The sequence below is a fragment of the Notolepis coatsorum genome (assembly GCF_963971535.1).
Source record: "Notolepis coatsorum genome assembly, chromosome: 13".
Lineage (NCBI taxonomy): Eukaryota > Metazoa > Chordata > Actinopteri > Aulopiformes > Paralepididae > Notolepis > Notolepis coatsorum.
Genome location: NC_140177.1, coordinates 92,498,805 through 92,642,983, shown reverse-complemented (window position 1 = coordinate 92,642,983; position 144,179 = coordinate 92,498,805). Strand labels below are relative to the sequence as shown.

General features: G+C 43.0%; 2 protein-coding genes across 3 annotated transcripts; both read left to right on the top strand.

The window, feature by feature from the left end:
- The first annotated feature begins 24,694 nt into the window (after positions 1 to 24,694).
- On the top strand, positions 24,695 to 34,415 carry LOC311239126 (stress-associated endoplasmic reticulum protein 1). The gene is made up of 3 exons (XM_084327379.1): positions 24,695 to 24,964; positions 25,276 to 25,351; positions 33,100 to 34,415. The coding sequence occupies exons 1-3, from the start codon at positions 24,881 to 24,883 to the stop codon at positions 33,138 to 33,140; spliced, it is 201 nt and encodes a 66-aa protein (XP_084183505.1). The 5' UTR covers positions 24,695 to 24,880; the 3' UTR covers positions 33,141 to 34,415.
- Positions 34,416 to 35,176: 761 nt separating this feature from the next.
- Positions 35,177 to 141,669, top strand: pcyt1aa (phosphate cytidylyltransferase 1A, choline a). 2 transcript variants are annotated; one of them, XM_084327528.1, is made up of 10 exons: positions 35,177 to 35,478; positions 62,188 to 62,305; positions 76,298 to 76,397; positions 83,641 to 83,757; positions 86,559 to 86,710; positions 103,284 to 103,362; positions 114,729 to 114,871; positions 118,665 to 118,853; positions 124,280 to 124,349; positions 139,116 to 141,669. In XM_084327528.1, exons 2-10 carry the CDS (start codon positions 62,192 to 62,194, stop codon positions 139,304 to 139,306), a joined length of 1,155 nt encoding a protein of 384 aa, XP_084183654.1. In that variant the 5' UTR covers positions 35,177 to 35,478; positions 62,188 to 62,191; the 3' UTR covers positions 139,307 to 141,669. The 2 variants fall into 2 exon arrangements, with proteins under 2 accessions (XP_084183654.1, XP_084183655.1); XM_084327529.1 differs by lacking the exon at positions 124,280 to 124,349.
- Positions 141,670 to 144,179: the final 2,510 nt, after the last annotated feature.

Sequence of the window (144,179 nt, the reverse complement as noted above, 5' to 3'; positions counted from 1 at the left end):
CAGACTTCCATCCCAAAACGCTCGTCAGTCACTACTTCACGTTCATATGCGGAGGAAACAAAATACTGTCTACCGCTAAAAACAGCACATCCAATTGCATTGAAAGCATCTGGAATCACAACACTAGCCGACGCTTCGACTAGGTACAGGAGGAATCGGAGGCCAGCCAAACAGCAAAAGAGAGAGATAGTTTCTTTCCCTTTTGATTAATGTATATTTGATGGTGGCAGAGCAAAAGCTCTTATTTGCCAGATTTACAGTTAATTTACATGTTAAAGAGAGACGAATTGAAAATGGGGGACCCTGATGTAAACAAGACGAAAGTCTTTCTCTGGTCTGCATTCCCTTAACAATTGTATGTATTGAGCCATACTGTACTGTACCCATTCTGCAATCTGTTAATAAAGTTTTCATTCATTCAGACTGATTGTATGTTTATAGAGAGACATTTATAAAAACAATTTAATAGTTACAGTTGATATAATTGAATAGTTCAGCCTGCATTTGTTAGATGTGAATGGATACACTGGTTTTGTAAAACCACTGGCTGGCTGCTCTAATGCTGTGAGCATCATAGACTGTTGCTTTACCATACTTGATGGTACAGAAGCTGAAGCACTAGTTTAACAATTTACGTTATGTGCAGAGAAACAAGTTAAAAACAAGTTATGCACTTTCAATAAAGCGTTTAAAAAAAACGGTTGGGGGAACGACGACGACTTCGTAACCTAGTTACTTTCAAAGTAACTAAGTTACTCTGATAATCAAGTAATCAGTAAAGTAACTTGGATTACTTTTTAAAGGAGTAATCAATAATCAGTAATCGGATTACTTTTACAAGTAATCTGTGGCATCACTGGATTGCAGTCAACAAGGCACTTATCGGCCGATACCGATACCCGACCGATACATCGGTGCACCCCTAATAATAAGCCACAAAAGGTAACGTTTTTGACAAATATTGAAACGCAGTTAGTGTCTCCTCCCTATTGTTAGCATGTAGGAACAATTAGATCTGAAATTAGTTTCAAAACGGTTGCACTGTGAGGGAAATAAAAAAGTACAATCGATTACAGTAGATATCATTATCTGTTATTATTAGGGATGGGTACCTTTCACATTTGAACCGACACGGTACCGGTACCAGTACCTGTTAATCGATACCGGTACCCAACGGTACCTTTTTTCTGTACTTTAGTCTAAAAAAAATTTATTTACCTATCTCAGTCGTGAAAAGAAAATCCAAACTTCAAATAACTACAATTTCGACCGTTTTCGGCTTGCCATTGCTCCGACTGCTTTGTTGTTGAATCAAGTCAAATCCTAGGTAAACATATATTGTGCGTGAACGTTGACATGAAAAGAAAAAAAAGGTAAAAAAAATTATATATATATATGTATAGATTTTTTTTTCGGTATCTCACTTGAATCGATACGAATTCGGTACTTTTGAGGTACCGAACCGAAACACGTCGGTACTACCGAGTATTGATTCAAGTGAGATACAGATTTTTTTTTTTTTTACCTTTTTTCTTTTCATGTCAACGTTCACACGCACAATGCTTACCTAGGATTTGACTTGATTCAACAACAAAGCAGTCGGAGCAATGGCAAGCCGAAAACTGTCGAAATTGTAGTTATTTGAAGTTTGGATTATTTTTTTTCACGACTGAGGTAGGTAAATAAAATTTCTTGAGACTAAAGTACCGGAAAAAGGTACCGTTGGGTACCGGTATCGATTCACAGGTACCGGTACCGGTACCGTATCGGTTCAAATTAGGGATGCCCCGATCGATCGGCCACCGATCGTTATCGGCCGATAATCAGTATAAATATGCGATCTGCGAATTCCGATAATGAGTCATATTCGCAGATCGCGGAAACCGATCAAGCGGAGATCTCACTCGCTGTCTGTCTCAGACACACAGGACCTGCAAACTGCCGCTGCTCCCTAGCCCCGCCCGCACAGTTTGTAAACACAGAGGACTGAGAGGCGGCTCCTCTGCTCGAGTCTATAGTGCATTCGACCTGAGCTAACGTTAGCTACCTAGCTATCGTTACTGTTTAAACAAAATTACCCAGTCAACTATTCACTTTTAGTAGGCATTGTCTAACGGTATTTAGCCGCTACTGATATCAACAAATGCTCCAGCAAGCAAGTCTAGTAGTCCATGTTGATACCTCCGTTAGCTTGCGTTAGCTAGGGATGGGAATTGATAGGATTTTATCGACACGATTCCATTATCGATTCTGCTTATCAATTCGATTCTTTATCGATTCCCTTATCGATACCTGCTCAATTTATAATTTAAATAAATAAATTGGAAATGCAACAGAACTACATTTACATTTACATTTAGCTGACGCTTTTATCCAAATCGACTTACAAGTTCTGTACGACAAGCCATCAGGAAGGGCACAACTCTATCAGCTGAGCAACTATGTTCATCAAAGTGTTGAGTGCTACAGTGTAGGTTAGTTTATTAGGACAAGTGCATGACAGTACGGTTAGTTAGGGTTAGATATATTTTTTTTTATTCAGATAATGGTTGAAGAAGTGCGTCTTTAGTCGACGGCGAAAGATTGGACGTGATTCGGCTGTCCTAACTGGGGTGGGTAGTTCATTCCACCATTGTGGGGCAAGGACTGAGAATAGGCGACTTCTCTTTGATGACCCTCCCGGAGCTTGGATAGGAGTAGGTCTGAGGCGGCCAGAAGATGCAGAGCGTAGGGGTCTAAGCTGGTTAGAATAACAACATGCAACTTGACATTTCTGATTGTCATTTATTGTTGAGCCTAGAGCTGCCGCGATTACCGCATTACCGCGGTATCGCTGTTACATCACGGCCACAGAGTAGGCTGAATACCGCGTCACCGCTGTTTTTTATAATAATAATAATAAATTACCCTCCTCTCGTTGGGCTTGCGGCTCTGCAGATATACCCTACTCCTCCATCGAGGTTCCAAGCGACCCTATTGGGTACCAGAAAAGTCACGTGAAACATTGCAGACCACTGATTGGTCAGAAGAGAGACGCGTCACACGTTTTTTACGTCCTGAATGTCAGCTCATCACAACACGGCTAATAACGTTAGCTTTAACTCTCCGCCGGAGTGGACTACCATCGCTCTTCAGGAGTACTAAACGAGACATAATGATTTTACTGTCTGCAACGAATGTTATAATAAAAGCCCTTCGTTCTATACACTTGTCTGATTGAAAACTTTATTAACAGACCGCAGAATGGGACAACTCAGCACGCTCTGAGCAAAGAAAGGAACTGAGATATGAATAGAGTATTGCTTGCCTTGCTATGGTTCGGTAAATACGCTGATGTTATTGAACGTATAACTATATAATGTTAATGCCACAAAACGAATGCCTTTATTATAAAGTAGTAACTTTATAGTAATAATAATAAGAAAGGGTCGGGGGGGTTAGGGGTAACCACCCCTGCCCGCGACACCGAGTGAACTGCGCACGACCAGAGGGGAAACTTCGAATCCGTGTTTCACTTTCAATAACTAATGCGTGCTTGCCGAATCCCAAACAATATTCATGCTGCAAAGGCATCCTCTAAAGATAGACATTTAGACTAGAGGCAGGCTATATGCTATAAAGAGTAGACTACTACAAAAAAAAAAAATGCATTCAAACTTTTTTTTTTTTTTTTTTTTGTGCGTGCGGTAATAACCGCGGCGGTAGGAAATATTTTGCAAATGTGTGCGGTAAGGAAAACATCAATACCGCGGCAGCTCTAGTTGAGCCCCCATGTCAGAAAACACACAGCCCCCATGTCAAAAACACACACACACACACACACACACACACACACACATTCAGCCATTGGCAATTCAGCCGTTGGGTGGGGGCGCTGTTGAGCGGGCCTATGACCGGACCTGAAAGCGTCCCTACTCTGCGGCTCTGCAGCTGCATAATTATGCTTCTAGCAAAATCCAGCATCCAGCCCCGCTGTTGGCAATGGGAGCAGCACGGAGTCTCGACTCGGGACTTATTTTATTTGGAATATAATGTCTGTATACGCAAAAGTAGCCTAGTTTTAAGTTAAAATATTATAAATCTACATGCCTTGAGGATGTCACTCTTTATATAGCCTGCCTATCAGGCAAAAAAATTTATTCTAACGGAAACACTGATACCGTGATATATACCGTTACCGTCTATGCTTCAAATTATACCGTGATATAAATTTTAGACCATACCGTCCACCCCTAAGCTGAGGGCTTGCTGAATGTGATATGACCAGCTGCAGCACAGGAGAATCCTTTTTGGAGCTGGAGGCTACTAGAGTACACACAGACAGTGGAGCTGTTTGCAGATAGCGAGCATTTTGACTTGTTGCGTGGTGGCGATGTCTCGCAGATAATACAAGTACAAGTCTAATTATATAATATATATATTTTATAAAAAAAAAATTATATAAAATTATTTTTAATTTCTTTTTAATCAAAAACGATCGGTATCGGCCGATATGGCTCACGACGATCGGTATCGGTGGCAAAAAACGTGATCGGGGCATCCCTAGTTCAAATGTGAAAGGTACCCATCCCTAGTTATTATGCACGCCTGGTGATACTAAATCCAAATTGAACTCCGGCATTTGAAAGATACTATATGTATACTATATATATATATATATAAATGTGCGAATTGGCTATAATAAAGTAATGTATAAGCATCTATTCTATATTCTATAATAATATTTCAAATTGCATTGGTCCGGATGGGAAAATTCAGTACTGTATCTACAGAACCTTCGGTTTTATCATCTTCCCTTTATTAATTTCCTTCGATTTTTTGTACACATGATCCCAAGAGGGTACTGAACAAGGTCAGTGGCAGTTTTTTTAAGTTTGGTCATTATTATCATGGTGTTATTCACTGTCAAAGATGATTTCACTGTTTAAGAAAAATCATAATTCATATTCTCCTTTGTTTCATCACAATTTAAGCAAGCCTAGTAATAGACACAATATTTCTGACAATGTGAATACATTCCCTGAGGTCCATAGATGTACCTAGATACCAAGAATATGCAAATAGCCCTTGTAGAAGTGGAGCAATATTCCATTTACCTAGGTATACATTTTATGAAAATCAATTAAGGTTAAGGGGGGCAAAAAAAGCCCTTGAATTTATTTTTTTATTTCTAACCCTGACGTAACCTAAAGTGTTGTTGTGATGACGTAATCAAAACGCGGCTACAGACATAGCATGAGACACGTATAACGTGAGCAGCTTGGCAGCTCTTCCTGCGTTCTGCAGCCTGTGATAACTCCTCTTGGGAGTCGCGCTGTTTCTTGGTAAACTCTGCGAGCAACGCATCCAATAAATGCATCTTTAACATGCTTTATATCCTCGCCATTACTATATGCCTGTCACGGTTAAAACCTTTTTAACTAACGTTAGAGTTAAGCTAGCTAACAATGCTTCCATTCCTCTTTGACCCGTCTCTAGTAAGCTACGTCATCCCCCGCTAGGGATGGGTACCTTTCACATTTGAACCGATACCGGTACCGGTACCTGTGCATCGATACCGGTACCCAACGGTACCTTTTTTCGGTACTTAAAAAAATTTTTTTTTTTTTTTTTTTTTTTACTTTTTTCTTTTCATGTCAACGTTCACACGCACAATATATGCTTACCTAGGATTTGACTTGATTCAACAACAAAGCAGTCGGAGCAATGACAAGCCGAAAAATGTAGAAATTTTATTTACCTACCTCAGTCGTAAAAAAAAATCCAAACTTCAAATAACTACAATTTCGACAGTTTTCGGCTTGTCATTGCTCCGACTGCTTTGTTGTTGAATCAAGTCAAATCCTAGGTAAGCATATATTGTGCGTGTGAACGTTGACATGAAAAAAAAAAGTAAAAAAAAAAAAAAAAAGTAAAAAAAAAAAAATTAATAAAAAATATTTTTTTTTATTTTGTTTTTATTTTTTTTTCGGTTTCTCACTTGATTCGATACTCGGTAGTACCGACGTGTTTCGGTTCGGTACCTCAAAAGTACCGAATTCGGTACCCATCCCTATCCCCCGCTAAGAGTCACAGGAGATGTAGTATGAATGAATGAATGAATGAATGAATGAATGAATGAATGAAAACTTTATTTAACAGATTGCAGAATGGGTACAATACAGTACGGCTCAATACATACAATTGTTAAGGGGATGCAGACCTGAGAAAGACGTTTGTCTTGTTTCCATCAGGGTCCCCCATTTTCAATACATAGACAATTATGACATACACAACATACATGACATTTATGGCATAGGGACATATAGGTATTTAGTACTGATACATTTGTGACATAGGCGGTATTCAAATATACAGTACTGTTACCCCTAGATCCTGACAGAGTATATACATATGATGGGGAGGGGACTGTACATTAGGAGGGGGTGGGTGGGTGGGAGGGAAATATACATACGGCGGGGAGGGAATATATACATGCGGTGGGGAGGAGACTGTCTATTAGGAGGTGGTGGGGGTTTTGGGCATTTACGGTGGCCAGTTTCGAATTGCAGCCTCCCGTAGGTGCTCTTTAAGAGCGGTTTTGAATGTGGGCAGGGATTCACATTCCTTTACAGCTACATAGTAAATACAACAGTCCTTCCATGTAGGCTAGAACACTGTGAATTATGACAGTAGCCACTACAGTAACATCATTAAGTCTGCTATAAGCTATTCTCCCTCTCGTGTGTGTGTCTTTATGCAGATCTTTATGCTGTTTTAAAGCACCTTGGCTTTGTTCTGAATGCACTTTGTTGTAGTTATCCTACAGAGAAAAGAAAATGCACTTGACTTTAATGCACATTTTGTTTAGAGTTGTTCCGATACCGATACCAGTATCGGAAAAGCCGCCGATACTGCCTAAAATGCTGGTATCGGTATCGGCGAGTACCCTCTAATGCTGCGCTCCGATACCATATGACGTAATTTATCAACAACACTGCGGTCTGTTGAGTAAGCATTATAAAACAAACGTGTGCTTAATCGATTAAAGTGTCAATGCCATTTGTCATTTTAACAGCAGATACTTTCTTAAATGTCATCGTCCCGACAGAGCGGTGTTGACGGGGAGCTCATGGGTTCGCTTGGTAGCTGGTGTTATTAGCATTGAACAGCTAACCGAAAGCTAGCTTTAACATTACCTTGGCTAAAGTTGGGGCTATTCATACTCCAGCAATAATGGCTGCAGACCTGCAAGCAAAGTACAGCAAGTTGGCAAAGGAGTATTCGTTAAATCACAATGTCACCAGTAACGTTACAGTCTTTTCATATACCGGCAGCTCATGCTATGCTAACTTAGCTCACGTTGACGTCGTCATTGAGACCACCTCGCGTACACAATTAATGACATGTTGCGGACAGCCATATCGGTGACAATGTTTAGCTTTTAGTGCCAAATGATAAGAGTCTGAGGCGGAGTCTCAAAAGAGAATGTTGAATATTTATTGTGCAAAAATCACAACAGATCCGACTGCTACTGAAACGGAGCCTTGTAGACAGACTGAGTAGGGTATATCTGCAGAGCCAGTGGGTAGTGCAGCATAGGGCTGGGCGATATGACGATATTATATAAATATCGGGTACAGTTCATTAACGATACACTTTTTAAACGTATCGTGGATATCGTGATGTTTTGCCCAAGAGGCTTGTGTTGCGTCAATCTGGTCCACACGTTGACACTTTTGAACAGCGCCGCCCCACACACACACTACTGCATCAAAAGTTACTACTTATGATAACAAAGGCATTCGTTTTGTGGCATTGACGTTATATAGTTACACTTTCAATAACATCAGCGTATTTACATAGCAACGACCGAGATCGACCTAGATATAGCAAGCATTAGCCGTTCATATCTCAGCCCGTGCTGACTCCGTTGTGCCCATTCTGCGGTCTGTTAATAACGTTTTCAATCAGACAGATGTATGGAAAGGCTTTTATTATAACATCCGTTGCAGTAAAATCATTATGCCTCCAGTCGTTTAGTCATTCTGCAGAGCTAAAAGCTACGGTCGGCCGCGGCGAGCTACCGCTGCCATTGTTGTTTTCATTGAGCTCTCCAATGGCGGAAGTCGATTGGTGCTAAGAACAGCAGGGCGGGTGCAAGCGATGTGACGTAATTGGCAGACGCGACTGTCAATCAAAATGATTCTGTTTGCCGACTGAATGAATATAAACGTTATTAACAGATTGCAGCATAGGTACAATACAGTACAGCTCAATACAACAACAGTCAACAGTGGACTGGAGGATGCAGACCAGAGAAAGACTTTCGTCTTGTTTACATCAGGGTCCCCCATTTTCAATTCATCATATTTCATATCTAAATCATATAATATCTCATTGCTAAATATATGCAATATATAATCTAATAATCCAATAATCTAAATCTAATATATAATATAAAAATGCTAAATGCATGGGTATTTTATTTTGTCTTTAATGTTAGCTTGCAAACTCAAATACTGTCTTGGTAAGCCTCATAATGAATTGTTTGGGGAAAAAAAGAAAAACATCGTGATGCGTATCGTGTATCGCCGAAAGGTCAGAAAATATCGTGATATCATATTTAGGCCATATCGCCCAGCCCTAGTGCAGCAACGTATAATGTCCGTGTGGATCATTGGAGTAGGGTATATCTGCAGTGCTGAAGCCCCATACTCATTGATTAATGATACTAATACAAATCTATACAATCACCTGTTGTTGAATAAATACCATTACTTTCTAGTTATTACTTATACAAAATAGTATATATAAAACAGTATTTGTTAAAAAAAAAAAAAGTATAATTTATATAATATCGTTATTTTTTTTATTTATGTATGCACTGGTATCGGATAAGTATCGGTATCGGCCGATACCCAAAGCTTAGGTATCGGAATCGGAAAGGAAAAAATGGTATCGGAACATCTCTAATTTTGTTGTATGCAAAGAATTTTTTTTTAAATTGTACAATCTTTCAGCAGTCAGTCTGGAATTAATGCATTCAAAAGTGCTGAATAAATGTTTTATGGGCCCATAAGTGATTATTAATATTATTTAAGTTTTGTTATGCCATAATCATGTCTTTTGCCATAATCAGGTAGCTGAAAAAAAACACACATTATATATATTTATATTAATCATTTTCTGCCTTTCGCCATTCGGTTTTTCAGCCAATTGTTTCCTATTTTCGGTATCGGTTTCGGCCAAGAATTTCCCATTCTGTGCATTCCTAATTACAGTAGTTAATGTTTTAGCGCGACGTGGGTATACAGGACTGGCGAGGATGCAAAGCATGTTAAGACAATTGGAACCGCTGCTCGTGGAGTTTTCGTTGGACATAGAAGCAGACTCGAGATGAGTTGTTACAGAGCTTGTCCACACTGCTCCGTGTCTATTATGAAATGACAATTGCGAAGTTGACACGCAAGACAATTACTCGCACACTGTGCTCCTAAATGATTTTTCCGGTTCGCACAAAGCAAATTCGAGTGAAATGCTCACACTGTATAGCCCCGATAGAATACTCTAATATGCTCATATGGCTCCCAATTTTTTTTTACACGCCACGCCAGAGTGGCTGAGTAGCCTCTGTAATTTACCAGCCAAAGAGGAAATCTACACGCCATTGCCGTTTGGCGGGTGCTTATTTTGTTCCCTGCCTCCAACTCATTCACCCTGAGCATCGGGTCCCCACAGGGCTGTGTCCTCAGCCCCCTGCTGTATTCACTGTACACACATGACTGTGTGGCCAGGTTCAGCTCCAACTCCATAGTGAAGTTTGCGGACGACACGTGGTGGTGGGCCTGATCTCTAACAATGACAAGGCCTACCGAGAGGAGGTTGATGTCATGGCACTCTGGTCCCAGATAACAGCCTACTCCTGAACATTGGTAAGACCAAGGAGCTGATCATGGATTTGAGGAGAATACAGCAGGGGACACACACGCCACTGTGGATTCATGGGACTATCGTGGACAGGGTGAGCAGTTTTAAGTACCTGGGAGTCCACATCACAGAGGACCTGACTGACATGGACAAACGGGGGCGTTTTTAGGGTTAGAAAACATTGGGGGCTGACCCCCCCCCCCCCCCTTTTTTTTTCTTTTTTTTTTAGCACAGAAATACGCAATTTTAGAGTAATTAGAGATGAATACTGAATAACTAGAATCATTAGAGGTTCTCAAAGTGAGGTCCAGGTCCATGAGAGGGATCTGGGCAGTCCCCATAGAAAATTCAAAGTTAACAGGACCAAATCATCAGTTTCTTATTTATTTATTTATTTATTTAGCCAGATAAAACATTGATCTGGTCCAAGAAGCCCCAACAGGAGTACAAATATACATATATACACATATATATACATATATATTATATATATACATATACTGTACATACATACACATATACACCAATAACAAAATAAAAACACAGTTAAGAATCATACACATAAGCAAATAAACAAACAAACAAACATATGCACAGCCTATGTACAAAATAAATAAACAGTTCATCTCTAGTCTTTACAGTTTTCTTCAATTGCATAAACACTCAAATCAAAAGTATTACACAATTATCAAAACCTTACACTCAAGGAGCAAAATATAGGCCCAGATTTGCACCCCTACAATGTCAGCCTCACTTTTTGCAAAACAATACACAGTGATTTGCAAAACACTAAACACACATGCATTACATTAGACACAGAATGTCAAATTACCACATATGAGCCAATTGGCAAACACACCATTGCTTAATTGTAGATACACAATCAGGTTTAAGCACTATAAAAATGCAGCAGGTGAGTTCACCTGTCTTCAACCAAAATGGAAGGAGAGTGAAGTACTGTACACAGAGAACGTGAAAATATACAATACATTCTCTGCGTACTTCACTTACAGTACTCTAATCACTGAGAAGTAGAATTTCTAAATGTGTTTTAGGTTAAGCACAGCAGTGTGTGTAACTGGTTCAAACAGAATTAAGTCATTATGTAACGTGTGTTTCATATGGTAACAAAATTAGTGTATGGTTTTGACAAGTGTTTAATTTAGCAAAGGATCTGAGGTGTTCTGATAATTGTGTGTGTGGTTGTGCTAATTGTGTGTTTTGAAACACCGGGCCCCGTTTTCAAAATCATGCTTAGGCAATCGAAAAAAAACTATTGTGTGTTTCATTATATACATATGTTTCAGTCTTCTCATAAAAAAAAGATTCGATTTTTGGGTCTTTTCCTGCCTTTGGTCCGCTTTGCATTCACATCTCAAATGAACCGCAGCAGGGTTCACTTGCAAGAGTGAATGAGCTTTCACACCAACCCAAACCAACCGGACTATCCGAGGTTCGATTAAAGCTTATTATAGGACACTGGACATGGGTATGGATGGCTCCAGGTGCTGCTGCGTTAAAGTGCACATCTTCAATATATGTACTATTTAAAAGCACAGTGCAGGACACACTCAAAGGTTATCGCACCTCAGAGATGGCAGTGGACATGTATGACAGGACAAAGGCCATATGTAATGGCCTTTGGATTGAGGAACATACTACCAGCCAAAGGAGGAAGCAGAAAAGGATGGACGAGTATGTAGTTGAGTGATCTTGTGGCACAAGCTCAGACCTCAGCTCAGGAGATCAGCTGAGACAGAGACTGTTCTATCCAGTCGTCGACAGAATGCTGCAAGAGCTTGAGAGCAGGTTCTCATGAGTTGGATAACAACTTATGAGAGGCATACAGGCATGTTATCCAGCCTCAGACCAGTTTCTCTCAGTGGAATTGCTGCAACCCCTCGCCACACATTACAATATCCAACTATTGCCAGAGGAGATCACAGTTGCAAAGTGTTTCCTGGTCAGGACAGGCAGAGATGCAGTCCCTACTATCCAAAGTGTCTTTTCCCTCCTGGATGATAATAATAATAATAATAATAATAATAATAATAATAATAATAATAATAATAATAATAATAATAATAATAATAATAATGCATTTGATTTATAAGGCGCCTTTCAGGACACTAAAAAAAAAGTCCACAAATCGGTGAATGAAAGAATTATAGGATCAAATGAAAACTACTTACTAAAAATGTATTAAGTACTAAAAACCAACAAAAAATACCAAACACTAACAAACATTCAGCACAGACAATGGGGATGCTGACATAAAAAAAAAAACATTTTTTTTTTTTTTTTAGATCCGGGGCTAGGAGAAAAACATATAAGCCCAGGGCTAACGACGCCACTGATGGACAACACACAGACACTCTTAAACAAGGCGAAACAGCGCCCCTCTACCACCTGAGACAACTCAGGAAATTCAGAGTATCAGGGAAGATATTCCAGTCCTTCGACTCTGGACTCAGCAGAGCGTACTACGGCAGGGCTGTACACTGCGACGAGATGGTCGCGAATTGCCCCTTTAATTGGCCGTTGCGATTGGTAAATATTATCTGGGGGCGGGCTTGCGAGTAGTGCTTTCAAGCCTTGCATTCGCATTTCACTCCTAAATTATCCAAGGCGTGTGATGACGCCACTCACGCGAGCTGAGCAGTGAGCACTCAGCAGGTATGATCAGCGGGAACAATCGACTGAGCACTCACTCTGATAGACTGGCTGACTGTCTGATTTAGCTATGAAGAAAAGTAAAGTTAGTATTGCTTCATATTTTCGACGCGTTCGACCTCCTATAGTGAGCCGAACTGAACTGAACTCAGACACACGGAGAGAGCTGCGGCGTCTGCTGCTCCTCCTCCCTCCCGCACCCGTGGCTGTTGTGAACACTAGTCTCTAGTGGGACACTGGGACCTCGGTGAGCCTGCCAGCCGGCTAGCTACTGATATCAACAAATGCTACAGCAAGTCTAGTAGTGCATGATAGCTCGCGTTAGCTTACTGTTCAAAACGAAACGTCCCATTAAACTAAATAGTTCAGATAGCTCCTGATATCAATGTCTTATAACACTGAGTCGATGCGTATTCGAGCTGAGGGCACGCTGAATATAGTCAATAGGGTCCAGCTGCAGCGCCGGAGAACGCTGGCCGCGTGAATATTAAAGGCAACCAACTTGTGTTCAGCTTTTCTGATTGGCCACGACCCCACGCCGCTAGCCCGCCCCCTTTTGCCGCGAGCACAAGCGGCAGGAACCTTCAAGTTCCCTGGTGCAAAATAAATCTGGTAGTTGGTTTATGACGTTAATTAATAATAAACACTGTTAGGACTCTTAATAATAAACACTGTTAGGAGTCAGGACTATCTGACTCTTAATAATAAACACTGTTAGGACTATCTGACTCTTACTAATAAACACTGTTAGGACTATAAACACTGTGCGGACTATCTGACTCTTAATAATAAACACTGTTAGGACTATCTCGATTGACGCGTCACTACTGTAACTAGAAACTCTGGGTGTCACTGTACATCAGTGTGGAACTGTACGCTGTAACGTTATATGTTATTTCGCCCGTGGAGGCTGCTGAAGCGCCAGCGGGGCGACGCGGTGGTTTGTCCCCGGCTTCCGTGCGCCGCCGCCGGCTTGACGCAGCAGCGGCCGTGCTCCGTTGTAGAAGCCCTCCAATGACAGCGCTCTCATATTTTGCGAATGCATAAACTATATCTTAAATTATGGCTATGTGTCTAATATGGCTGTCGCTTATCAATGACTTCGCGACAGCCATATTAGACACATAGCCATAATTTAAGATATAGTTTATGCATTCGCAAAATATGAGAGCTCTGTCATTGAAGGGCTTCTACAACGGAGCACGGCCGCTGCTGCGTCAAGCCGGCGGCGGCGCACGGAAGCCGGGGACAAACCACCGCGTCGCCCCGCTGGCGCTTCAGCAGCCTCCACGGGCGAAATAACATATAACGTTACAGCGTACAGTTCCACACTGATGTACAGTGACACCCGCTCTGTCATTGAAGTGGGTGGTGGCAGCGTTACACCAGTGTTTCTAGTAGATATGTTTATTAATATAAATAAACACCTCTGTCTGAACTGGTTCGACCACCAAATGATCCCAGCTCACTCTCTGCCGCGTCTCTCAACGGATAAGGGCGTGTGCTAGGGCGGTCACGTGGCTGTGTGGCCAATCAGAGAAACGCTGAACACAAGTTGGTTGCCTTTAACACTTTCCGTGCCACTCACGAGATTTCTCTGATTTTTTTTTTTTTTTCGATCTGAAAAATTATTGCATCACCCGAGCCTACCCGAGTATAGCCGAGGGGCGCCGGCGATCACTGTGGAAAAAAGCGCCCCGTCATCTCCCAGATGACATAAGTGATTTTGGAATGGACTCAATGAAAATGGGGAAAAAAATCCGGTACTCCCCATTTTCCAGTTCACTGATCCAGCCGGGGTTACTACAGTTCATTCTGGAACCTCAGATCCCTGTTGATCATGGAGATCTACAGTATTGCGTTGGATCCATACACGTATCGATTTTTTCGAATGGTGATCAGGAATTGGAATATACCAGTTGGATACCATCTGATGTCAGGTAAGGACTCTATGTTATCAGTGTTAGGATAATCAGAGTAAGTTTGATGAAGTTATAAGCTGTTTTGTGAAATGTCCTCTTTCGGTTTCACTGTAAAAGTCTGTGATGAAATCAACGGAGCGATTATCAGTGCGCGGCCGTAATGTGCTTGCGTGCACGTATAATATTGATCATCTAGCGTTTATTTGAAAACGATTCATAAAAAGGCCGACGAATATCAACGTTGTGGAATATTCCACTAAAAGACGATTTTCATAGAATGCTCCAGAATGAGCTGTTTTTTATATCAAAACGGGGGCTTTTCTAACTGCTCTGAAACGGAAACGACGCGATAAAAAAACAATCTGCCTTCACAGCACTGACTGGAAAATAGTATTTGATAATGCGATGGGCAGATTAGACACATAGCCATAATTTAAAACATAGATTAGGCGATATTAACGTAACATTGGCGCCGATGGTGGCATTCAGCCGGTAAAACGGAAAACCAGGCGTGGCGCTCAAAGTGTTAATATTCACGCATCCTGGCCGTAGCTGGAGGCTACTCGAGTACACACAGACAGTGGAGCTGGTTGCATATAGCGAGCATTTTGACTTGTTGCGTGGTGGCGATGTCGCGCAGATAATACAACTACAAGTATGATTATATAATATATATATTTTATTAAAAAAGATATTTATATAAAATAATTTTTTTTTATCAAAAACAATCGATATAAATAATGGTAAAATTGTTATTTAAAAATGTGCCCCTAAAAAATATTTTTTGCCCCTAAATCTCATTTAGGGGCAAGTGTGCCCCTAGTGAAAAAGCTTAGCGTACAGCCCTGTACGGGTATTGCACTACCACCCCTGCAGCACCTATACAACAGGAGGTGCAAATCTAGAGCCTGCAGAATAATAAAGGACCCTCACCACTAGGCTTGGGCGGTATCACTTTTTTCATACCGTTATACCTTGATTATATAATACCGCGGTGTACGGTATGACTTTCATTTTCATCAGCGGGGGGGGGGGGGGGGGGCAACCCGTGGCAACCCGTGTTACCAAGTAAACAAGTCGCAGAGATGGCCAGTTAGCCTGCAGCATCCGAGTGCTACTATATCATTAGCTCTCAGAATGGAGCCACTAGCCAGAAGCCCGCAGCATCCTAGTAATACTAACGTTAACTCTCAGAATGGTAGCCAGGAGCCCCGCAACACCCTAGTACTAGTAACGTTAGTATTGTGTATTCAAAAACACACCGGACTGCGACGTAACGTTTTACCGTTTATTTGCTTGTTCCACCAGTCCACAAGTTTCAAGTTTCTTTAATAGTTGTCATACAGAAGTACAGAATACTTCATACAAAATGCTTCTTACTGTTACGCTCCAGAGACTGTGCTAGACAAGATAGTGTCAAATAACATAGTATAGCATGTAAATTAGAAGTAGAAAATGAGGTCACAGTGTTCAGTATAGACATATGTACAATGTTCGATGCAGAATAGACGTAACTGAGTTACCATATAATATACAATACTATGCAGTGTACTAATGTACAATACTATATAGTGCAAAGCAGAAATGGGATGAGGTACAATTTAGGTACAATTTACAGTAAGGTGTACGAGTTGTAGTGCAATCCTTCATCAATAAATATAAAGTGTGGGGAGTGGGTGCTACAGTGTGTTTGTTTAAAGTGAGTGTGTGCTATAAAGTGTGGGGAGTGGGTGCTACAGTGTGTTTGTTTAAAGTGAGTGTGTGCGTGTGGATGTGTGTGCTATGTGCGTTTGATGGTTGTTGTTGTGTAGTGTTCATTGTTCGTTGAGCAGCCTGATGGCCTGGGGATAGAAGCTTCTTCTGAGTCTTTCTGTGCTCGCCTTGAGACTCCGGTATCGCTTGCCTGACCGCAGCAGTTCAAAGAGGCAGTTGTTCGGGTGACTGGAGTCTTTAATGATTCTCTTAGCCTTGCCCCTGCACCGCTTGTTGTAAATGTTCTGGAGGGTGGGGAGCCCCCCTCCAATTGTGCGTTCGGCTGAATGTGTCACTCTTTGTAGTCTGCTTCGGTCTTGTGCAGTGCTATTCCCAAACCAGGAGGTGATGTTGCCAGTCAGGATGCTCTCTATTGTACATGAGTAGAAGTTCTTAAGGATCTTCTGACTGACTTGGAACTTCCTTAGGCGCCTGAGGAAGTAGAGGCGTTGTCGTGCCTTCTTCACAACACTGTCAATGTGTGTGGTCCATGTCAAGTCCTCGGATATGTAGGCTAGGGCTGGGCGATATGACCAAAAACGTTATCGCGATAAAATTATTTTCATATAACTCGATATCGATAATTATCGTCGATATAATGTCTGTCAAGTTTAATTAACTTTTTATGCCCGGCGCCGATGGACGGGCTATTAATAGACTTATTTTTCTGCTGTGAATGTCTCGAGTTGATGTCGTCATCAGTCCGCGCACGTTAGCCAGAGCGAGCAGTACTGTGTATCCCATGACAATGTACTAGTAAATATCCCTAAAATACTCTGTTCCGCCACAATACATTGCAACGACGTCCACCGTATATCACACACTACTCTAACCGTGGCATCAGAATTCTCGCCACACACATACTCGGCACGTAAATATATAAAAACAGCGCCGTGCAAGCTAGTTAACCTAGCCAGCTTCGTTTACAAGCGATGTATTCCATGACAATGTACTAGTAAATATCCCTAAAATACTCTGTTCCGCCACAATACATTGCAACGACGTCCACCGTATATCACACACTACTATAACCGTGGCATCAGAATTCTCGCCACACACATACTCGGCACGTAAATATATTAAATAGCGCCGTGCAAGCTAAGTATCCTAGCAGCCTTGAGTCCTGAGCTGTGGTGCGTAAGGACGTCATCACGTAACGTTGGTTGTTAGTGAGTGAGCTGAGCCGAGGCTGAACGGAGCCAAACTTGGAAAATCGATATAATCGAAACTTTGCGACCACATTTCATGTTTATTTCGAGGAAATAATTTATCGCGATATTTATCGTTATCGTTTTATCGCCCAGCCCTAATGTAGGCTCCGAGGTACTTAAAGCTGTTGACTCTCTCAACCGGTGCCCCGTCGATGCTGAGGGGGCTGTAGTCCTTGACCCCCGACCTCCTGAAGTCCACAATCATCTCCTTTGTTTTGCCGACGTTCAGGGAGAGGCTGTTTTCCTGGCACCATCCCGCCAGGACCTTGACCTCTTCCAGGTAGGCCCTCTCGTTGTTGGCAGAGATCAGGCCCACCACCACTGTGTCGTCAGCTAATTTGATGATTGTGTTGCTACTCCGCTGAGCCACACAGTCGTGTGTGTACAGGGAGTAGAGGAGGGGACTCAGAACACAGCCCTGGGGGGCCCCTATGTTGAGGGTGATGGATGAGGAGGTGCAGTTGCCTGCTCTCACCACCTGGGGTCTGCCCGTCAGGAAGTCCAAGACCCACTGGCAGAGGTCATAGTTCAAGCCCAGGTCCCTGAGCTTGGCTATGAGTATGGAGGGGACTATGGTATTGAATGCCGAGCTGTAGTCGATGAATAGCATTCTCACATAGTTCCCCTTCCTCTTGTCCAGGTGTGATGCTGCTGTGTGCAGCACATGGGCTATGGCGTCCTCCGTGGACCTGTTGGGGCGGTATGCAAATTGCAGGGGGTCCATGTTGATGGGGAGGGAGGAGCAGATGTAGCCCTTTACTAGCTTCTCAAAGCACTTCATGGCTATGGAGGTGAGAGCTACAGGGCGGTAGTCGTTGAGGCAAGCAGGCTTGGATTTTTTGGGTACAGGGATAATAGTGGACTTCTTCAGGCAGGTGGGGATGACAGCCTGTTGACAGGTTAAATATGTCAGTGAATACCGGGGCCAGTTGGTCGGCACAGACTTTTAGGACGCGGCCGGGGATGCCGTCCGGTCCTGCTGCCTTCCTGATATTCACTTTTTTAAAGGTCCGCCTCACCTCATGCTCTGTTACCCTGAACACTGAGTCTCCATCAGCAGCAGACCCCCCCCCCCCCCCCCATTGCCGTGGCTTGTGGGCTGGTGTTGTTATTACCAGCATCAAACCTCGCATAGAAGGTATTGAGGTCATTTGCTAAGGAGATGTCACTGTTCAGTTTGAGGGAGGTGCCTTTGTAGTCCGTCATCGTTTTGAGCCCCTGCCACATAGCTCTGGAGTCAGCCTGTTCAAACTAGAGTTCAATTTTATCCCTGTAGCGCCGTTTGGCCTCCGTCACTGTCCTCCTTACGTTGTATCGCGCCACCTTGTGGTCATTCATGTTGCCTGCCACCAGGCCGTCGTTGTATGCTTTGGTGCGCGCTTTCAGAGCTTCACGGACGGATTTGTCTACCCAGGGTTTTTGATTTGGGTAAACTCTAATTGTGGTAGTGGGGATTGTTTCTTCCACCAAAGTACGAACATAGTCCAGCACTGTCTCCGTGTAGACATTAATGTTATCTGTGTCGCGGAACACGCTCCAGTCTGTGCAGTGTGCACTCAAACGCAGCCTGGAGCGTCCCCCCCGACTCCACATCCCATTTCTGCACCTCTCGCGAGACTACAGGAGTGCTCTTGATTTTTTGTTTGTACTTTGGAGAAAGCAATATGGCCGCGTGATCAGACTTACCAAAGCCACTAGCAGAATGAGCCTTGTAGCCACCCTTGAATTGCGTGTAACAGTGGTCTAAGATGTTACCGCCTCTGGTGTTACAAGTCACATGCTGATAGAAGTCAGGCAAAACCTCTCAGATTGGCGCTATTGAAATCACCCACTACTACAATGGCGGCGTTAACGTTCGCTGCTTGGATTCTATTTACCTCATCGTGGAGTCTGGAGAGCGCGACACTATTGCTGGCTTGCGGTGGAATATACACTCCGACCAGGACGATCGCCGTTAACTCCCTCGGGAGGAAGAAAGGACGACACTTGATGGTTATATATTCCAGGTCTGGACAGCAGTGGTTCGATAATTCCTTCACGTTGGCTGGATCGCTCCAATTGTTGTTAAACATGAAGGCGATACCTCCTCCACGCTGTTTGCCGGACTCTGCTGTTCTATCCTTGCGGTGGATGAAGAAGTGATCGGCCGGTTGGATGGCGTGATCTGGGGTTCCTGGCGACAGCCACGTTTCAATGAAGCAGAGAACATTGCAGTCTCTAACGTCTCTCTGGAATTGAATCCTTGCTCGGATGTCGTCCAGTTTATTGTCAATTGATTGTACATTGGCTAGCAATATACTGGGTAGTGGCGTTCGGTGTCGTCTGGTTCTCAGTCTATTACGGATCCCAGCTCTCTTCCCTCTCCGCCTGATGATTCCTTTGTTCCTGGGGTCGGAATCTGGTCCCATTGTCCTCAAGATCTCCACAGGCCATTGCTGCGGTTCAGAAAGCTGATCCAGGGAGTAATCTAGTCGGTAAGTTTCCCGTAATCCGATGTCTCTAAGTGACTGACGGTCATACACATTAAATGCACCTACTGTTGGTACAGACAAAACTCTTAAAACTATAAATATTAACAAAAGTAAGCACAATCTCGACGGAGCGCACAGACAGGCAGCCGGACATAGCGGCGCCATCTTGGATTCAACAACACACACTCGTTACCACAACGTTTTACGGTATTTTCACAGCACTGTCGCAACATTACCGTAAAGCGTGACCACCGCTGTGATACACATACACAACAGTTAGCTCTCAGAACAGCCAGTTAGCCCGCAGCAACGGTAAGCGTGTCTCGACTCTCATTTAATTTCCAGTGAAGCGGGGTTTCCCCATCTCCTCCTGTGTACTCCTCCTGTGTATAGAGAACCAGCTGCCTCGCTCCACTAGTGACTCGAGGACTGGTCTCGCCCTCTGCTGGCGCGTGTGTGCAGTGCACTACAACCAACCACTATTAAAACAACGTTTCACTGTAATATAAACTGAAATGGATCTGTGATTTTGACGGTATTGATTTTCAATACCGTCGGTATATCTAAATACCCCGGTATACATTAATACCATCATACCGCCCATGCCTACTCACCACCCCAACAATAGCCTGTTCAAGCTGCTGCAGTCAGGCAAGCGCCACTGCATACATGCAGCAAGAACAGGCCATCATAACACTGATCTCTCCACACACAATCACACATAAACACACACACATCCTGCACTCTCTCACACACAAACACACTACATGTCACTTGTTTTATAATAACTATGTTTTTGTATAGTTAGTTAGTATAGTTATATATAGCATAACTGTATATTGTATAGTATAGTAGTGTATAGGACTCATGATGACCTTCAATTCGTAAGCATAACATTGTATTGTATTTTATCTTAGTACTTTTTATCATGTCTGTTTTATTATCCATTCTATTATTATTTGCACAATCAAGGCAGGCATGCCCGCCTTAATTTCTCTACATGTCTTGTGCATGTATGTGACTAATACATCTCTTGAAAAATCTTGAATCTTAAACATTGCAGACCCTTTAAAAACAATGCAGATTTATTTTTGCACATATCAAAACATATTTTGAACACATACATTTTGTTTGATAGTTATTGAGAGTAAATTAGTTTGAATATGACCACCAGCACCTAGCCCCTTTCGTGACTTTCGGTTTGCAAGCCTGGGGCTTTTGTGACCGCAGTCACTTGTTTATATGACGCCACCACTTTAGAAAATAGTAAATACCAACCAACCAACTTTTTTGGGGATAGGGAGCGCAGTGATTGCTGGACGCACCAGGCATGCGACAAAAAAAAGTTGCAGAAGAAGAAGACGCCATCTTGCCAGAGTTCGTTGTGAGTACCACTTGTTTTTCCTAACAATGTTTTAAACTGTTTATTAGCAACTCCGAGCTTCCAGACCCCACCGTAAAGCTGTGTTAAACCCATATTGTACGCTGGGTATCTTTGAAATTCATATCTGATATATTTTTGACACAACGTGATCCACACATTCACGCTTGGTTGGTATTTTCTAAAGTGGTGGCGTCATATAAACAAGTGACCGCGGTCACAAAAGCCCCAGGCTTGCAAACCGAAAGTCACGAAAGGGGCTAACCAGGACCCTGATGTAAACAAGACGAAAGTCTTTCTCTAGTCTGCATCCCCTTAACAATTGTGTGTATTGAGCTGTACTGTATTGTACCCATTCTGCAATCTGTTAATAAAGTTATCAATCAATCAATCAATCTTCTAGACATTGAATTGTGTTGCGTTCATTACAGCACAATGAAATTATGGGAAGCAGTCCCTATAAGACAAGGTATTCCTGTAATTTCATGGTGCTGTAATTAACACAACACAATTTATTTCTTAATCCATCTTAATTCTCATTCAATGAATAAGGTTATTTACGGGGTTATTAAAACGCAAGATTGAGGGACTGCTCCCCAGTGTGTGCGTGTGTATCATTTTAAAAGTTGATATGATACCACATATCAAAAAACAAACAAACAAACCTTGCCACTGGACATCTTCTCGAGACGTCTAATAGCCCTCCTCCTCTCCATCTCCTGCTCCACCTTGACCAGCTTGATCTTGGATAACTCTCTGCGTTGGAAAGAGAAGGCAGGGTGGAGGGAGGCCATGGTGTACAGGAGTGCGAAGTTATCCAGGCTGAGCACAGCGTCCCCCGCAAACCAGCCGCAAGACTCCAATATCTCGGAACCAACACCGAGCCCACTCAGCCAATGTTGCCGGCCCGCCTGGGCGTCACCACCGCTCGGATGTGATGGAGAGTCGGCATCATCCCTGGAGTTCTCACTTTGTAAAAGCGAAACCAGGTCGATTTGGACTAAAGCTCGGTGGAGCGAACCAGCACTCTGCCTGTTGGCCGAGCCCAGCAGTGAGAGGTAGACGAGTAGCTTGGCCGTCCCAATGGAGTCAAAACCGCCCCCGTATCGCGTCAGCAGATCCGTCGCCGGGCCGTTCGCACTGGTTTCGAACTCTCGCAGGGCGTGGAAGTCTTTCTGTGCCAAGTCTTGGAGACAAGCCCCAATAAAGCGAACTTCGAGTGGTTGGCACATGTGCAGCAGCCCGTACATCAAGTCCAGCCGCCTCGCGGGGCCGAGGCGCGACGCGAACCACTCGAACACACTCTGGAGGTCCATGTGGGACCTGATGGAGAAGGTGTTGTTGTTGTCCATGTCAACGTGTTCACTCTCAACTCTTCTCTCGTTATTCGCCATATTTAGCCACATGTGCGTCCGACTCAAAAACCAAAGTCAAAGAAAGAAAGGTCCAAACTATTTTCATCCAATCAATCGGCGCGCTTGGTTTATGACACGTTGGCGCACCTGTCGCGGTGTCGGCATTCACGTTTACATTTCTGTTATGTTTCAAGTTTACATTTCTGTTGTGTTTCAAGTTTACATTTCTGTTATGTTTATTTCCTGACTGTTTTGTCGACTAACATTAGCAGAACGAACCGCAAACGTCGAAGTGTGTTGACATGCCAGTACAATATTTATCAGGAGTAATTTGATGAATTTTACAACAGTTGTTTTCCTTTTCGTTTTTGTCCTACGTTTTCAATTTATTCAAGACCATGTTTTCCATAATGGCCACAGTGCAGAAAAAATTAAACATTTGAACTGTTTTCGAGAATGCGCCTTTCTGGAGTAGCCTCCAGCTGCAGCCCTGGAGATTGTTCCAGATTGAGCAACTTCCGCCCGGTCCCACGACATTTCTCCCCGGACAGGACAATGTGCGCTGATTGGCGGAAAGTACGGAAGTATCTCGAAGTACGTCTGACGTATCTCGAATTGATTGATTGATTGATTGATTGAAAACTTTATTAACAGATTGCAGAATGGGTACAATACAGTACAGCTCAATACACACAATTGTTAAGGGGATGCAGACCAGAGAAAGACTTTCGTCTTGTTTACATCAGGGTCCCCCATTTGACGTCTGTAAACAATATACGATATTATTAACTAATAATAACACGCCTCGCGGGCTCATTATAATACGAGAGCCGTGGGTCTGCATTGTATAGAGCGGATCCCCCGGATTATTACTACTAATATAGTAGTAATAATATAGTAGTTGGCTAGTTGCGCGCCTCTGGCCACCTCCCGGCTCCCGCAGTGCGCGCATACACACATACTGTATACAGTACGTGCAAAATTTGTTGTCAAGAGCCAATCGCACAGGTTGCCTCATCTCATCTGGCTCTGCAAATAGATCTAGAGTCTGAATATCATATATAGCCTGCTGATGATCTCTCTCTCTCTCTCTCCATTCTGAGAACGGAATGCCGTGCCCGCGACGCGGTCTTGATTGATTGATTGATTGATTGAAAATTGTATTAACAGATTGCAGAATGGGTACAATACAGTACAGCTCAATACACACAATTGTTAAGGGTATTCCCCCTTCTTCCTGCGTGATTACCAAAGGTAGCCGCATTTCTGGCAGACGCTCTCTGATTGGGATAAGTCCCCCCCCCCCCCCCCCCCCCCCCCCCACCTACCCAACCTCCTCCGATGTACAGTTTCTACGTCAAATGTATATACTTTTTCTTCTGGACTCTTTCTGTATCACAAACAGTACTGTATTTGCAAATCTGGTATGTCATAAATGTATAGATGTAGCAGTACTGTCTATCTGTATGTCATGTATGTCATAAATGTCAATATGAATTGAAAATGGGGGACCCTGATGTAAACAAGACGAAAGTCTTTCTCTGGTCTGCATCCCCTTAACAATTGTATGTATTGAGCTGTACTGTACTGTACCCATTCTGCAATCTGTTAATAAAGTTTTCAATCAATCAGTCAATCAAAGAGTATAAACAACAGTACAGGAATGAGAAACAGTCTAAATGGGTTTTAACATTTTAGTTTATTTTATGCGTTCATTTTGACGTTCAACGTCAGACGTACTTCGAGATACTTCCGTACTTTCCGCCAATCAGCGCACATTGTCCTGTCCCGGGAGAAATGTCGTGGGACCGGGCGGAAGTTGCTCAATCTGGAACAATCTCCAGGGCTGCAGCTGGACCCTTTCTGATGGAATCTAATCTGCCCAGTTGCTGGGATGTACAGTAGGTGGCGGTATGCGCCTTTTGTGGTCGCGACCCGCCATTAAACCCATTGAAGAAGAAGAAGAAGAAGAAGAAGAAGGAGAAGTTACGTTCGTGACGTAGTTCTGGTGTGGGCGGTGCTTAAAATTGTATACGTAGCATAGCATTTGCGCTGATTTTTATTCTTCTGCCCATCGCTGTCTTTTTCAGAGAAGCACCACCCAGAGCTAACCTTAGTTGAGGAGGACTGTACATAATTAACCATCTTACAACTAAATCTGACCAACTTTTCCTTCAAAGCAAAGCTATTGCATTACATTACAAAGATGGTCGCAAAACAGAGAATCCGCATGGCGAACGAGAAACACAGCAAAAACATCACGCAAAGAGGCAACGTAGCCAAATCCACGGTAACGTTTATCATCTCTTATTTTTTTGAATGTGCAATAATAAGCTAAAAACGTGCACATCTGGGCTAATATGGATAGTATTTGTGGGCGTTATTTTGGTTTGTTAATTCGACTATTGTTAGCTAATTTAACGATTATTTTAAATATGCTAATCGTATTCGTAATTTAACAAGTCAACAGTGATCAGTATTGTTGAGCAATCAGTTTTTCCTACCACAACTCTAACGCCCTGTCAAATCTGCCACCACTGTCGTGTGTGTGTGTGTGTGTGTGTGTGTGTGCGCGCGCGCGTATGTGTGTGCGTGTTGCAGAGAGGCGTTCAAGAGGACAAAGTGGCGGTGGGACCATGGCTTCTGGCCCTATTTATCTTCGTTGTGTGCGGGTCCGGTGAGTTGTCTAAGACAACTTGTCTTGTCTGTTGAATACCAGGGATGATCAAACATGTTGCTATTCCATCCACTGTCTCCTCATTCATTAACATATTTATCATAGACGCCCTGTGGCTTTACCACATATTGATTCATGATATTCTTTTCATATACGAAAGTAGAATAGTGTTTCCTTGTTTAGCTTTGTGTTTGTACACATTTCTGCTACCTGACTTCCCATGTCACCACAAATAACAGGGGAACCTGTGGGTTCTCAGTGTTAAAGAGCTTCATCAACAGTCAATCAACGCCAACAGCCCCACCAGGCAGTATTCGTGTACTAAGCTTGCCCTGCACCAGTTCTGCATGTGACCTGTGTGTTTTTCTTTTAGAACTGCATTGTTGTAACGTGTGACTCAAAGGACCAGACGGGGCCACTTTAAATAGTACAGAGTTGGACTTGAGCAAGATGATAATGTGTGTCTTCATGTATAAAAAGCATAAAAAGCTCTTTCACTAAAGCACACCAATATTATCAGCATTTTTAAGCCCGAATTCACTAGCTGCCCTTGTCCTGTCCCATGCATTTCTTTTACATCTCCCTTTGGGTTGAGGGATGCGACGTGTAGATTGGTCAGTAGTGCTCAGTCTTTTGCTTAGATTAGAAGACTGTCTGTGCTCACAGGGTCGTGCCGGCATGTCTCTAGCATATGCTCCTGAAATGTGTTCATGCTGCATAGTAAACAGAGATAGGACTACGTGTCCTATGTTCTATAAGATATTCAAAGTAGGGCTGAAAGGTATACCATCATGAATACAACGGTATCATGTATAAAATAAAATAGATGATGAAACGGCACCATGACAATATTGTATTGCAAGATAAAGACAATCACATTTTTATTTTTACTGCAAAACTAATACCTTTTATATATTATACCGTCTCAACTAAGGGAAATATTGTGATATGATATTCTGGCAATATCGCCCAGCCCTTATTCAAAGTAGGCTTTTCCAGTTATTTCCACAGATCCATGCTCTTAACTTTTTTTTTCAGTTTAGGAACAGCAGTTTGAACCTATTTGAACAGAGCGGTCAGGGCAATTACAGGAACGTCTTCTGTGGTCTTCTCTGTAGATAAATGTAGTGTAGCGAGTAGGGGTGTAACAATGCATCGATCCTAAGGTGACGATTCAACTGCATCGATTTGAAAATGTAAGAAGCGATTATATAAAAAAAATAATAATAAAGGGATAAAGTTGAACTTCAGTTTGAACAGGCTGACTCTAGAGGTATGTGGCAGGGCCTCAGAACAATGACAGATTACAAAGGCACCTCCCTCAAACTGAACATCTCCTTAGCAAATGAGCTCAATACCTTCTATGCGAGGTTTGAGGCTGTGAATAACACCAGCCTACAAGCCACGGCAATGGGGGGGGGGGGGGGGGGGTGGGATCTGCTGATGGAGACTCATTGTTCAGGGTAACAGAGCATGAGGTGAGGCGGACCTTTAAAAAAAGTGAATATCAGGAAGGCAGCAGGACCGGACGGCATCTCCGGCCGCGTCCTAAAAGTCTGTGCCGACCAACTGGCCCTGGTATTCACTGACATCTTTAACCTGTCCTTAGAACAGGCTGTCATCCCCACCTGTCTGAAGAAGTCCACCATCATCCCTGTACCCAAAAAAATCTACGCCCGCTTGCCTCAACGACTACCGCCCTGTAGCCCTCGCCTCCATAGCCATGAAGTGCTTTGAGAAGCTAGTGAAGGGCTACATCTGTTCCTCCCTCCCCATCAACCTGGACCCCCTGCAATTTGCATACCGCCCTAACAGATCCACGGAGGATGCCATAGCCCATGTGCTACACACAGCAGCATCACACCTGGACAAGAGGCAGGGGAACTATGTGAGAATGCTGATCATTGACTACAGCTCAGCATTCAATACCATAGTCTCCTCCAAACTCATAGCCAAGCTCAGGGACCTGGGCTTGAACTATGACCTCTGCCAGTGGGTCTTGGACTTCCTGACGGGCAGACACCAGGTGGTAAGAGCAGGCAACTGCACCTCCTCATCCATCACGCTCAACATAGGGGCCCCCCAGGGCTGTGTTCTGAGCCCCCTCCTCTACTCCCTGTACTCACATGACTGCGTGGCACAGCGGAACAACAACACAATCATCAAATTTGCTTTTGACACAGTAGTGGTGGGCCTGATCTCTGCCAACGACGAGAGGGCCTACCTGGAAGAGGTAGATAATCTGTCACAGTGGTGTCAGGAGAACTGCCTCTCCCTGAACGTCAGCAAAACAAAAGAGATGATTGTGGACTTCAGGAGGTCGGGGGTCAAGGACTACAGCCCCCTCAGCATCGACGGGGCACCGGTTGAGAGAGTGAACAGTTTCAAGTACCTCGGAGCCCACATATCCGAGGACTTGACATGGACCACACACATTGACAGTGTTGTGAAGAAGGCACGACAACGCCTCTACTTCCTCAGGCGCCTAAGGAAGTTCCAAGTCAGTCAGAAGATCCTTAGGAACTTCTACTCATGTACAATCGAGAGCATCCTAACTGGCAACATCACCTCCTGGTTTGGGAATAGCACTGCACAAGACCGTAGCAGACTACAAAGAGTGACACGTTCAGCCGAACGCACAATTGGAGGGGGGCTTCCCACTCTCTAGAACATTTACAACAAGCGGTGCAGGGGGAAGGCTAAGAGAATCATCAAGGACTCCAGCCACCCGAACAACTGCCTCTTTGAACTGCTGCGGTCAGGCAAGCGATACCGGAGTCTTAAGGCGAGCACAGAAAGACTCAGAAGAAGCTTCTATCCCCAGGCCATCAGGCTGCTCAACGAACAATAAACACTATGCAACAACCATCAAATGCACACAGCACACACATCCACACGCACACACTCACTTTAAACAAACAACTCACTGCAGCACCCACTTTACACACTTTAGAACACCTAAACACACTTTACACTTTATATTTATTGGTAAAGGATTTGCACTACAACTCGTACACCTTACTGTAAATTGTACCTAAATTGTACCTCATCCCATTTCTGCTCTGCACTATATAGTATTGTATATTAGTACATTGCATAGTATATTGTATGGTAACTCGGTTACTTCTATTCTGCATCGAACATTGTACATATGTCTATACTGATTACTGAACACTGTGACCTCTATTTTTACTTCTATTTTACATGCTATACTATTTTATTTCATACTTATCTTGTCTAACACAGTCTCTGGAGCGTAACAGTATGAAGCATTTTGTATAAAAGTATTCTGTACTTCTGTATGACCACTATTAAAGAAACTTGAAACTTGGATTGAATTTGGGAACATCCTCAATGATCCTCTTTTAGGGAACAATCCTCAACGATCCTCTTTAGGAATGCTTCATTTAGAGGCTTCAAAGCTTCAGTTGTTGCTGTGGTAATCCATGGCAAAAATTAAGATTTGCATGCTTTGTTGTTGTTTGATTTTACTACAAAGATTAGCCCACATCGGCATAAGTGATACCTTTCTAGAAATATAAATCCTACATTAATTTAGAAAATCCACTCTTCTCAGACGAGGACATAGTCGTCTACCCCATAGGTCTCGTCTACCTGCCACATTGAAACTTTGCAGGTGGGAATTGCTCCTGAAGCTTCGAAGCTCAAAACCATGGTAATCGGCGACGGCCTTATCGTGTTTGTAGATGAAGGCAGGGTGGCGGTGGTGTAGAGGTTGCACCAATACCAGACTGAAATACATACACTCAGTATTGGCAAAGGCCCCAAGGATTAGGTTAATGTACATTAGAAAATAAAATGTTGCATTTGATTAGATTAAAAGTTAATCATGTAAACTGTCTGTATAAGAATGTTTTCCCACATAATTTACTAGTGGCCGTCAGACATGTTCAATATGAAGCAAATTACTCACACTTGTACTTGGTCCGCAAACGTTTTTTGTGTGTGCATGTGCATGCATCACTTCAGAGGTGTAGCCTAAAGATCAAAACATCCGTAATGATGAGTCTTGTAGAAGTGTGTGTGTGGTATTGATACGCACCATCTCTTTCTGTGTACTTGCTGCACATGGCGGGTAGCTTCAGTCCCACAGGTGCTGCTGCTATCTGTAGCTGTGACCTTGTGTGGAACAGAATTGGACAAGTAGAGAGCAACTTATCACTCTTAATGAGTGCACAACCTTATCTCAGGCGCAGCCTACACATGCAGGCATGCACACACACTCACACACACACTCTCTCTCTCTAGGGAGTGGGCAGGCAGTATTTTAGAGCAAGGTCCTGTACAACTCCACACACGTGCAGGGGCACACATGCTACCCAGTAAAATAACGGGAGTTTGTTCGGTTAAGACCCCATATAACTGCATACAAACACCCAACAAACAAACACCCAACAAACAAACACTAGTCAGTGGGGAGTAGAGTGGAACAAGACCGTTTGCCACCAGCGCTGCCTGGGGGGGGGGGGGGGTCTTATCCTTGTTGGTAGACCTAATCTCTTTAGGTACACGTGTCTGTTTCTCTCTCTCTCTTTGTTTGCTTTCCAATGCTCTCTCGCCCGCCGCAGCTCAGTTTTGGAGAAGGACATGGGTTTTGATCTGAAGTACTTCACCAGCACAGCTTTTCACTGGGTTTTGTTCAAGTGTTTTTTTCTCTCTTTCATCTCAGGTCAGATGAGAGTAGGACATTACATGAGGCTGGTGATGTGAAGTTGCCTTTACTCAACGTTCAGTCTTGGAAATAGTGATTTACATGTGCAAAAATAAAAGAAGAGATAACTTGACTCATAAGGAAAAGAAAGAGAGGTTTATGTTATTATAAACTAATGGCAAATCATAATTAACATGTTTGAGTTTTCTTTCTCTAATGGAAGGTTTTGATATCATACATATACCAGATTTCCCCCTCCACCCCACCCCACCTGAGCCTATTCACAGGGGCAAAAAGCCCTCTGTAGACAAGGTTACTTACTCTGGGTCATATGGCACCTCTTGTTTGTCCTGCTTGGTCTACGTTGACATAATTGGCTCTACCCTCCCTTCTTTCCAGTTGTTTGTCACAGTCCAGTGTTTTGGTGTTCGGCACTTTCTGTGTGGTCTGGCAACAAGGATCACAGATTCCCTGCTTGAGCGGAGCAATTACATTACTCGCCATGGGAGAAGAACGGAGCAATCCCATTGCTCACCTTACTGCCTTGAAGGAAATGAGGGAAGTAGGCAGTAATCATGTTTTTTTTTTTAAAGTAAGAGACGGAGAGAGAAAGGGCAAATGATTTCAGTGGAACTTTGCGGTCAACTATTTCCCTCCCCCTGCTCCCCCTGTAACCACAATGAGATTGCTGATGTCGGCGAGAGAGGCCTGACGTTCAGAGCCAATCGGTTTTGCTCTTTTTTTGGGGAGTGGGAGGGGGACTGAACTTTCCTCGAACTCTGAGGTAGCTGTATTCTAGATGGTGAATCAAAATGTATTTGGCACAAAGTGTCTTGGTAAGCAAAGCAAGAACCGTACTGTTATGCAGAATGTGTCTTCTTGCATACCACTTCAAAATACACGCATACATTTTCAAAAATTGCTATTTGTCACAAAGTATCTTAGTAAATCAAGACTAGTGTCTGAGTACCACTCTGACCACATAATAAATAGTGATAGATACTTTATTAGGCACTCAGCCAAGGCCAGAGGAATTCAGTTTCGGTACAGATTATATATATATATATATAGCACTGGTGGCATAGACGGACATAAGCATCTGGTAGATGATGTCCTATAGTGCCTCCCAGAGGGCTGGAGTAGAGGGTGGGCCGGATGAGAGGGGTCAGAGATGATGCCGTTATTTAAACTCTAAAGGCAACTGAGGTTTCCCTTATTTACAGTCACTTACAGACAAGTAAGGATAATAATCAATTAAAACATGTACACCTTGATTGACAAAGGTTGGAGATCAAGGTTTTAAACTCTGCAACAAAGGGGAGAATCTCAAGGACTGTTGTAGGTCATTCCATGAGCTAGGAGGAGCATCATAGCAAAATGCACATTTACCCTGTTTCGTACAAACTTGAGGGACCTTAAGGACCAGCCAGTCACTAGAATGGGTTCCATAGGTTCCAAAATTCCATTCCAATAATTATGTAGTTTAAGGAGGTAGCTTACCAATAAGAGCCTTACAAATGAACAAATACCAGTGTTTGCTGCGCCTCTCCATCAGCGATAGAAGACCCTGAATGATGGCTGTGAAGAACTGGAGTTTTTTTTTTTTTTTTTTTTTTATATACTTTGACCAGTCAGCTGGTTCTTTTAGCGTTTATCGCTTTTTCTGGTCAAGCATGACCGACAGAAACAGGTTGAATGGGGTATAGATCGGGGGAAAGACACTGAGAAAATACGGCGAGTCCGGGAGTCGAACTCGTGTACCCCAGATCCGTGACGCGCACGGTTGTCCCCGACGCCGAAATAGCGTCCGAGGTACGCGGTGAGCTACTGGAGCTCCCCAAGAACTGGAGTTTTAACCCCATATTTGTTTTGAACTGTCTGAGGGAATACAGGTGTTGTGCTTTGCTGATGAGGTGGTCTGCGTGAGTATTCCATTTGAGTTATTGATGCGAGGAAGGAATTTGAAAGACCCTGCTATGGTGATGGGATAGCCGTCCATATGAATAGGGGTTTATTGTCTTTCAGATGCTGGAATGATTATTTCCCTGGTCTTGGCTGAGCTGAGCAGGAGGTGATTTTCTTCAGGTGCCTGGGTCACCACAGTGCGATGCTGGGTCTCTTTATCATTGGTGACGAGTCCAGTTATTAGTGTCGTCTGCGTATTCAAATAAGTTCACTTTGGATGTCGGATGATCGGTGTACAGAGAAAGGAACCACGAGAGAGAGGACACAGTTTTGAGGGATGCTGGCGTTGAGGGTGAGAGGGCCGGGTGTAAGATTGTTCACCATCACCCTATTCAACACGAAGCTCCCTATCCAGAGACCGGTGGCAGGGTCAGCGTGCATCATGTCTGAGAGTTTATGGACGAGTTTGAGGGGATTGATCGTATTGAAAGCGGAGGGGAAAATCCAACAACGATATGTAAGCATGCGTGTTCTTTGAGTCGAGGTGTTTTCTAGCACTGGATCTCCAGGAGATACACCTCCCGTTACACTCTACCAATATGCACAATAATGGCAATAATGGTGGGAAGAAAATATAAATAACACTTTATATTTAAAGGTGCTATAGATAACATTCAGCCACAAGATGTCGCACTAGAGCACCAGCACGTTATTTATCCAGGTGCATTCCATGAGGGGAAATGGGAAGTAGGGAGGGGATTCATGCACACAACATGTAAACGACAACATTTATTTTGGACCTGCAAACATTTAAAAAATTATAAATTCATTAATCAATAATTGTTTCGGGGGAAAAGCAATACTTTTATTCTGCACCTTTCTAAAAGCTCTGAATGTATTGTTATATATATATTTTTTACTTTAATCTATATCACCTTTTTTTAAACGAGAAAGAAAGGCTAAATGGAGAGTGATGTTCATTCTGAGCACCAGCAGGTTTAATTAAATTCAAATCGTAAATCAAGGACGGGTCCGTGACTAAATGTTGGCATTTTCCTGTGTGTGATATATGGGGATTCCTTTTATTTTATAAAAAAAAAAAGGATGCAAAGAAAATAAATTATAAACTAGACACTGTATGTAATCATTCTTCTCCTCTCTCCTCCCACAGCAATCTTCCAAATCATCCAGAGCATCCGGATGGGCATGTAAGGATGACCTTTGACCCTGACCCCAGACTGTCCATTCCGCTAGGTAACCTGTCCGTCCTTCCGTCTGACCAACGACCAATCACCTCTCTCCCACACGCGATGCTGATGACGACATCCCTCCTTCCCCCTGCCACTCAACATCCTCAGTCTTCTCCCGTTGCACAAAGCGAGGCCAAGAACGACGAGCCACTGTCTTGCACTTTTAGTGACGTCTTGTTCCCATTTTCTCGTCTCTTCCTGTTTTTATTTCACCCTCCTTTTCTGTTTTTATCACTTTTTAATTTTTTCTCTTCTTCTTCTTCTGTACGTTCCGTCACGTTCAGGCCATTCTGTTCTACTATGTGCCTTAAAGTGACGAGGTGACACTTCCTCCCAGCACCCAGATCCAAAGCCATACACGCTACATTCCATTAGGTGTGACCGCTCTTTCAATCTCAGGCAAGTCGGCTCATCTCGTGAAATAATTTCCTAAATCTTCTTGGTTGCGGTGTTTTAGGGGAAGTGTCATTACATTTTTCCACAGCAGTTTTCTTGTTAATCTTTTTGTGTGCTGTAATCCCCCCCCTCCCCCTCCTTTACTCTATTGTCGATTTCTGGTTCCAGTTTTTGTTTTGTAAAATGACCAAATGCCTTTTTTAGTTGGACTGAAATTTGGTTCAGCAATACAGCAAGTCTTGAATCACGAATCACAGCCAACAAAACCCTCATGCCAAGATAACAATGGTAACAATGGTAAGGACCAATAAGAACCAGTAGGGACTAGTGGCACATTGTAGAAAGCCATTTTATTTATTCACCTTAATTTTGTGGTTATTTAACGCCATCTTGTTTCATCAATCTTTTTTCCCCACCCTTTCCCTTTTTTCTACAGACTAATTTCTTGCCGATTCTTAAGACTTTTGATTGTGAATAATCCCATAATTTGGTCAATACTGTGTGTGTGTGTAATCAGAATATAATCTGAGTATCAGAATAATTAATGCCTTAAAAGGCTGGAAAATGATCAGAAGTATTCAGTATGTCAGAGGTTGTCCTTCTGAGTTACTGGTCATGTTTTCTGATGACTTGTGATGTAATTGTTTGAAAGGCACATGCTCTTTCCCTTGGTGTAGAACTCTGTGTTGGGGTTATTTAGAAGATGGAAATACTTTCGCTAATTTTTTTACATTTGAGAGAACAATTGATGTAAATCACTCTTTAAGGTGTATGTGATCTCTATAAGAAATGTGCTTTTGCTAGCGATGCGATGGAAACGAATAAAAAAAGATGGTTAATTCATTGGTTTTGTTGTCTTTCAATACAACACAGGCATTGACATTATATATATTTTAAATTCTTATGTAAAAGTACACTTCTATATTTTTTCTTGGTGCACCCTCAATGAATGAACCGCCAACCAAGGTTGAACATATTGATCGTCAATTAGGCTGGATCTTATTGCTTCCTCCAACAGTTGGCTTGCTTGAACTTGGAATGGTCATGATCTTATATAAACGTGTATCACTAACGGGCAAGTGTCGGAAGAAATGTGTAGGGCCAAACGTTTCCTAAATTGGAATACTTCTGTTTAGTTACCTCAAATCTGTACTCAAGTACAGAACCTGAGTAAAAGTACTTAATTACTTTCCACCCTTCATTGTACGCCAACCGCGTCTCTACTTTTCGTAGCTCCATTTCTGCAGACCCCTCTCTGATTGGCCGAGCGCGCGCATGCGCATGAGCCGCGACAAGCGCCTGTCAGCCAGGAATCGAAACTCCGTTAAGCTCCAGAGAGAGGCTGAAAACAAACCAGAGGGGAAACATTTCCCCAACACCCCCACAAGTAAAACGTCCACTAGATGGCAGCACAGACAGTTTAATAATGACCAGAAAAGTAAACAAAAAAAGAAAAAGAAATCACGTAATTTCCTGTTGGGGGATCCGGAGTTTTGTAGTTCCTGTATGGAGCTGTCACCGAGCTGCTCTGCATTACTACAAGTCTACAAGCTGTCATACTGTCGACAGACAGCAGCTTTCTGCCTGTACAAAATACCGAGAGTCCGTCTCGCTACCAACTGGAACTCTTCTGTCTACTTGCTCCTAGACATCATCGCACTGCACAGGCTTTTTTTGTTGCTGTTGTTGGTGCTAGTTAGCCAAGCAACCAGCTAGCAGCAAGCTAACGTAGATCTCTCAACTTGACTGAAAGGAGGACTCTTAAGTCTTAAGTGTCTGCTATCGTTAGCAACGTTAGCTCGCTTGCTTGTGAATTGGCTAACAAACTAGCTTCCCAGCGGTCCCAAGGCAAGCAGAAGCCGCCCACTTTTTGTACAGTAAACTTCTAGACAGCACAGTGAACGGTAAGTGAGCACTGGTCCCATTCACTCATTTTAACACATGTAGGGAATGTGTGACTGATATTTCAATCCAGGGGTTGCTGTTTATTTTCAAGGCTTTTTAGCAAGACTGGATCTGACAGCTGCACCGATGTTAGCTTGTATAGGTCACTCACTGTCACTGTAATAATGTTATCAAAAGGGCCCAACCAACGAAAAAGGTGTGACCATCCAAGTATAAGTAATTTAGTTCACTGCCTGACTAGTTATTATTTGGCTGTCTCTGTCTCTGTCTGCCTGCCTGGCTGACTGGGTGGCTGACTGGTCCTCTGTGTGATTGACAGATGAGAGACATCAGGAATATTGCATTAAGAACAGCTTCTTGCCCATATAGAATTAGAACCAGCAGTATTATTGTCTATTAAATTATATGTTCTTGCAACATGATCAAGCATGACTTTGCACACTGCTTTTCATTTGCCCTTGGTGCTTCTCAGTTAACTAGCAACCAATTTAAGTCACAATGACATACTGCTACTAATGTAAATCTTGTCCTGTCACAATGCGGGCGCCAGGCGGGTCGCACCTCCAACAGGCCAGCTGCTGAGAGAGGCATAGAAGGGGAACTTCTTGTGCAAGAGGTCACACCGGCACAGTGCGGGAAGGTTATATGTTATAGCCGTCATCAGAATATACCCTATTTTTGTCAGCTCAGTTTTTGTTACTGTGTACAGTTGAGAGCGTAGTCATGGTTCTGTTGCTGATGATGCTGTATGACATTGTGTGTACAAAGTTGATCACACTTTTATATCACTCACAGCAGGGTTCCCCTAATCCCCTTTCTACTGAGCTGTTGGGTGACCAACCCAAGTTTTTCTTTGTTTGTTTGTTTGTTCCTCTAACCTAATATATGTAGCCTGAAATAACTGTTGGGTTATTGCTGTGATCTTCAATTCTTGCTTCCTGTGTGACACCCCCACACACTGGCAACTTCAGCAACCTAAAAGCCTGTTTAAAGGCCAGGGGAGCATCATCGCGCTGCCTACATACTTAAGAGTGCTGTAATACTACCACTATGACTGACGAGTGATGACTACTGCACAAGTTAAGGCTTTTCTTTTTTTCCATTCAGTTTTATGACCAGTAGACATGGAGCTATGTAGGGTGACATTAACACATTTGAGATTGCAGTATTCCCCACCAGGTCCTTCTTTTTTGGCATTGAGAGACTTGTAATGTGTTAGGCTATTTTATCAGTTTGGGGCATTTCTTAATCTTGTGGCTGTCTTAAAATCATGAAGACAAAGCGGGGCTCGCAACTCACTTGTTGTTCCAAGGTGTTTTAATTGACAAAAAGGCAGTAGATACGACGTTTCGACCGACCTTTCCGGTCTTCTTCAAGCATGAATACAACACAAAAATGACATATTTTTATACAGGAAGTGAAATGGATTGAATATCAGCCCCACCTGGTGATCAGGGGCGGTCCCAAGACTTGCATGATTGATACATTTTATACATGATTAAGTAACAATTTATCTTTTCATTTGACATTTTCTAGGAGATTTTTTAGAGAAATGTCTTTTTTTATCCACTTTTTCTCCCCATTTTTTTCTATTTTTCTCCCATCCCAATTTCGTATTATCCAATTCTTCCCTCCCCTGTCTTGAAGGTTGCTAGACTATGCCTCCCACTGGTCGGTTGTAGTGAGAACAGAAGCCTTGCATCACGTGTCCCCTCCGGTACTGTCGCATCTTTTCACCGCAGCAGCTCGAACTCTCAGTGGCGAGGAGTAACGCGTGGGAGGCTCACGCTGCCCCCGCTACTTCCTGCTTCCGCCGCACCAGCATCACCAAACCGGCCTGTAGGAGTCACTGTCCACAACGTCCAATCCCCACCCACCGGCTTTCCCACCCTCTAACACTTGCCAATTGTGTTAGTGTGAACGACCGGCCAGCCGGTAGCAACGCCGAGACGTTTTTGGCCATATCGCCCAGCCCTAGTGGATATACTCACGGACCTCCGTTACATGTGCATGTGCGTGCGCGTGCTTCTGCGCACAGCCGGTTGCACGGCGTGCACCCCCATCCCATGAGCAACGCACCCCTGCCTGCTAGTTCAGTCCAGTCAACGGCTCTAAAGCTGTAGCGATGAGTCTTTCGCGATCCGCAGGTACCTGCCTATCTACAGGTAATGCAGATAGGCATTTCAAACAAGCCCTCCCAAGAAAAATCCCAAATGAACCTGGTTAACGACCCATGGCAGTCTTTCTGGGGTGTGATGGAATGTTAAGCACGGGGCGAGGGCCTGCAGTCCCAAGCTTGTAGACGTAGAACAACCCCTGTCGACGAAAATACATGCCATCTGTTTTCTTCTCGCTCTGTGTCACCTGGGATTGTGGGGATGCTGAATGGTGTCCCTGTGGGAAACGCTCACGCTGATATTGTTGGGGAGACATTGAGTCATGTAGGCTGTTTTCGAGCATGTCGGCTGTGGTGGTAAATGTATTGAAAACCCATAATAGATGATTTTGAGAAATCAATCAATCAATCAATCAGATTTATTTATAAAGCACATTTCACATGACGCGTGTCAACCAAAGTGCTGTACAGAGGGTAGATACACAAGATACATATAGACAACAATCACACTCCGTTTTATGGGAGGGCACACAGGCAAACACATAGGAAAACAGGGCATGAGTCAGTGAACGGAAAGGCTAGTAGATAGAAGTGGGTTTTGAGCCTCGATTTGAAGGCATCTATCGGGGGGGCGAGCCTAATGGAGGTGGGGATGCTGTTCCACAGTTCAGGGGCTGCGATAGCAAAGGCACGGCCCCCCCTGAGCTTGAGGTTAGACCTCCGGACTGTCAGGAGCCTCTGATCGGCTGACCTGAGGGACCTGGTGTTGGAATAGGGGGATAGGAGGTCTGCGATGTAGGAGGGGGTGTGACCATTAAGGGCTTTAAAAACAAATAGGAGAACCTTAAAATCTATCCTGTAGCGTACTGGGAGCCAATGAAGGGAGGCAAGGACAGGGGTGATGTGGTCTCTCTTGCGGGTTCCTGTCAACAGTCTGGCAGCAGCGTTTTGTACCAGTTGTAAGCGGGACAGGGAAGACTGGTTAATGCCTATATAGAGGGAGTTGCAGTAGTCTAATCTAGATTAAATGAAGGCGTGGATGACTCTCTGAATGTCTGCAGGGGAGAGAAGGGCTTTGAGTTTGGCAATGGTGCGTAGTTGGAAAAAACATGCCTTTACCACTGAGTTCACTTGTCTGTCAAATTTAAATTGTGGATCAAAAATGACACCTAGGTTCTTGACATACGGCTTGACCAAGGCTGTTGGTAAGGGTGGTTTTAAATGTAGAATGTACTACTTCAGTACTTCTTACTATTTGCAACATTTTGAAAACCTGCACTGGGCATCATCATATGGTGTTGCCTTGAGTGAGTGAGAGTAGAACATATAATTTGAAGTATGTGGTTGGTATAGTATCTTCCTGATTTGACAGCACAATGGCACCACAGCCAGAGGGAACAGAGAACAAACCCGTTTCTATTTCTATCTTATCTCCGTTAGGATTGCATGTCATGCCATGATGGAGGGGGGGAGGATCATGTCTTGGAAGTTTTTGTACAGCTTCTCAAATCGTCTCTTTTTCTCTCTTGTTTTTTATTGAATTCTGCATTGTACAAAATCCACCGCACAACAAATAAAGCTTGCTGAAATGTGTCCAGTCACTGGGAACTGGGAACTCATCCACTCAGCTGTTACACAAGAAGCCTGAGTTGAGTCCAACTCACACCTCTTCTCCCCACATCAGCCTCTGCTGCACACAGGCAGAATAACGGAGGAATATGAGGGGCGCCGCCAGCTTGCGGTTGCCTGCTAAACCAGCAGGACTTTCCCTGGATTTTGGAGGTTTTTTATGAAGCAGGAGTTCTTTCATCCCCTTCATCAAATAAAGACCTCGCTGTGTTGTTGTGGAAATATTGGAGGTTGAAGTTGTTCCATATTATATGAATTAAAATACAAGATTTTAAGTCCTCTTATCTTGTGGTATCTTACAGGAACTGCTCAGAGGCCCTAAGCCAGGGGTGTCAAACTCATTTTCACAGAGGGCCACATCAGCATTATGGTTGCCCTCAAAGGGCCAAAGACCGTATAAATGTTAATGTGATGTAAAATAAATGTAGCTACACATTTACATATTGTTAAACATGGTGTTTCTGTATTTATTACTTATTCAAGTTATACATATTGCATATTCATTTGCATAAATGTAAAAATATATGTTAGCTTATGTTATTTTAACAAATAATTTTAGTTTATCAGAACCCCATATTACTCCACCAATCAATGATCAAACCATTCAAGTAAATAACAAAGAAGAATATCATCAAATACAAGCTATGACATTAAGTTTGTTCAAAACCTTTTTGTCACAGTCAAGAGGGGCAGAACTAACAACTGTGAGCTGCAAAGAACACGTGGGACAGATGTAGCAGATGTTACAAAAACAAATGGCTGCACACAACCTTGCAGAGGCCATACATCCAACTAATGGAAGATAGTTTAATTAACTTTAATTAACAGATTGCAGAATGGGTACAGTACAGTACTGCTCAATACACACAATTGTTAAGGGGATGCAGACCAGAGAAAGACTTTCGACTCGTTTACATCAGGGTCCCCCATTTTCAATTCGTAATGAAATTGCTATTATGTGTCTGCATGAACACACAACTGTAACTGTACTCAAAAATAACAAAATAAGGGTTGTCTCAGTTCACAACTATATTGGTCAAGTTTTGGGTGGGACTTGTTTGCGTCCCTACAGCTTCTTATTCAATTGAGCGAGATGCTCGGTTATGTCACACAGCCAGTTTGCATCTGACAGTTCAGACAATATTTCTTCAACCCTGTGTTACCTATTCCGCCTGGATCTTTTTTGTATTTTGGGCTGTAAAATTGTCAAAGAATGTCTGAGGAGTAAGTGCTTTTGGCTTTTTTCCTTTGTTACCTCAGATGTTCAACATACATGTATGTGTAAGAATGTGTAATAACTAAGGCTGTCAAAGTTAAAGCTTTATTAATGCATTAACCCACAATTATTTTAACACTGCTATTTTTTAACCCAATATTAATGTAAAAAAAAAAAAAAAAAAATTTACCTGAGCTCTTGGGGGGCCACATCAAATGACGTGGCGGGCCGGATTTGGCCCGCGGGCCGTGAGTTTGACACCTATGCCCTAAGCAAACAAGATACACTATTGGAATTCATTCAAGTGCATTAGGCAGGCTGCCAGTGAGTTTAATAGGCAGGGATAACCATCTGCAGTAGATCTGGTGAATGGACTATAACCCTCCATTTTTTAAACTGATGAGACATGGTACAAAATCTGTATTGACCGGCTTGTAAAGAGGCTTAAGTAGTAACACCGCTTTGATGCTCCTGAATTTCCCCAAGGGGATCAATGAAGGAATATCTTATCTTATCTTATGCAAACTCTTTCTGAAGTCCTTAACAAGGAGAATTCACTAACTTAGTAAAACCTATCATGTTTCAGCAGTGTTACCTCTATCTAAAATCATCTACATGCTACACTGCTTGCTGTCCCTGTTTTCCGCTGTCTCTTCATTCACTTCCATTCATTTTGGGGACCTAGTCTAAATATGAATACATCTGAAGTAATCAAATGACTTAAAACAAGACAATTCTGAGTCAAAGGTATGCGTTTATTTTGGCATTTGATGTGTCTTCACAGATTAACCCTTTCACTACCACACTACAGAAGGTTAACCCTTTCACTACCACACTACAGACTGTTAACCGTCTGTAGTGTGGTAGTGAAAGGGTTAACCTTCTGTAGTGTGGTTGTGAAAGGGTTAACACTTTGTCGTGTGGTTAACCTTCTGTATTGTCGCAGTGAAAGGGTTAACCATTTTGGTAGTGTGGACCTGTGGTAGTGAAAGGGTTCATTTCCTTTGAAATATAAAAGCAGGTCCGGTCAATTTGTTGTAGGCTTGAGTGTGCTGTGTATCTTCGGCCTGCACGGGATGTTCAGGGAGTGACTTGAGAAAACATCGAGTGAGCAATAGTTATTTTATTGCTAATTTGAAAATGGCAACATTAGCTCTAGAGGTCACTTTGACTAAGAAAAATACATTACACAGAATAATATTGTTGTATATTATTTTGTATAATTCAGAAGTATTATATTTAGATTGATGGGATGAGAAGCCTGGCACCTGGGAGGAATGGTGGTGTTGACAGCGGATGACAGGGACAGCAGTGGTCACTAGTTTTCTTGTAGATGACTTTAGATAGAGGTAAGACTGCTGGATTTTGACAAGCTGTACTAAATGTCCCTTTAATAGAAACCACACAGCATGTCGTACATTTAGGGACACAGTGTCTTATGTTGAAGATGACTTTAGATAGAGGTAAGACTGCTGGATTTTGACGAGCTCTACTAAATGTCCCTTTTAATAGAAACCACACAGCATGTTGTACTTAAGCATTACATCACACGCAGGAGTGGTTTGTGACCAATAAACCATGCCTAGGGGTGGTTGTTAGGCCCGAGGCGCAGCCGAGGGTCGTTAGACCCCCCTAGGCATGGTTTATTGGTCACAAATCACGACTGCACGTGGTGTAAAGCTTTTATACAACTGCCAGATTCATCCAACCTTATTTCTATACAATAAACACACATTAATCAAAGATTTATTGAAAAAACCATCCGCCAGAAAAAGTAGTTCCCACAACTCCATGTGGAAGCAGCTTGAAGTGCATCCAACCAAACTAACACATCCAACTGTGTATTATTGGAATGATTGAGAGAAGTTGCCTCATGTGGAAGCAGCTTGAAGTGCATCCAACCAACTAACACATCCAACTGTGTATTATTGGAATGATTGATTGAAAATTTATTAAAACGTTTTCTTTGCCCTATAGGAAAAAAACGTTTTCTTCGCCCTATTTTTTTATTTATTTCTTTTAGCCTAAACTTAACCAGTTGGAAACCAGGGGTACAGTAATAAAATTAGCAATCAACCAATCAATCAATTCAATAGACCATGCTCACTTAAAACAGCGCTGCTTCTCTCTCAGTCTGACTCCCCCGCTGTTGCAGACAGGAGTGTGTGTGTGTGTGTGTGTGTGTGTCACAGTGTGTGTGTGCGTGTGTGTGTGTGTGTGTGTGTGTATGTGTGTGTGTGTGTTTGTGGGTACGCCAGCGTCGGACAGTGTGAGAGAGAACGCTGCAAGAAAGTAGGAAGGAAGAAATTTAAATCAATCAATTAATCTATCAATCAATCCGCGATTTTTCTTTTGTTCTAGATTGAGTCAAGACCCATCAATTACATCATCCAACATTGTTTAAAATACTAACACATTCCCCTTGACAGAATCGCTTCATATTTAGTCGTTATGGTGCTTTCAACATAACCATTTGATCTCCGCGATCCTGTTTTCTCCCGGAGTGAGCCGGGGAGGGTTATGTGATTTGGTTGTGGGCGGGTCCTGAGCCCAGGACCGTGGATTGTTGTCAATAAAGACGTGTGAATGGCCAATCAGAATCGAGAAATTTGCATGCCGTTGTATAAATTAGGGACACAGTGTCTTATGTTGACCAGGTGTTGATCTGCTCTCCAAGTTGAACTTTACATCCTACATGTTGAATTGCAGGGTCCTTTTTTTTATTATTATCTTTTTCCTTGGTCGCGCAGGACCGACAGCTTGTTCTTGGCAACGCAGGGCTGACAGAGGAGAGAGGGAGAAACGGGAGGAGAAGAAGGGAAGACATGCGGCATATGGTCACCGGGTGTGGGAAACGAACCCGGGACGACCGCTTCGCAACTCGGCACGCTATGTGGTGTGCTACTGGAGCGCCCCTGAATTGCAGGGTCCTTGATGAGGAAGGTCTTTAACTAAAACAGTATGGTTTCCCTCACGTTCACATTATCATGTGAGTGCCCGCCTGCGGCTAGAAACAATGTAAAGAATAATCTGGCTCGACTGTCTCGTCCAACGCAAACAGAGCAGTTACACAAGAGCCACGTTCAAGCTGGGACAAGTACAGACACTGTCGTTTATCCTGGGAAGAGTCTGAGGCAGGGTAATAGACATGACAATAAATAGAGATAATACAAATATCAGAGTAGAGGTAAAAAACAACAAGATCAAATATGAATAACAAGTAAAAAAGGTGATGGTCTGGTCGGTCAGACAGGTGAGACATGTATTTACTAAGGCTGTCAATCGATTAAAAAAAATGTGCTTCAAATTCAAAACAGAGTGATGCACAAAATAACTTAAAAGAAAATAATAATTTAAAACAATGAATAAAGTGTGCATGAAATAATAGGGAAAGCAAACGTTAGGAACTTGTTAGGTCACTTTCACATATAGTTTGGTGGACTCTGCGATTCTGGGGGGGTGAAGTTACAACATTGTTGCATTCTTCATTTGGTTTGGTTTGCTTTCACACTGCAATTTGTCAAGTGCACCAAACTTTCTGAATGTCACACCATCGAAAAGGGCACTCGTCTCTCTCTCTCTCTCTCTCTCTCTCTCTCTCTCTCTCTCTCTCTCTCTCTCTCTCTCTCTCTCTCTCTCTCTCTCTCTCTGCAGCTATGAGTTTTGTACCGTAGAAGAGTGCGGGCTTGCGGTCGGGGCTATTTTTTGGATTGTGTAGATAAAGTGAATTTGGTGGTGGAGCAGGGAGTGGTAATCCAAGACACTTTTACCCCCGTGTTTCCACTAGTAAGTCCTGCACAAAGAATAATCATTTCCAATGTTCCTCCTTTCATCAGAAATGAGGTCCTGGAAAGGGAACTGGCTAGACACGGACGGATAGTTTCCCCAGTGAAGATGATTTCTCTGGGTTGTAGATCCCCTCTGTTCAAGCATGTGTTATCTTTCAGAAGACAGGTTTTCATGATTTTGAAAAATGAAAAAAGTGATCTGAATTTATCCATGAATTTTAGAGTGAATTACTTTGATTATACTATTTATATAACTTCAGACACGATGAAATGCTTTGGATGTGGGATGGAAGGTCATATGATTAGGTCCTGTCCTACTAAGAGGCCTGGGTCGTCTGATCAAACACCGCCATCACCCAGGGCAGGTCCAAGTGGCTCGAGCACCAACAAGGGTCGAGTGAGAACCTCTGGGAGGAAAGGAACAGGAGAAGGTCTGGTGGAGAAGACAGGACAAGGTGAGAAGGGGGGGGGGGGGAGAGGCCTGGTGGAGGGAGTAGAACAGGGTAAGCAGGTGCAGGAGGAGAGGAGAGGCCTGGTGGAGAAGACAGGACAGGGTGAGCAGGTGCAGGAGGAGAGGAGAGGCCTGGTGGGGAAGACAGGACAAGGTGAGAAGGTGCAGGGGGGGGGGTGGACCTGGTAGAGGGGGCAGAACAGGGTGAGAAGGAGGAGGGGGTAGACCTGGTAGAGGGGGCAGAACAGGGTGAGCAGGTGCAGGAAGAAAGAGGTTTGGTAGCGGAGGCAGGATTAAATGTGAATTCTAATTGGAAAAAAGTGGAGAAAAAGGGAAGAGCGAAGGCTGTTGAGGAGATCACTGTGGTCGAGGAGGGTGAAGAAGTGGGAGGTCAGAAGACAGGGGTCGGAGGTGAAGAAAGAACCAGATTGGGCAAATGCACTGGATCAGCTGCTGGAGAAGTAGAGTGTAGCATAAATGAGGAGGAAATGGAACTTGATGCTGATATTACCAAAAGGTCCCAAAAAAGGAAGACTGAGGTCAGTCAAACTGACTCTAAAGCAAAAAAAGAGTGCCAACCTGAGCAGCAGGTAGACAGTGACAGTGGAGACTCTGACTTCAGTGATGAGGCGGAGTCTCTGCCTCCCACTCAGTCTCAGGCTGACAGCAGGAGGGATGGGTATTCTTTAACTAGAATAAAAAGTTTTCTACAGGATACTAAAGGCTCAAGGGCAGTTAAGGTGGAAAGTTTTTTTCCTGACGTAAAGCTATTTGTTGAGTCCGCTAAGTGGCTAATGAAACGCAATGACAAGATTGACGAAGGTTTCTCTGATCAGGAGATTTATCGTTTAAGGAAACATGTTCAAAGGTCAAGATCAAAAATCTCCAATGATGGTTAAGTTATCTGGTCTCCTTTTATTATTTTATGTCCTGCAATTTGGATATTTTCTCATGGCAGAATTTAAAGTAGGTACCCTAAATTTAAATGGTGCAAGAGATGATGCAAAGAGGGCATCTCTTTATCAATTAATGGATTTAAAAAATATTGATGTGATGCTTGTCCAAGAGACACACAGTACTGAGGATAATACAGTGGCTTGGAAAAGAGAATGGAATGGAGAAATTGTTTTAAGCCATAACACCAGTACTAGTGGTGGAGTGGGGATTTTATTTTCCAGAAAATGTTTGCCACAGTCATGTGAGATTGAGGAGGTTGTAAAGGGATGTCTTTTAAAAGTAAGGGTGTTATATGAGAAGGTGAAAATGGTATTTATTGTTGTTTATGCCCCAAATATTGGTTTGGAAAGAATGTGTTTTTTAGATTATTTGGCTGATGTTATTAAAGGTTGTGATAATGAAGAGTTTTTATTTCTGGGAGGGGATTTTAACTGTACTGTTAACCCCATTTTAGATAGGAACCATCAAGAGCCTCACTCTGCATCTCGTAGTCGTCTCTCTAGGGTGATTGAGACGTATGAGCTGAGTGATGTGTGGAGACGATTGCATCGAAAGCAGAGGCAATACACATGGGTTCACACTAGAGATAATTTATTATCATTGGCCAGACTTGATCGGTTTTATTGTTTTAAACACCATTTTAGTGTTTTTAACAATTGTTATATAACCCCTGTTGGTTTTACTGACCATTCTCTTGTGTACTGTTCTGTTTTTATCAAGTGTGTAAAGCCACAAAGTGCTTACTGGCATTTTAATACGTCTCTTTTAACTGATAAAAATTTTGTGGACGCTTTTACCTTCTTATGGAAGGTTCATAAGCAGACAAAGGCCAGTTTTATCTCACTACAGCAGTGGTGGGATGTGGGGAAGTGCAAAATTAAGCAGTTCTGCCAACAGTACACTCTAAATGTTACTAGGGATATCGCCAGGTCTATGAAGGCTCTGGAGATTGATGTGGAGGAGCTTCAAGAGCTAGCAGAATCCACAGGAGATCGAGGCCATATTGGAGCTCTCAAAGTTAAAAAGTCTGCTCTGGCTGACCTGTTAGGTATTTCAGCACAGGGTGCTCTGGTGAGGTCACGTTTCAGAAACATCTCAGAGATGGATGCATCTTCCCGTTTTCTTTTCGGTCTGGAGCGCAAGAATGGCTCATCCACAGCATGCGCTCAGACACAGGTCAGATACTGTCTGAGTCCACTGACATCAGGAGGCATGCTGTGGGTTTTTATAGTAGCCTTTTCCAGTCTGAACTTGGAGAGGAGCAGGAGGAATCTCATGGTTTCTATGAAGGCCTACCAAAGGTAGAGAAAGAGTCCAGTGCAGAGTTGGAGGCGGATGTGTCTCTTGATGAGCTCCATACTGCCCTGCAGAGCATGGGAAATGGGAAAGCTCCGGGTATAGACGGATTACCTGTTGAGTTCTATAAGACCATGTGGGCAGTGTTGGGGGAAGATCTCCTGATGGTGCTCGGAGACAGTCTTATTGGAGGGCAGCTGCCGCTGAGCTGCAGGAGGGCAGTACTCACACTGTTGCCAAAGAAGGGAGACTTAATGGAGATCAGGAACTGGAGACCTGTCTCACTTTTGTGTACAGAATACAAGCTCCTCTCCAAGGTGCTAGCTACCAGGCTGAGAGAGGTAATGGGGCAGGTGATCCATCGTGACCAGACCTATTGTGTGCCTGACAGGTTGGTCAGTGACAATGTGTTTCTGATTCGGGATTTTTTGGACATCTCCAGTGCATTGGGTTTGGAAACTGGTCTTATTTCCATAGATCAGGAAAAGGCTTTTGACAGGGTTGAACACCAGTACTTGTGGAAAACTCTAGAGGCCTTTGGTTTCAGCCCAGGTCTCATAGCCAAGATCAAGGCCTTGTACAGTAACATTGAGAGTGTGCTTAAGATTAATGGTGGTTTGAGTGCTCCTTTTAAAATCCAGAGGGGTATTAGGCAGGGGTGTTCATTGTCGGGAATGCTGTATTCCCTGGCATTTGAACCCCTGCGGCTGCTACACAGGCTCAGGGCAGGCATCTCGGGGGTAAGTGTCCCTGGTTGCATTGCACCTTTTAAGTTTTCAGCATATGCAGATGACTTGGTTATTTTTATAATTTATAATTTTATATGTGGGACGTTTTGCTTTGATTTCCTCGGCTAAGGTCAATTGGGGGAAGAGCGAAGCACTCATGGTGGGTACGTTGTGCAGCAGACTCACTTTACCAGGGGGCCTGCATTGGAAAAAGGGAGGTTTCAAATATCTGGGAGTGTTTTTAGAGGATGAGACTTTTAAAAGGAAAAACTGGGAAAACGTACTGGAAATAGCTCAAGGCCGTTTAAAGAAATGGAAGTGGATTGTGCCAAACATGTCGTATAGGGGCCGTGTTCTGGTAATCAATAACCTAGTGTCTTCTAAACTGTGGCATCGTTTGATGTGTGTTGATCCCCCAATAGACCTTCTCCCTAAACGTCAAGCTTGTTTTTTAGATTTTTTCTGGGACAAGCTGCACTGGGTGCCCCAGAGTGTTTTGTACCTGCCCAAGGAGGAGGGTGGGCAGGGTCTTGTGCATCTGTGCAGTAGGGGTGCAACTTTTCGACTCCAGTTCATTCAGAGACTTTTTTATGGACCAAAAGACTTGGTGTGGAGGCCGGTGGCTTGTGCCATACTGCAACAGCTTGGAGGACTGGGACTGTCGAATTGATTTGATTTTTGATGGATTTTAGCTGTGCTCGGTTAAATGTTCTGCCTGTTTTTTACCGTGTACTTTTTAAAACATGGAGTTTGTTCGATAAAGGACCGCTGGATTACTCAAAATCACTGTTCTGGCTTTTGAAGGAGCCAGTTGTGCTGGGAGCACGTTTGGACGTAGCTGGTGGGCCAGGTCTGACACTTTCCGGGCAGCTCTGCAGGTCAAAGATCACCACACTGGGCCATGTGTGGAATTGACAGGAGCGAACATGGACAATGCTGCTGCTCTTGCTTCACGCTTGGGAGTGAAATCCATCAGGACGGTCAGCATGATGCTGGGAAAATGGAAGCAGGGGCTCAGTGAGATAGAACGTTGCATGTTGACACAGTTTAAAAACGGGTCTCTTCGTCCTAGTGATGAGGATATGTTTCCTACGTTTAAGCTGCAGCCTGATTAAAAAAATTGCACAGGGCCTCTTTTAGCAATGGGAGATGTTTCTGGTGTGTTTTTTGATGAGGGTGATGGAAAATGTTTGTACAGACTGTTAGTCAAGGTTCTCAACAAGGAGAAGCTCAACGGGAGAGGTGACACTCCCTGGAGAGCGCACCTTGGTCTCAGTGATGAGGTGAAACCAGAGTGGCGAGCACTGTACAAACCACCGTTATTCAAAAGAATTGGCGATCTGCAGTGGAGGGTTTTACATGGCATAGTGGCTGTCAATTATTTTATTTCCATATTGAACCCTAACGTCTCACATGACTGTCCTTTTTGTGCGCAAAGGGAAACAGTTTTCCACTGTTTTCTGGACTGTTCCAGGCTGCTGCCTCTGCTAGGGTTACTAGAGAGACTTTTCCAGTCCGGTGAAGAAGTGTTCTCGAAAGAGAGGTACATTTTAGGTTTTAAATACTGTAGGAAGGAAATCTTTTTAATTTCATTTTAGGGAGAGCAAAGATGGCTATGTATCTCAGTAGGAGGAATAAGATGGGACAGATCTTGGATCATGATGCTGTATGTCTGTTCAGAAAAATGATCAAAGCCAGACTGAGCATAGATTTTAATTATTATAGAGCATTGAACAACCTAGATCAGTTCACTGCTATATGGGCACATAAAGGAGTGTTGTGCTCTGTAATGGAAGATGAGTTGGTGTTGGCAATTGACCTGATTTGAGTTTTTTCTTTGTTGTGGTTGATTTTTGTTGTTGTTGGTGGTGTTTTCTTTTGTTGTTTTGTTGTTGTTGTGCTTTTAAAAATGTATTGTCAGATTGTTTGTAGGTGTTATTGAAAGAAAGACGAGTGTTATACAGTTGACTGTGTAATACTTTTTGTTGTAATGCTGGAATGATTTATAAATAAAGTGTTGTTAAAATTCAAAAGATTCTTTCTCTCTCTCTCTCTCTCTCTCTCTCTGGCCCCTTCCTCATCTCTCTCTCTCTCTCTTAAAAAAATTAGTTAAATTTTTTTTTATCTATGGAGTGAAAAATGTTCAATATAAGAAAGCGGTCTAGCTGAGTCAATGTTGATGGTTTTGTTGAACATTTGTATTTCACAGGAGAGAAACTATTCAAAGAAAGCTATTAAAATAGTCTTTGAATCTAAATATACTTTCTTTGTGTAGATTTTACATTAATTCCATGATTTTACTCAAGTAAATATCTGTTACAAGCTTCGGTCTTAAGTAGAAAAATGTGATTTTTAATCTAGATTAATGACAGAAAATTGTGAGATTAATTAGTAAAATCTTTTTAATCTATTGACAGCACTAATCTTAACGTTAATCTTGCGTAAAAAAATAGTGGCGTTAAAAGAATTGTGCGTTAACACGTTAATAACGTTAACTTTGACAGCCTTAGTATTTACTCTATTATAATAATAAAGATAACAATAACACATTGCGCCAGAGTCTATCCAGGGTTCAGTAGTTAACTCATTCAGCGCCAGCTATTGGACGGAGCCCGTCATAGCAAGGCCAAGCTTTAAAAGATAGGGGTGCGTCACCTTGTTTGTAGAGCTATAACTATATTGTAGCTAAGGGGCTACACAACCCGGACAGATTGTTTAGATTAAACCACTACTAAAGAATATTAATAGCCAGACAGTATAGTTAGACAAAATGGCGGACACTCAATTGACTGCACGGGGACAAGGATACCTGGTTTATAAGCATTTTAATCGTCATAGCAACATACATCTGAATTATCACGGTTCTCCTTTAATAATAGAATGTCAGAGTATCAAAGTCAGCGGTAATGAATAGTTCCTAGGTTACGAATACTCGACCGGAGCTCTGCAGGGAGTGAGAAGAGACGAGGCGATACGGGGAAAGCAAGGGTAGCTGGAGACAATGGTTTCCCTCGGGAGCTCCAAGCTCCGGAGGAATTGGAGACTGGTCGGATAATCCTGTCGTCGCTGGAAGAAAAGGGGTCTCGTACGGAACCGGTCCTTGTAATCCTAGCGCCCGATGGCAGGGTTAATAGCTATTAATCCAAAAGCCTGTTGGCATAGATGGTAGCTAGCTAGCTTCGTTTGTACTGGAAGCTAGCCCGCAGACGGTCTTCAATGAGTAGTTAGATCCAAACGCTGCTGGGTTTAACTATACGTTTCTCCACGTTACTTTGCTTACACAAGTCACTATACTGCGCCAATAATGGCTCTACAATATTATAGTCGTATCTAAGTAGCTACTAGCTATCTGTAACGATACACCGCTTGTAGGTCTGTGTACAACTGTACCGGACGTATCACGCTCTCGCTCTGCTGCTTCTCCTGTTCTGATACTGCCGACTCATTACTTCCACTGCGGCTGCTTGCGCCATCCACAATATATATACTCAGACTGATTTCTATAGGGCTCAGCCGATTTACCTGTCCGGAATCAATGCGCCTGCTATGGGCAAGTCTGAACTTGTCTGAACATGTCTAGAACCATGTCTGGGGGGCTCGTCTGGTGGCGCTTCCAATGTCAAGGGCGGGACCCAATGAGGCGAGCGAAGAATACTATTATGCAAACGGATGGCGTAAAGATATATATCTTATATATATAAACAATATACAAGTTATACAAAATAATAAACGCAGACTTTCAGTGTTAATCTGGACCTTCAGAACAGCCGCCCCCTAATTAGTCCGCACCTAATTAGTAAATAAATGGGGGCACAGATTAATATTAAGGGTCAAGTCAACTTCTCCATAATGTGCTATGGGGAGTTGGAAATAATCTATAAAGTCAGTGGGTTATCGTCGTCGTCAGGGGGTTTAGGGAACGCAGGAAGCTCTATCAAGTTAGCTACTGGTCTGTTATAAGTCCGCCCTTGGACGATGACTTCTGCCGCTCTGACCTTCCCATCGGAACCGTTAATCACTTTGCTCACACGGCCGGCCGGCCGGCCGGCCGGCCGGCCACGTAGCTCGGGGTAGTGACTGGTCTATTATCATCACGACGGTACCCATGGTCAGGTTGTCCCTGTCTTTAACCCACTTCTGACGGGCTGGAAGGGAGGGTAGGTAGCGTAGGAGGAAGCGGGCCCAAGACTGGTCGGTCAGTACTTGGCTGTGTTTCCACATTCTCTGTCCGTTCATTCCGTCCTGTCTGTACACCGTCTGAGAAAGGGCAGGGTCCGGCTGCCCCATCAAGAGGTAGTTTGGTGTGATGGGTTCGATGTCAGCTACGTCGCTTGGAGCGTAGCTGAGGGGCTTGGAGTTCAGAACTCCCTCTTCTTGAGCCCACAGTTCCCTCACCAGCATCTTCGCCCGGGTGGTGTAGGGGAGGATACACCCCATTGGGTCGTAGTGGCTGGCGAGTGTTCGGTACACACTCCGCTGAGTGGTCAGTCTAGTCGTGGACGTCTCCTGATCCGTCCTCAGAGGTGTGTATCGGTAGTGAAGCGAGTCTGTCTTGAAGCGCCAGACGAGGCCCAGGGTCATCTCATGCGCTTCGCCTGGGGTGTGCGCCATCCAGGTCTCGCTGCTCGCAGCCTTGGTCTCTGGAGGGAGGTGCCGGAGAACTTGAGGGTCGCTACTGGCCCACTGTTGGGGGTCGGATCCACCGTTGGCTAATGAAGTCCGTAGGATGCTCTCTGCCTCTTCTGGCGTGGATACGCTCTGTAGGCAGTGGTGCGTCGCTCCCTTAGGCACATGCAGAGTGGGCATCCCGTCCCGCCTCAAGAGTGGGGTTGCGTATCTGAACACTCCGTCGACCTTGACTCTTGTAGTCTTCTGATCTAGTAGAGCGATGGCATACTTGTCCTCTTTGGGCCGAACCATCTTGCGTTCGGTCTTGAATGGCAGCGCGTCTAGTGTCCATAGCCTCTCAACGTGCTGTAGGAGAGTGTTGTCTGTGTCGCTCACCTTGGTGTAAAGGCAGCGTGTGGACGTTGGTTGGCTGGCAGGTCCGTAGAGGGGGCCCTGGAGCGTCCACCCCAGTCGGGTCTTAACCGCGGCTGGGCATCCTTTGGGTCCGATGTGGGCCGCCTTGATTGGGACAATGAGGTCCGCGTGGTCGGAGCCAATGAGTAGGGCCGGTGTAGCTCCGCTGATGAGCGGTATGGGCAGTTGGCGTAGGTGGTCGTACTTCTCCCTCAGCTGTGGGATGGGGTAATCGTAGCGTGACAAACCTATGTCGTAGCTTGTGAACGCCTTGTCGATGCTGTACCGCTTCTCAGGGTGGTCGATCGCGGCAATGGTGAACGAGACGTTTTCACCTTTGATTGTCTGTAAATCTTGACGAATGGTACGGAGGGTCATGGTCTCCTCTGGTCTCCGCAGGTCCAACTGGGTCGCGGCAGAGGCGAGGAGGAGTGTCTTCTCCGACCCGTCGTCGAGGACGGCGTAGGTGTCGAGTACCTTGTCTCCGTGGCTGAGGAGTACTCGTACTACCTTGAGGAGCACTCTGGGGCTCCCACTATTTGTGGGGTCGATGTGGAGCACTTCTGTTCCCGAGTTGCTTTGTAGAGCTAATCTTCGCTTGGGGGCCTCGCACAGTGATTTGCGGTAAGTGGCGTCCTTGGGGTCAGCCTTAATCCACTGATCCATTTCGGCGGTGGTCAGTCTCTTGAATGCGTCGCACTGTGACAGCCAGTGTCCGCCGTGGCAGTAATAACATGTGATCTTCCATTCTGGAACCTCCATTTTCCATTCCTCTTTGGCGGGGGGGTTGTGACTCTTCTGTTGTGACACCGACTCGGCCTGGTACATCACTGTGATGGGCCTACTTTGGTCTTCTGGTGGGCGCTTATTGCTCTCGTGCAGTGCTTCTAGGTGAGCGCCGTCACACTTGCCACACTTCTTCTTAAGGCGGCATTCTGCTGCCATGTGGCCGCGCGCGCAGCGGCAGTTATCTTTAATCCACTGACTTACTTCGGCTGTGGTCAGTTTCTTGAATGCGTCGCACTGTGACAGCCAGTGTTCACTGTCGCAGTATTGACAGGCAATCTTCCATTTCTCCTTGGCGTGGGGGTTGTGACTCGTCTGCCGTGACACCGACTCGGCCTGGTGCATCACGGTCAGGGACCGAAACTAAAGCCCGCCGCCCACCAGGGGCGGTCAGTTTTTACCTTTGGCGCTTGACACTTAGAGGGCTGCCCGCCGTGTGTCGCGTAATCAATCAAGTTCATAACGATACTCTTATTTTGAAAATCTGTGCGGGTCTCATTTCCGCCCCAAGCGCATCTCCAGTCATAATATCGATGGCTCTGGCAGTTAGCAACAATTAGGTTCGTATGATACTCTTATTTTGAAAAGAACCGTGGAAACGAGTCATATCCGCCCAGCCCTGCAGCGGGATACTATTGGCTAAGGGCTTCTGCTCGCAGTGCTCATGTCAACACAGGCAGTCTGCTCTAGAAGAGTGGACTTCCATGAGCTACCGTTACTGTTTAAACAATGACCCAGTCAACTATTCACTTTTAGTTTAATACATGACGAGGCATTGTCTAACGGTATCTAGCTGGCTAGCTACTGATAGCTGCTGATATCAACAAATGCTCCAGCAATAGTCTACTCGAGTGCATAATACCTCCGTTCCCTCGTTAGCTCGCGTTAGCTAGCTCACGATAGATCGATCTGTCCCAGTAAACTAAATTGTCTTAACGTTATCTACTGGGCTAGCAGTAGCTACAGATAGCTCCTGATATCAATGTCTTATAACATTGATTGAATGCGTATTCTAGCTGAGGGCATGTTGAATGTGATTTGACAAAAGAACCGTAACGTAACGTTATAAATAGGGTCCAGCTGCATCGCCGGAGAATCCTTGCATGCTGAATGTAGGGTCTAGCTGAATATAGGTCTAGCTGCAGGGCCGGAGAATCCTTGCTGGAGCTGGAGGCTACTCAAGTATACACAGACAGTGGAGCTGTTTGCAGATAGCAAGCATTTTGACTTATTGCGTGGTGGCGATGTCTCGCAGATAATACAACTACAAGTATGATTATATAATATATATTTTATTAAAAAAAAAAATGTATATAAAATATATATATATTTTTTTTAATCAAAACGATTTTGGTAGGTAAGAAATATGCTTGGCGGGTAGACTCTTCCCATCTACCCGCCACTGGCCGGTGAGTCAAAGTTAATTTCGCTCCCTGATCACGGTGATAGGCTTGCTTTTGGTCTTTAAACCTTCTCGGTCCCTCTTTAATGTTCGAGCCACCCCATGCGAAGGTGTCAATTCTTAGGCTGCTAACCTCCCTGGCTAGGAAGTCAGCAAGGTCCAGGAGTGACTGTTCTGGGCCATTCGGGTCTCTGTAGTTTCTTTGCCGCCGAAAACGTTCTTGGCGGAATGGGGGGAGCTTCTCCAATATACGCTCCACGTTGGAGTTGGCGTACAACTCGTACATCCCCTTCTCTCGTTGGGACCCGAGCATCCCTACCAGGGATTGTACTTTGACGGATAGGTCATCCAGGGCTCGGTTGTCTCTAGCCGGGGGGAGACGTTCAATCTCACATATCTCCTGAATGACATAGTCCCATGTACGTCCGTAACGTGCGTCGAGGGCAACCAGGGCGTCAGAATAGGGAGTTTGTGAATTGGAGTATGCCAGCGCTATGTTGTGCGCTCTAGTTACCTTGAGGTGCTTAAGGAGAATGGCATACTTGTAGGACTCGTCCTGTACTCCGGACATAATTGTCTCTAGGCACATGCGCAGCTCGGTATACTGCGCTCGGTCTTCTCTTGTGAAGTCTGGGAATGTGGGTGTCCCAATGTAGTGCGCCATGGATGGCTGCGACACTGACGCACGTGGGGGGAGAGGCATCCGTGCCGAGTCTCCCTGTACGTTGGGTCGTTGGTTCGTGCTGGGCGGGAACCAGGGGCTGGGTTTCCAGGCATTATTCCTTGGTGCCGTCTGGGGCTCGAACTCCCCACTGGGACGTGTTGGGGGTTCATAACGCAGCGTGTCGGGGCTGAGACCGGGGCTGCACTGAGCCTCCTGGTCTGAGATGGGGTAGTGCGGGTGGGCTTTCTGTCCTCCCTCGTCCTCCTTCAGGCTTTGTAGTCGCTCGGTTAGCTGCTCTGCAACGTAAGCAGGTTCTTCCCTTAGGCGGGGTCCCGTGTAGCTTTGTCGGGGAGGGGAAGGTGCCCTCGACCCGTGTCGTGATGATCTCCGGGAGCTCCGGGTGGAAGAGTGGGGAGTCACCCTCTGGAGCGCTTGCTCCATCATTTGTGCTTGTAGGCGGTCTCGCTCCGCCTCGCGCTGCGCATTGGCTGTGTCGCGCTGCGCATTGGCGCGGTCTCGCTCCATGGTTTCTTGAGCCTGGAGGCGCCTCTCTTCCAGTCTGAGATGTATCGCGGCATCAGCCTGGAGGCGACTCTCTTCCAGTCTGAGATGGTCGCGCTCACTCTCTCGTTGCGCCTGGAGGCGGTCACGCTCACCCTGGAGGCGGTCTCTTTCCGCTGAAGCGTTTAGCGTGGCGATCAGGATCTGCGCTAGCCTCTGGTCGGCCTCGCCTGGTGGATGACGCTGATGATGGTGATTTGGAGTTGGCAGGGCTTGGCGGTGACCTGGTCTCCTTACGCGCTCCGAGGTCCATCTCGGGGGCGCTGTACTTTGTCTTCTCTCGCGCTCCGAGGTCCATCTCGGGGGCGCGGTGCTCTTTACTCTGGTGCGCTCCGAGGTCCATCTCGGGGGCGCATTCTTTACCCTCTTGCGCTCCGAGGTCCATCTCGGGGGCGCGGTCTTTACCTTCTTGCGCTCCGAGGTCCATCTCGGGGGCGCGGCGTTCTATGGGCATAGTCAAGTCATGTCCCGCTTGTCCCCCCCCCCCGTGAGCTAAGTCAGTTTCACTTAAACTAGCTTGGGTCTCTACCGGTGGGGTTGACAGGTCGATAAGGTTGGGCATGCTTAAGCTACTAACCTTATCCTTGCTTAACGTCCTCGTAGATAAGCTAGGAGGTAGATCTACAGCGTAGTTCTCCAAGTGGGGAGGGGGCTGACGCTGGCGCCTAGGGCGCTCTAATGGGGGAGAGCCGATTGGAGAGTGTCCGCCGCTGGCCATATTATTACTAATATGATTATTATTACTGATACCCTCCGGCTCGAAGGACCAATTGTAGCTAAGGGGCTACACAACCCGGACGGTATTAAAGATTGTTTAGATTAAACCACTACTAAAGAATATTAATAGCCAGACAGTATAGTTAGACAAAATGGCGGACACTCAATTGACGGCACGGGGACAAGGATACCTGGTTTATAAGCATTTTAATCGTCATAGCAACATACATCTGAATTATCACGGTTCTCCTTTAATAATAGAATGTCAAGAGTATCAAAGTCAGCGGTAATGAATAGTTCCTAGGTTACGAATACTCGACCGGAGCTCTGCAGGGAGTGAGAAGAGATGAGGCGATACGGGGAAAGCAAGGGTAGCTGGAGACAATGGTTTCCCTCGGGAGCTCCAAGCTCCGGAGGAATTGGAGACTGGTCGGATAATCCTGTCGTCGCTGGAAGAAAAGGGGTCTCGTACGGAACCGGTCCTTGTAATCCTAGCGCCCGATGGCAGGGTTAATAGCTATTAATCCAAAAGCCTGTTGGCATAGATGGTAGCTAGCTAGCTTCGTTTGTACTGGAAGCTAGCCCGCAGACGGTCTTCAATGAGTAGTTAGATCCAAACGCCGCTGGGTTTAACTATACGTTTCTCCACGTTACTTTGCTTACACAAGTCACTATACTGCGCCAATAATGGCTCTACAATATTATAGTCGTATCTAAGTAGCTACTAGCTATCTGTAACGATACACCGCTTGTAGGTCTGTGTACAACTGTACCGGACGTATCACGCTTTCGCTCTGCTGCTTCTCCTGTTCTGATACTGCCGACTCATTACTTCCACTGCGGCTGCTTGCGCCATCCACAATATATATACTCGGACTTATTTCTATAGGGCTCAGCCGATTTACCTGTCCGGAATCAATGCGCCTGCTATGGGCAAGTCTGAACTTGTCTGAACATGTCTAGAACCATGTCTGGGGGGCTTGTCTGGTGGCGCCTCCAATGTCGAGGGCGGGACCCAATGAGGCGAGCGAAGAATACTATTATGCAAACGGATGGCGTAAAGATATATATCTTATATATATAAACAATATACAAGTTATACAAAATAATAAACGCAGACTTTCAGTGTTAATCTGGACCTTCAGAACATATATTCTATATTATAGCTATGGATACAATACTATGGCCCATTTGACATCATCTCACCCATCTATCGTTCAATATGTGAAAAATAATAAAATTTTCCATCCATACGTTCCCGTGTTATACCGTGGTGAATATAAGTATGGTTTTAGAGTGGTCTGGGGTAATTCCCGAAATGCTGAGTTATAGCCTTATACGTCAATTCTACTATAAATGCTGCTGTCTCTTGCCTGTACATACTACTATTCCCAAATCACATCTATGTCATAGGTATTATGTTTCATCATGAATGCATGAAAGGGGGGGGGTCGTCTCTGATTAGGCCTGCCACGATAACACATTTTGCTGGGCGATTAATTGCCCCCGAAAATATCGCGATAAGCGATATTATTGCGACCGGTTAGAGAATTTTTTTTGAGAAATTTATTTCCCAAAACTTTTATTTTGAAGCCCACCGCTCCGTCTTTTCCGGTGTTTGACTTTTATTTTGAAGCCCACCGACCGGACCGGAAGTATTGTTGTTATTATATTATCCTAAGCAGAAACTATGAGCCGACAACATGCCTCGTCCGGTTCTGTTTTTGAGCTAATGATAAAACAAATTGTTGGTGAACAACTACCTTTCGGTTAGTTTTAACGTTAGCTACTAACGTTAGATGCAGCTACTACAGGCAATCAACGATGAGGAGGAAGCGTCAAAGCAGTAATAGAATAGCTGTGGTGTGTAAGCACTGCAGCACGACTCGAAACTACCGGAGTGTTATAATAAATGAATTCATGTTTAACTTGTCCCCGTGTCCAGTCCTTTGACTAGCCCCACCCGTTCATTGTAAACAATGATGCATGTAATTGTATTAACGTTATTCTGTGTTGTACTTGTAGCTATGCTATACGTTGTATTTCGTTTGTTAGATATTTAGCTAATGTTGTTAGCATGGAATGAGAATCAAAGCTCTATCTTTCACCTTTATTTAGCAGTCCAGTTTCTCCGGGCAGTAGCGAGTAACTACTTGGGTCTAAAAATAGCTAACGTTACACTACAAATAATGCTACTTGGTTAAAAGGAGCAACACTATTGAGAAATGTCTATGTGGCGTTGCCCCACGGAGCTCCCGTGCTGTACTCTAGTAACGTCAGCGGCCCGCCTCCCAACACGGACAGTGACTGAAGGGGCACTGGTTCCGCCTCATTAAAACAAACGCGCAAATAGCAATTAATCGCGCCCGTCAAAATCATTGCATTCATTTTAATTACCGCAGCAATTAATCGATTTATTGCTTATCGCGGCAGGCCTATCTCTGATTATTTGATTGTCAGTAATGGCATTCATATTGAACACTAAAAACGCTTATCAGCCTGATCATAGGGCTGGCGATATGGCCTAAAAATAAAATCGCAGATTTTACGATTTTAATAGATTTTTTTTCTCTTTTTTATTTGACACGAAACAATTATCAAACCAAGATGAATTTCCCTATTGGGATTGAAGTGCAAACCTAACTTTCACCAATCTTCACTTAAAAAATATATAATATATAGAGGTGGGCATAGATATTTTTTTTAATCTATCTGCAATCCTGGAATTAATCTAGATTAAAATGGCTCATTTGAAGTCTGCTGAAGGCATTCAAAATATGTGTGTTCTACGCAGTGTTGTGCTAGTTACTGAAAAATAGTAACTCAGTTACTTTACTAGTTACCCAAATACGACATGAGGCCTTTATGTTAGAGGATAACATTAAATCAAAGACGGCAATGAAGGACCCACAGAGAGAGAGCGAGACAGAGAGAGAGAGAGAGAGCAAGAGAGCAAGCGTGCGCTTAGGTTCTAGGTTGAAAATAAGTGCACGCTAGGTTGAATGAATTGATGAACAATTCATGCCGCCGTTGGAACGTTTCATTATAAGCGCCTTGCAAGTTGCAACGTTGGTTAAGATATGAAAATACTTGCCAGTGGTGTAAGGACTAGCTTACTTTAGCTAGCTTACTTACAGAGACTTGTGGTGGAGGTTCTAGCTGTGTTCAACTTCGAACAAGCCTGCCAGCTTGATTTGAGCCAGGCAGAAAATGGGTCCAGAACGTTTTAATCCATACCACAATATGTAAACGAAGGTTTTTAACCATCCACAACAGAATACTGCAGTCCAAATGTATTTCCGATGCTTGATTCTTCTCTCAGACCGACGCAATGTCTTGAACTATTATGTTTATTGGCGACGCTAGTGTAGTAGCAGTGTGTAAACAAACACGCCCACAACGTGTCTCCCCACACAGGAGTTCTACGCTCACACAGAGTAATTCGTGTTGTGCTAATGTAATTGGCTCCCAGACCCAATTTTGAGAATAGATTAACGGCGGCAATTATTTTATCGTGCGATAATAGTCTGCCGTTAACTTAGCCCGGTAAATACGTTAACGGCCCGGCCTTAATATATATATATATATATATATATATAAAAAGTTACTCCCTATAAACCTATTGGGATTAATAATGTGCAAATCTAACTTTCACCAAACATAATTCTTTGTAAAATAAAAGGTGACTCTTCTTTTGAAAATCGATTAAAATTTTTGAAAATCATCCTAAATCATTAATTCGAATTAATCGATAAAATCAATTAATCGCCCACCCCTACCCGATTTTGTATAAAAGCATTGCACGATCAAGCTAAAATTTACGTCAGATAGTCCTTACCTGTGATCGGGAGTATTCCAAAAAGAATATTTCAATTGTTTGATCGCCATCTGGTACATCCGATGTCCATCTGGTCCACGGCATAACCCACCACAACATATGGATCAGGGATATTTGACGCGCTTCAATGGAACCGCTCCCCTCTCCCGACAAGGAAAAGTGAGACCGGAGACATTTGGCTGAATGAATACAAATATCTAATAAAGGAATAAACGACCAAAACCAGAGAAATCTCGGGTTTGGCGCCCAACCGCTGGCGAGTTAACCCGACTTATCTCTGGTTTGGCCTCCACTTGAGTTAAGGTCTAACAGTTCTCGTGTTCTTTAGTCATGAGTTCTCCAGCTGTTGGAAGCAGTCCTTGCCCACGGTTGTGGAGCGTGATGGCTACTGAAAAGGAAGGACTGACGAGGTCGGGGTTGGGTAGGGGGTGTGAGTCTATGTCTATGGCTGAACATGCTCCTCATCTTAGCTAGCTCTTCATAGAGGGGGTGAGGGGCTGAACGCGCTCCTCATCTTAACTAGCTCTTCATAGAGGGGGGTGAGTCTATGGCTGAACGCGCTCCTCATCTAAGCTAGCTCTTCATAGATGGGGGTGAGTCTATGGCTGAACACACTCCTCATCTTAGGGCGCTTTCACATATAGTTTTGGTGGACTCGGTGCAGACTCGGGGGGTGAAGTTGCAACATTGTTGCATACTTCATTTGGTTCGTCTGCATTCACACTGCAATTTGTCAAGTGCACCAAACTTTCTGAACAATGTCACGCGGTCGAAAAGGGCGCTCTTCTATTGGATATATATAGAATCCCCAAAACAAGCTTCGGGGACAGCTCTACAATTATCAGGAGCAGCCCAGCGCAGCGCGCACACACACACACACACACACACACACACACACACACACACACACACACACACACACACACACACACACACACACACACTCTCTCTCTCTCTCTCTGTTTCACAGTGAAGTAGAGCAGGTGGGACAGCGCCGCAGTATTTGTTTTGTTTCCTTCTCATCAAGATGCACAGTTTATCAGGTCACTTCCTATATTTGGTCCGCGTTTGGTCCGATGAAGCGAACCGAGACCTACGTTTTCAGGCGGACCAGAGTTCGCGTGTTTGGTCCGCACCAGAGTTCGACTGAGCATTCACACCACCCCAAAAAAAGCGGACTATCAGAGAAAACGAACTCTGGTCCGATAGTCCGGACCAAACAGCTCTGGTGTGAAAGCACCCTTAGCTAGCTCTTCATAGAGGGGGGCGAGATCACAAAACCGTTTCACTGATTTAGTCTGTGCTTGTTGAATGACTGACCATTGACACTGTGTTAATTTTATATTATGCAACAGCTTTACAGTCTTGGATACCTTGGGTGTCTATGTTGCATAGTAATGCATAACTGACTCATCTTAGACTATGGCCATACAAAAACTATTCTGGGCCCACAGGAAAGTTGCAGGATTTCCATTTTCCATTATCTGGTGTTTTATATTGTGTCTGACCTTTGACCCTGTAACCCTGTCTCTCCCAGGAGGATGGAGGCCCACAGCTCCAGCCGGCTACTGCTGTCCAGAAAGAGGCGGAGAGACGGAGCCAACGGGGAGACGGAGGAGGAAGAGAGGACGGGGAAAGTCCCCAGATGCACCGTGGTGAGTGAGCATTGCACACAGGGTTAAAGGTCACATAGATCAGATGTACCATGGTGAGTGAGCAGTGCACACAGCAGGGTCAAAGGTCACGTAGATCAGATGCACCGTGGTGAGTGAGCAGTGCACACAGCAGGGTCAAAGGTCACGTAGATAAGATGCACCGTGATGAGTGAGGGGGGTGAGTGTGGCGGATACATAGCTTCACAGTCCTATACAGTCCAGTATCTATATACACTATAGATACACTATAAAATATAAATACAAATACAATATAATATAAAAAAGTACAAAATACAAGATAGTCCAGTGATACGAGTCTCTAGTGCAAAATACAAGATAGTCAGTACGGTGATGTGAGTCTCTAGTTCTCAAGTCCCGAGTTCTGACAGTGATAGTTCTGGCAGCAGAGCAGAGTTCAAACAATATGTCTTGTATTGGTCACTCTTCTTTTGCTACGAGAACTAGAGGGGTAGCCATAGTCGTCAGACGCAAATTAAATATCGAATTGAAAGGGGTATGGTCGGATGCTGAGGGGCGCATAACTATAGCTAGGATTATACACAATAACAGGAAAATTGCATTGGCAGCGGTATATGCCCCGAATTTGTACGAAGTGGGTTTCTTCACTTCACTAACAGGAGAAATGTTAAACCATCCCGAGTACTCATACATAATAGGTGCGGATTTTAATGCCATTTGGAACCCAAGGATGGACAAAACTTACCTTTCCTTCTCCAGCGAACAAAAGAATTCATCTAAAGCATTAAAAGATTGGTCGAAATCAACAGGAGTAACTGATTTATGGCGTTCACTTAACCCCATGACCCGCAAGTACTCCTGTCGTTCGGCGAGACACAACACACTATCCAGAATTGATTACGTCTTTGCATCCCCGAGAATATTTGATAAATACGAAGTGGAAATGACACCCAATGCGCTATCAGATCACTGCTACTTAATCCTGAAAGCAACATTTGGTACATTATCTACCCGGGCCCCAAGATGGCGTTTTAATTCGATGCTGCTTAACAACAAGGAATTCATTACACAAATTAAAGAAGCTCTCACAGTATTCCTACAAGTTAATGCTAACTCGGTGCAAGATCCCAGAATATTATGGATGTCGGTAAAGAGTATGATCAAGGATTTCTCGGATAGATTTACATCCATATTGCGCAAAAATCAAAACACAAAACTGTCTGAAAAGGAAACACTTTACTCAACGCTTTTTAATTCTTTAAAATACAACAACTCTACTAGACTAGATAACCAAGTTAACATTCTAAAGACCGAGATCAAAGCAATGTACAGACAAAAATCGGAATTGCAAATACGCAGCACTAGACAACAGCAGTACTTCCAAGGTTCTAAACCTAGTCACCTATTAGCCATGCGACTAAGAATTAATGCAAAATTTGCAGATATAACTGCCATTAGGAAACAACAAGCTCTAGTAACAGAACCCAAAATAATAAACGATACATTCAAAGAATTCTACTCCGATTTATATAACTCAGAAACGACCTTTGATCAAGACAAATTAGACACATATCTTAATCAAATTACTCTCCCTAAACTTACAGATGAAGACGCTAAACAGTTAGAAGTACCGATCACATTAGATGAACTCAAGAAGGCCATATCCGGAATGAAAAACGGCAAAGCTCCGGGAATTGACGGTATCCCATCAGAAATGTACATTTCTTGCTGGGACATATTTGGACCCTTATTACTAAATATGATCTTATACTCAGTCAAAGAGGGAAGCTTCATCGAACACCAAAATACCGCACTCATTTCAGTTCTTCACAAAAAAGACAAAGACCCCACTGAATGCGGTAGTTACCGTCCTTTAAGCCTCCTCGGAACCGATGTCAAACTGTACTCTAAGATATTAGCCATCAGATTGCAAAAGCATATGACGTCTTTAGTTCATACGGACCAAACAGGCTTCATAAAAGGTCACCTGATCAATGATAACATAAGGCGAATACTGCACGTACTAGATACAGACAAAGAGGACATCACACCTAAGGCGATACTATCCCTGGATGCTATGAAAGCATTTGACAGGTTGGAATGGTCGTTTCTATGGGCAGTATTGGAAAGGATGGGGTTAGGAAAAGGTTTCATTGATATGATTAAAGTACTATACAAGGACCCATCGGCCATGATTACAACAGGCACAATCATCTCCAAAATCATTCCGGTATCACGCTCTGCCAGACAGGGTTGCCCTCTTAGTCCCGGACTATTCAATTTATCATTAGAGCCTTTAGCACAATATATAAGACAATCCCAATCCATAGAACCAATCGTAATCAAGGGCACACAACAAAAAATTAGTTTATATGCGGACGACGTAATATTGTTCATGCAAAACCCCAACACCACATTGCCTCATCTGCTCAAGTTGATTGAGAACTTTGGTGATCTATCGGGATTTAAGATAAATTGGCCGAAGTCGGCTTTCCTTCCACTTAACACCCCTGCAAAAAAAGATATAACCCTCCCAGGTGCGATACCGATGGTAAAACATTTCAGATGCTTGGGAGTGGAAATATTCCCCACCATAAGACAAACGGTGAAGCACAATTACACAAAAATACAGAACAAAATCAAGGACGACCTAGACAGGTGGGCAAAACTTAAAAACTCAGTACAGGCAAGGGTATCAATAGTTAAGATGGATGTATTACCAAGAATCAATTTCTTCAGCTCAATGCTTCCGTTACCTCCTCCAGAGGGCTACTGGAAAAGATTACAAACCTCCACATACAAATTTATTTGGAATAACAAACCACCTCGCATAAAAAGATCCACCGCACAGAGAAGTAAAGCAGACGGTGGCATGGCAGTCCCAGATTTTTTACAATATTTTAATGCCTTCACATTAAGACCATTGAAGAAGATATGGTTTGACCCAGAGGCTTTGGTATCTTGGAGAGAATTAGAAGAAAACATAGTAGCCCCTCAGAGATTGAAAGACATAGCATACACTAAACTTTCAATCAAGCATTGTGAGCGAGAATTTGGCCCAATAATAACCCATGCAATCAGGACATGGCGGGGAACTCAAAGGAAATTTCCTAACAATCAAGTATGGCATAATCACACTCCCATATTCAATAACAATGCTCTCTTAATGGGAAAACGACCTATAAGATTCCCTGTATGGGAAGAAAGAGGCATACACTCATTAGGGGATATTTTTAATAACAAGGGCCTCTGTAGTTATGTCGAAATATGCAAAAAGTTTAACCTCACCGAGTCCACATGGCTTTTTTACATACAGTTAAAACTTTGTATGAGATCTCACGGTGTTCCATTACACATACCAATCGAACACCACAGATACCACAAATTTTTCTATGACAGAAATACATTGGGAGGTTTTGTATCAGGTTTTTATTCACAATTACTAACGTCCTCGTACGAAACCCTTCAACTAGACAATGTCTGGAGGAGGGATATACCAGACCTGGAAAATGACTTTGATTGGCAAGGAGCCTGGGCAAATGTCCGACTTACATCAAGGAACCCGGATCATCAACAAATCAATCTGAACTATATTCACAGGACATACTTGACTCCTATAAGGCTGTGCAAAATGGGGCTTATACAAAACTCCAAATGCTCCCAATGTACAAATGGGGACGAAGGAACATTTATGCACATGTATTGGGACTGCCCACCAGTTAAGGCATTCTGGGAAGATGTGTCCCAACAATTATCAATACTCGTATTTTGGAATATACCTGTACACCCCGCGGTATTGCTATTGAATGATGTTTTTGAGTTTGCAGTGAACCCACAACTAAAAAGATTGGTTTTATCGGGTATCACAGTAGCTAAAAAACTGATTGCATCACGTTGGTTTCAACCGGAAAAAATGTGCCGGAAAGTGTGGTTTCTTACATATCTTGATGTGATATATCAAGAAATATCAACAGCAAGAATTCTAGGGCTCAATGAATCCAAAATGTTAATGTGGTTAGAAGTGGTGGAGAGAATAAAAGCTAGCCTATAATGGTGATGTCTGGTTAGGAGTGAGGGATAATAGAGGTACTATCCAAGAGGGGGTCCGGGAGGGGGGGATTTGAGCTGGAGCATATGTGTGTAGGGTTTTAGAAAATAGGTATTCTGGGTATATTATATACTAACATTTATATAATTGTAACTTCGCTGGATATACACGGTATACGGTTAAAATGTTATTATTGACTATTTTTGTTTTATCCTGTTTCTGTACTTGCATATATTTTAACCACCTTTACTGAAAGTTTCATTATACATTGTGTGTTGAGTACTGACTTTTAATAAGTTTTGTTTTGCAATAATAAAAAAAATTAAAAAAAAAAACAATATGTCTTGTATTTATTGATAATTACATAATATTTACGTGGGGTGTTCCATGGAACACTTCACAACAGACATTAATAACATGACAGCGGAATATGACAAAAGAATAACCAGGAAGGAGATAGAGAGAAGTATAGTAGGAAATAAGAGAATAGATGGATAATACGAGAGATTAAAGATAGAAGCAGAGAAAGACAGAAAGACAGAGAAAGACTGAAAGACAGAGAGAGAGTAGCCAGAAAGAGAGTCCAGAAAGAGAGAGTGAGAAAGAGAGAGTGAGTACAGAGCTAATGCCCTAGACCTCAGCAGTATACTCTGCTCTGTCCATAGGCGTATGGCTGGTGGCCCAGGGCTGTACGTTAACTTTTTTTGCACATAGCACTGGTGCTACAGAGGTTGATAGTTTTGTAGCACAGGCCAAAATCTTGTAGCACAAGTATAAAACTTGTTATATTTGTAACAGTCACAAATGTGCCTATTGTATTTGTGTTATTTAGTTGCAGTGCCATGTTTGGCTGTCATTTAGTATATCGCCATGTGTTATTATTACTATGATACTCTCATATGCTATTTTCAATTAATATCATAAACAACATAAGGAATATTAGCATAATTTTGAGTGGACTGAAGGAATGAGTCAGCGTTAATAGTTTTAAATGCAAATAATTTATTGAAACATAGAAGTGGGGTCGGTTGGGACACACACACACACACACACACAATGGGGGACCCTGATGTAAACAAGACAAACGTCTTTCTCAGGTCTGCATCCCCTTAACAATTGTGTGTATTGAGCCATACTGTACTGTACCCATTCTGCAATCTGTTAAATAAAGTTCTCATTCATTCATTCACACACACTGTTTCAACTCACCACCCCCGCATCATATTGTAGTCTAGTCTGTCTTCAAACTTCCACTCCTCTCGAAACTTGTTTATTTGAATATCAACATTATCTGTCCATCCTCAGTTTACTATAATATACTCCTGTCCTGACTAGTGACTTCATCATCTTTCCAAACGCACGCACGCACACACACACAGGGAAGGGGAGAGAGTGCCCCCCCATTTCCCTTTCCACACTGTGTCTGCTGGCTCTGCCTGTGATCAGGATTAGCTTGTTAGCTTGCTAACGTTGTAGTGATTGTAATGGTACATAAACGTTAATTTCGGGCGATGTGCGCATAAAGGAATGACGACGGTGCAAAGCATGTAGATGCATTTGACCCGTTGCGAGAAGAAAAAAACACCACGGACTTATTTCGGGACGTGTAGGCGCACTGCTGTGTTAACGCAGCAACCGACCAACGCGCTGCTCTGCTTGCAGAAGGCGCACGGATAGGGCGGATATGACTCGTCGAGTTGTCACAAGAGTTTTTTCAAAATAAGATTATCATATGCACCTGAACGTTGCTAGCTTTCGGAGCCTAGCTGGAGCTGCGCGTGGGCAGAAATGAGACCCGCTACAGGATTTTCAAAATAAGAGTATCTATATGAACCGAATCCCTATCGCACCAGTGCTACTGAAGTAAATCCATCCATCGCACAGACCGCTGTTGCTGTAGCACGTGCGAGATATATGTCGCACTGTACAGGCCTGTGGTGGCCAATCCCAAACATGGCATCTGTGCATTTTCCCACCAAACCTAGGTTCGAATGCATAGCCTATGTGTTTTTGGCTGAAGTGTTTTTTAGCTTTGCCCAGAGATAACAAAAATGCGCCCTGGCCTTGACACAGACGCCACTGGACTAAGAAGAGGCCTGAACAGACTCGCAACATAATAATTCACACTCAATATTCTATATAGATAATGATTGTACCCAATACAATTTAAAGGTCCCCTGTCTTATACATTGCATTTTCCAGTGTTTAGCATTGTTTTCTAGCAATGTGGGGTTGTATAAAAATGTCTGTCTTAGGTCGCTTTCACATATAGTTTTGGTGGACTCGGTGCGGTTCTGGTGGTGAAGTTGCAACATTGTTGCATTCTTCATTTGGTTCCCTGCGTTCACATAGCAATTTGTCAAGCGCACCGAACTTTCTGAACAATGTCACGCGGTCGAAAAGGGCGCTCGTCTATTGGACACAATGGAGAGTGGAAATCCCTCCCCTTCAGAAAGTGAAATGCGGAAATACACAAACTGCGTAGCCGTGAGCAGGCGTGATAGTAGCAGAGGCGTGGCAAATGTGTGTGTGTGGCTGCGAGCCTGTGTGTGTGCGAGCGTGTGTGTGTCTGTGTGGACTGCGAGCCATGTCTGACTCCAGATCAGCGGATCACCCAAATCTGTCCACGAGACATGTTTACACAGTGTGCTTGTAATGCCGCGCGCCACGGTATTAATAATAAGCCGTGCACAGTTAGATATATAGATAGATAGATAGATAGATGGATAGATAGATAGATAGATAGATAGATAGATAGATAGATAGATAGATAGATAGATGGAGAGATAGATGCAGTGTGCTTGTTTTGCAGTGAATGCCACGCGCAGTGGTAAAAATAAGCACTTCCTATATTTGGTCCGCGTTTGGTCCGATGAAGCGAACCGAGACCTATGTTTTTGGTCGGATCAGAGTTTGTGTGTTTGGTCCGCGGACCGAGTTCGACGCGCATTCACACAAACCCGAAAAACCGGACTATCGAATTTTGGCGGATTGCTCCAATTCAGATGAGACAAGATCCTCTCCCACTGAACTAAGCCATTCTGATTTGACTGTTTTGCTGACGTGAATAAGGCACTGATCTGCATATCTCAGCCCCTGGTTGTAGTCACCGCCCACAATCAACAATTCGCTCAACAACGGAGCAGTGGGAATAATGCGGAAGCCGTTTCCCTGTCCCTGACTCTCCCTCTCTCTCTCTCTCCACCGGCATTTTTACACACAATCGTGAGTTGAGCCGCTCACACACGCGCATGCTCACAGAGCGATCTCTCCCCTCTCTCTCTCTCTCTCTCTCTCTCTCTCTCTCTCTCTCGCTCGCTCGCTCTCTCTCGTATGTATCACGCTGTGTGGGTGACTGTCACTCAAAGCGCTTTGCGAGTAAGGGCGGAGCCCAGCCCAAAACAGCTTGAAATCTTGAAGTGGAGAAATGCTGCTTTAGAGTACTTGATTAGAAATACAAAACAATGACTTTAAAAAAAAAAAAACTTACAGATGTGTTCCATAGACTCACAGGAATTGTGTAAAATTGCCCAAATAGTGAAAGGAATAGCAAAACAGGGGACCTTTTAATAATAACTTTTAACTTTGATCAATGTCAAATAAGGTATATATAAAATCCACTGAATATTCTCAAGCCTGAACATATTTCCCTACATGAGTAGAGCTCCGGACTCATGATCAGAAGATCACCGGTTTGATCCTCGGTCAAGGCCGTTGTCGGAAAGTGGTGGTGTTGTCCAGCAGGGGGCACTCTGTCCTCTGGACTTGTCAGTAACAATGCCCCTGTTACGGTGATAGGGACACCGTACAGCTGCGAGTGCCGCCCTTCGGATGAGACGCTAAATCGAGGTCCTGACTGAATTCGGTCGTTAAAGAACCCAGGGCGCCTATCGCAAAGAGTAGGTGGTTCCCCCGACGTTCCTGGCGAAATTCCCAACCAAGGCCACCTAATCATCCCTCCCCCCTTAATTGGCTGGTATCAATCCCTGTCTCCTGAGCCATTCAGCCATTGTGTAGTGTGATGTGTGCCTGATGCCAGTGTATGGCAGCCATTGAGCCTGCATAGCCCAAGGTTGGGTGCTACCAGTGGTGGTGAAGGAGGCAATTTCCACCCTACATTGTGGGGAGCGCTTTAAGTGACTAGAAAAGCGCTATATAAATGTAATGATCATTCATTCATTCATTCAGACCAAAGCAACCGGTCCCAGTGCTTCTCAAACTTTTTCTGTCAGGCCCCCCTTTGGCGGACCAAAATATTTTGGGCCCCCCCCCCCCCCCTCGCCCCAACAAAATAGTCATGAAATGGCCCATGTTTAAATTGATTGAAATAACACCAATATCGTGACCTTTCAAATTGGCACTATATTTTGTTTTCAGAGCTGTCATGGATGAAAAGCCAGCTTCACACAGATACTGTATGTGGTGCTGAATGGTATCAACACCTTAACTGCTGCATCATGAGATACTTGGTGGGCCATGAGATGAGATACTTGGTACTCAGCACCACACTCTGAAACTAGCTCTCCAGGTGGTATCAGATGAGATTTCAAAGAGTTCTTCCAAGAGTTTGGATGGAGATGTGTCAGGAAGCTTTGTCTCAATGTTGTCTGTAAAGGTTTTTTTTATCCAGAGTAACTTGGTGATCCTTTTCTGTGTTTTATTAAATAATGATTTTCAGATTTTGAGAAATGGTATTTTCATGGAGAACAGTGCAGCTGCAACAGATGGCACTTTAGTGATAATTTTCTGTAATAATAATAATACATTTATTTTTTATTTTTTATAAATCTCAAGGCCCCCCCTGTCATGCCTCTGCGCCCCCCCTGGGGGGCGCGCCCCCCACTTTGAGAAACACTGGGTTAAGGGATTAATAGTCGATGAGGGGGCCAGCCCCCCCCCCACCACCGAGCCAAGCCCGCTACCTCCCATGTCTCCAAGCACCCCACCCCACGGCCGACGACCCCACAACATCCAAGACCCCCCCCCCCCCCCCTCCCGGGCCAAACCGCGTAAACGATGGTCCCCCTCCCCCGACACCCCCCCCCCCCCCTGACTGAGTTAAGCCCATTGGAGCCCCCCATATCCCAGGCCGCTGCGCTCGCAGCCGGGCCCCCAGCGACACGGGTCCCTTGAATCAATTGGGCCAGGCCCAGTAGAGGAAAGGATAGGGGACAAGCCCGCTATTTCCCATGCCCCCGAGAGCCCCACCCCACGCCCACCGACCCCCCAACACACAGGGCCCTGCCGGGTAAAGCCCAGCCGCTCTGATCCCCCTGAGAGAAACCCCTCCCTCCCGCCCTCCTCCCCGAGAGACGGAACACCCCCATATCCTGGTCCACCATGCGCGGAGCCGAGCACCCAGAGCCCCCACCGCCCCCGCCCGACCGCCAGGCCCCCGGCCCACGAGAACCCCAAGCCCAGGTCCGCAGAAGGCCAAATCACCACGCCTCAATGGCCCCGCGACCCCAAGCCCGGTGCCCAGACCGCCCCGGCCACGGCGGCCGAGGACCCCAGGAAACCCCCCCCACACCAATCCCACAACACGCAAGGCCCCCCCTCCCCCGGTTCGAACCGCCGGAACGATGGCCCCTCCCCCCGACACCCCCCCCCCCCCCCACTGAACCCAGCATGCCCACCTCTGTACCTCCCATGTCACTGACATCAGCGCATACATTTATGAAAATAAAACTAACACAATAAGAAAAGATTACATGAATATAAATGGCTATATGGTTTGCACTCTTTCCCCGGTAGGCGGTTTGGAGGGGGATCAGCCCTCCCACTGGAGAAGCCCCCCCTCCAGAGACGGAGATACCCCCCAAAGGAGATTCTCCAAGCCTCTCTTCATGTCCAACATTTTTTATTCATGTCCTTCATATTTGTCCATGTGCACATTTAAAGCAACTGCTATTCTAACATAACTCTGAAGAAATAATATAAAAGAAGACTAAAGACAATTGGCACTTCCCAGGTAATTCTTTTAAACCCCGTTTGACCCCCGTTGGTGGGTTGGAGGGGTAAGGCTCTCCTGGAGAGGGCTCCTCCTATAACGACGGAGATATCCCCTGTGGGGATTCTCCAATGTCCCTATTATTGTCCAACATTTTATTTAAATTTTTATCTTTCATATGATAGTACATTTTCAGAGCTCCCGGTCAGGTCTCCGAATGTGATTCCCCATGTTCCCCGTCCTCTTAGCTGTGTGTCATGTGTGCTAGTGTCTACAGTTTAGTCTAGTACGTATTATTTGTAATCTTTGTATTATATGTCCCGAATCAAGTCCCAATTTCCCCAACTAATGTGTTTACCTTGTCTGTATTTCCAGTGGTCTGTGTGTTGTCTGCAGTGTGTCTCGAATCATAACCTCCATTCACTATCTAATTATATGCATATGTGATATTGAATCTCGGTCGGTGTGTATGACCTCAGTGCTCGAGTCCTGCTTGGTGTGTGAGACTTCGTTATTTGAGTTCTGGCTGGTCCGGTTGATCTCGGTGCTCGGATCCCGGTTGGTGTGTGTGGCCTCCGTGTTCGTATCTTGGCCGGCCTGGGCAGCCTCCGCACCTGCATCTCGTGTGCGGATGGTCCGGCCGACCTCGGTGCCCGAGTCCTGGTTGGTCCGATTGTATCCAGCGTCTCCCTGTCCCTCCCCCGGGGGCCGTCCGTTTCCCCTCTCCCGATCCAGCCTCCATGTTCCTCCGAACACCCCGCTTTGCATCGAGTCCATTCCGCATGTTAGCTTGCAGCTCCCTCTCCAACCAGGCCTCGCTGCGTCCCCACGTCACGCTAGCTTGTATCCCTTGCTGCTTCATTTTCACCGTGTTAACTTCCATGTTAGCTTGCAGCTTCTTCTCCAGCCAGGCCTCGCTGCGGTCCAACACCCCGCTAGCTTGTATCGCTTTCTGCGTCATATTCCTCGTGGTAGCTTCTGTGTTAGCTTGCAGCTCCTTCTCGGGCCAGGCCTCGCTGCGGTCCAACTCCACGCTAGCTTGTATTACTTGCTGCGTCATCTCGTGCTGTACCTGTCCCTTCGTCAAGTTGCTTTACTTCCTTTTTTTATATTCATCGACCGGGAGCTCTTTCATGTGGCTGCTCACCAGAACGTTGCAAACCGGAAGTCCCCGAAAGACTGTTTTGCTAGTCGATGTGTCTGAGGCATTGTTTTTTTTGTGTGCATTTTGCTTTTTAAGATTCTGATGCAGACCTATCGGCTTAAAACGCACTATATGTTATATGGCTTAATTCACCACAACATGTATTTTAATGTAAAGTTTTTCCCAGATAGGCCTATTTATTTTCCCATATCCGATATGAATTTGCTTATTCCAAACTCACCTCCATTCCAACACTCTGTTTCTGCGCTGTCCTTTCAGCACCACAATTGCACGGAGATGGATGTTCCCTCTCTGTTGTGTTCTGTAACTTCTCTATAACAGTATGCAGCTATATTCATCCGTTGTCTCTGATCGTCTACATATGTTTTTAATTTATTTTCAATGAGTATCCGATACGTTACCATCCGCAAAGCTGTTTTTTCTGCAAAGGCACGATTACATTACAATTCTAATTTAAAAATAAACCAATGGCCAGTAATACCTTCCATCAAATTTATATCCGTTCATTGATGGATCAATAGTTGCATACTGTTTGCGGCCTGGTTCCATACCGTACTCATTATGCAGCGCAATCTTCAATCCACAAGGTATAGGCTTTTCCATTTCTTATTATAGGGGATTTCATTTGATTTGATTTGAAATCTTTATTTCGAACATGTAAATACAAACAATATAAAATCAAAACAAATCATTGATCTCTATGAAATGGAAAAAATTATATAAAATAAACAAAAACAACATAACTCAATTTCCATGTTCGAAAAGGAGTAGGAAGAAGTATACAGAAGTATTCTTCACATACCTCACGGTGACCGGCGGGACAGCAACCTCATGAGTCTCTCTCTCCCACAGTATTGTCCGTTTTTATTGAAAAAAATGTTGATCCACTTTTTCTCCTTTTCTATTTTTCTCCCATCCCAATTTCGTGTTTACAATTCTACCCTCCCCTGTCTTGAACGTTGCTTGCTTATGCCCCCCACTGGTCGGTTGTAGGGAGGATAGAAGCCTTGCATCACGTGTCCCCTCCGGTACACAAGGAGGCAGCCTGTCACATGTAACGTGTGGGAGGCTCACACTACCCTCGCCACTTCCTGTCTCTGCTGTGCAGGCGTCCCCCAACCGACCTGTAGGAGTCGCTGTCCACAACGTCCAGATTACCACCCATCGACTTCCACCCGCTGACTCTGCCAATTGAGCCAGTATGACGGCCGGCCCAAGCCGGAGGCAATGCTGACACCCGGATTCGAGGCCGGAGTCTCTTGCATTGGTGACGAGCGCAATCTCCGCTGCGCCACCCAGCCGCCTCGTATTGTCAGTTTTTATTTAATTTTGAATGTTTTGAAGAGGCTATTTTGGCAAACGGTAATCTTTTTTTGAGCGTTTTGAATGGACTAGCCATTACAAAAGGAAAAATTATATTTGTTTAGTCCACACATTATAACATCCCTATAATGAACGCCCCTTTACATCAAACAGCCACAATGGCCAGTGGATATAAACACTGGCATAAAAAGCATGAAAATATTGCAAATTCAAACAGCTGCGCAGCCGTGTGGGTTTTTATTTCCATAGGGAGTGAGTTGGGCCAGTGGTTTTCAAAAATGTTCGTGTCAAAGAACCTCAAATTGATACATGTTACGTAGGGATGTCCGATATTATCGGCCTACCGATATTATCGGCCGATATCGGCATTAAAATGTGATATCGGAAAATATCGGTATCGGTTTTCAATTTTTCTTTTCTTTTTTTTCTTTTTTTTACATTTCTATAACCTTTATTTACCCAGGCAAGCAAGTAAGAACAAATTCTGATTTTATTTATTGTCAAAAGTATGCATAATGTTGTGTTAATTCCACAACAAGAGATATGTAATGTTAATTACCGTAATTCCTCTAATAGTAACCCCGGCTTGTATTTGTTTCAACTGTAGCGGGTACCAGGCTTGTATTAGGAGGAGGCCTGTATAAGAGGGAGGCCTATATTTCAAATTTTCAAACGGATCATAATGAATAAATCAACATTTTGTGTCAGTTTGAACCCAGTAAAATGTACTGGGTTCATTTATTGAAACCAAGTACTGTATGAAATAGTAAACAGTGCAATTACAGGTGGTCACTGGTCATTTCAACGTTTTCAAAGTGAAATCAAGTAACTAGCTCAGTATGCAGCTCAGTATATTAGTAACCCGGCTTGTATTAGGAGGCCGGCTTATAATTGCTTAGCTCAAGAGCGCACCCGGCCATTAATAGAGACCCGGCTTGTATTTGAGACCCGGTTACTATTAGAGGAATTACGGTACCTGAAATTATTCCATTTTTTTGGGGGGGGGGGGGGGGGGGGAACCCTGCATATATCAGTATCGGTTGATATCGGTATCGGAAATTAAGAGTTGGACAATATCGGTATATCGGTATCGGTAAAAAAGCCAATATCGAGCATCCCTAATGTTACGCCATGGATCCCCATTTAATATGATTTAGTCTCTAGGGAACCCCCATCTTTGGTCACTCTTATAATATATTCTATTCTCTCATCAGGCTAACATTTACTTTATGAAATAGTGTCATTAAATAGACCCCTTGGTGTGTTAGTGAGTATGTGTCATTCAGCCAGCCAGTGAATGTTTATTTTTGTCACTAGAAAATCATTTATAATTCTAAAGGATTATGTCTGAAAATGAATATATGTAGAATATAATCATGAAAAATGAGGCAAAACATGGATATTCCTCCGTCTGAGCACTGACATGATCATTCTTATCCACTTCACTCATGTCTTATGGCTTACTTTCAGTACCCAATGGATAATGTATTTTTTTGTTGTTGTCCCACCTGTGTGTCTGTCTTTCAGGGTCTGAAGCACCCGGCTCCCTTTGCAGATGAGCTAGTACGAAGTAAAGACGAATCCTACCTGCGGGTCAGCATGGAGGAAGCTAAGAGAGGAACCCCATGTAAGTCAGTCAGTCAGTCAGTCTGGCTGTCAGTCAGTCTGTCCCGCCTACCTCCGGTCAATGGTCTCTAACTACACACCCTCAAGACCCCTACGCTCTGCATCTTCTGGCCGTCTCAGACCCACTCCTATCCGAGCTCCGGGAGGGTCATCAAGGAGAACATGCCTTTTCTCAGTCCTTGCCCCACAATGGTGGAATGAACTACCCACCCCAGTTAGGACAGCCAAAACCCGTCCAATCTTTTGCCGTCGTCTGTCTGTCTGTCTGCCTGCCTGCCTGTCTGTCTGTCTGTCTGTCTGTCTGTCTGTCTGCCGCCCGCCCGCGTCCAAAAACACTCTTGGATGAATGGTTTTATAATGCTGCATTTTATATGGTGCTTTTATCCAAAGCGCTTTAAAAAATTGTGTTCCTCACATTCACCCATTCACTCCTACACCGATGGTGTAGGCAGCTGCGCCGCTGCTGAATTAGGGCCGCCGCTGCTGTGAACTAGACTATTAACACTTTGGTCGCCAGGCTTATATTCTTAATATACCATCCTCCGCCAGCTCTATTTGTCTATGGGGATGTTTACCTTCTTTGCAGGGCTATAACTTTTTTAATTGTATTGCTAAATTGACATTACTATGGCCCATTCAACGTCAAGTATCTATTGTTCAGGGTGTAGCAACGTTATACTTTTTCATTCACATATTCATACTAAAATACGGTCTAAAGTATAAGTATGTTTTTATCGTTTTCTGCAGCTTTCTCCAGAACGTGATTTATAGCCCCAAATGCATTATATTGATGATCAAATACAGTTTGATAGGAATCTGCGCAAGATAAAAAATTTCAAATGGACGTGCTTCTAGAAGTTACTACTGATCATCTGATGTTGACCGGATGGGGGGGGGGGGGGTCGTTTATAATTCCGTGGCCAACGTTAGATGATTCATCTAGTGTGGGTGATATGATCATTAGAGCAGTTAGTATCGAACACGTTAAAAAATAACGCTGAATCTTCATTAGCGTTGGGCGATGAGCGTGGAACAGAAATATTCCTATTATGGGATGTAGAAATATGCAATCCATTTCCAGGTTGTATAATAGTATATACGTCCAAATCATGTTGTTTATCGAGTTATTGGTAGCGGATTGCTATCCGTTGTGTCTAGCTCGAGTCCTGGGACTATTACCGAGTGATCGGACCGAATTGGAATCAGCACCAGCTTCCATTTCCTGTTTCCGCACTGGGCAATCCGTCGATTGGCCACCAGATGGCGCTCTTGAACCGTTGGAGAGTTGAGAGGGGATCAACAGTAGATCTCAAGTCTCCGGGGGAGAAATATGATTTCGATCACAGATTTTTGAAATATTGATATCAAAGACGTGGTACGGCGTCTTTGGCAGAATGAGCATGGCGGGGAATGACGTGGTATGGCGTTTTTGGCGACCATAGTGTTAAAAAAAAATAATCTTATTTTTTTTTATCATTTCATTTGGGCTGTGGGGGGGGGGGGGGGGTGCTTAATGTAAAAGACTGACCTGAGGAACAGGCTGCAGGGAGACCATCTGGCCGCTTGTATGCCCTGGAGCTTTTCTTTCAAAAGCCCAGGAAAATGAAATGCTCTAAGGCAGAATGTAGCCTATGCCACTGAGACTTCCTTGGTGTAAAGTGCTGTTGTAGTGTTATGATTTGTGTATGTTAGACAGTTAGTATGTTAGTATTTATATGATCTATTAAATCATCTATATCTATGTTCAATACAAATAGTGTACAAGTGTTGAGGCATGTCATTAATCTTGACATTTACTTTGATTACAACTACACTGCAAAAAAAGATGTATCTTATCAAGTGAACATATCTTGTATTTGGTACAATAAGTCTATTGAGTAGAATTATCTTGAATTATCTTATCCCACTGGCAGATAATTTAGCTTTTTTTCAGATTTTGGTCAATTTAATCTTGTTTTAAGAAAACAAGATTAACCCTTTAATCGCCAAGGACGACTTAACACGTCATTCTCTGCCATGCGTAATCTGCCAATGACGTCTTACAGCGTCTTTGAGATCAATATTTCAAAAATCTGTCATGACAATCATATTTCACCCACGGAGACTTGAGACTTGCTGTTGATCTCCTCTCAACTCTCCAACGGTTCAAGACCGCCATCTGGTGGCCGATCGGCGAATCGCCTAAACCGGAAGTGACGCGCCGGAAGTGGTGCTCACCCATATTTTGTCCGGCCACTAGCTATCGATAGCGGGACTCCAGCTTGATACACTGGATAGCGATCCGTTGCCAATAACTCAATAAACAACATGATTTGGATGTATATATTATTATACAACCTGGAAATGGATCGCATATATCAACATCCCATAATAGAGATATTTCTGCTCCACGCTGATCGCCCAACGCTATGAGGAAGCTGCGGTGAGTTTCAGCGTGTTTGATTATTATTAAACATACACACTGCTCCGATCAACACATCACCCATACTAAATAAATGATTTAACGTCGGCCACGGACTTATAAACACCCCCCCCCCCCTCCGGTCACCAGCAGATGATGAGGCATGACGTGTAGGACCTTGTACAATTGACATTTTTTATCTGACGTCAATCGGTATCAAACTACATTTGATGATCTAATATATGTATTTAGGGCTATAACTCACGTTCTGCAGAATGCTGCAGAAAACGATAAAAACATATTTATACTTTAGACTAGGGATGTCCCGATCGCCTTTTTTTGCTTCCGATCCGATCCCGATCATGTGATTTTAAATATCTATCGATCCGATCGTTTCCGATCCGATCTTTCACATTAGTAATCAATTTTGACGCATTTTTGTCAGAAACTGGCAGAGCGAGACAAGCCCATCTGTTGCCTAATAGTCCGGGGCGCGAGAGCGGAGGCTTTTGTTATTACATTCACCCTGAGAAATGTGCTTCTGCTTCATATGAGAAATATTAAAAGTTTCAATATATGTTTGCACATTAGTATACATTCAGTGTTCGACTTACGTAATGGTCCATTCTGGTCTGAAACGCCGACGATAATCCTCAGTCACGTAACGTTATCCTCCAGGTGAAAAGTTAGTCTGAAAACTTCGCCTCTAGCCTGTACTCATTGCAAACATTGCAACTGGCTTGACTTTCTATTTTAAAATGCTTAGTTCCAAACCTCTGACATTAAGTCTAGCTGCTCAAGTCAGTGGATATTAACCGTGTTTCGGGAGCGACGTGTTGTACTGTTGTTGTGATGTGGTCGAGCGTGTAGCGTGTAGCGTCTAAATTAAAGGGGTGTTTGTTGCAACGGTGAAAATTAAAGGGGAATGTGTTTGTTGTGGACAATTATTCTGCTCTGTGTGACAATAAATACATTAATGATGATATATTATATGCAATTTAAAACCAAAACTAAGGCCTCCGTATGAGTTTAAGACGTGGACATGGTCATGTTTGTTGAATAAAATTTTTCTTTTTTTGACTGCCGATTTTTATTATTATTTTTTCCCGATCCCCGATCCTCTGAAAAGCACGTGATCGACGCCGATTCCGATCACGTGATCGGATCGGGACATCCCTACTTTAGACCATATTTTAGTATGAATGTGTGAATGAAAAAGTAGAACGTTGCTAAATCCTAAACGATAGATACTTGACGTTGAATGGGCCATAGTAATGTCAATTTAGCAATACAATTTAAAAAGTTATAGCCCTGCAAAGAAGGGGAACATCTCCATAGACAAATAGGGCTGGCAGAGGACGGTATAAGGCCCGTCATAAGCGTGGCAGTGAAAGGGTTAACATTTTCTTAAAACAAGATAAATTTGACAAATCAAGATTTTTTTTTTTATCTGTGAGTGTGGAATAAGATAATTTAAGATAATTCTACTCAATATTGGACTTATTGTACCAAATACAAGATATTTTCACTTGATAAGATTTTTTTTTAGTGTACAAATATGGGACTCCAGAGCACTTCTAGTGTCAGCGGACACACCAAAAACATCCTAGCAAATTCACACGCACATGACCCCATGAACATGAACATGAATAACCTCGAACAATTCTAAGGTAGTTTTAAGTTATTTCTCCGGCAGCGTGCGCTAATATGGATTCCGGCGGCACGTGCACACTCACAAAATATGGATTCCGGCAGCATGCGCGCAGCACTGCTGTTGAATTTCTTTTCAGGGGAAACACTGGTGTAGGTAACCATGCAAGGTGTCAACCTGCTCATCGGGAGCAATTAAGGGTTAAGTGTCTTGCTCAAGGACACTTCGACACGCTGCCCGAGAGGAGTGGGAAATTGGGAATCAAACCGGGAACCTTTTGATTACCAGACGACCACTCTACCTCCTGAGCCACTGTTGCCACCGATGTTGCGGGTCTGCAGAAGTACTGGCGGTTTTGCCAGCCTGGGGAATCTCCCCGCATTGACTTTCCACCAGTCAGACAGATTTCTATCCAGGGAAAGGCTTCACCTTTAAAGCCCTCCATAGCTTGCCCCCTCCTACCTGACTGACCTCCTTCAACCTTACCGCCCCACCCGATCCCTCCGGTCCTCTTCCACTGCTTCCCTCACCATCCCGTCATCAAAATTTAAAGGTTTTGGTGATCAGGCTTTCTCACGTGCTCCACCCCGACTCTGGAACACCCTCCATCAGACCATCAGATACTCTCCCTCACTCTCTACCTTCAAATCCTGACTCAAAACCTACCTGTTCTCCCTAGCATTCAACCTTCCCTACTAGGGATGGGCGTGAGTAATCGATTACTCGTAGCTATAAAAAAAATTAAAAAAAATCGAAATTATAATTAAATTTTTTTTGACCTACCTTTTCTCCCCATTTTTCTATTTTTCTCCCGTCCCCAATTTCGTATTGTCCAATTCTACTCTCCCCTGTCTCGAACGCTGTTAGGCCATGCCTCCCACAATCCGGCTGCAATGTGGATGAAGCCTTGCATCACGTATCCCCTCCGGTACTCGAGGAGGCAGCCGTCGCATCTTTTCACCTGCACAGCGCGATCTCTCAGCGGCGAGGGTCTGCGTGGGAGGGACACGCCGCCCCCGTCGCTTCCTGATTCTACTGCGCAGGCGCACCAACCGACCTGTAGGAGTCGCTGTCCACAACGTCCGATCCCCACCCACCAGCTTCCCACCCCCTAATACTGCCAATTGTATTAGTATGAACGACCAGCCAAGCTGGTAGCAACGCCGAGAGCTGGGCTCGAACCCAGCATATCCTGCGTTGGTGGCGAGCGCCTTGCCCACTGCGCCACATAGCCGCCCGAAATTATTAATTTTTATGATTTTTATTTAATTATTTTACATTTTTTTTTATCTTTTCCCCCCTCCTTTTTCCTCCGATTTTCTCCCATCCCAATGTTAGTCGTTATGCCAATTCCCAATCCCCTTCCTGGTCGCTGCGCACTTACCCCCCACAGTCGGTCTGGGAGAGTGGAGGCTATCACATGCTTCCTCTGACACACGTCTAGCCAATCAACCGCTTCTTTTCACCTGGCAGCGCGGACTCTCACTGAGAGGGTGTAACGTGTGGAAGGATCACACTACCCTCCTTAGATCCTATCCGCGCTGAGCAGGCGCCCGACCGAACTGTAGGAGTCGCTGTTTACAACGACCCGGACCCACCCCACAAGCTTTCCCAATTCCCACCCTCTAATACAGCCAATTGTATTAGTGAACGGCCAGCCAAGCTGGTGACAAAGCCGGAGCTGTGAGCTGGATTCGAACAGGCGAATCCAGCGTCTCCGGTGTTGGTGACGAACGCAATCTCCGCTACGCCACCTGACCGCTTTACATATCTTTTCACATGTATGTGTAAGATTATAATCGGTTGTTGGTTTCCTTAAACATATATACGTGAATGAACAAAAATGTTATAAAAAAAAAATATTAGATTTTTTTTTTCTAGTTAAATTTTTTTTTTCCGAGTAATACACGATCAATCGAGTATAGCATGCGATCAATCTATCTGGATTTTTCTTTAAAATGCCCATCCCTATTCCCTACCCATAACCACCCTCCTCCAACCTACCATCCCCTTTCCCCTGCCCTACATTCTCTCCTCTCCTGCCCGTCCCACCCCCCTCCCCCCCTCGGTTTCTCTTACTTACTTCCCGACTGTCTCCCCTACTGACTCCTGTATTTGTTGTCTGTTACTCGTGGTTTTATGTTCTTGTGTATTCATATTGTTCCCTGTGGTTCTATGTTTCTTTGTTTTTTGCCAATTGTCAGCGACTTTGGGTCATTGAAAGCGCATGTTAATATTCAGTGGGATTATTCGCCACGCTTCCGTGAGTCTGCCGTCACGAAGAGCGCTATATAAATCCAATCCATTATTATTATTATTATTATTATACAAAATAAATTAATTATTATTTTTATTAATAGCTTCTTTTAACTGTTACACAAAGTGGTCTGCCATATGCCGACCCGCCAAACTCCTTGTTAGCAACACCACAGTGGTGACTCGCCAGTCCTCATTGATGTGATGGTAACATATTTTTCGGTCCTCAGGGCAGTCTGTTATAAATGCAACCTTGCTAGCAGTGGTAACATTAGCTAGCTGCGTGAGAAACTACGAACTTTGCATCGGTGTACCTCTTCTCGATGCACGAGGTGATTGTGCCTCAGGATGGGATATGGTACGCTGGCTCAAGCACGTGCATCATTTGCCAAAATCCTTTGCAGTCAGCCAATACTGATCATGTAATCTTCGATAAATGCATAGACTTATTTCTTTTTGCCTGCTTCATTTTGCAAGTTGCCGTCGCTTGTTTTTTCCCCTCGCTTATTTTCCAGACAGGTGGTTGCCTCCTCGTCATAGTTATATAGCGCCCTCTATCTGTTAATTGAAACATGCTTTGAAAATACACCATTCTACCGACAGCTACAATGTAATTAGAGACAGACAACATTGTAGGAGTCGCTGTCCACAATCCAATCCATTATTGATAGTATATTGAGTAAATCCGTAACAATCAATCAATCGATGTAATAGCCAATATGTTTCTCTGTCTATATTATTCTTCTGTCTGTTTGTCTATATGTCTGTATATGTTTCTGTATATGTTTGTCTGTATATCTGTCCGTTTGTGAAAGGATAAGCATGGAGAAAGCCAAGAGAGGGATGCCCATGTTAAGTCTTATCGGTCTGCCTGGTTTTGTGCAGTATTGATCTCTGATTGGCTCTGATCAGTATGCCCCTCCTCTCTGCCCTCAGCTGATAGGCCAGTGAGGGTGTATGCAGACGGAATCTTTGACGTGTTCCACTCGGGCCACGCCAGAGCACTGATGCAGGCCAAATGTCTCTTCCCAAACACACACCTCATTGTCGGGGGTAAGTGTGTGTGTGTGTGTGAGAGTGAGGGTGTATATCACCATATGTCAGTTGATTCATTTTATTTCTTGAAAAATGTTAACTTCTCATTAATGGATTAATAGCCAGATACGTCTTGAACTGACTGTATTGCACAAAATATTACTTTACTGAACTGTAACACAGCTATGAATATAAAGATTTGATACATTTAATTCAGAACTACTTTCCTCTAATGATATGAATATGACATACTGTAAATGCATTTTTTCTTACCTCATAATACTGTACATATTATTTCTTGCAAGTATTGCAAAAGTTGTATTAAAAGGGACAATTTGTCCAATTACTTTGTCCCTTAACCCTTTAGTTGCCGAAAACGGAGATCTACGTTTCTGTGGCCCAGTACCGGAAACTAGGGATGCTCGATATTGGCTTTTTTACCGATACCGATATTGTCCAACTCTTAATTTCCGATACCGATATCAACCGATACCGATATAAGCAGGGTTTCCCCCCCCCCAAAAAACAGAATAATTTCAGGTAATTAACATTACATATATCTTGTCATGGAATTAACACAACATTATGCATACTTTTGACAATAAATAAAATCAGAATTTGTTCTTACTTGCTTGCCTGGGTAAATAAAGATGAAATAAATATTGAAAACCGATACCGATCATTTCCGATATCACATTTTAATGCCAATATCGGACATCCCTACCGGAAACGTAGATCTACGTTTCTGTTTCGGTATTTCTTTTATTCGCTATTGCCATTCATAATTCATCGGGTCAGCCTGTGAATGCTGTACTGAATGTGTCTGAGATCGCAGACGGTCAATACTGCCACCTAACGCCTTGCGGCCGCTATTGCACTCCATTTGAAACAATGTAGTTTGTTTTCTGGGCTGAGCCGTGCGGGCGGGGTTTAAATACTCAGGCAAGACAAGCGCTTACAACGATGCATCAACTAGGCTGCCCCCCCCCCCCCCCCCCTCGTTCATATGCAATGCCGGATAACGTGGGACGGACTGCCGCAACCAGTACTTGGAATGGCGATCAGATAATCGGATTCTTTTCCTGGGATTACTCAGAATCACTCAAACTATACTCATATTCACCACGGTATAAAACGGAAATGTACGGATGAAAAAATGATCAGTTTTTTGTATGTTGACCAGAAGACACTCACTGACAATCGACAACGTTATTAGATCCATAGCTATAATATTTTATATAGTTTTAGCACTCGCAAACACGGCATTCTCTCCATTGAACAAAGCGCTGGCACAAACGGCCATACACCCACAGCGACCTCCGGTGGTCAATGTGTTAAAAAGGGGAAGGGGGGCATATGTAGAAACAGTTGTAATTCCTACACTGTTCCCCTGATTTAGATGTAAATACTTTATTTAAATTTTTTATCCACTTTTCTTCTAATTTTTCTATTTTTCTCCCATCCCAATTTCGTGTTTCCAATTCTCCCCTCCCCTGTCTTGAACGTTGCTCGCATATGTCCCCCACTGGTTGGTTGTAGGGAGGATAGAAGCCTTGCATCACGTGTCCCCTCCGGTACACGAGGAGGCAGCCTGTTACATCTTTTCACCTGCCAGCGCGGACTCTCATTGGCGAGGTGTAATGTGTGGGAGGCTCACACTACCCCCGCTATTTCCTGTCTCTGCTGTGCAGGCATCCCCCAACCGACCTGTAGGAGTCGCTGTCCACAACGTCCAGATTACCACCCATCGACTTCCACCTGCTGGCTCTGCCAATTGAGCCAGTATGACGGCCGGCCCAAACCGGAGGCAATGCTGACACCCGGATTCGAGACCGGAGTCTCTTGCATTGGTGACGAGCGCAATCTCTGCTGCGCCACCCAGCCGCCCCAGATGTAAATACTTTCAAATTAAAGCTAGAAATCTGCCCTTAACACATTCAGCGCCAGAGCTATATGGCGAATATAGGTCTAGATGGTCGCCGCTTTAATCAATGGGAGGATGGGGAGATTTGCGAGTGCTTAAAATATATCTTAAATTATGGCTATGGGTCTAATACACCCGTGTTTATGAATCGTTTTCAAATAAACGCTAGATTATCGATAGTATATGTGTCCTCATGCACAATACAGAAGCGGGCTGAAAAATCGCTTATCCGTGCCTTGGGTCGGCGCCAACGGCACGCACACACACACACACATGTTGTGATCGCTGTGAAAGAAACATCTGATTAACCCAAGATTGGTAACATAGAGTCCTTACCTCACATCTGATGTCCTGCAAAAAGATGAATCCAATTCCTGATCGCCATTCCAAATATTGATCGTGTTTATTGATCCAACGTTATATATCCAAAACACATAATCCACGCTGCTCAGAGTGTCCCCAGTCAATGTGGTATAACGATACTGCATGCCTGAGAAGGAAAACCTGGACCGGACTTTTTTCTTTTGATGCACAGCCCCAGCCAATCCAATCCAATGATGTGCAATACCATCCGGGAGACGATAGGCGGCGGTATTTGCCCTTTTGCGAGCTCAGACCCATTCCCAATGATAACATCAGGTTGGATGGATGAAAATTAATGGATATCGCTAATAAAAGAAATAACGATTAAAACCCGACTATACTCGTGATTGGCACTCAAGCGTCGGCGAGTTTACCCGACTATACTCGGGTCTGGCGTCCAATGTGTTAAAGCACATCTTGATTGTTTCATTTCCAAGTCCATTGCGGTACAGGGCCAAAATTGTGTCAATGTCCAAATATTTATGGACCTGACTGTATGTCATATACTCGTTTTTTTCCACCACTTACACAGTGTGCAGTGACAACCTGACCCACAAGTACAAGGGCTTCACGGTGATGAACGAGGTCGAGCGCTACGACGCCGTTAGCCACTGCCGCTACGTAGACGAGGTGGTGCGAGACGCGCCCTGGACGCTGTCGCCCGAGTTCCTTACCAAACACAGGGTGAGTCGGAGAGAGATGGCACAGCATGTACCCTGTTTGGGCTGGGTGATAATAAATCAGGTTCAAGTTTATTGACTATATCTGTCGGCCGATTTTGTATTATCACAGATATATCTGTGTCGTCATTAGGGATGAAACGGTTACCGGTTTTAATGACAACTGCGGTAAAATGTCCTGACGGTTAGTAATACTGTTAAAATTTGTATTATCATTAAAGCCGCGTTTGATTGCCGCGTGTTGTGGGGCGGGTAGTTTGAGTGTACTTTGATTGTTTGCTGGGTACGGTGATTGAGCCACCTTTGTGGCACCGCGCCTGTCATTGTGCGTGGTAGTGGGGGTGTCGTTTCTGTAGGCTGCTTTGTTGCCTCTGGTCCTGGTGGCCTTACCATTGCAGGGGGATCAGTGCTATGTTTTTGCTTTCGGATTCTGTGGGGGGGGGGGGGGGGGGTGGCGGGTCCTGTGCTCCATGGCCTGTGGCCGTGCCGGGGGGAGGGTGACAATTCTGGATGTTCGGGCGGATGGACATGGTGGTGGTTGGATGGGGGGATGTGGCATTGTGGGTGATCTGGGGTGGCACTGGGACCTTTGGGACGCTTTGCGGTGCTGTGGGGGTTGTGGTGGGTTCTTCATGCGGGGGGTCTCTGGGGTGTCGGTGGGTTGGGGGAGTTCAGTGGTGGGGACTGGCCGGGGTGCATGCGAGAGGCTGGTGTTCGGCTCTGGGGGAGGTCTGGTTGGAGCCTATGGCGCCTATGGCTTCGGCTGGGCCTTTCCCAGACCTTTCCTGGAGTTGGGTGCTGGTCTCTTGCGTTTTCTTTGATGGATTTTTGTTGGTTTTCATTGTTGGGCTCCCTCGGTTCGCTGGCGTTTTGGGGATTCCTTGCGTGGGGGGCTTGCTGATGATGGGGTGGGGATTGATGTTTGGGGGACTGGCTGTTCTGGGGGGGTTCACATGCCTTCGAGCAACACTGTACTTATTGTACTTATTGTATACCTATTCTTATGTCTTGCTTTTATTCTGTCAACTGTATGCACATTTGATGCCTATATTCATTTTATGCTATTTGCTGTGAAGTACTTTGGGCTGTGGTAGCTATATAGATAGAGTTATTATCATTTATTATTATTATATTGTAAAAAATGTATGCATTGAAATGTCTAAGTCTCGATGACATTGAAAATGAGGGTGACCTCGATTGTCCTTTTCGAGAATAAATAAAGGTTTGAATTAATATATATGTATATATATATATTCACAGTATGTTTTGTTCAAATATTTGTAAAAATAACCCACCTCCAGTACATATATTTGTCACAACTCTCTGATAACTAAGTTTGAGGGGAAAATATTTGCGAATATCAGCCGATATATCGATATTGGGTCTTTTTTTATTCCCATATATCTGTATTGGCATCAGCCTCAAAAATCCAGTCTGGTCGGGCTCTAGTGTCATTCTGACTAATACATGCAGCACATACAGCAGAATGTGGTTCCTCTCAGGACCAAGGTGCAACAAGAATAAGAGACATAACACCACAGAGTCCCTGAGTGCAAGTTAAAAAGAGCATAAAGACAGAATAAAATACGTGTGTGTGTGTGTGTGTGTGTGCGGATATGGGGGAAATAAAATAAAAGGGTATGAGTTGCTCCTCACCAAACACAGGGTGAGTCAGAGAGAGGGGGTACAGAATGCACCCTGTCAGGGGCCGTGTAGAAAACCAAATAAATGTCACAATATTCAGAAGGACTTTTTTTCTATATCTACTGTATATACAGTACATATCACAATATCTGCTTAGATATGGAAAATCCAATATCTGCTTAGATATGGAAAATCCAATATCTGCTTAGATATGGAAAATCCTGTTAAGATAATCCAGTTGATATTCATCCTGTTAGACATGGCGGCGTAATGCGTGTGTTTTATTAACACCTGAGCAACGGCCCCTTATGGAACCAAACGGGAAGAGCAGAATGAACGGACCACACAACAATCAGTGGTACGTAGCGACTAGTTATTAAATAAAATTAAGTAATATAAGAATATAGCAGGCTCTGCCTCCTCCCTGCGATGTGGGAATAATAGAGACGCACAGAGGGGCATGCCAATGCCGTGTTGGAGGCTAAATGTCATAGTCAGCATTTTATGGGATGGTCAAAGGAGTTTATGTCTTCAGCCTTGAGAGTGGAGGCTCCGGTCCAGGCCTGTTCAGCTCTCGTTACGTCACGTCTGGGAGGCCTACTGGTTGTTTAATTATTCAACAGTTAGGCCTAACAAAAATAATGGTTGGTTTCAGGTTGCCGACCGACCCTGCCGATTTAGGTGCGACCCAATATATTTTATGAGTTTAAAAAAAAAATTATATATTAAAAAAAAAAAATCATTTTTTTTTTTTTTTTTAGAATAAAGTTTCATAGAAATCTTAGTCAAACATTTAGTATTATGGATATTAAACATGCTGGCAGAGTACATGCATCCATGTTGTTGTGAACATTTTAACCCTTTCACTGCCACACGACAGCCGGTTAACCCTTTCACTGTGACAATACAGAAGGTTAGCCCTTTACTATCACACAACCGACGGCGATGCTCCATCATTAGCATCATTAGCTCCGCGGATGCGGAGCTAATGATGCTAATGATGGAGCATCGCCGTCGGTTGTGTGATAGTAAAGGGCTAACCTTCTGTCGTGTGGCAGTGAAAGGGTTAATTAAATAAAGAAATTCCCTATCCATAGTCGCCGTGGGAAAGAATAAAAAAAAAAAAAATATAAAATAAATTCCCTACCTACCCATGGCCAAACTGACAACCAACCTGAAACCAACTATTATTTTTGTTAGGCCTTATAGCGTTGAACCAGTTCCAGTGGCTTCCCTTGTGGGGAATATTGAATGCACCATTTTAAATGTTGGGTGTATTTGTCAGGTGTGGGAAGTTCCCACTGTGTAATGAACCCTTGGATTTATTATTTGATTTTGCTGCTGAAGTACACCCTCTTGACTAATCTAGTCTGATCTACAAGTTCTTAAGAGCGAATGATATAAATAGAGTTGTTGGAACACACACTAAATTCAAGTCCCATAATTCTCTTGGAATACTTAAAACCCTGTCATGCGGTAAAGCCCGGTATAAAAGCTGTATTGAGCAATGCACCATTGCTAGTCTCAGACACGTTCACATTGCCCCCAATGAAAGCCACTACTGAAACCAGCAATGCTGGATAGAGCCTATGAAATGCATGGAATTGACCTACGTATCTTTTTTTTATTATTGCAAAACAAAATTATTAAAAGTCAGTACTCAACACACAATACATAATGAAACTAACAATTAAGATGGCTAAAATGACATGCAAGCACAGAAACAGAAAGCAAAAAAAATATATAATAATACTTTACTGTATACAGTGTATATCCAACGAAATTACCAATTATACCAATGTCTTATACAGGATATACCCCTAATACCTGTTATCTAAAACCCTACACACATATGCTCCAGCTCGAACCCCCCCCTCCCGGACCCCTCTTTGGATAGTACCTCCATTATCCCTCGCTCCTAACCAGACACTACCATTATAAGCTAGCTTTTATTCTCTCCACCACTTCTAACCACATTGACATTTTGGATTCATTGAGACCCAGAATTCTTGCTGTAGATATTTCTTGATAAATCACATCGAGATATGTAAGAAACCAAACTTTCCGGCAAATTTTTTCCGGTTGAAACCAGCGTGATGCGATCAGCTTTTTAGCTACTGTGATACCCGATAAAACCAATCTCTTTAGCTGTGGATTTACTGCAAACTCAAAAACATCATTCAATAGTAATACAGAGGGGTGTACTGGTATATTCCAAGATACGAGTTTTGATAATTGTTGGGTCACATCTTTCCAGAATGCCTTAACTGGTGGGCAGTCCCAATACATGTGCATAAATGTCCCTTCGTCTCCATTTGTACATTGGGAGCATTTGGAGTCTTGTTTAAGACCCATTCTGTTCAGTCTTATAGGAGTCAAGTATGTCCTGTGAATATAGTTAAGATTGATTTGTTGATGGTCCGGGTTCCTTGATGTAAGTCGGACATTTGCCCATGCTCCTTGCCAATCAAAGTCACTTTCCAGGTCTGGTATATCCCTCCTCCAGATAGTCTAGTTGGAGGGTTTCATATGAGGACGTTAGTAATTGATGATAAAAACCTGAAACAAAACCTCTCGATGTCTCTCTTTCATAGAAGAATTTGTGGTATCTGTGGTGTTCAATTGGTATGTCTAATGGAACACAGTGAGACTTCAAACATAGCCGTAACTGTATGTAAAAAAGCCATGTGGACTTGGTGAGATTAAATTTTGTGCATATTTCTCCATAACTACAAAAACCCTGGTTGTTAAAAACATCCCCTAATGAGTGTATGTCTTGCTCTTCCCATATAGGGAATCTTATAGGACGTTTTTCAATTAAGAGTGCATTGTTATTGAATAAGGGAGTGTGATTGTGCCATTTTTGTGGGTTGGGATATTTTTTTTGTGTTTCACGCCATATCCGGATCGCATGGGTAATTATGGGGCCAAATTTCCGCTTACAGTGCTTGATTGGTAGTTTAGTGTATGCTATGTCCTTCAGTCTATGTGGGGCTACTATGTTTTCTTCCAATTTTCTCCAGGATACTAATGCTTGGGGATCAAACCATGTTGTCAATGGTCTTAATGTGTACGCCTTAAAATAGTGGAAAAAATCTGGAAATGCCATGCCACCGTCTGCTTTATTTCTCTGTGCGGTGGATCTTTTTATACATGGTGGTTTGTTATTCCAAATAAATTTGTATGTGGAGGAGTGTAATCTTTTCCAGTAACCCTCTGGAGGGGGTAACGGTAGCATTGAACTGAAGAAGTTGATTCTAGGTAGTACATCCATCTTAACTATTGATATCCTTGCCTGTACTGAGTTTTTAAGTTTTGCCCACCTGTCAAGGTCGTCTTTGATTTAGTTTTGTATTTTTGTGTAATTGTGCTTCACCGTTTGTCTTATGGTGGGGAATATTTCCACTCCCAAGCATCTAAAATGTTTTACCATAGGTATCTCACCTGGGAGGGTTATATCTTTTTTTGCAGGGGTGTTAAGTGGAAGGAAAGCCGACTTCGGCCAATTTATCTTAAATCCCGATAAATCACCAAAGTTCTCAATCAACTTGAGTAGATGAGGCAATGTGGTGTTGGGGCTTTGCATGAACAATATTACGTCGTCCGCATATAAACTAATTGTATGTTGTGTGCCCTTGATTACGATTGGTTCTATGGATTGGGATTGTCTTATATATTGTGCTAAAGGCTCTAATGATAGATCGAATAGTCCGGGACTAAGAGGGCAACCCTGTCTGGCTGAGCGTGATACCGGAAAGATTTTGGAGATGATTGTACCTGTTGTAATCATGGCCGATGGGTCTTTGTATAATACTTTAATCATATCAATGAATCCTTTTCCTAACCCCATCCTTTCTAATACTGCCCATAGATACGACCATTCCAGCCTGTCAAAGGCTTTCATAGCATCCAGGGACAGCATCGCCTTAGGTATGGTGTCGTCCTTGTCTGCATCTAGTACGTGCAGTATTCGTCTTATGTTATCAGTGATCAGGCGACCTCTTATGAAGCCAGTTTGGTCCGGATGAACTAAAGACGTCATATGCTTTTGTAATCTGATGGCTAATACCTTAGAGTACAGTTTGATATCGGTTCCGAGGAGGCTTAAGGGTCTGTAACTACCGCACTCGGTGGGGTCTTTGTCTTTTTTGAGAAGGACTGATATGAGTGCAATATTGTCGTTTTTATGGAAGTTCCCCTGCTTGACTGAGTATAAGATCATATTTAGTAATAAGGGTCCAATTATGTCCCAACAAGAAAGGTACATTTCTGGTGGGATACCGTCTCTTCCAGGAGCCTTACCACTTTGCATTTCGGATATGGCCTTCTAGAGTTCCTCTAGTGTGATCGGTGTTTCTAACTGTTTAGCGTCATCCTCTGAAAGTTTAGGGAGAATAATTTGATTAAGATATGTGTCCATTTTATTTTGATCGAAGGTCGTTTCTGATTTATATAAGTCGGAGTAGAATTCTTTGAATGTATCGTTTATTATTTTGGGGTCTGTTTCAAGTACTTGTTGTGCTCTAATGGTAGTTATATCTGCACATTTTGCATTAATTCTTAATCGCATGGCTAATAGGTGACTAGGTTTAGAACCTTGGGAGTGCTGCTGTTGTCTTGTGCTGCGTATTTGTATTTCCGATTGTTGTCTGTATATGGCATTGATCTCTATTTTTAGTACGTTAACTTGATTTTCTAGTCTAGTTGAGTTGTTGTATTTTAAAGAATTAAATAACGTTGAGTAAAGCGTTTCCAGTTCAGACAGTTTTGTGCATTGATTCTTGCGCATTTTGGAGGAAAAGCTATCAGTGAAATCCTTGATCATTCCCTTTACCGACATCCATATTATTCTGGGGTCTTGCACCGAGATTGCATTCTCCTGTAGGAATACTATAAGAGCTTCTTTGAGTTGTGTAATGAATTCCTTGTTATTAAGCAGCATCGAATTAAAACGCCATCTTGGGGCTCGGGAAGATAGTATACCAAATGTTCCTTTTAGGAGTAAATAACAGTGATCTGATAGTGCATTGGGTATCATTTCCACTTCATATTTATCAAATAGTCTCGGGGATGCAAAGACATAATCTATTCTGGATAATGTGTTATGTCTCGCCGATCGACGAGAGTACTTTCGGGTCGTGGGATTAAGTGAACGCCATAAGTCATTTACACCTGTAATCTTCGACCAATCCTTTAATGCTTTAGAATGAATTATTTTGTTCGCTGGAAAAGGCGAGGTAAGATTTGTCCATCCTTGGATTCCAAATGGCATTAAAATCCGCACCTATTATACATGACCCGTAAGTACTCCTGTCGTTCGGCGAGACACAACACACTATCCAGAATTGATTACGTCTTTGCATCCCCGAGAATATTTGATAAATATGAAGTGGAAATGACACCCAATGCGCTATCAGATCACTGCTACTTAATCCTGAAAGCAACATTTGGTACACTATCTTCCCGGGCCCCAAGATGGCGTTTTAATTCTATGCTGCTTAACAACAAGGAATTCATTACACAAATTAAAGAAGCTCTCACAGTATTCCTACGGGATAATGCAAACGCGGAGCAAGACCCCAGAATATTATGGATGTCGGTAAAGGGTATGATCAAGGATTTCACGGATAGATTTTCCTCCATAATGCGCAAAAATCAATGCACAAAACTGTCTGAAATGGAAACGCTTTACTCAACGCTTTTTAATTCTTTAAAATACAACAACTCTACTAGACTAGAAAACCAAGTTAACATGCTAAAGACAGAGATCAAAGCAATATACAGACAAAAATCGGAATTGCAAATACGCAGCACAAGACAACAGCAGTATTTCCAAGGTTCTAAACCTAGTCACCTATTAGCCATGCGATTAAGAATTAATGCAAAATTTGCAGATATAACTGCCATTAGAAAACAACAAGCTCTTGTAACAGACCCCAAAATAATAAACGATACATTCAAAGAATTCTACTCCGATTTGTATAATTCAGAAACGACCTTTGATCAAAACAAATTAGACACATATCTTAATCAAATTACTCTCCCTAAACTTTCGGAGGACGACGCTAAACAGTTAGAAGCACCGATCACATTAGAAGAACTCAAGAAGGCCATATCCGGAATGAAAAACGGTAAGGCTCCGGGAATTGACGGTATCCCATCAGAAATGTACATTTCTTGCTGGGACATATTTGGACCCTTATTACTAAATATGATCTTATACTCAGTCAAAGAGGGGAGCTTCCATAAACACAAAATATCGCACTCATTTCAGTTCTTCACAAAAAAGACAAAGACCCCACTGAGTGCGGTAGTTACCGACCTTTAAGCCTCCTCGGAACCGATGTCAAACTGTACTCTAAGATATTAGCCATCAGATTGCAAAAGCATATGACGTCTTTAGTTCATCCGGACCAAACAGGCTTCATAAAAGGTCGCCTGATCAATGATAACATAAGGCGAATACTGCACGTACTAGATGCAGACAAAGAGGACACCACACCTAAGGCGATGCTATCCCTGGATGCTATGAAAGCATTTGACAGGCTGGAATGGTCGTTTCTATGGGCAGTATTAGAAAGGATGGGGTTAGGAAAAGGATTCATTGATATGATTAAAGTACTATACAAGGACCCATCGGCCAGGATTACAACAGGTACATTCATCTCCGATATCTTTCCGGTATCACGCTCTGCCAGACAGGGTTGCCCTCTTAGTCCCGGACTATTCGATCTATCATTAGAACCTTTAGCACAATTTATAAGACAATCCCAACACATAGAACCAATAGTAATCAAGGGCACACAACATAAAATTAGTTTATATGCGGACGACGTAATATTGTTCATGCAAAACCCCAACAACACATTGCCGCATATACTCAAGTTGATGGAGAACTTTGGTGATTTATCGGGATTTAAAATAAATTGGCCGAAGTCGGCTTTTCTTCCTCTTAACATCCGTGCAAAAAAAAACACAACCCTCCCAGGTGCGATACCCATGGTCAAACATTTTAGATGCTTGGGTGTGGAAATATTTCCCACCATAAGACAAACGGTGAAGCACAATTACACAAAAATACAGAACAAAATCAAAGACGACCTGGACAGGTGGGCAAAACTTAAAAACTCAGTACAGGCAAGGGTATCAATAGTTAAAATGGATGTATTACCAAGAATCAATTTCTTCAGCTCAATGCTTCCGTTACCTCCTCCAGAGGGCTACTGGAAAAGATTACAAACCTCCACATACAAATTTATTTGGAATAACAAACCACCTCGCATAAAAAGATCCACCGCACAGAGAAATAAAGCAGACGGTGGCATGGCAGTTCCAGATTTTTTACAATATTTTAAGGCTTTCACATTAAGACCATTGAAAATATGGTTTGACCCCCAGGCTTTGGTATCTTGGAGAGAATTAGAAGAAAACATAGTAGCCCCACAGAGACTGAAAGACATAGCACACACTAAACTTTCAATCAAGCATTGTGAGCGGGAATTTGGCCCCATAATTACCCATGCAATCAGAACATGGCGGGAAACACAAAAGAAATATCCTAACCCTCAAGAATGGCATAATCACACTCCCATATTCAATAACAATGCACTCTTAATGGGAAAACGCCCTATAAGATTCCCTATATGGGAAGAGCAAGGCATACACTCATTAGGGGATATTTTTAATAACCAGGGCCTCTGTAGTTATGTCGAAATATGCACAAAGTTTAACCTCACCGAGTCCACATGGCTTTTTTACATACAGTTACGACTTTGTCTGAGGTCTCACGGTGTTCCATTACTCATACCAATTGAACACCACAGATACCACAAATTTTTCTATGAAAGAGAAACATTGGGAGGTTTTGTATCAGGTTTTTATTATCAATTACTAACGTCCTCGTATGAAACCCTTCAACTAGACACTGTCTGGAGGAGGGATATACCAGACCTGGAAAATGACTTTGATTGGCAAGGAGCCTGGGCAAATGTCCGACTTACATCAAGGAACCCGGATCATCAACAAATCAATCTGAACTATATTCACAGGACATACTTGACTCCTATAAGGCTGTGCAAAATGGGGCTTAAACAAGACTCCAAATGCTCCCAATGTACAAACGGGGACGAAGGAACATTTATGCACATGTATTGGGACTGCCCACCAGTTAAGGCATTCTGGAAAGATGTGTCCCAACAATTATCAATACTCGTATCTTGGAATATACCTGTACACCCCTCGGTATTACTATTGAATGATGTTTTTGAGTTTGCAGTGAATCCACAATTAAAGAGATTGGTTTTATCGGGTATCACAGTAGCTAAAAAACTGATCGCATCACGCTGGTTTCAACCGGAAAAAATGTGCCGGAAAGTGTGGTTTCTTACATATCTCGATGTGATATATCAAGAAATATCTACAGCAAGAATTCTGGGTCTCAATGAATCCAAAATGTCAATGTGGGTAGAAGTGGTGGAGAGAATAAAAGCTAGCTTATAATGGTAGTGTCTGGTTAGGAGTGAGGGATAATGGAGGTACTATCCAAGAGGGGGTCCGAGAGGGGGGGGTTCGAGCTGGAGCATATGTGTGTAGGGTTTTAGAAAATAGGTATTAGGGGTATATTCTATACTAACATTTATATAATTGTAATTTCGCTGGATATACACTGTATACGGTTAAAATGTTATTATAGACTATTTTTGTTTTATCTTGTTTCTGTACTTGCATGTATTTTAACCACCTTTACTGAAAGTTTCATTATGCATTGTGTGTTGAGTACTGACTTTTAATAATTTTTGTTCTGCAATAATAAAAAAAAAATATAAAAAAAAAAAAAAAAAAAGAGTAATCGGGAAGGTTTAACATTGCATTGGTTAGTGTAGAGAAGAAACCCTCTTCGTACAAATTTGGGGCATATACCGCTGCCAACGCTATTTTCCTGTTATTGTGTACAATCCTAGCTATAGTTATACGCCCATCTGCATCCGACCATACTCCCTTTAATTCAATATTTAACTTACGTCTAACGACTATGGCTACACCTCGAGTTCTCGTACCAAAAGAAGAGTGACTAATATTATGATATGTGTTATCCGCTAACGTATCTATGTCTTCCTCTAAAATGTGCGTTTCGCTTAGTAGAGCCACGTCCAAATGTTCTTTTTTCATCAGTGTAAGCACGCTTTTGCGTTTGTGTTGTTTATTTATCCCACCAGTGTTCCATATCATTATATTCAAACTAGCCATAATCTATACATGTTTTTGTGTAGTTTTTGGTAATGCTTCTGGAGTGCGAAGCTACAATAGATGTACATCCAATTATTGAGGTCCCGTTGAGAGCCGAGCTTAAAAACATATATATATACAAATAAAAATCCCCTTTTTTCCCCTCTCCCAGAGAGTCGTACAGGCCTGTGTTCCATAAACACATCCTCCGCGTATGACTCCCTCCCTTAGGCCACCGGATTGCCCAAACTGAGCTTTGTAATCCTAATCTTCCTATGCTAATTGCCATAGGATCTAACATTTTCATTCTAATTCAATAGAATGTCGCTTTTGGTCTTGCGCCTTCCCTTACTGTAATGAAATATTATGAAAAATGAAAAAAAAGAATATACCTTCATTGATATATTCATTTGAACCTTCTACTAACTTATGTAGGAAACATCAGAAAAAGGAAAAGATTGTAGAGAAACACTAACACCTTAATATGAAGAACAATGGGAAAGAACAATGTAAGATAAAAAAGAAAAAAAGGAGTGAGAGCTAAAATAAAACTCAACGTGGAGAAACCACTAGAACAGAATTGAATAAATAGATAAAAGAGAAAAACAGAGACTTTTGGAGCTACATTGTGCCAATCTCTACATCAGTGGAGTGATTATTTAAATTATTAGAATAACCTTGTTGTGCTCATACGTTTAGGTGTGGCTGATTTTTTTTAAAGCCTTATTAAGGCCTGATTAAACTTCAGTCAATTGATCATATGTTTATGCTTATACACACCGGATGTTAATGTTAGAGTTGCAGGCCTTCGTTGTAATGGTGCATTATATTCTAGAAGGTTGTAGAATACACTAGTATATACTAACAGACTGCTATTATGTTCCAGAATGATCTTCCTACCCAGGGTTCATGACTACTAGTATTTTCGGGATATTTCTTAGTGACCCAGAGCAGTCGAGCGATGAGCCCAGAATATTCCAGATTGTTCATAGTGTCAATGATATATTCTTGTCTCCACGGTAGGGCTGGGCGATATGGAAAAAAATCATATCGCGATAACGATATGATAATTTTATTTTATTTCTCGATATCAATAATTATCGAATTGTTATAAGTATTATTTTTTTTTATTTTTTTTTAACAACAGATGTATGTTTATTTTGCAGCAATTCTTTGTCGTTGCCGCCATCTTTAGTGTTACATCCCCTCACACCAGTTCTCAGGCTGCAGCTGGTTTAAAAGCTAAAGTAAACCGGCTTCTCTGCTGGCTGTGGCTCCAGAGGAGTTGAACAGTTCTGGCTCTGTTAGTTTATTTTCGATCTTTTGGCGCTTTTTTGGTGGACAAACCACTGCACATGTGCACCGTGACTCGTGACTGGAGTCTAGCTCTGCTAGCACACATAGCCTACTGTGTACAGACGGTTTCTAAATGTATTTTAAATTAGAAAGCAAACAAAATAAATGGACAAGAGAAAAATAAATCTCAATTTGGTCAGTATTGTCATTTGGACAAGCAAAGCCATTACTTTAAGTTGCAGGCAAGAAAGACAAGTCTGTCCACTGCCCTGTTGCAGGTCTCTCTTAATTTCGATATTCGATATCGATTATTAAAATATATCGCGATATTTATCGTTATCGTTATATTGCCCAGCCCTACTCCACGGAGACCAGAAGTCTGTAAATATAATGCATTACGAACCATATTATACACATTGTGCCTTGGTGTTGTCGGCATGCATATCATCTGCTACTTTTGTTGAGCCCGGATAAAGTCATTCTAATACTGAGATACACAGAGAAAGAGAGAGATGAGTAGGCTTATCTTTTGCTAGACAGTGTTTCGTTCTGCCCTGGGGGATCTGCTCCATGTAGATGTAGATTCAAGTATTCCTCGGCGGCTTTAGGCGTGCGTAATCTTTCCCTACGGCCGTCTCTACCCACGATCGATAATAGAGCCGGGTATATTAGCCTTGGTTTGTGGCCACACTTGAACAATTTCTGCATCACCTCCTTGTAGGGGAAACGCTGAGCGATGGCCTCTTTGCAAAGATCCTCGTAGATAAATATTGAATTTTCACCATGTTTCAGCTTTCCCCTTTGGTTGCGTGCAATTCTGATGATGTCATCTCTTATTGCCGTCTTGTGCAGAGTAACAATGATGACTCTTGGACCGTTGCCTCTTTAATCCCGAGTACCGATTCTGTAACATTGGTCCACTATCAGCTCTGTGGTTAGAATGTTGTTACCCAAAATCTCTGATAACACTGTTGGAAACTTGTCGTCTGTGCAATTGACTGATTCATCAAGTCCTACAATGCGGATGTTATTTCGCCTGTAGTAACGTTGCGTTTCGAGTAGCCTCTCCATCGCTTCATCTTTAACTTCTTGTATTTTTATCCGACATGCCTCTTCCACCTTTTTTATCTCCTTCGTTACCTCTGTCAAACCATCGTTGACGATCTTCTCGTTCTCTTTGACTGCCCGTGTAATTTCTGTCACCGTATTCTCCACTGTCGTGATTCGCACGGACTGTACAGCGACCGCTTCCATAACTTCTTCGAATTTAGCATCGATGTGTGCGACGTGTACTTTGAAAGCTACCATCTGTTCCTTAATCAGATCCTTAATCAGGCTAGTCAGGGAGTTGAAGTCGGGTTGTGTAATTACACTGCCAGTGCCAGTTGATATTGTAGGTGCAGTGATGGGGCCGATGGATTTGTTGGCTATTATCTTCTCAATATCCTCTGCTTTGTCCTTCACGCTACTTTTTCCTGTCGTTCCCGTTATGTCCTCTATTGTCTCCCTCTCGGAGCCAGTCGCCGATGGACCCGGTATATTCTCCGTTATATTCCCATCGGGGGTTGTCAACAGCGGATCTGCCGGCGCGTCGCCTGTTGTTTTCTTGGATCGTGTATCAATCGTCGCCGTTGGATTTGCTGCTTCTTGTTTCTTTCTACCCTTTTTCTCATCCTTACCCCCAGGGAGCGAAATTAAAGCCTGCCAAGCGCCATTTGCGGGCAGATTTTACATTTGGCGGGTGGGACTGAGAGGTCTGTCCGCCATGTGGCGGCCAACGAAATAGTCATGTGAAAACCGATCGAATAACATGATCCAATTCTTAGCGGAGTTCTCACTCGCTGTCTCAAGCACACAGACATGCAACGCGCTGCTCCTCCTCCCTCCTCCAGCCCCTCCCAACCCCATGTAAACAGAGAGGCTAGAGTCGGGCCGGGCAGTCTGCTGACTGCTCTAACGTTAGCTACCGTTACAAAATTACCCAGTCAACTATTCACTTTTAGTTTAATACTGAGGCATTGTCCGTTATCTAGCCGGCTAGCTACTGATAGCTCCCGATATCAACAAATGCTCCAGCAAGTCTAGTAGTGCATAATACCTCCGTTGGATAGGTAGCTACCTAGTACACGTTAGCTCCAGTAGGGTCCAGCTGCAGCGCCGGAGAATCCTTGCTGGAGCTGGAGGCTACTCGAGTATACACACAGACAGTGGAGCTGTTTGCAGATAGCGAGCATTTTGACTTGTTGCGTGGTGGCGATAACGTTAGCTACCGTTACAAAATGACCCAGTCAACTATTCACTTAGTTTAATACATGAGGCATTGTGTAACGTTATCCAGCCGGCTAGCTACGGATAGCTCCCGACATCAACAAATGCTCCAGCAATAGTCCAGTGCATAATACCTCCGTTGGCTAGGTAGCTCACTAGTCACTACAAAATGTTGCAGTAAACTAAATAGTTCACTGAGGCGTTGTCCCAACGCCATCCAGCAGTAGCTACAGAAAGCTCCTGACATCAATGTCCTACAACAACATGCGTATTTGAGTCCCTGGCTTACATCGTTGCTGAATAGGGACCAGCTGTAGCTCAGGAGAATCCTTTTGCTGAATGTAGCGTTTAGGGTCCAGCTGCAGCGCCGGAGAATCCTTGCTGGAGCTGGAGGCCACTCGAGTATACACAGACAGTGGAGCTGTTTGCAGACAGCGAGGTGGCGATGTCTCGCAGATAACACAATCACAAGTATGATTATATAATATATTTATTAAAAAAAAATTATAAAATAATAATAATTTTTTTTTTATCAAAAAAAAGTTGGCAGATAAGAAATATGCTTGGCGGGTAGATTCTTCCCATCTACCCGCCACTGGCCGGTGAGTCAAAAAGTAAATTTCGCTCCCTGCTTACCCCCCATGTTGAGTCTTTATGTCTTTTGATATAGTTAGTAGGAGTTCCTATCAATACATACGATGTGGTTTAATCTCTTTGGTATTTGTTAAAATAATGTTTTTGAATGAAATTAGCGGTGACGGGAGCGGAGCTGTTACCAAATGCGTGCGCTACATATTGTAGCTAAACCGGAAGTCTACGTATCTCAAACACCACCCTCTTTTCTTGATCCTCCAATCACAATAATATATAGAATGACTCGTCTTTTCAGGCTAGAAAGCAATATCCATAATGGCTACGCTTTAGGACGATAGCCTAGCAAGCCAGAATTCTCGCTACTGCTTTATTCACTCTAAATCTGAACGTAGTGATTTGGAGATAATTCACTCAAATTATAATTTAGCTGAGTGGAGTTCTTGACATACATCACAGAGAGGCAAAGGGGCGGGGTAATGATAAGACATGCTCCAAGTTTATTGACTACATCAATAAAATCAATTTCAATCAATTAACTAATATACTGGGTGTGTGTCATGTGTCATGTGTCATGTGTCATGCGTCATGTGTCATGCGCCATGTGTCATGCGTCATGTGTCATGTGTCATGTGTCATGCGTCCCGTGACTAAGACGGGGAGGACGTGACCCTCTTTGCGCCGCCCCTGTGCCTCAAATAGATCCGCTATCAACTCTATCTTTAATCTTTCAAAATGTTCAGTTGCTATCGCTATTAGCTCTATCTTTAATCTTTCAAAATGTACAGTTGCTATTGCATGCACTCATCTGTGTTTCACCACACACATGAGTGCATGCTTACCAACTGTCCGTCTGCAACACTACTATCACCAACATCTAAGAAGGGAGATCCTCCCTTGAATGGCCCTTCTAAGGTTTCTCTCCTCCACACTGCCTGTGGAGCTTTTTTCCCTATTGTTAGGTTTTAGTGAGTTTTTCCTTACCTTCGTGTGGGGTATGTCTGGGAGTGCTTGCATTCTTTCATTTATTTGCATTCATCTAAACATTTTTGGACCTTATGGTGTTCTTGTTCTGTTCTTGACTTATTGTTATGTTTTCTTCTTGACTTGTTTAAAGAAGACCTGTACGGCCCATGGGGACATTAACGTGTGTTGTCGGGCCCTATAAATAAATTTGATTTGATTTGATGCGTCATCTGGCATGTGTCATGCGTCATGTGTCATGCGTCATCTGTCATGTGTCATGGGTCATGCGTCATGTGCCATGCATCATCTGTCATGTGTCATGTGTCATCTGGCATGCGTCACCTGTCATGTGTGATGCGTGATGTGTCATGTGTCATCTGGCATGCGTCATCTGTCATGTGTCATGCGGCATGGGTCATGCGTCATGTGCCATGCGTCATGTGTCATGCGTCATGTGTCATGTGTCATGTGTCATCTGGCATGTGTCATGCTGCGCCACCTGTCATGTGTGATGCGTGATGCGTCATGGGTCATGTGTCATGCGTCATGCATCATGCTTCTGGTTGACCTGATGCTCTTCTCTCCAGATCGACTTTGTGGCCCACGATGATATCCCATACTCCTCGGCGGGCAGCGACGATGTCTACAAGCATATCAAAGATGCTGGTAGGTTACCATGACAACCAGGAGAACCCAGTGTGCCAATGATTCCTCTTATCATTGAATAGTCCAGATGGGCCACACCTCCTATAAAGGAGGTCCACCCTGCCTCTCTGAAAGTCCTTTAGATTAGATTAGATTTAAATGTATTGTCCTCATACCACACACGTACAGTACAATGGAAAGACGTTGGCATCTAACCAGAGTGCAAGGTAACAGTAAAGTGCATCACATTTATACAGGACAGGTGTGTAATATACAGTTTAACAAGTAAGCCATACTCGCCAGTGGTATAACTAATAAGAGTAGGTATGGGATATATACAGATATATATATATATTTTTTTGTATTTTATTTTTTTATTATTTTTTAAACAAACACATAAACAAACATGACAACACACAATAGGATATACAAATACACATATGCTCCAGCTCGTACCCCCCTCTCCCGGACCCCCCATTGGATAATCCAACCATTATAATTTGTTCCTAACCAGACACTACCATTATATGCTGGCTTTTATTCTCTCCACCACTTCTAACCACATTGCCATTTTGGATTCATTGAGACCCAAACTTCTAGCTGTTGATATTTCTTGATAAATCACATCGAGATATGTAAGAATCCAGACCTTACGGCACATTTTTTCCGGTTGAAACCATCGTGATGCTATCAGCTTTTTAGCCACTGTGATACCGGATAAAACCAATCTCTTTAGCTGTGGAGGTACTGCATGCTCAAAGACATCATTCAGCAGTAATACAGAGGGGTGTACAGGTATATCCAGAGTTAAGAGATTTAACAATTGCTGGGTCACTTCTTTCCAAAATATCTTAACTGGTGGGCAGTCCCAGTACATGTGCATAAATGTCCCTTCGTCCCCATTTGTACATAAGGAGCATTTGGAGTCTTGTTTAAGACCCATTTTGTTCAGTCTTATAGGAGTTAAGTATGTCCTGTGAATATAGTTAAGATTGATTTGTTGATGGTCCGGGTTCCTTGATGCAAGGCGTACATTTGCCCAGGCTTCTTGCCAGTCAAAGTCTATCTCCAGGTCTGGTATATCCCTCCTCCAGACTGAGTCCAGATGTAGGGTTTCATACGAGGCCGTTAGTAATTGATGATAAAAATCTGAAACAAAACCTCTCGATGTCTCTCTTTCATAGAAGAATTTGTGGTATCTGTGGTGCACAATTGGTATCCTTAATGGAACACGTGAGCCTTCAAACATGCCAATAACTGTGCGTAAAAATAATATGAGGACTTGGTGAGATTAAATTTTTTGCATATCATCAAAACTACAAAAACCCTGTTTGTTGAAAACGTCTCCTAATGTGTGTATGCCTTGCTTTTCCCATCTAGGGAATCCTATAGGTTGTTTTCCAATCAAGAGTGCATTGTTATTGAATAAGGGAGTATGATTATGCCATTTATGTGGGATAGAGTCTTTTTTTTGTGTTTCACGCCATATCCGGATTGCATGAGTGATTATGGGGCCAAATTTCCGTTCGCATTGCTTAATTGATAATTTGGTGTACACTATGTCCTTCAGCCTATGTGGAGCTACTATATTTTCTTCTAAATTTCTCCAGGATACTGATGCTTGGGGATCAAACCATGTTGTCAGTGGTCTTAAAGTGTATGCCTTTCAATAGTGGTGGAAATCTGGAAATGCCATACCACCGTCTGCTTTGTTTCTCTGTGCGGTGGATCTTTTTATACGTGGTGGTTTGTTATTCCAAATAAATTTGTATGTGGAGGAGTGTAATTCTTTCCAGTAACCCTTTGGAGGGGGTAACGGTAGCATTGAGCTGAAGAAGTTGATTCTAGGTAGGACGTCCATCTTAATTATTGATATCCGTGCTTGTACTGAGTTTTTAAGTTTTGACCACCTGACAAGGTCGTATTTGATTTTGTTTTGGATTTTTATGTAATTGTGCTTCACCGTTTGGCTTATGGTAGGGAATATTTCAACTCCCAAACATCTAAAGTGTTTTACCATCGGTATCTCTTCTGGGAGGGTTATATTTCTTTTTGCAGGGGCGTTAAGTGGGAGGAAGGCCGACTTCGGCCAATTTATCCTAAATCCCGATAAATCTCCAAAGTCCTCAATCAACTTGAGAAGATGAGGCAATGCGGTGTTGGGGTTTTGTGTTGTGTGCCCTTGATTACGATTGGTTCTATGGATTGGGATTGTCTTATATATTGTGCTAAAGGCTCTAATGATAGATCGAATAGTCCGGGACTAAGGGGGCAACCCTGTCTGGAAGCCCGTGATACTGGAAAGATTTCGGAGGTGATTGTACCTGTTGTAATCATGGCCGATGGGTCTTTGTATAATACTTTAATCATATCAATGAATCCTTTTCCTAACCCCATCCTTTCTAACACTGCCCATAGATACGACCATTCCAACCTGTCAAAAGCTTTCATTGCATCCAGGGACAGCATCGCCTTAGGTGTGTTGTCTTCCTTGTTAGCATCTAGTACGTGTAGTAATCGTCTTATGTTATCAGTGATCAGGCGGCCTCTTATGAAGCCTGTTTGGTCCGGATGAATTAAAGACGTCATATGCTTTTGTAGTCTGATGGCTAATACCTTAGAGTACAGTTTGATATCGGTTCCGAGGAGGCTTAAAGGTCTGTAACTACCGCACTCGGTGGGGTCTTTGTCTTTTTTGAGGAGGACTGTTATGAGTGCAATATTGTCATTCTTATGGAAGTTCCCCTCCTTGACTGAGTATAAAATCATTTATTTACAGATATATATATATATATATATATACTCAGTAGGGCTGTACCGAATGCTTTGAAGCTTCGATCATAATGTTGACATTCGAATTCTAAATCAACATTAGAATTTTTTAATTTTAATAAAATAAAATAAAAAAATTATATTTTTTTATATATATTTTTTGTATGTGTCTATTCATTCTGTTTAAAGCAATGGGGTTTTTCTTCACAGTTGCAGATAAAGATTAGGCTACACTAATATTATAGTATTATACTATAAGACGTCACCATCACTTATTGCAATGCTTATTCGTACCAACGTGCCCTTATTGGATTATTTATGTTGCCGAAACTCACACTTTGACTGCCACGCTATTCGATTATCATTAAGATAAGAGAAGATAAGATAAGATATTCCTTTATTGATCCCCTTGGGGAAATTCAGGCATCATAGCAGCATGGGGGAAGGGGGGGGGGGTACAGGTAGTAAAAACAACACAAGCAGTGTAAACAAATAGGTCAATTTATCTAACTAACTGAAAAATATATTCACAGTATTCACAGTGTCACTGTCACATAAGGTGCAGTATGCATAAGGTAGTGTTATAATTTACTATCTACTGAAATATACATTATTCATAGTATCACAGTATCCACTGAAATATACATTATTCACAGTATCACAGTATCCACATAAGGTGCAGTATGCCTAAGGTAGTGTTATTGTCCTCTTTGGGTTCCTATTAGTCCTAGGTCAATGTCTGGCAGCAGTCGCTGCCCCCTGTTGTGGAGCCTGATGGCCGCTGGTATGAAGGACTGTCCGAGGCGGTTAGTTGAGTGTCGGGGGGGTATGAGTCTGTGGCTGAACGAGCTTCTCATCTTCAAGTTCAAGTTCAAGTTTCTTTAATAGTTGTCATACAGAAGTACAGAATACTTTTATACAAAATGCTTCTTACTGTTACGCTCCAGAGACTGTGCAAGACAAGATAAGTATGAAATAAAATAACATAGTATAGCATGTAAATTAGAAGTAAAAAAAACGAGGTCACAGTGTTCAGTATAGACATATGTACAATGTTCGATGCAGAATAGACGTAACTGAGTTACCATATAATATACAATACTATGCAGTGTACTAATATTTCTCCGCAGTAGGCACGTTTTGTAATGATATAAGCGACCACTGCGCAATTGCTTGTGTGAGAACCTGTAAGGTCCCTAAAGGAAAGCCACGTTTCATTCATAAGAGACGATTCAAACATTTCGATGAGCAAGCGTTTCTACATGATGTTTTTAATAGTGATTTACACATTGTTTCACTTATGACCGATGTTGAGTTAGCATGGAATTATTTTAAATCCACCTTCTTGGCTATATGTGACAAGCATGCTCCTTTTAGGACATCTAGGATAAGCGGTAAAGATAACCCCTGGTTTAATGATTCTATGTCCTCTCTCATTCGACAGAGAGACACTGCCTGGGCTAAAGCAAAGAAATCGAAAACCATTAGATTGGAATCTGTATAGGACACTAAGAAACAAATGCACTAAGCTGATTTAAAAACTCTAAATGTGCCTACTATCTTAATGCAATTCATGACAATTTGAATAACCCTGCAAAGTTTTGGAAACTTGTTAAATCCTCCTCAGGTTCTATCACTCCAAACAGCCTTCCTGATCTCTTAAGGGTAAATCAGAGTGAAATCAAGGGCAAAATGGATATTGCAGACAGCTTTAATAATCATTTTATTTCTGCTGGCTCAATCTTTGATTCTAGCAACTCAGGGATGATCGCTGCAGAAGGAGAGCCAGGTCCTCCGCCACTTGACCCTGATCAACTGTTCACCTTTGCCCCCATCTTGACCTCTCAGGTTCACAAAGCTTTAATGAGCCTAGATGTAAAGAAATCTTCAGGCCCAGACAAGATAGAGCCGTTCTTCTTCAAAGTTGCTGCAGGTCTGATTGCAGAACCCATAACCTCTATTTTGAATCTCAGTCTTTGTGCTGGTGAATTACCTAGCTCATGGAAGTCGGCCATGGTTCTCCCCTTGTTAAAGGGCGGAGACCCCTCTGACCTAAATAATTATCGCCCTATTTCCAGACTGTCTGTAATGGCCAAAGTCTTTGAATCTCTTGTAAACGAACAACTGAAAAAGTTTCTAACTGACCATAATATTCTTAACGAGTCTCAGTCAGGCTTCAGATCAGGCCATAGTACTACTTCAGCGACTATGCTAGTCTCAAATGACATAATTGAAGCACTGGACAAGAAAAAACATTGTGCAGCATTGTTTGTTGATCTGTCTAAAGCTTTTGATTCTGTGGATCATGCATTGCTACTGCAAAGGCTTGGTTGCATAGGTCTTGGTAAAATGGCTTTGAGCTGGTTTAAAAACTATCTATCTGAAAGAACTCAGTGTGTTTCAGTAGAAGATTATACCTCAGCTGCTCTTACTGTAAACAAAGGTGTTCCACAAGGTTCTATTTTGGCCCCTGTCTTATTTTCCATCTTTATAAATGAACTAGGAAATGGGATAAACCCAGCACGTTTTCATTTATACGCCGATGATACAGTTGTTTACACAGTGGCTTCCTCTTTAACTCAGGCCATAGAGCTTCTACAGGATGCTTTTAATACACTACAACACTCCTTGCTAAGGCTAAGACTGGTCCTTAATGCAAAAAAGACCAAGTACATGACCTTCTCTCGCTCTCGAGCTAATACAGCTGTCCCCCCGATTCTGACACTGGAAGGGACATGCCTTGACAAAGTAGCATCCTATAAATATCTGGGCATATGGATTGATGAAAAGATGGCCTTTGATGTTCATATTGGGAACCTACTGAGAAAACTTAGACCTAAACTGGGCTTTTTCTTCCGGTTAAAGAAATGTTTCCCGTCTGAAGCCAGGAAGAGAATTGTGCAGAGTTCCTTTCTGCCTGTATTAGACTATGGCGATGTAATCTATATGCATGCTCCTTCCTCCCTGCTTAAAAAGCTGGATTCTGCGTACCATACTGCCATACGTTTTGTAACAGGTGCAGGCTCTCGCACCCACCACTGCACTTTGTATCAGTCATTAGGATGGTCCTCTCTGTACCAAAGAAGACAATCACACATGTTGATTTTTATCCTTAAGTCATTGCTAGGTAAGCTGCCCTTATATATCTCCAGACTTCTGTCCTTTTATACTTGCTTTTTTAATACCAGACGAGCAGCAAATGGGATGCTGTTAAATGTTCCTTTGATGCAGTCAGAGCTTGGTAAAGCTGCATTCTCCCACTATGCTCCCTTTTTATGGAATACGCTGCAAGTGAAACTTTGTCTACAGGCACTTCCTACTGTGAATGCTTTTAAAGGTATGCTACGATTAGCCCTTTATGAAACATGTAACTGTTTTACCTGATGCTATTGTTGATGTGATTATGCTCCTTGCCACTGCACAAATGACCCTCTGTATTTATATTTGAATTGTATGTTTTTTGTTTAATGCCCTGTTTTATGTTGAAACTTGTTGTGTGCTGTGTTGGTCAGGACTCCCTGGAAGAAGAGATCTTGTATCTCAATGGGACATTCCTGGATAAATAAAGGATAAATAAAATAAAATAAAAATATACAATACTATATAGTGCAAGGCAGAAATGGGATGAGGTGCAATTTAGGTACAATTTACAGTAGGTGTACAAGTTGTAGTGCAAATCCTTTATCAATAAATATAAAGTGTGTTTGTGTGATCTAAAGTGTGGAGAGTGGGTGCTGCAGTGTGTTGTTTGTTTAAGTGAGTGTGTGCGTGTGGGTGTGTGTGCATTTGATGGTTGTTGCATAGTGTTTATTGTTCGTTTAGCAGCCTGATGGCCTGGGGATAGAAGCTTCTTCTGAGTCTTTCTGTGCTCGCCTTAAGACTCCGGTATTGCTTGCCTGACCGCAGCAGTTCAAAGAGGCAGTTGTTCGGGTGGCTCGAGTCCTTAATAATTCTCTTAGCCTTCCCCCTGCACCGCTTGTTGTAAATGTTCTGGAGGGTGGGAAGCCCCCCTCCAATTGTGCGTTCGGCTGAACATGTCACTCTTTGTAGTCTGCTACGGTCTTGTGCAGTGCTATTCCCAAACCAGGAGGTGATGTTGCCAGTCAGGATGCTCTCTATTGTCAGCTTCCTTCTCATCCCCCTCTCTGCCATCACTACCCTCATTACCCTTAGAATGCCAGCCTTCTAGTAGTTTCCGTGGCCGTTGCACTATGTTTGCGAAGCTGTGTTTGTCTTCTGTATTATAGCTGTAGAGACACGGTGTGGCTCATTTTGACAAACATTACTTGTAGTCCAGCATGGGAATAATAGTTTGTTTCCACATGCTGTAGTTTGTAGTTTATTACATGCTAAACATCGCACATTTCCAAGATAATAGTATTTTTTTATAGATTGCGAGATAAATACCCTGAGTACTCCCAAATCAAAGGTATATGATATGTATATATATACAGTACCATCACAAAATCATCAAGGGGGGGGGGGTCGTTTTAACTCAAAACTATGATCATGTTTGCCAAGCATGTTTTTCGTCTGGTGAAACACAGAACTGTGATCGTTAGAAAAACACGTTTCAGATTCGGTAAAATAGACATAGAATGTACCTTACCTTACCTAGAAAGTATTCCAAGAAGAATAATTCCAAGTGATCGCATCGCCATCACGATTACCAGTGTATGTCTATACACGTTTCGATGGTCAAATACGCTTCGGCGATGGAATTTCTAGGCGATCAATGTGAATCCATGTCCCTGCAGGAGGAGTGTGAATGAATTAATGAATTAATGAATTAATGAATGAATGAATGAATGAATGGCCACTGGCCAAGCAGAAATGAAAGTGATTCAACCCAAGCCATCGCAGTTCAGACACAGACGATACCGCCACCTGGTGATAGTCGATCGGCATTGCAGTTCTAATGTGTGGGGATGGTCGGAAATGATGCAGATCGCTCTGGGCAAGTCTGTAGAGCGGGGATCAAAGTAAAAAGATCAAACGATCCAAAAAGGACTTTTTACGTTTTTGGCACTCAACCGTCGGCGCCCAATAACGACTTTTTACGTTTTTGGCACAGAATGTGTTAAAGAAAGTTGATTTAATAAAACAAAAAAAGACTAATTTAATCAGATGAATCACTTTATTCAAATTGAGGATTTAGTTTGAGGATATAAAAAAATATATATATATTTCTTTTAAGTCATAAAATATGACGACAGACATTCGAAGCTTCGTTCTAATACTTCAATAGAAGCTTCAAATGTAAAAAAAAAAAATTACATTCGGTACAGCCCTAATACTCAGTGCACAGAGTGGGTAAGTATACACGTATGTAAACAGGAATATATGCAGATGTATTCATACGGATATAGATACATATTCAGTATTCAGTGTTATTGTACATGACTATCTTACAGTGTTATTATGGGTAGGTTGAGGTAGGTGGTTATGGTTATAGTGTAAGGCAGTGAAGGCAGTAGATGGGTATAGATTGAGTATAGGCAACATAGTTTGTATTTAACCCATTAAGCGCCAAGATTTATTAAACTTTGTATTAAGTCATGTTGTGTTTATTTTTCAAATGTAGCCAAGAGTAAAGACCAGGGGTGTAAAGTACTTGAGTAATTGTACTTCGTTACAATACTTAAGTACTGTTTTGGGGGTTTTGTACTTTACTCGAGTATTATTAGGTTTGTATACTTTGTACTTTTACTCCATTACATTTCAGAGAAAAAAAACATACTTTTTACTCCTTACATTTAAAATGCAGACCTACAAAGTACAAAGTACAAATCTCACAGGTCCAACCATTTTAATTAGTATATTTTAATTGTTTCTCTGGCCGAACTAATGTTAACGTTATTAATCCTGCGACCGCAGGTAAACAGCCAATCAAATCCCCATCAATGGAAAATGAACCCGCCCATACCCATGCTGATTGGTCCTTGTGCAACACTAGAAAGCGGGGATCTTTGATTAAACACCTGCTATCAGAAGAATAGACAGTCAGATCCGCATTATGCTGTGGTTAATATTGTGATATTATTCAGGGTACTCCAGTATTCTGTCTTTAATATTGTGATATTATTCAGGGTACTCCAGTATTCTGTCTTTAATATAGTGATATTATCCAGGGTACTCCAGTATTCTGCCTTTAATATTGTGATATGATTCAGGATAATCCAGTATGCTGTGGTTAATATTGTGATATTATTCAGGATACACCATTCTGTTTTAAATATTGAGATATTATGCATGCTGTGATGTGAATGCTGTCCATGTTAGTTTACCTTCAATGGAGAAGTGCATTAAATAATTTTAATGCAAAAAAAGTGTCCTCTGTTCTTTCATTTCAGCATTGTCTATCGCAGAACACATTCCATTGTGGGCAGAGTGTATGCTTGGTTTCATTCCAGCCTTGCCTAAACACCAGCTGATGATTTCACTAATTGGCTCACCTCTTCAACTAACTCACCTGGTGCAATGTATAGTTAAAATGAAAACTTGGCTGATGATGGAATGAGTTTGAGACCCATGGTCTATCCCTTTAAAAAAAAAATTACTTTGACTTTTTAGTACTTAAGTACATTTAAAAGTAGGGCTTTTTTACTTTTACTCAAGTGTGTTTTTAGCCAGACACTTTGACTTTTACTTGAGTCAGATTTTGAGACAGTACCCATACTTTCACTTAAGTATAATTTCTGGGTACTTTTTACACCCCTGGTAAAGACCCTAACCCTATCAAAACAGTGTATATTCTCAGCACCACGTTTGTTTAGCAATGATTGTTAGTGTTATTAGCTAAATATGAGCTACTAAAATATCTGCATTGCATCGAAAATCTGAGGATTTATACACAGGAAGCACTCGTTGTAGTCAAAAGGAAGAGGAGACCCAGGGCTTTCGATGGAATTCCTGTTTTCGCTCATCAATTTTCACCTAGATCCCTGATTCGCACAACCCCGCGTGGGGTATCATTGGAAAGCTACACTCATTGGCTACAACCCTGTCCAATACATTTAGCAATCAGCGAATCATTGACAGATGCAGAGCCTCGGTAGTCCGGAGTGGTAATCTGACTCTCATGTACAAAGTCGCACACCTGACATATCGGCATGTAACTCGAGAACCGCTGAACAGATTTGGTCGGGTGAGGTGGCATTCGATTGGCAACAAATAGGGCTTTAATTCTATATATTATATGTTTTATAAAAAGCACAGACGCTCGCAAAGTGCCGTGTCGCGCCGGTGGGCACATCGTCCTAAAGAGGGCCCGGATATGGGCCGTTAACTGCTTAGGCGTTTCACTTGACCATATAAAACCATTTATAGGCCTGATATTCTATATTCATATTTCATATAGCATGTGTCCGGATGGCAAAATTCACTACTGTATCTACAAAAATCCCTGTAAATGATCTGCCCTTTGTTCATTTGCTTAGCTTTTTACTATACTTTATCTCAAGAAGGTGCTGAATGAGCTCAGTGGCATCTATTTGCTTTTGGTCATTGTTAGCATGGTGTTTTTCACCGTCAAAGATATAAAAAAAAAGTAAACGAATAATAATGTATTCTCCTTTGGTTCAATTTACTTGGGTATGTACTTTTAGGCAAATCTTTTGCAAATATGGCTAGGGTTTAACGGGTTAAAGGTGCTATTTGTACGTTTTCCGATAATTTGTGATGCCGCGGACTCGAGCACATTCAGTTACGTTGAATAACCACATAATATAATGATTGCGTCTACATGGTCTCCAATAGGTCTTCTTGATGAGCCGTCAGTGACTCAACGGCTAAATGATGTGCTTATTGACATTGATTGACATTTTGCCTCCATCGAAGCATACAGTCAATACTTAGTCCTGAGGCAAAACTTATGGCGTAAAAGACTACTTGTAACCAAGAGTACCCTTGTACTATGGCGTAATGACGGAGAACGTGCACTTTGTTTCAGGACTACAAAGTTCCTTTTCATGGCCTTAATCCACAACATTATGAAACAATTCTGATGAAATATATGATGATCGATATCTATAAGCCCTGGATGGCATTTGATAAAGTGGCCCACAAACTGTAATTTGGAGTCTTGTGATTAAAGGTGAACTATACAGTTTTGGGAGCCTGCAAATGGTTTACAAAATTGCCGGCCCTGCCATTGTAAACAACAGTGAAGCATTAAATTCATAGGTAGCTCTCTAGCCTCAAATACTGTTCCTTCTTATGAAAATACCATATATATATATTTAGTAAAATGTATCTCCCAGAACAACTTAGTGCAGCTTTTAAGGCCAAATACGTTTTTAAAGTTATTAGAAAAGGTGGCAGAGAGGCTGATCCCAAGTCAGAACCTGCAACAAACATGGAACGTTCTGGGTCAGAGTGACCTTGACCAAAAGTTCATGCAGCATACATACAGGTATAGATGTTGACTACAGGAGTTGTTGGTCAACGTTTCGGTCACAATAACTTTGTCGACATATGTTACTACCTTGTGTTTTATCTCTTGTCGTTTATTTGATCTTTTATTATCTTATTATTATATATTTATTTTCTATGCGTCTCTGTCTGTATTCCGTCACCTCTCACCTTCCTGACCCCTGTGCCACCTGGTTCCACAGGCATGTTTGCCCCCACCCAGCGGACGGAGGGCATCTCCACCTCCGACATCATCACGCGCATCGTCCGTGACTACGACGTGTACGTGAGACGCAACCTGCAGCGGGGATACACTGCCAAGGAGCTCAACGTCAGCTACATCAATGTACGGTGACGACTGTATTCCTCTTATTCACCATATCTGTTGACAGGGTGGGAAGAAGGTTCAATGTCAGTATAAAGATACCGCTTCAAGAACCAAAATAGTCAAAACAACAGGTAGAATACTCATGATGACTCATGATTACCTGACTCACATTTTGAAATGTATGGGAGTGAATTAGTCATCTGCTCATTGAAATGTGCCAAGTGACTAACGCTGCCCAACAAGAATTCAGCTGCAGTCATATGAGTCATATGGGAGCAGTTATATTAATTTTATGGGTTTGATACTAGAAGAGCTATTTTTCTTTAATCAAATTCATAGCTCTATAGGAGGTTGCGCTGTGAATGAGAGAAATTCTCACCAGGTGCAATGCATGCAGAATTTGACTGTGAGAAATCATGTACATTATGCGCAAGCTTGACATAGTTACACACACTAACAGACCCACATGGTGCAACAAGGACATACAGGAGCTTATATAGTCCACACTTACAGACCCACATGGTGCAACAAGGACATACAGGAACTTATATAGTCCACACTTAAATACCTACATGGTGCAACAAGGACATACAGGAGCTTATATAGTCCACACTTACAGACCCACATGGTGCAACAAGGACATACAGGAACTTATATAGTCCACACTTAAATACCTACATGGTGCAACAAGGACATACAGGAGCTTATATAGTCCACACTTACAGACCCACATGGTGCAACAAGGACATACAGGAACTTATATAGTCCACACTTAAATACCTACATGGTGCAACAAGGACATACAGGAGCTTATATAGTCCACACTTAAATACCTACATGGTGCAACAAGGACATACAGGAGCTTATATAGTCCACACTTACAGACCCACATGGTGCAACAAGGACATACAGGAGCTTATATAGCACATAGGCACAGTTTTTCTCTGAGCTTTCAGTGAAAGAGTGAGAGGAGCGGTGGGGGCAGGTGGTTGTCGAGGATCTGTTGACCTTTACAAATCAAGACGTGATTGCCGTCAGTGTGGGGGGAAAAGTTTAATTAAAAAAGAATGTTATTTCCATGACCTAAGATGTGTCATCAAGTATAAAATTTACTCTGGAGCTGCTCCATTGGTAATGAATTTTATGGACCCGCAGAATGTTTGTTTTATTTCGTATGCCCAAATGAGCTTTACTTTATAGTTGTGTTCTCAGCTCTGAAACAGAAAATGTACCTATGAACCATGACATCACAAGTTTTAGCTTGGATGAGCACTACCAGAGGAATAACATGGATGAATTCTGAAATTGGATAGTTCCCCTTTAAAAAAAAATCAAAAGTCAAATTGCATTGTGGATTTGGTGAATCGTGACACCCCTTTTAGATCGTGTAGACTGGAATGATTTGGGTTGCTTTGAAGAGGTTTGTTCTCACTCTATCACAAGAGTTGAAGCTCTGAAGGCCACATTCATTCACACACTCTCTGGTAACTAGCATGGCATCTGTCATGGCGACGCAATGCTATCTGCGAGCTCAAAGCCCTGCACTGTGTTACCAGATACGTAGCAAAATAGATTTTTTTTTGGCACTCCTTGTCTGTGTTGAGCATTTTCCACATAGTGTTGAACCAGTTACTTTTTTGTCCATGGGGGCGTGACCTATTTGTTTTTTATATGATACGTTTTCCATTAAACCTCCGAAATGGTATTGGGAATAGTAGGCCAAAGGTCACGGGTCTCTTTATTCAAATCAATTATTGCTAATGTGCAGGTGTCAGAAACCCAAGACACGATCGAAGATGAAGGCCTATAAATATCACTGGTTAGAAACAGTGTGGTGTTCACACCGCAAAGGTCAAGTGCCTTCATCCCTAAAAATACATTCCTGATACCGCAAGGCACATAAAGGAATTGTATAGCCATATAATTTACTGTGCTTGATATAAATATACTTATACTGTAAATCACATAGAAGAAGGCAGGAGTGCTGACTTGGGTTAGTGATCCTTCAAGTGCAAATAATCTTTGAGGGTGTTGTATTTGCACTTGTGAAGATTAAACGGATGGATTGTGTAACAAGTCAGCATTCCAGCCGCTTTTGCGTGTGGTACTGTGCAGGGTTTATTCGTTGATTTTCTCCTTTTTCACATAGAAAGACACAACCGCAGTAAGATTACATGGGGCATTGTGGGAAACATTACTTAGTCGAATGGATCCGGTTAATACAATTTATTAACTCAGAATTATCAATACATAGTCAGATAATAGCTGGATGTCTCTCATCCAGGTTGCGTGTAGATTTTTACCAACCCACTTTCAGTTCTGCGTTCGGGTTCCGCGATCTGATTGGCCACTGACGTTTCTCTCAGCGCCAATCGCGTTATGCCTAGTTCTGCCTCTAACAGCCTGCTAGCTAGCTAACGCCTAGTTCTATCACTGGTTAAGCTTGGCGACTCTTTCGAAGTTGGTTAAGGTTTGGAATCAGGGCTGGTGGTCTATCGCCCTGCTCTAAAGACAAACTCTAACCTTAACCAACTTCGAAAGAGTCGCCAAGCTTAACCAGTGATAGAACTAGGCGTAACGCGATTGGTGCTGAGAGAAACGTCGGTGGCCAATCGGATTGCGGAACCCGAACGCAGAACTGAAAGTGGGTTGGTAAAAATCTACACGCATCCAGGTTACTAGCTAGGAGACCCGGAAGTAAGAGAACGAATCTCAGAGAGGGGGCTCCTTTATACCCAAGAGAAGGGAGGGGGGACAGCATAAAATGGGGGTTTGGGGAGAAGGAGGAGACACACATTTAGGGGGGAAGGGTGAAAGAGCTCAACTGAGGGAGAGGACAGTCTTATTCCTCCACAGCATCCATAGGGTATTCTAGGCCATATGCATGAAAAGCTTTGTCTTTATACTAATTGTATCTCAGGATAAAAATGTCTTGTTGATGGACTGAGGTAAATCTGTTATAGTCTGAGTTACTACTGCATACGGCACACTAGGTAGTGTCCAGCGTGAGCTTTCAAATACAGCCCATCCACCTGTGTGTACACATTAGTGTCTGTTATAGCACTGGACGGAACTCGTCATAATCTTGTTGTTCATAAACCTAACCCTTACCTAAAATATGAGGTGAAATCTAGCCACCACCCTGTGGTACAGTATACACCTTATTAATATTAACTGGAACGCCCTACCCAAAGCTGTAAATGAATGTGAATCACTACCCACTTTCAAAAACACTCTCAAAGAACACCTACGGGAGACTGCAATTCGAAACTGGCCCCTACAAATGTCCTAACCCAGTAAATCACCAAGTAAATCACCAAGTATGGCTTTGTCAGTATTCCGATGTACAGTGTACAGTGTCCCCCACCCACCCCCTACCCAACCCCCCCCCCCCCCCCCCCCCCCACCTCCAATGTACAGTCCCCCACCCAACCCCACCCCACCTACCCAACCTCCTCCAATGTACAGTTTCAACGTCAAATGTATATACACTCTTTTCTGGACACTTTTTGTATCACAAACGGTACTGTATTTGCAAATCTGGTAGGTCATAAATGTATAGATGTAGCAGTACTGTCTATCTGTATGTCGTGTGTGTCATATATGTTATGATGAATTGAAAATGGGGGACCCTGATGTAAACAAGACGAAAGTCTTTCTCTGGTCTGCATTCCCTTAACGATTGTATGTATTGAGCTGTACTGTACTGTACCCATTCTGCAATCTGTTAATAAACTTTTCAATCAATCAATCAAAAACTACACCACAGATTCTAAACTCTCCTCCACCTTTGCTGCCCCCTGTCTGTCAGGAGAAGAAGTACCACCTCCAGGAGCGCGTGGACAAGGTGAAGAGGAAGGTGCGTGATGTGGAGGAGAAGAGCAAAGAGTTTGTCCAGAAGGTGGAGGAGAAGAGCATCGATCTGATCCAGAAGTGGGAAGAGAAGTCCAGAGAGTTCATCGGCAACTTCCTTCAGATGTTCGGCCGAGAGGGAGCCCTGGTGAGAACAGCTGTGACTCTTGATTTGATCGTATCCACGGTAACAGTTGTTGGCACCTAATCTTCTCGACATACTTGATTTGCTCTTTAGATCTTTTGAGAAACATCAGAAATGTATTTATTTACTTATTTATTTATGGACTCAGCCAGCCCACATGGGCTTATAAGAGACCACACACAGTTGCAATAGTGAAACAGAAATGACTACACAAACATTTCATGAACATGTGTTCCTCTCCCAAGCCCTACAAATAAAAGCACCCCTCCTAAAAAGTATTTAATGATCAAAACATTTTTGTTATTATTATTATTATTATTTTATTATTATTATTATTATTATTATTATTATTATTATTATTATTATTATTATTATTATTATTATTATTATTATTATTATTATTATTATTATTATTATTATTATTATATTCCAATTATTTTATTTAGTTTTTTCAAATAGTATACAAACCATACAGTCACACATTGACAATACAAAAATGCTCACTGTACATTACAGACATCTACAAAATAAATGAACCGACAATACAATTAATTAAGATGTAACGATTAAAATAAAAGATACAATTAAGAGAGAAGAAAAAATGTTAGATAGGTTAGCTTTAACCACAATATAAGGGTATTTTACAACACTACTGTGGTGAAAATAGAGATATTATGATAATTCATTCATGTGAGGTTCTCCATGTAGTTGATAAAATGGAAGATGTCTATCATTTTCCTTTAGTGAGTAGGTTATTGGAGAAAACCCCCAAACGATGACTATCAAAATAAGTCCAGTGGGTTCAGATTTGAATAAAGGATGTCCAGACAATATCTTTCTATTTTACAAAGCTTTGCTAAAACCTTTCATCTTTACATAGATCTCTTTTTTGTGTGTCAGGGACAATTAATTCAACATATTTGGCCATCTGCCAGCTTATATACCTAATGGGTACTATTATCAGGTTGACAGTTGTTACCTTAAAAGGACATTCATTTTGGTTTTCACCAAACTCTACCATCTTCCTGTTCTGCTTTGTGTCTGGGTTGTGTGGATGGAAGGTGTGGGGGGGGGGGGTGGCATATTGAGCCTGCTGACTTTGTCTATGTGTGTGAGATAGTGTGTACAAGAGCGTGTGTATGTGAAATTATTTACTATCTTGTTTTGTTCCAAATCCTCCAAATACCTTAAGCACTCCCAAATGTCTTGACCATGTGTAAGAGAGTGTGTGTGTGTGTGTGATTATTATATTTCCTATGCATAAGAGAAGCAACACGTTAATCAACCCTCTTCATTACCTCTGCCAGAGGTATGCAACTCTTCACCTCTGTGAGACACAATCCAACTGGCAATGGGAGATCTATCTATTCATTGCAACACATTATTTGGCAACGACTAGTAGGACGCCTGTAAGCTAGATGGAATGACTATGTGTAACATTAGAATTTGAGAGGTTTCCCAAAAGGCATATCTCGAGATCCATTGGGAAAGTAACTGGATAAAGCATCACAGACACAAAGGAAAGTGTCTACCCGACTAGTGTTAAAACCATGTAGCTTGGAAGGGGTGACATAAATCTGATGTAAACATTATTTTATTTAATTTTTTTATTTACAGCTAAGTGTCAGGAACTCTTTTCACATTTTCTTTTTCTTTTAGTATCATTAACCAGAACCTTAATCAACTACAGGTCCAGTCGTTTTGGTGGTGCACTCTCAGCACGCTCTCGGAGCATATCGGCGCACAACTACCTCCTCAGTGGTAGTGGATGCGCTGTTAGGTGAAACCGCCTTGTTATAATCCGCTTTCTTCGCTAATGGCTTAGCAGGTTTCTACTTAACCTGCATTCCTGGCAAAGGTGTTGCTTCAGGTAATGACTGGCTAGCACCTACCGCTCCAGGTGTGCCATTCAAACCAAAGTCTACTACACAATCCACTGTAGGGTAGATGTCCTCCATTTGGTCATCCTGACCATCGGGTGTCTCTGAAACAGACAACATGCAGTAGATGATCAATGTGGGCCGGGCATTGTCTCCCTCCATCCAACATCAGGTAGGTGACTGGTTCCAGTCACTTGTTCACCGTTCCTTTTGTCCACCTCTCCTTCCCTCTACGGAGGCTCTGGGTCAGGGCTGAGTCCCCCTTGGATAGATGCCTCAGTTTAGATGCGTCTCGGTCGTCGTAATGTTTTTGCTTTTGCTGTCCGTCTTCCACCACTTTAGCTAGATTTGCCTGAATCCTGGTCCTGAGGTTTTTGGAAAAAGTCAGATGGAGTGCATCCTGTAACATTGTGCGGTGGACTCCTGTACAATAACAGGAGGTTTGCCAGCTTGTGCTGCCACGTCAAAGACATTTTGGCTCTACTCATCCCACAGTGAAGCTTTCACCATTTGAACCACCCTCTCCCCGGCTCCATTTGAAGAAGGGTGGTAGGCCGGTACAAAGGTCTGCTTGGTGCCATTGCTATTCAGGAATGTCTTGTACTCCAGCGAGTGTAAATTGAGAACCATTGTCTGAGACTATTTCCTCAGGAATCCCGTAGGCAGCAAAGATGGTCCGCATTGGTCTTGGTGGCTGTGATTGTTGCCATGGGCATTACTTCAAGACACTTTGAATGACGACTAGCACTAAGAAGTGCTGTTGATCTTTCTCGTCAAGTCAATATGTAACCTCTGCCACACTCTTGCTGGCCACTGCCAGTTGTGTAGTGGTGCCACAGCTGGTAACCTTCTCACAGCTTTATATGCATCACATTGTTATACTGCACTTTCAATGTCATTTCCAGCTTGGGCCACCACATATAGCTCTGTGCTAAAGACTTCATCTTGCAACTTCCCGGGTGCCCTCTGTGTAGGTCAAATCGTGCAGCAGTCTTGTCCGGTGTGCTGGTGGGTGATTATGATTACTCTCAGCCCCCTTCAGTTCTACGTCTGAAGTAGGGCTTCAGTGTTTCATCCTGCATATATCGGCCATCCGTTTCGGGTTAGTCCCAGACGTACCTTGCATAGGACTGGGTATTTTGAGAGTGTCCTGTGCAATATCTCTTGCATGCACGGGTAGTTCATCCCACATAAAAAAATTAAAGATGCTGTTCTCCTCAGCTGTGTCTTATCCTTATATCTGCATCTGCATTTCCTGCTGATACTGTACTTGATGCTATAGTCATATGCCATCAATGTCATTGCGCGCACCTCTGCATCCATAATGCAGGGCTAACATGGCGATTGCCGACTTTGGTCCCAGCATGGCTAACAGGGGTTTGTGGTGAGTGACTGAACTTGCGGCCCTACATAAGGGGATGAGTCACTTGCATGTTTCAGGGGTTTTCAGGTGTCGTAGTGTACCACTGCTGAGCTCTACAATAACTGTTCCTTTGCAGTCTGGAATGCTGCATTGCACTCTGCTGTCCACTCCCTGTGGGCATCTTTTTTTAGAAGTCGGTGCAACGCCTGCAGCAAAGTTGACAGCCGACTCAGTACCTCCTCTTTTACCTTTCACCTGCTTTGATCTTACTACTTACTACTATTACTCATTGTTACCATTCTTGTATTCATTGTTGTTTCTTAATTGTCATTACCTGCAATGCCCCTGTATTGTTGTGTATTTGACAAATAAAGATCTTTAACTTGAACTCCTCTAGGTTCTCCTCTCTCATTCTGCTAATGACTAGGATGTCATCCTAGGAGGATCTGGTCCATGACATTCTGAAACATAGAGGGAGCACTGGATACCCCATATGAGAGTCTATGATAGACATAAAGTCCTTTATGAGTATTTTCTGTCACTTTTCAGTCTTTCTCCAATTCAAGCTGTTGGTAGGCATGTGAGAGATCTAGGAAAAGAGCATTACCGACCAGTGTTGAAAACACATCCTCTGTGTTTGGCAGGGGGTATGTCTCCTCCTCCACTCTAGTCCCCACAGATGTGTATTGACTTGTCTGCCTTGGGTACTACAACGATCGGAGCAGCCCATTCACTGTGGTCTTATCTTTGAGATACGCCTGCATTTTCCAGCTTTATCCGCTCTTTTTCTACCACTTCTTTGATCGCGCACAGCATGGGTCTTGCCTTCCGAAAGCATGTGTGATATTCGCCTTAAACTCACAAATAGTGCTGTGCTCCTCACCAAACGCTGCCTTGTGTCTCTGTAACACAGCCTCTACTCCTGCATCGACACTGCCCCCTGTTGGGGTAATGAAGAATATGCTTGCCCAACCAAGTTTGAATTTCTCCAACCTGTTGTGACCTCGGAGGCAGTGGCGTTGCGCAATATGTCGGGGCCCCCCCCGCAGGTCAGACCATGGGGCCCCGCCCACTGCCCTAAATCAATAATAAAGTGAGATGGGATAGATATCGCGGCCACTTAAACCATGTACTAAAAAATTTACGGATTAGATTCCAGTTCCAATGTAACCTGTAGGCTACTCGTACTGGTTATGGCGAATAAAATGTTATATTCTTCTAACCTGTCTCTGCGGCTGTAGCGTGGCTGGGGGCCTGGCTGGGCTGTCTGTCTGCCTGGACTCGACGCAGAGCTGACCGGGGGGTTGATAGCGGTGGACGCGGCCGGCCTGGGTGGGGAGCTTACTGCCGATGCATCTTCAGTAACGTTAGAGTCAGTCTACCTTTGCTGCATGCCTGCTGGAACAATGATGTTATTTTTTGTAGCTTTGCCGTCTCCTGTTCGGCTTTCGCTCTCATCTTGTTTTTCTGAGCACCGCTTGGATATTTGCGCTTCATTTTTACCGGCGCTTCCCGCTGTGTTTTGAACGCTGCCCTGCCTGCCAATGAACATTAGTTATCAGCCTAGCCCTATCGCAGGTGAGCAAATAGTTATAACATAGCAGGGAGGGGGGGGCGAGATGCATCCAGCTGCAGCCCCGCAGAACCATACTGGGCTCCTACACTGCGCCCTGTTTCCGCGCGTTACGAAATCTAAGAGGATAGTCTACAGTGGGGGCAGGGCCCCCTAAGCTCCGGGGCCCCCCCGCACCGGGGGGGGTGCGGGGGCCTCCGCTACGCCACTGCTCGGAGGGCCGGTCTGTCTCCTTTTACAATCACCACGGGTAACTCTGCACTCTGTTCCTCATATTTGGCATTCAAAGTCACTTGGCCCATTAAGGGAATGTTTTCCCCTGAAAAGTTCAACAGCCACATTTAGCTTTCCTCAAGTAGCAAGTGAGAGAGTTTCCTTGCACACTATTTCATCCCTGCCAATTTTTGGTTTTACAGGCCCGAGCTCTGTGTCCCACCTCTGAACACTTCTCTCTCTGTTCTAAGCCGGCACACCTATGCTGCATTGTTCCCACCACATCGGTAACATGGTCGGTGCATTTCCGTCCTAGTTTTCTGCTGTCTGGAATTGTCTGCAACTGGCTCGCTTTTCCAAGCACCCTGGCTTACTTTTGCTCTGTCTATTCTGTTTACAGTTGCAGTTCCTTTCATCTTGCATGCAAAGTCCAGAGTATTTTTCGATGACATTTCCGAGGACTTTTAAAGGTAAGCTTCAGTGCTTCATTTAAACGTGTACTGAATTCAGTGTGTGGAAAGTTGTTTTAAGGCAACCATGTAAACCGGCACTGTCTCGTTCTCTAATTGGTTTCTTTTTTTGAATCAAAACCCTTCAGCTACTAGTGGTTTGGACTAGCTGCTAGATGTCCCACTTAACCCCGTAAGTGATACATCCATTGCTCCAGTTTCTCCAGGTACATTCTTCCCATGCCGATGCCAGGTTTTTCCGATTTTATGATGCCCTGTCATTGTTGTTTACTTTATTATTTTTTTCACATTCACTGTCACGCATTAGCTTTGATCATTTCTTCTTGCTAGCAGTTAGCTTGTAGAACAATTTTGGCCAGCACTAATACCAGCCATAATACCAGCACTAATACCATTTTATTAGTTTTTAGTTTTTTCGTCCAAAACACCTAAGCAATGCATTCATTGTAGCCTATGCACCTGCAAGAAATAACTGCTGTGCGTGTATGCGTGCATGTGTGTGCATATGTGTATGTGAGTGTGTGTGTGTGCCCTGCAGAGATGGGGACTTGACCTATGTGTGTGTGGTAATGTAGAACTTGCCAACCAGTCTCCCTTGCTGTGCACAGAAACATGATACCGGTACATACTGTACATGTTATTCCTATGGTCCAAGACAGTACAAATATTAGTGAAAACAAACCACTCTTTCCCTAATCAAAAAGATTTGTGATGTCATCAAGTATAAAGTGTGGAGCTGCTCCATAGCCAATGAACTGGGAAACGCTTTTTAGGTGACACTAAGAGCCTCTAGGGAATGTTGGGAGTGTACATGTGCATTTTCTGTAGTTTTCTGTACTATAGAATAGGGATGTGATAATGTGTCGACTAAATTACTTTCAATATGTTCTCTGTGTCGACACTAATAGTAGTACAAATATATGTTTAGTTTATTTTGTAATGGCCTATTCAATATAGGGATGATGGAGGTTGCTGTTTCACTTGTTACTGCTAGGTGTTCCCCTATAATAAGGAATGGAAAAGCCTGTACCTTGAGGATTGAAGATTGCGCTGCATACATGAGAACGGTATGCATCGTCCATCGGTCAATGAGCGGATAGAAATTTGACAGAAGGTATTACTGTCCGTTGGTTTATTTTTTTATTAAATCCTAACGCAATCGTGCCTTTGCAGAAACAACTTTGCAGAGTTGGATCCGTCGGTTCGCCCTCTCCAAACCTTTCTGTCCATCAAAATTGTCACAAATCTGTCCAACAACTGGATACTCCTCATTGAAAATGAATTAAAAACGGACGTAGATTGCCAGACTCAACAAATCAATGTTATACAGAACACCGAGAGGGGACATCTATCTCCGCTCCTTGCAGTTGTGGTGCTGAAAGGATGGCGCAGACACGGTCTGTTGGAATGACTGTGAAATGTGGAGAAAGCAAATCCATATCTGATATAGGAAAATAAAAAGGCCCATCTGGGAAGATAATTACATTTACCGGTAGATACATTTTGTGGTGAATTAGAAAGAAGAATATAATTTTATTGTTGTGTACACAAGGCAATTTAAATGTGTTTGTGTTTTGTCCCCCACACATGCATTTCAAGTTTCTTTATTAGTTGTCATACAGAACAGAATACAGAATACTTTTATACAAAATGCTTCTTTCTGTTACGCTCCAGAGACTGTGCTAGACAAAAATAGATAAGTATAAAATAAAATAAGTATAGCAAGTAAAAAATAGAAGTAACGTACGTAGACACAAGTGTTCAGTATGTACATATGTACAATTTTCAATGCAGAGTAGAAGTAACTGAGTTACCATACTATACAATATACTAATATACAATATACTATATAGTGCAAAGCAGAAATGGGATGAGGTACAATTTACAGTAAGGTGTAATGAGGTATGGGTTGTAGTTAGGGCTGCAACGATTAGTCGACATAATCGACGATGTCGATTATAAAAAATCGTTGTTGCGTCGATTAGTCATAAAAAAAAAATAAAAAAAAAAACTTTATTTAATTTTTCTTTTTTTTTTGTGCACTACCTATCTTTGTGAGAGTGGCTTCTCAGGGTTCCAGACAACATCATAACATGATGATCCCATAGCAAATTTTGGACATTGAAAACATTGTTCCCCTGCAGGAGATGATGATCAGACTAGACACACAATACATTACACACGCACTCCTCTCACTCACACACAGCGATCAGAGTAAGACACACACATACACACTCCTCTCACTCACACACAGCGATCAGAGTAAGACACACACACATACACACTCCTCTCACTCACACACAGCGATCAGAGTAAGACACACACACATTCACACTCCTCTCACTCACACACAGCGATTAGAGTAAGACACACACACATACACAAATTACACAGTACACACCTCTCACTCACACAGCGATCAGAGTAAGACACACACACAAATTACACAGTACACACACTCCTCTCACTCACACAGCGATCAGAGTAAGACACACACACATACACACACACACAGACTCCTCTCACACACAGCAAACAAAAGTTATTTAAAGTACACTTCCACTTTAATTTGTATTATTTAATTTATTTATCTTGTTATGAGTGATTGCTGTATTGTTCTTCAAATACATTTTCATTTAAAGTGGCTTAAAGATCCAAATTCAAATGTTTCATGAGTCATTATTTTAATTTGCTATGGGATCATCATGTTATGATGTTGTTGTTTGGTCCTGACAAGAGTCTCAAAGTCTGGGGTGATGGTAGACAGCAACTCTGAGGTCATGCTCAATGTCCAATCTGTTCCTCTGCTCTGTCTTCAGCTGGACCAGAGCTGAGAAGCCACTTTCACAAAGATAGGTAATTAAAAAAAAAATAAATAAAAAAAAAATATATATATATATATACTTTTTTTTTTTTTTGTTGTTGTTGTTGTTTACATTGGTTTTCGATTAGTCGACTAATCGAAAAAATAATCGGCAGATTAGTCGACTACCAAATTAGTCATTAGTTGCAGCCCTAGTTGTAGTGCAAATTCTTTACCAATAAATATAAAGTGTGTTTAGGTGTTCTAAAGTGTGTAAAGTGGGTGCTGCAGTGAGTTGTTTGTTTAAAGTGAGTGTGTGGATGTGTGTGCTGTGAGTGCATTTGATGGTTGTTACATAGTGTTATTGTTCGTTGAGAATCCTGATGGCCTGGGGATAGAAGCTTCTTCTGAGTCTTTCTGTGCTTGCCATGAGACTCCGGTATCGCTTGCCTGACCGCAGCAGTTCAAAGAGGCAGTTGTTTGGGTGGCTGGAGTCTTTGATAATTCTCTTAGCCTTACCCATGCACCGCTTGTTGTAAATGTTTTGGAGAGGGGGAAGCCCCCCTCCAATTGTGCGTTCGGCTGAACGGGCCACTCTCTGTAGTCTGCTACAGTCTTGTGCGGAGCTATTCCCAAACCAGGAGGTTATATTGCCACTAGTCAGGATGCTCTCTATTGTGCATGAGTAGAAGTTCTTAAGGATCTTCTGACTGACTTGGAACTTCCTTAGGTGCCTGAGGAAGTAGAGGCGTTGCCGTGCCTTCTTCACAACACTGTCAATGTGTGTGGTCCATGTCAAGTACCTGGCGGAAAAAAATCTAATCTACGAATTCCAATCTGGCTTCAGAACGTCCCACTCCACTGACGCATGCCTCCTCTATTTGAACGACCACATCAAACAAGAGGTGGACGCGGGCAAATACTGCGGCATGGTCATGCTGGACCTACAAAAGGCCTTCGACACTCACTCCATTCTGATTGACAAGCTAAAAGCAATTGGTTTTGATAGCTTCTCAGTGAGCTGGATGCAATCCTACCTGGAGGGGAGAGAACAGATGGTAGAGGTAACGGTACTCTATCCCCCCCCCTCACAGTGAGCTGTGGTGTTCCACAAGGAAGCATACTAGGACCGCTACTCTTCCTAATTTATGCAAATGACATGTCGTCAGCCTGTGACTGCAACTTGTTCCTGTTTGCGGACGACTCAGCCCTGCTGGTCTCTGACAAGAACAAGTTGCAGGTTGAAAAAACCCTCAGCTCGGAACTAGGCAGAATCTGCATATGGCTCGCTGATAACAAACTATCATTACACATGGGAAAAACAGAGTCCATTCTCTTCGGTTCAAATAACAAACTCAGCAAGACCGACGGCTTCTCAGTTGCAGTGGGTGACAATATTGTCACAAGGAAAGACGAAATTACCTACCTGGGTTCCATCCTAGAGGCAAATCTTTCCTGTGACAAAATGGCATCCAATGTAATAAAAAAAAGTCAACCAACGAACTAGATTCTTGTACCGGATCTCCTTTCTGGTAAACAAGAATACCCTGAAGACTCTGGCAGGAGCACTCATTCAAGGGTACTACAACTATGCGTGCACCTCATGGTACCAAAGCACCTCAAAGGCGCTTAAAACAAAATTACAAACATCACAAAACAAACTGGTCAGACTACTACTTGACCTTACCCCCAGAACCCACCTCACCCCTGCCCACTTTGACAACCTAGGATGGCTTAGAGTAGACGACAGAGTACAGCAACTTGCAATGGGCCTGGTCTACAAGATACACTATACGACTAAGGTACCCATGTACATGTCAAAATACTTCCCAAAGGTCAGTGAATACCACAACCACTACACCAGAGGAAGCTCAACAAATCATGTTAAACCCAGATTCGGCTCAAACAAGGGACTAAATACGTTTCGCAATTATGCCACATCAATGTGGAACTCCCTAACCAAAGCTGTAAAGGAATGTGAATCCCTACCCACATTCAAAACCGCTCTTAAAGAGCACCTACGGGAGGCTGCAATTCGAAACTGGCCACCGTAAATGCCCAAAACCCCCACCACCTCCTAATAGACAGTCTCCTCCCCACCGCATGTATATATTCCCTCCCCGCCGTATGTATATCTCTCTCCCACCCACCCACCCCCTCCTAATGTACAGTCCCCTCCCCATCATATGTATATACTCTGTCAGGATCTAGGGGTAACAGTACTGTATATTTGAATACCATTTATGTCACAAATGTATCCGTACTAAATACCTATATGTCCCTATGCCATAAATGTCATGTATGTTGTGTATGTCATAAATGTCTATATGAATTGAAAATGGGGGACCCTGATGGAAACAAGACCAATGTCTTTCTCAGATCTGCATCCCCTTAACAATGGACCTGTCTCAAAACCCTGCCCCTTTTCTTGATCCTCCAATCACAGCTGTCGCTTACCTCTGACCTCTGAAGTCAGAGGTAACCGACAGCTGTGATTGGAGGATCAAGAAAAGGGGCAGGGTTTGAGACAGGTCTATTGTGTGTATTGAGCCGTACTGTATTGTACCCATTCTGCAATCTGTTAAATAAAGTTTTCATTCATTCATTCATTCATTCATTCAAGTCCTCGGATATGTGGACTCCGAGGTACTTGAAACTGTTCACTCTCTCAACCGGTGCCCCGTCGATGCTGAGGGGGCTGTAGTCCCTGACCCCCGACCTCCTGAAGTCCACAATCATCTCTTTTGTTTTGCTGACGTTCATGGAGAGGCAGTTCTCCTGACACCACTGCGACAGATTCTCTACCTCTTCCAGGTAGGCCCTCTCGTCGTTGGCAGAGATCAGGCCCACCACTACTGTGTCATCAGCAAATTTGATGATTGTGTTGTTGTTCCGCTGTGCCACACAGTCATGTGTGTACAGGGAGTAGAGGAGGGGATTCAGAACACAGCCCTGGGGGGCCCCTATGTTGAGCGTGATGGATGAGGAGGTGCAGTTGCCTGCTCTTACCACCTGGGGTCTACCCGTCAGGAAGTCCAAGACCCACTGGCAGAGGTCATAGTTCAAGCCCAGGTCCCTGAGCTTGGCTATGAGTTTGGAGGGGACTATGGTATTGAATGCTGAGCTGTAGTCGATGATCAGCATTTCCACATAGTTCCCCTGCCTCTTGTCCAGGTGTGATGCTGCTGTGTGCAGCACATGGGCTATGGCGTCCTCCGTGGACCTGTTGGGGCGATATGCAAATAGCAGGGGGGCCAGGTTGATGGGGAGGGAGGAACAGATGTAGCCCTTCACTAGCTTCTCAAAGCACTTCATGGCTATGGAGGTGAGAGCTACAGGGCCGTAGTCGTTGAGGCAAGCGCGCATAGATTTTTTGGGTACAGGGATAATGGTGGACTTCTTCAGACAGGAGGGGATGACGGCCTGTTCTAAGGACAGGTCGTTAAATATGTCAGTGAATACCGGGGCCAGTTGGTCGGCACAGACTTTTAGGACGCGGCCGGGGATGCCGTCCGGTCCTGCTGCCTTCCTGATATTCACTTTCTTAAAGGTCCTCCTCACCTCATGTTCTGTTATCCTGAACACTGAATCTCCATCAGCAGCGCCCCCCCCCCTCCATTGCAGTGGTTTGTAGGCTGGTGTTGTTATTCACAGCCTCAAACCTTGCATAGAAGGTATTGAGATCATTTGCTAAGGAGATGTCACTGTTCAGTTTGAGGGAGGTGCCTTTGTAATCTGTCATCGTTCTGAGGCCCTGCCACATACCTCTAGAGTCAGCCTGTTCAAACTGAAGTTTAACTTTATCCCTGTAACGCCGTTTTGCCTCTATTACTGCTCTCCTGACGTTGTATCTCAACACCTTGTGGTCATTCATGTTGCCTGTCACAAGCCCGACGTTGTAGGCTGAGGTGCGCACTTTCAGAGCCTCACGGACGGATTTATCTACCCAGGGCTTTTGATTTGGGTAATACAGACAAAGTCAAGCACCGTTTCAGTGTATTCGTTAACATTGGCTGTGTTATCACGGAACACACTCCAGTCTGTGCATTCAAGTGCAGCCTGGAGTGTCTCCTCTGACGCCACAGTCCAACGCTTAACCTCTCGCGATACTACCGGCGAGCGCTTGAGACTTTGTTTATACTTTGGCAAAAGAAAGATTGCGGCATGGTCATCAGAGGGGTCAGAGTGCAGGGTCGCGTGCAGTGTCGCCTTTCGGCCTATTTACCTCTAGGCCGTCCTCCCTCAAACAAACATTCTGTGGGTCAACAAAATAAGTCTCCCATGTGTTGTCTATGGAACAGCTCCAGAGTATAACTGATTACATCACAAGTTTGAGTCTTCTTCTGGTTTCTGGCTTTATGAGGGAGTAGCTCATATTCACTAATATTGATTGAACTTTCCTGGGCCATGGAAATAACATATTTTAACTTTACTTTTAACGTTGCAGTAATAGCATATTTAGTCTATGAAGAACAAATGTGGGCTACATGCTATATAGACCGTCTCAGAGGCCTAGTCCACACGGACACATGTATTTTTTAAACCATAGCCTTTTCTATGCTTAGGATCTTCCTAAACCTTCTTAAAAAATGTATTCATTGTATTCGCATGGACAGGTGAAACCGGAGATGATGGAAAACGCTGACATCATTACTAATGGCCCCGTCCACATGTATATGGATATTTTGAAAACATAGTATTTTCTATCCGATCAGGACCATGGAGAGCTCCCTGCAGCCTCAAACAGAGTTTTAGGTCATGCCATCAGGTCATTTCATGAGTGTTTTTGATTTTCTTTTTTTAAAGGAGGAAGTAAAACCTGTTGTAAAAAATATGTGTACTTTGTGTCTGACACTGGATGGATTACAAATATATTGACAGAATCCTCTCGCTCCACAGATTCATTTGCATTGGTAGCCATTTGATTTATAGTGGTGCCCGATGGTGAATTCATCATATAGAAAGTTACTGGTGAAACTGATCATGGATTTCAATCGGTATACCTTTTATTTTATATCTTTTGAGAACCATTAATAGAGAGGGTAAATATGGGTAAAGAAATGTGCTGCTCAATTATTAACTTTGTAAAGGTTGTGATCATAGAGGATTTAGGTAGTAATCATATTGTATTGAATAAGACCAGTCCTACTGGATAAGACAAATCATACATCGTAGCCTTCATATCAAAACAAGTGGTTTGGTAGGCTATCAAGGTAGGCTACAATGGAATAACTTTTAAAAGCAAAGTTGTCTTTTTTATATTGTAGTGCAGTATGTTTAATGTAATCTTATTGATACCTTCATGTAGATTGAAGATTAAACAAGTTAGTCTTAACGGCGTAGGTGGCAGGCAATTAATGTAATGAAGCAGCGGACATTAAATAAGCTTGCTAGCTGCCATATTCCTTTGACACGCAAACAGAAATAGGAAAACATTAGCAGAAAGCTAATCGTGATCAGTTAATCTTTGCTGATCAATATTTCACTTAGCCGTCATGATGTCATCTGAATGCCGTGCTGATGATTCCGTGCACTGTATGGTTTGTGAAAGTTATGTACAAGACAGCATGTAGCCTAAATACAGAGTAGCAAACATTTACTGATGACAATGCTAATTGTGATTAGCGTTCATCTACTTCTGTTCTCTAAGTGGATATGGCAAAGCTGCTGTGTGTTGCTGGTGAATGTAGCTTAGTTTATGGTACTGTATACAAAACCTTCATCCCATTTATTTCCATGAATGGAATTAATTCTTGTTGTGGTTTGATAGCCAGCTCAGCTGGCTCAGCAAGGTGGCCTGCTGGCTGGCTGGGCTAGCTGTTTCAGCATGTGACATTGTGAACGTGAAATCGTGAAATCATCTACTTTTCAGTGTGTGATGTCAGTGAAATCATCAGCTCTGATTGGTCTACTTTTGTGGGGACAGACAGACTTACGTGCACATAGACCAACACTGTTCTAGGCGGCTTCCGGCCCTTCGGGCCAAACAGATTTCTGAAATAGCTAAATTAGAGAAAAGTGCATTCCCTAGAAATAACCACATTGCACATATTTCCAGTCTGATGCACACTAGATTAAACACTTATTTTTTTTGATGAGAGTTGACAGACTCATGACTTGAGACTTGTTGACGGTAACAGGGTTGATGTTTATTGGCAGCCATTATTAGTCATGTGGTAAAGGTCATGACACCACATGATGTGCAAATGTTGTTATATTTAAGTTTACATTTTCAAACGAATAACTTTTTTGTGTTTACAGGGTTGACACAATGAGCTTGTCCCCCTCTGTCAGACATTACATAACTCACAGAAAATTTAAAGAAGATGACACTTCACTTCACCATCAACTTTATAAAAGGCACATCATTTCACTTACTGGTAATCTCGACTTTTGGAACAGTCCATTATCTCTGAAGGGCTGTTTTCATTCAAAAGTAACATGGTTGACAACAACTCAGCACCTTCTTGAGATCACGTGTACAAAAAATCTAAGCAAATTAATAAAGGGAAGATGATTCAACAGAAGGTATTGTAGATCCAGATGGTACTGAATTCTGACATCCGGACACATGCAATATTAAATATGATTATAGAATATCAGGCCTATAAATGACCTTATCTATGGATCGGGCCAAATCTCCCCTTTCCAATGGCAAGAGTTCAATCTGGATTTAGTATCACCAGGCGTGATTCACAATCCGTGAATGAAATCTACTGTAAGTACAGTTTTTTATAATGTAAACTTCTCCGCCATTTTTCATCAGATTGCAATGCCATTTTTTGCTAGACGTTCACAGAAAGGTAGAGAAACAAACTGCCTTCTGTTTCATGGCAATAACATTCAGGTTTGTGGGATATGATCCCCAAAAATAAGAGAAACAAAAAAGTCAATCTAGAAGTCAGATGATTGACAGGGGCTGGCATGAGCTGGGAAGTGTGTTATATATATATTTTTTTTAAAGCCCATCAAATGCCCTGGGTCTCTTCTCTCAAAAGACTACACTCAAGTTAGCTATGAAAAGCATAATTTGCTCAGAGTCCAGAGACAGTTGTGGTTCGGTCTGGACTGGAGTCCGGACTTTGAGAATGCCTGTGCTAGACCTATAGTATAATACTGCCAGCTGCTATAACAAAACCAAAAACTATCTGTATCAGCCGATATGGCTCATAGACGATCGGTATCTGTGACAAAAAAACGTGATCGGGGCATCCCTAGAAAATATACACCTTGACTGCTGTTTTTACAGGGTTAGGGTCTTTACTCTTGGCTACATTTGGGGGGGGGGGGGGTGCAACATTAATTCATACATTACATTCTGTAGAGATGGATTTACATTTACATTTAGTCATTTAGCTGACGCTTTTATCCAAAGCGACTTACAAGTTCTGTATGACAAGTCATCAGGAAGGGTACAACTCTATCAGCTGAGTAACAATGTTCATCAAAGTGTTGCGTGTTACAGTGTAGGTTAGTTTATTAGGACAAGTGAATGACAGTAAGGTTAGTTAGGGTTAGATTTATTCTTTTATTATTTCTTTTTAGATAGTGGTTGAAGAAGTGCGTCTTTAGTTGACGGCGAAAGATTGGACGGGTTTCGGCTGTCCTAACTGGGGTGGGTAGTTCATTCCACCATTGTGGGGCAAGGACTGAGAATAGGCGACTTCTCTTTGATGACCCTCCCGGAGCTTGGATAGGAGTAGGTCTGAGGCGGCCAGAAGATGCAGAGCGTAGGGGTCTTGAGGGTGTGTAGTTGGAGACCATTGACCGGAGGTAGGCGGGAGCGGTTCCCTTTGCCACACGGTATGCTAGGTCGAGGGCCTTGAAGCGGATTCGTGCAGCAATTGGGAGCCAGTGCAGGTCCCTAAGAAGTGGGGTGACATGGGCCGACTTCGGTAGGTTTGAGATCAGGCGGGCCGCTGCGTTCTGAATGAGTTGAATAGGCTTAGTGGCAGTGGCCGGGAGGCCAGCGAGCAGTGCGTTGCAGTAGTCGAGGCGGGAGATGACTGTTGATTGGACGAGGAGTTGGGTGGCTTCTTTTGCCATCAAGGGGCGGATCCTTCGGACGTTGCTCAGGAGGAATCTGCAGGTTCTGGTTGTTGCTGCGATGTGAGCAGAGAAGTTCAACTGGTCGTCGAGGACAACACCAAGGTTCTTGGCGGTCGGGGACGCGGTCACAGCTGCATTCTCGACTGTGATGGAAAGGTCGGTCAGGGGGGAGGATTTGGCCGGCAGGTGGAGCAATTCTGTTTTGGTTCAGTTTGAGGTGGTTGGTCGTCATCCAGGCGGAGATGTCGGACAGACGGGCCGAGATCCGCTCAGAGACGTGGATATCTGAGGGAGGGAAGGAGAGGAAGAGTTGAGTATCATCGGCATAACAATGATACGGGAAGCCATGAGACGTGATAATGTTACCCAGTGATTTAGTGTAGAGGGAGAAGAGAAGGGGTCCTAGGACCGAGCCCTGGGGGACACCCGTCCGGAGGGGGCGGGTGGCCGACAGGGTCCCTCTCCATGACACTTGGTAGGAGCGGTCATTGAGGTATGATGTCAGCCATGTCAGCGCAGAGCCAGCCACTCCCATTCCTGCGAGGGCCGCGAGGAGGATCTGATGGTTGACTGTGTCGAAGGCTGCAGATAGATCTAGGAGAATCAGGACAGAGGAGAGGCCTTTCGCTTTTGCTAAGTGAAGTGCCTCTGTGACCGCAATGAGGGCCGTTTCTGTGGAGTGGCCAGTCCGGAAGCCAGACTGATTAGGGTCTAGGAGGTCATTCTGTAAGAGATAAGCAGTAAGTTGGTTGGATACAGCACGTTCAAGTGTTTTAGAAAGGAAGGAGAGAAGAGAGACAGGACGATAGTTGCCTATGACGGTGGGGTTCAGGGTTTTACCTTGACCTTTTTGTTTTGTGAGCGACGTGACTCTGGCTTGTTTTAGGGAGGTGGGGACCACCCCCGAGTTGAGTGGGGAGTTGATGGTTGCAGTTAGGAATGGGAAGGATGTCTGGTGCTATGGTCTGGAGGAGTGGGGAGGGTAGCTGGTCCAGCTGGCATGTAGTCGGACGGTTCGACGTTACCAGTGTCAGGGTCTCGGCTTCTGTAATGGGAGAGAAAGATGACAGAGTGAAGGATGAGGTTCTCGATTCAGTATTTGGAATGGGGGATTTATGGCGTGATGTCATTGTCGGTCCGGTACCGGACAGCTCAGGCTTAAGAGGTTAAAAGTCTGGGATAGAGTCAGATCAATCCTACGAATAGACAAATATAGTGTATAATAGTGTTAAAAGAAATCAACAGAGATCCAGATTTGATCCCAAACTAAAATAATTAGACTTTTCAAAATATGGGCTCAAAAGGATTTACAGATATTTGGTAAATGTATTAATGATAAAGGAATTGTGTCTTTTGAAGAGCTACAACAAAAGTATGATTTAGCACATTCCCATTTTTATCGATATCTTCAAATTAGAAGCGATATGATCATATAGGAATAAACACAATAAAACAATATATGAACTCTTGTAAAGTTATTGCTGAAATATTCTGATTATGTAAAACATCAAATTGCTACTAAATGGTAAATGTTGTTAGTGTCTTGCTCAAGGACACTTCAACACGCTGCCCAGGAGAAGCGGGAATCGAACCGGGAACCTTACGATTACCAGAGTACCGCTACTATGTATACTATTTTAGAAAATGGTGACAAACAAGAAGAGATAAGAACATAAATAAAGTGGGAGGAGGAAATTAATATACAAATATCGGATGAGTGGCAAGAAATTACCGTAGTACAGGGTGGCATCTCACTTTTGGAGAGAATATACATGGAAGATACAGATGTGATATTTTATAACACTAGTTCTACAAGCTAAATATACCTCATCTCTATCTTCAAAATGCAGGCGGGAATGTGGAGAACATTTTTGCCATATCTTCTAGTCATGTCCTGGGTTAAAAGTATTCTGGGATGAAGTCTACAAGGAAATGCCAAGAGAAATGGTAAATAAAATATTTGTTGAGAATTCTGAGATTAACTGCCTTGAAATGAATAACAAAGAATTGGATTCAAAGCCCACAAATGCTAAAATGGAATGGAGAGAATTATTCGAGAAAAATAAATGTAATTAACACATACAATGAGGGGTGATGTCGTTTTATTTGAAAAAAAGATGGACTATATGGTTGAATTTTGTAAATAATATACATTTAATTTTTTTTTAATGAATGAATGAATGAAAAAGTTTATTTTTGAACATGTATTCTTCATATTCCTTCACACAAATCACGGTATCTAGCTCCGTCAAACAGACCAATCATAACAACAAAAAATTTAAAGAAATGTAAAAACAATTAAAAAAAAAAACATTCAAAATTCAATTAGATTTGCATATTAGATTTAGATATGCATATTAGATTTGGAAGCGCAGTGTAGCTTTTCTTGAGTTTGGTTGTAAAGTCCTGTTCTTGGAGAGTAGGACTTTGGTGCTATACCCATTGTTCTTATCTCACCACCACTCAAGATACAGGCTTGTTTTACTTTAAAATTGTATTATTTGCTCCTGTGAATTGTTATTCTTATCAGGAGCTCTGTTGGAACTGGAGGGTGGTTTTGGATGTACAGTAGAGAAAGGAGAGGACATTTCTATTATAATATTTCTATTTAAAAGCTGCATATGGCACCTTCAATATACAGTATGTTCTACTCTATGTTTTATGCTTAATTGTCTATTCATATACTTCAACATCTATTTACTTTCATGATAATGATAATTATACCCAAAGGCTGAGCTTACAGAAGTTTAGGGTAGCACTCTTTATTTTTTTATTTAAATGTTTTTTGTCTTTTCAGTGTGTAGATACATGTATATGTTGGTAGGGATGTTGGTGTGTATAGGCTGGTGTATGTGTATGTACTGTATGTACTGGTGTAAAGGGAGAGGGGGAAACTAAAATCTGGGGGGGAAAAGTAGTCAATACATTGTTGCAATATATATTATGTTCTGTTGAATGAAAACAAAGTATTAAATAGTCTGGGTTGGGCTTTGACATGGTCCTGATCCAGACGACTATACGAACTAGAGTAGAGGTGAGGAGGAGAGGAGAGACCGTCTTGAAGTCTAACCAACGCTACTGTCGCCGTCGACTAAAGACGCACTTCTTCAACCATTATCTGATTTTTTATTTTTAAATTTAAAGAAAATCTAACCCTAACTATTGTAACTAACCTTACTGTCATGCACTTGTCCTAATAAACTAACCTACACTGTAGCACTCAACACTTTGATGAACATTGTTACTCAGCTGATAGAGTTGTGCCCTTCCTGATGACTTGTCATACAGAACTTGTAAGTCGCTTTGGATAAAAGCGTCAGCTAAATGACTAAATGTAAATGAAAATGTGAACAGGCCAGACTCTGAGGCAGGGGGACTTGCATGGGAAGCACAAGCGGACTGGATCTGTGCTTCTGTGCTTCATGTCACAGGAGCGTAACAGGCTTCATCAATCACCTTGTTACACTAGGATCACTGCAAACATCGATGGCTACATTAAAAGAAAATATGCATTGCCGATATAGGTATGCATTTTTTGGAGTGCATAGCTGTCAAAATGCCTCCTCCATTACTGTACATATAGACACGACTACCGGTAACTACAGATGCTAAATGTGCTTGTTATTAAACCTGTGATAACATGGTAAAATAACAAACTGAGCAGAGCAAAAAAATCGGGGAGGCAACATTTGTCAACCAGTTTAACAAAAACGTGTTCCCTCTTTCACTCTCTTCCTCCTTCCCTCTCTCTTCCTCTCTCCCTACCTCCACCTGTCTCCATCTCTCCCCTCCTTAATTCTCCTCTCCTTCTCCTTCCCTCCCTGCCTCTCTCCTTCCTTCCTTCTCTCTGCCACTCCATCTCTCTCCTTTTCCCTCCCTCCCTCTCTCTACCCCCCGCTCTCTCTCCTCTACAGAAGCACATGTTGAAGGAGGGAAAAGGTCGTATGCTGCAGGCCATCAGCCCCAGACACAGCCCCAGCAGCAGCCCTACCCGCGAGGAGCGCTCCCCGTCGCCCACCTTCCGCCTCCCCTTCTTCAACAAGGCCTCCCCGCCCCCCTCCCCTCGGGCCCACCACAGCGCCGCCCGTGGGCACCCCATCAGTGAGGATGACGACGATGAAGATGATGACGTTTAGAATCTGTGATTGTTCTCCAGTACCCTGGCGGGCGCACGCGGGCGGTCCTCTGAATCCATTAGCCGAGCCGTTGGAGGAAGAGGTTTATCCACAAACAACGGCGTCCTCCTAATCGCAAGCCTCCACCTGTTTTCTTTTGGTTGTTGTTTGTTTTGGCTTGTATCTATATTAAACACTGCTTCATGATCACACTGGGTGTGGTCAGCGTCACGATCACACTGGCTTTTCCCAGTGAGTTCTAGTCCATTTTGACCATTCACTGTAACAGCAGCCCGTTTTGCAGCAAACAGGTTTCACGCACAGATAATTATTATTATTATTATTTTTAATGTTCTGTTCTTTTTTATTTATTTGAATCAAGGTCAGTTTTAAAAAGAAATCACTGCGGTTGACCTCTCACCACTATGTGTCCATTTTGATTATTTGTGGGAGTTATTCACTGGCTCATAGTAATATTTGTAGGTGTTGTATAGAGGCTTTGCATAGACCGTTTGTGTGGTTCACATGGCTGCCCTGTAACCATTGGTAACCACTTTCACAAGAAAACGTCTAATGTCTGTGCAGTGGTAGAGCAGGTAAAACATTAGAAAAGTATGATATTACTGTTGTACTGCGACTGGTTTACAAGATTCAGTAATAAACGCCAGGTGATATTTTTGTTGATATATCTTATATAAACCATTGCAAGCGTTGTTTTGCACATAGCAACCGTTGAAAATGGACATTTCAAACATTATTATGCAAAGCCTCTATTCATTGTTCACTTCTCTCTATGGATTGTTGTCGAAGGCATAACCTCCAGATTATTATGAAGATGAATGGGTTGTTTTATCCTACATGGGTGGTGTCTGCCATATATGACAATACAATGCGAACCTGTGATTGTCCTGACCTGATACTATCTGAATTGTCCTGATGTGCTCCATGCAAGGTTAAACAAACAAACTAAGAACTATTTACTGTAACTAACTACTGTAGTATCTCACCCAGGTCAGGTAGCAGTACAGTCTAAATGTGTGTTTTACCATGGCTTGTTTGTCTTTTGTCTCTGGGAAGAGAAAGACTGCTGTGGGTTTAGAAAATGAAACATGTTGGATGCACTGTTCAGTTTCTCCTGAAGGGGGCGCTTAGTTCTTCAGGGACACACTTGATACGGTGGTGGAGATCGGCTGATACCAAGCCTAAGCAGTAGGGTATTCCCAAGACTCCAACACCAAGAGTGTAAAACGTGTTGTGCAACGACCCCAAGCGAATGATCATTCTAAAGCAATACTGTACATACTGGGGAACGGAGTCTCTTCATTTTACACCTTAATAAACCCTTAGAATAACCTTATGATTGAGGTAAATTAAGTAGAGTTGTGCATGGACTAAGTAAAGGTACAGTAAGGCAAAACCCATGACTTTTTAATTAAACTCCTTTATTTATCCTGACATTACTGATTAAGGTGTTTAACCCCTGGCTGAGATGAGGCATGTTTAAGAGGTCTGCAATGTTTTAATCACCCTTATTAAGGGGTGTGTGCATAGCTGAAGGCATTTTAAGGGATGATTGTCCCCTAGTGTCAGTAAAAGTAATTGATTGACTCTGTATTGACTGATCAGAAGCAGTATTGGCAGTGGTGGTATATAAGTGCACCCATCTCTCCTGCCTTCTACTCATCTTCTGTTTGTTTAAGTTTTTACAACAAAACCACAATTGCTTACTACTACATGACTAATGTGAAACCACCATTACTTTCATATCACCTTTGTTTTACAACCAAGATAACTAGTAGTCATAGGAGAGGGCGGCATAAAAATCGACTGATCGACTAACAAAGCCCAAACCTAACTATTAATCGAGGGGGCAGATCTACTCCCCATAGATCAGTAGTAGAAACTGTTCATGGTCAAAATTGGAAAGAAAATGTAGTACATATTTATGTATAGATGGTCTCACTGGAGTTTTGTTGCTAGGGACTGTATTAGCAAACATTGCAACAGGGTGCTTTTAGAATGTTATCGTTGTCAAGAAACCGTCTATATGGTAAGTGAATATGGGCAACTATGTGTCCTTATCTGCAAGTGGATACTCAGAAATCTCTAGAGCAACCTTGAGTCTTTATATTAACACCATTTTCCCCGTCACCCTTTTTCCAAGGCTTTGGTTACACTGGTCACTTTTCAATGTGATTTTTGAGATTTGTTCATATAGATCTGTTGTCATGACGGTGCATTGATGCATGTCGTCCACACGTCACCGGTCCAAGATGCCCGTGTACGTGTCTCCCGTGGCTGGATTGTGTTGTATTACCTTGCCCCTCTCTTCTTACCTTTTCCTGCCCTTCCTCTCCATCTCTTACATACAGTATGTTGCTTATATTATGCTCATAATGGCTGGATTTGCATCCACACTACAGTATGTCGGATTTCCGATCACAATGTGAACCCGATGATCTCTGGATGCAGTCTGGCTCATGTTATCACAATGTGACTGAATATCTGTGGCTGTCCAGAGTGACTGGACAGTTGATGCATCCAGGCTGTGACCGGATGATGAAAGTGTCATTGGATGAAGTGCAGCCGGGGCATATGGGTTATTACAACGCGGTCTCGTCAGAAAACCCAAATAAAGCACTAATGTACCACAAGAGTAAAGGTACATAATCTACGTTATGTTATAGCCATAGGTAATATATTTACTAAAAAGTCCAAAACTATGATCACGGTGGCGGGAAAGTGCTCTCACCCTGATACATACACAGCAATACTCACCCTGTTACAAGTGTTACATACACAGCAATACTATGATTATGGTTACAGTTAAGGTTCGCTTAACGGTTATGGTTTAGATATGAAGTTAGAGTTTGGGTGAAAAATGTGTCTCTGTAGTCTTGAGGTAAAGACACTTGTCTCCCCGGCAGGGGGAACTCAAAGGTTTTCAGGAAATTTAGCGTAAAAAAAAAAAGGCTATGTACTTATTACACGCATAAGTACACATTGTACATTTTCAATATATATTACTTATTGCTATAACACAACGTAAAATATGTACCTTTTTTCCTGTGGCTGATTAGTGCTTTATTTAAATATTTTAAGCAAGATCTGGCTCGTTATTATAACATTATTTCCTCTACACCCTTCTGAGGCGTGTGTGCATTTGCGTGTATATGTACACCCATGTTTCTGTGTGCTTGTGTCGGCCTCTGTATTCCTAGTGTGTGTGCGAGTATGCACATGTCAATGTGCTTGTGTGTAAGCATACGTGTTTGCATGTGTGCGTGCAACAGTAACCTCTCTTGCGTAGGCATGGTTCAAACATTGACTGATCTGGGTTCAGCGCTGAGCATCTTTTGCACATTGTATAGCCTCAGTATTTGGCGTCAGTGATCTGACTCCAGGACAGTGTTCTGGACATTCAGTAGGGCACAAATAGATGGACTTTTGCAAAGACAGATATTCTGTATTAAGAAATCCGAAAGAGTTCCCTATTTAAAAGGATATTTTTTTCCCTCCCATTGAGTGGTAGTTCTTATTTTTGTAACGTATAGATTTTATCCCTGTTAATATTTCATTGTCCCATTTTAGGGATGCACAGCAGAGAAACTGTCTTGTGTGGAGCAGGAAAGAATATATTTAGCTCATTGCTGGGCTATTCTTTTTACCTATGTGATTCTGATCTTTTTATCACTGTCCAAACACTGCTAAACTCTTAACTCTTAAACATAAAATCAAATCTCAGACATGTCAGGGCTTGACATGAAGGGTGTCCCAATGTCCCGCAAGGACAATAAAACTTGTGTCTGGGACAGTCGATGAAAAAAGGCTGAATTCATATTTCCGCTTGCATTTTGGGGGATTTGGGTAATTTCTGGCTTCAGTTTGGTACAAATTATGATATAATAACAATGAATTGTTAATCATAAGCCCTGTTACATTTACAATTAATTGTAATTGTAAGCCCTGTTTAGATGGCAATACAAAAGAGCACAGCTGTTTCACACAGGTAGAAAAAAAAACTATTTGATCTGGCTCAGGATAATGGAATTGCATAGTCTAATTAATTATAATTAATTACGCTTCCGCCATCTTGTCTGAACCAATCTCATTATTTCAGATCGGCACAGGTGTTAGGGAGAAAGGGTGAGAGTCTTTATTTTCCCCCAGACAGGGCCATTGTGTTCAAATATTTATGAATTGGTCAAATCTTTTAGATGTACTGCTCTTAGGGGTGTGGCCTGTGTGTCTCCATGGTGATGAAGCATGTATTGTATTTCCTATATCCTAAACTGATGATTACTGGGGGGGGGGCGCGCAGTTTTAAAACGTTTATTACAGTAGTATTGTAACCGTAATGGATTGTCTATTCTATAAATGTTGGCAGAGTGGAGGGATGGATCACCTGTCAATGTTAACTGCTGTGGACTGGGCCTGGCTTCCCCAAGGCATCTTGGTGTTAAGATCATTGTTCCATAATAAACCAATGGATGATACATGATCTATGTGCTAAAGGCTGTGATACACTGGGCAACTTTTGGGGTATAGCATTAAAATAAAAGGGAAGATGATATTTTGTTGTAATCACTCCTACCACCATATTAAAGTGTAATTTTACGGTGTCCCTGGAGCAGGTTCGGGCTCAGTGCCTTGCTCAAGGGCACCTCGACAGGGATAAGCTTGTTGGCTGTTGCGGGAGATCTAACCTGTGACCTTGTGATTATGGGACAGTCTCTCCAACCACCAGGTGACCCTGCCACCAGTGGGGAAAGGACTAGACTATGCTGGTGTATTTTTGTTTCAACAGAAGTGGTTACATGGTACAGTACATTCTTGTTTCTCAGATCAAATCTAAGGTTTATT

Excerpts from the sequence above, each read along its gene's own strand:
- LOC311239126 (XM_084327379.1), top strand. The coding sequence starts at position 24,881 with ATGGTCGCAAAACAGAGAATCCGCATGGCGAACGAGAAACACAGCAAA. Across the intron at positions 24,965-25,275 it reads GCAACGTAGCCAAATCCACG|AGAGGCGTTCAAGAGGACAA; the intron begins GTAACGTTTATC and ends TGCGTGTTGCAG. Across the intron at positions 25,352-33,099 it reads CTTCGTTGTGTGCGGGTCCG|CAATCTTCCAAATCATCCAG; the intron begins GTGAGTTGTCTA and ends CTCCTCCCACAG.
- pcyt1aa (XM_084327528.1), top strand. The coding sequence starts at position 62,192 with ATGGAGGCCCACAGCTCCAGCCGGCTACTGCTGTCCAGAAAGAGGCGG. Across the intron at positions 76,398-83,640 it reads AGCTAAGAGAGGAACCCCAT|CTGATAGGCCAGTGAGGGTG; the intron begins GTAAGTCAGTCA and ends CTCTGCCCTCAG. Across the intron at positions 114,872-118,664 it reads TCAACGTCAGCTACATCAAT|GAGAAGAAGTACCACCTCCA; the intron begins GTACGGTGACGA and ends CCTGTCTGTCAG.